At 40.2% G+C, this 108,118-nt stretch overlaps 4 protein-coding genes across 9 annotated transcripts; 3 read left to right on the forward strand and 1 right to left on the reverse strand.

Moving 5' to 3' along the window:
* Positions 1-5,575: 5,575 nt before the first annotated feature.
* Positions 5,576-8,855, reverse strand: Cryab (crystallin alpha B). The gene is made up of 3 exons (XM_026392605.2): positions 8,578-8,855; positions 7,376-7,498; positions 5,576-5,918 (listed from the first exon to the last, which is right to left on the reverse strand). Exons 1-3 carry the CDS (start codon positions 8,776-8,778, stop codon positions 5,715-5,717), a joined length of 528 nt encoding a protein of 175 aa, XP_026248390.1. The 5' UTR covers positions 8,779-8,855; the 3' UTR covers positions 5,576-5,714.
* An 830-nt stretch (positions 8,856-9,685) lies between these two features.
* On the forward strand, positions 9,686-11,057 carry Hspb2 (heat shock protein family B (small) member 2). 3 transcript variants are annotated; one of them, XM_077796905.1, is made up of 2 exons: positions 9,686-9,913; positions 10,563-11,057. In XM_077796905.1, the coding sequence occupies exons 1-2, from the start codon at positions 9,841-9,843 to the stop codon at positions 10,853-10,855; spliced, it is 366 nt and encodes a 121-aa protein (XP_077653031.1). In that variant the 5' UTR covers positions 9,686-9,840; the 3' UTR covers positions 10,856-11,057. The 3 variants fall into 3 exon arrangements, with proteins under 3 accessions (XP_077653031.1, XP_026248389.1, XP_026248388.1); XM_026392604.2 differs by having other exon boundaries at positions 9,689-9,913; positions 10,401-11,057; XM_026392603.2 differs by having other exon boundaries at positions 9,696-9,934; positions 10,401-11,057.
* On the forward strand, positions 10,844-23,107 carry C4H11orf52 (chromosome 4 C11orf52 homolog). Of its 2 annotated transcripts, none has more exons than XM_026392606.2 (4): positions 10,844-10,930; positions 15,525-15,647; positions 21,903-21,964; positions 22,195-23,107. In XM_026392606.2, the coding sequence occupies exons 2-4, from the start codon at positions 15,560-15,562 to the stop codon at positions 22,441-22,443; spliced, it is 399 nt and encodes a 132-aa protein (XP_026248391.1). In that variant the 5' UTR covers positions 10,844-10,930; positions 15,525-15,559; the 3' UTR covers positions 22,444-23,107. The 2 variants fall into 2 exon arrangements, with proteins under 2 accessions (XP_026248391.1, XP_077653032.1); XM_077796906.1 differs by lacking the exons at positions 10,844-10,930; positions 22,195-23,107 and adding exons at positions 20,029-20,127; positions 20,877-20,914 and having other exon boundaries at positions 15,560-15,647; positions 21,903-21,956.
* Positions 23,108-33,372: 10,265 nt separating this feature from the next.
* Dixdc1 (DIX domain containing 1) lies at positions 33,373-103,637 on the forward strand. 3 transcript variants are annotated; one of them, XM_026392582.2, is made up of 20 exons: positions 33,373-33,735; positions 59,560-59,689; positions 62,557-62,682; positions 64,952-65,183; positions 65,759-65,866; positions 72,644-72,756; positions 74,373-74,521; positions 77,240-77,329; positions 78,453-78,506; positions 79,883-79,933; positions 82,161-82,265; positions 82,663-82,716; positions 83,172-83,264; positions 83,345-83,416; positions 84,078-84,167; positions 84,627-84,788; positions 85,400-85,466; positions 99,628-99,733; positions 100,681-100,789; positions 102,315-103,637. In XM_026392582.2, exons 1-20 carry the CDS (start codon positions 33,676-33,678, stop codon positions 102,393-102,395), a joined length of 2,052 nt encoding a protein of 683 aa, XP_026248367.2. In that variant the 5' UTR covers positions 33,373-33,675; the 3' UTR covers positions 102,396-103,637. The 3 variants fall into 3 exon arrangements, with proteins under 3 accessions (XP_026248367.2, XP_026248366.2, XP_026248368.2); XM_026392581.2 differs by having other exon boundaries at positions 62,560-62,682; positions 64,925-65,183; XM_026392583.2 differs by lacking the exons at positions 33,373-33,735; positions 59,560-59,689; positions 62,557-62,682; positions 64,952-65,183; positions 65,759-65,866 and adding an exon at positions 68,590-69,168.
* Positions 103,638-108,118: the final 4,481 nt, after the last annotated feature.

The raw sequence follows: 108,118 nt of genomic DNA on the forward strand, positions 1-108,118 counted from the left end.
TACTTTAAAATTCACCATTGCTTTGCATTTAGAGCAGAGGCCATGCATCAAATATGAGCTTATTATTCTATCAAATCTTTCCTTCATTTTCTTTTTAATCCAACACTTCCCTGAAACTGTGAATCTATGAAAGTCAAAGTTTTGTCAAATATAATGGATACACCAGCTCATATGTTATTTGGCTTTTATATTCTGCATTTGATAATCCACTTGACTATCTAATTCTTTCTTGAACCTCATTCCCTTTGGTTTCTATTACATTGTGTCAAACAGATGTTTTTTCCCCATCTCTCTAATCACTTCTAGGTCTCTTTTATGAGCTCATCTTTCTCTGACAAATCTTTTTTTTTTAGAGAATTTTTTAATTTTTTTTTTTTTTTTTTTTAGATTTCAACGGATACAACATCTTTGTTTGTATGTGGTGCTGAGGATTGAACCCGGGCCACATGCATGCCAGGCAAGCTCGCTACCACTTGAGCCACATCCCCAGCCCCTCTCTGACAAATCTTTAAATTTGCCTTTCCCATGATTCTGGTTTTGGCCCTTTGGTTTTGGCCAAAACTTTTGTTAATCCTAGGTGAACTATCTACTCGAATACTTTCACTCCCACTTTTATGATTACAATTCTTAACCTGAACTTCTATCCCAATATCTCTCTACAACACTGGATTTAAATATCCAACTACTTACTGAAGTTCTCCATTGGGATTTTTTTTTTCTGGTGTTTAGGATTGAACCCAGATCTTTGTGCATGCAAGGCAAGCACTCTACGAACTGAGTTATAACCCCAGCCTTTCCATTTAAAATTTAGAGACCCCACAAAGTCAACACAATATAAATTGTATTCATAATCTTGGGTTGTTTTTTTTTTTTTTTTTTGAATGGGGAATGAACCCAGGGGTACTCAACCACTGAGCCACATACCCAGCCCTTTTGTATTTTATTTTAGAGACAGTATCTCACTGAGTTACTTAGCACCTTGCTTTTGCTGAGGCTGGCTTTGAACTTTTCAATATTCCTGACTCAGCCTCTAAAGCTGCTAAGATTACAGGTATTCACCGCCATGCTCAGCCATAATCTTGTATCTTGAAAATTTTTTCTTTAGTGTATTCTGTATCTTGGTGAATTTCTTTTTTATATATTTATTTTTTAGTTTTAAATGGACACAATATCTTTATTTTATTTTTATGTGGTGCTGAGAATCGAACCCAGTGCCTCACGCATGCTAGGCCAATTCGCTACCACTTGAGCCACATCCCCAGCCCCTGTATCTTGATGAATTTCATAGCTCTCTTTTATGTATCTTAACCACTCTTTCTTATTTTTAATATTAAATGTTATATAATAAGCTCACATAGTTATCAAAAATAGAAATTAAAGAATTATTTTATCTTCTCCTTTCTCATCCTCCTCAGCCAAATAGATACATGTCTTGTAAATTCTATTTCCATATTTCCTCTTGATTCCATTTGTTATAGCTCTGTTGCTTTTGTTCTTTTTTTAAGTTTTTAAGTTTCCCATTATTTCTTTTTTTTTTTTTTAAGAGAGAGTGAGAGAGGAGAGAGAGAGAGAGAGAGAATTTTTAATATTTATTTTTTAGTTCTCGGTGGACACAACATCTTTGTTGGTATGTGGTGCTGAAGATCGAACCCGGGCCGCACGCATGCCAGGCGAGCGCGCTACCGCTTGAGCCACATCCCCAGCCCATTTCCCATTATTTCTCACCCAGTCTGCTGCAACACCATTTTGGGTGTTTTTTGTTTGTTTGTTTGCTTGCTTTCAATTTTTAATTGTATTTACTTCATTTCTAATTTTTTTAAATTGTTTTTTTTAGTTATACCTAACAGTAGAGTATATTTTGACATATTTACACAAACATGGAGTCTCTCTTATTCTAATTAGAATCTCAATCTTGTGGTACATGGTGTGGAGATTCACTGTGGTATATTCATATATGTACATAGGAAAGTTATGTTAGATTCATTCCACTGTCTTTCCTATTCCTGTCCCCCTTCTTTCCCTTCATTTCCCTTTGTCTAATCCAGTGAACTTCTGTTTTTCGCCTTCTACCCCACCTTGTTGTGTGTTAGCATCCACACATTGGAGAGAACATTCAACCTTTGGTTTTGTGGGATTGGCTTATTTCACCTAGCACAATAGTAGTCTCCAGATCCATCCATTTAGCAGCAAATGTCATAAAGTCATTGTTTTTATGGCTGAGTAATGTTTCATTGTGTATATATACCACATTTTTTTTAACCATTCATCTGTTGAAGAGCACCTAGGTTAGTTCCATTGTGCATTGAGTTGCTATAAACATTGATATGGCTACATCACTCTTATATGCTGACTTTCAGTCTTTTGGGTATATTCCAAGGAGTGGAATAACTGGGTCAAATGGTGGTTCCATTTTAAGTTTTCTGAGGGATCGCCAACTCTCGTGACTAAAACACTCAGGGGTCACTCCAGGGGAACTGGGCTAACTGGGCTGTGTGAAATAACCACACAAGAGACAGAAATACCTTTTCCTTTGGGGTTGCTGTGATGTCTCCTCTGACCTTAAGGGACCGCAGGAAGAGAGAGAGAGAGAGAGAGATAAAGAGAGAAGCCCGCACATGCTGACCCCTTTTATTGAGGAGAAGCTATTCAAATGAGGCAAGGGGTCAGGTTTCAAGGGGCTTGAGTCTAGCTTAATGATGCCTGCTTTCAGGAGGTTGACTGACATCTAGGTAGGCCATTCCAAAGGGCACAGTAAAATAAGGGGACACACAAAAGGTGTTTCCATGGAACATTGTATCCCAAACAGGACAAGGGGTAATATTATAAAGGAACAGGTAAGCATAGCTCCACTCATGGGGATGTAGGAAGGCACACCCATGCACGAAGACCCAAGAAGGGCGGGGCAGTCTAGTGGCATGGCTGCTGCATGACTGCCTCAATCACCCAGCTGGGGAGTGACTCAGTCACATGCAAGGTTGGTCTCCCACATCCAACTGCTTTCCCAAATGGTTGCGTCAATTTGCAGTCAGACCAGAAATGTATGATTGTACCTTTCCCCCCACATCTTTGCCAACATTTATTGTTACCTGTATTCTTGATTGTTGCCATTCTGACTGGAGTAAGATAAAATCTCAGTATAGTTTTCATTTGTTTTTCTCTAATTGCTAGAGATGTTGAATGTTTTTTCATAAATTTGTTGACCATTTGTATTTCTTCTTCTGTAAAGTGTCTGTTCAGTTCCATTGCCCATTTATTGATTGTGTTATTTTTGTTTGTTTGTTTGGTTTTATGTGTGTGTGTGTTAAGTTTTTTGAACTCTTTATATATCCTGGAGATTAATGCTCTATCTGAGGTTTAGGTGGCAAAGATTTTTCTCCCATCCTGTAGGTTCTCTCTTCATGTTCTTGATTGTTTCTTTTGCTGTTAAGAAGCTTTTTAGTTTGATACCATCCCATTTATCGATTCTTGATTTTACTTCTTGTGCTTTAGAAGTCTTGTTAAGGAAGTCAGTTCCTAAGCCAGTGTGATAGAGTCTTGGGTCTGTTTTCTTCTAGCAGGTGCAGGGTTTCTGGTCTAATGCCTAGGTCTCTGATCCACTTTGAATTTTGTACAGGGTGAGAAATAGGGGTTGAATTTCATTTTGCCTACATATGGATTTCCAGTTTTCCCAGTACCATTTGTTGAAAGGCTATCTTTTCTCCAATGTATGTTTATGTTTATCTCATACTTTGTCTAGTATGAGATAACTGCATTTGGGTTTGTCTCTGTCTTCTATTCTGTTCCATTGGTCTTCATATCTGTTTTGGTGCCAATATCATGCTGTTTTTTTGCAATACCATTTTGGTCAATGTCTCTATTTTCCATTTTGGTCCCTACTGATCCATCACTATATTGCCCCTAGAGTAGAAGTTTTAAAATTTTAAGTTGATTATGGCATTCACTTTGCTAAGCTCCTTCATTGGCTTTTTTAGCCTTCAAAATAAATACCAAACTAATTAGCAGAACCTCTTTCTTTCTTGCCAAATTTCCCATATACCACCTCATATATCCAGTGCTCCAGCCAAGCCTAAATGCCTGAGCACTTCCTGCTGTTCTTTCTTCCTATATATATCTCCCCTCTGCATATTGCTAAGTTCTATATAATGTTAATAATTCAGTCAAAGGGGATGGAGGTGTTACATTCTAAATCAGTGTTAGAATGCATGCTTAGCATACATAGGGCCCTGGATTCAATCCCAGCACACACACAAAAAAAAAAAAAAAAGAAAGAAAGAAAGAATTTGTCAGATACATAAAAGATGTCTATAATCAAAAAGACAGAAAATAAAAAATATTTATGTGGAAATGGAGGAATTGGAATCTTCATACCCAGTTAATGGAAATATAAAATGATGCAGCTATTGTGAAAACAGTTGGCAGTTCCTCAAAAAGTTAAACATAGGAGCTGGGGCTGGGGATCAGTGGTAGAGTGCTGGCATGCACGAGGTAATGGATTCAATCCTCACTCCCACATAAAAATAAAATAAAGGTATTGTGTCCATATACAACTAAAATAAATAAATAAATAAATATATATATATAAATATATATATATATATATGTGTGTGTGTGTGTGTGTGTGTGTGTGTGTTAAAAAAATGGAAATCAGCTGAAGTTGGTAAAAAATAAGAGTGGTCTTACTAAACATTTATTCCAGATAACCTATAGCAGGGCTATTTTTCAAAATCAGAAGTGAATCAGAAGTCTTGTTTAGATTCACAAAAGTGAAATGAAGAGGTTTGTGGGTGTATTTGGGGTCAGGAGAAGTGTTTTATTTCTATTTTTTGATAGAGTAGAATTTCTTTGTTTAAGCTAAACAATAGAAATACATATATATCAGTAATTAATTGTAATTCTAAAATTTAACCTTTTGTGGTAAATCACTGAATATTTTGCAGCCTTACTTTAGGCGTTTGCTTGATAATTTAGACTATACTTGATGGCTTGTTGGGTGTTGAATCAGCTAAAGACACCGCTTATCGGTAGAAAAATATCAAATAACATTAGGGTCACCTAATTGATGTAATTAATTTCAGAAATGCACTAGGTCTTTTGTGTGTTGTTAGCCAGAGTTCATTCATTGAAATTGAGAGCTACAATCTCAAAGAGGAAAGAGAGAAGAGCTGATATTCCTCCAGTTTTCTCAGGGGCTTCACATTATTTATTTATTTATTTTAGATGTAGTTGGACACAATACCTTTTATTTTATTTTATTTTATTTTTACGTAGTGCTGAGGATCGAACCCAGCGTCTCGAACATGCTAGACAAGTGCTCTACCACTGAGCCCTTCACATAATTTTTCTCCTTAATTTACTCTTTACTATACAAATCAGTACCCATCTTATAAGTGGAAGGCCTGAAGACTGAGAAAATAAAGTGACTTGCCTAAATTTTTGTCATTAGTTAAGTGGTGGAAACCAGTCATTCTGACTCTTAAATACTTGGAACCCCCCAAATCATATGATGATTAAAATGAATCTGCTGTATTTGTGTGTTTATTTAAAACCATATAAAATATTCAAAACAAAACTGCTATCTGTTGCTGAATGATATTTTATTAGCTTAAAAATTTGGGCCTGCCCTTAGCATTAATAAGCTTCAGCAGTAGTCACAAGATTTTCATTCACTGGTAAGGAAACTTTCTTATTTTAAAAAATGCGATTAGGAAGGGCATCTACTTCTTGGGAGCTGCAGTGACAGCAGGCTTCTCTTCACGAGTGATGGGAATGGTACGCTCAGGGCCAGAGGCCTGTTTCCTTGGTCCATTCACAGTGAGGACTCCATCAGATGACAGGGATGAAGTAATAGTGAGAGGATCCACATCAGCTGGGATTCGGTATTTCCTGTGGAACTCCCTGGAGATGAAACCGTGTTCATCCTAATCCATGAGAAGAAAGAAAGAAGCAAAGAAGTAAAAAGAAGAAATAATATCACTTGCCCAAAACTCAGATATCTCATTCCCCTTAGGGGAGACCAAAAGCCATAACAACATGAGAGAATAATAACAACTTTTCAGGTTTGTGGCTAGGATAAGGTTGCCTAGAGGGTCACTCCTACAAGTATTTACTCACACTTAAATATTTTTAAACCAGAGCTTGTTAAGAAACCTGCAACAGCCTCAAACTAGTTCTTTATAACACTGAAGCACTGTTTAGGGGTATTTTACAAAGGTTTAGATTAATGTTGGCTAGACCTACAAAATTTGGAATCTCATTCTGACATTGAGAATCTGAGTCCCTGAGGAAACCCAGAAATTGTCCAGACTCTTCAGGAATGTTCCAGATACACAGGACTGCTGCTTAAAAACAACAACAAAAAACAACTCCATGGAGACTGACCCAGTCTGAAATCACATGAGCAAAACTGAAACAGCCTGAGGACATTAAATTATACAAATTTTGAAAAGGTTCTGAGTTATCATTAATTGCTCAGAAGCAATTTTTAAATTTTCAGGAAGTCATGGAAAACCATTGCATGTTTCAGAATCCCCCTGCAAGAGTTATTGACCCTAAACAGGCATGGTGGCACATGCCTACAATCCCAGCTAGTAGGGAGACTGAGGCAGGAGGATTACAAATTCAAGGCCAGCCAGCCTGGACAATTTAGCAAGACATTGTCTCAAATTAAAAAAAAAAAAAAAATTAAAGACCTGGAGACTACCTCAGTGGTAGATTACCCCCTGGGTTCAATCTCCAGTGATAAAATAGAAAAATCAAACAGTTGACTTGTAAACTTTATGCCTGCTGAATCTCAAACATCTATCTAAATAAACTTTCAATTAACTGATTTCCTCATCCACCTACAAAGGATTAGGTGCTGATAAGCTTTGAAAAGTAGGCAAACCAAGTAGTTTAACATTCAGATGGGCTTAAGAGAAATGAATTCCTGAACATCTAAAAGAAAAGTCACAAACTCCAGTGCCTTCAGGGTGAATGTAGTTTATGTAATTATGAAAAGCAGCCAAGTGTCAAGACAACACTATGCCTAAGGCAATGGTTCTCAGTCTTGGCTATAGATTAAAATTACCCAGGGAACTTTAAGAAATGCTGATTCCTGAATTACACCCCCTAAAAATTCTGATTTAATTAGTCTGGGGTATGCCTGAACCTTGGAATTTAAAAAAAATTCTCATGATCCTAATGCAGCCAAGGTTGAAAACCCCTGGCTTAAATGGAAAGTGAACATCCTATCCAAAGCAATCAGAACAACAAAGGCCATTTCTCTGGGCAAACAAAACAAGTTTATCCCTAATTTAGTTTTCTAGTCTCAGAGGCTGATGGCAGTACCTGGTGTACAGGATACACTGAATGAGCATAAGGAAAAAAAACTCCATACCTGGCGCTCTTCATGCTTGCCATGCACCTCAATCACATCTCCCAGCACCTTGACCTTGAGTTCCTCTGGGGAGAAGTGCTTCACATCCAGGTTGACAGAGAACCTGTCCTTCTCCATACGCATCTAGAAACAGCAAGGGAAGTGAGTAAGGAAGAGAAAAGATGGCAAGAATGTTGATTACACTGGTGCAGTCTCATCATTCTGCAGACTTGCTTTCTATCTAGGTATTTCATCTTCCTCTTGTGAATTAAAAATAACTTTTGAATAAACATGGCTCTCTGGCTCAGGGTAGCCACCACAGTGGTACCCAAGGCCTACTTCTTGGCCACAGGCCCAAACTTTATTTAGGTACACAGGAAAGAATACTAACCACCCAGGAGACCAGTCACAAGGATGGATGTGGGCCTGGCTTTTGCTGCCTTGCTGACCCAGTGCCTGGCTTTGTCATTTGTCTATGAGACAAAGGCCCCTTCTTTTTGCTCAGTTCTCTGCCAAATTTCCCACCCACTCAATCTGGAATGTTCTGTGGATCCTGCCTGTCCTTTCAAAGCCCTTGCCCACTCAGCTGCTGTTTACTCACACTTAAATATTTTTAAACCAGAGCTTATCTATGATAGCCTCTGTTCACCACATTTTCCCACCCTCTTAGGATAAAAGGGGGTCCTAAGACTGGACCCTGGTTATTTCCATGTAAGGGTTGGCTGCAGGCCACTGCCCTGCCACAGCCCTAAGGCACCTGGAAAATCATAAAGAGAGAACAGAATGAAAGAAAACAATTAACTGTTATCTCCAGCTCCACTCAGTGGGGATGAAGAGCTTAGGATGAGATAGGTCTCCCTGGGCTCTAGAACTTCATAATAAAATCTGCTAGGAGTATGAGATATTAGCAGAGTTGAGCAAAGGAGTTTGAAGACAGCTTTTTCCTTGTAGATCATTATAAATCAAACCAAAAAGGTTATCCTGCTTAAAAGGGAACAGAGGATGATCTTCACTGTGTATTTTTTTTTTAAATGTAATAAATAGGATACAGAGGAGCATCAAATAGAAACAGGTGCCTGGGGGAAGGAAGCATTACTAACCCCACTTTTTTTCAATTCTGGACACATGTGCCTAAATGGCTTAGGCAGGGGGAAAAAAAGAAAAATAGAGAATATTCAGGAGATTCCAGGAAGGGCTCCTGTCCTGGCAAAGGGGAGACTCACCTCTGAGAGTCCAGTGTCAATCCAGCTGGGTGCCCGCAAGAAGGAGGGTGGCCGAAGGTAGAAGGGGCTCAGGGAAGTGGATGTTGAGAAGAGGTCAGACTCCAACAGGTGCTCTCCGAAGAACTGGTCAAAGAGGCGGCTGGGAGAGTGGAAAGGAAAGAAGGGGCGCCGGATCCAGGGATGGTGAATGGCGATGTCCATGGCTGCTAAGTGAATGCAGGGGTCAGCTGGCTAGTCAGCTCCTTCAGCTGCAGCTACAGCCAGCCCCTTATATATGCAGTCTTGTGAAGCTTCTGGAATGGTGATGTCAGGGGTTTTATTATCCCAGCTCACCGCCAGTTCATGGAGACTTGTGATGGGGATTTGGCAGTGTGACACATACCCGGTACTCACTGAGCTAAGAAAAGAGAAACACAAACACGTCTGAGCTGGCCAGTGACTTGTCATGGTCTTGTTTCACTGGATTTCTGTCCACACCCAGTGGCACCCACCCCCATCCTCTGTTCTCTAGATCTGGACAGAATCAGGAATCCCAAGCAGGCGCTGGCCGGCCCCTCCTCCTCCCTTCCAGTACTGCATGCCAGGGGAATTGAGCCAGCAACTATCTTGGGCCTGGGCAGGGACTGGAATCTTCCTAGGCTGGGCCCCAGGGACATTAACTCTTTGTGGGTCCCTGGGGGAGAGAAGTGAATGCCAATATGTCAGTAGCAAGCATATACTGGGTGCCCTGGGTTGACCTGGTTTCAGGAGAAGACCCTGACAATCTGGGCAGTGCTCCCAAAAAAGGGCAGTAAAGTTTCTCATAACTTTTATGCTGTGGGGCTGGCATAACATTAAATCCAGAGTGTTTATTAAGCATCATGCATGTTGCTTAAGCCTGAGGAGAAAAGGTGATGTGGAATGTGCAAACTGTTGATGAAGCTAGGCCCCTCAGCTAGGTGAGGGTCTCAGCTAGCACCAGCTCCCCTCCCCAGCTCACTCCAGGGTCAGGACTCCCAGCTGTCCTCTCAGGCCCCCTACGACAGCTGAAGCCTGTGCAGAGGAGGGGACTGGGGGTCTGGGTCAGGCGGCGTTGGTCACACCCTCATCACTGCACTGGGGCCCCTGCTCCCTGCCCTCCCCGCAGAGGCTCCGCACTATTTTGGGTGGTGTAGACCCCGCCTCCGCCTCCGACTGAGCTCTAGCTCTCCGGGCAGCTGGAGGGGTCGCGTTGCGCCTGTTGGGGCCGCACCACAGAGCAGGACTGCTGCAGTGACTGCCGCCATGTCGGGCCGCTCAGTGCCACATGCCCACCCGGCCACCGCCGAGTACGAATTTGCCAACCCCAGCCGCCTGGGTGAGCAGCGCTTTGGCGAAGGTATGGGCCGGTCGCCACCCCAGTGCCTCCCACCCCCACTTCCCGATATTCTGGGCTGACCTCCCAAAGTTACTGGCTTCCACCCCACTTCAGGCTTAACTGAACTCCTGGGGCAAGCCATCTCCCACTCAGACTCCCCGCTCACCCCCCTCAACCAGGACTCTCTTCCCTCCCTACTGACCTCAGGACAGACATGGGGCCTTGCAGTGCTTGATACCTGCATCTTTCCTTTCTGTGTGCGCTTTCCTGAGTCCCTTCTACCCACCAAATCCTGGCTTGGCTTCCCTACTCCACTGCAGTTTCATTTCCTTTCAACATCTTCCCAGCTGCCTGCCTGGTTCCCCTTCCCTACTTTTGACTCCCCCTCCGGCTCTTCCCATTCCTGCATCTCATGATCTCTCATTTCACCCTTGTGCCCACCTTATTCTCCCTCATCCTGCCTCTTGCCTTCTCTCTCTGCCCTCAGGCCTACTTCCAGAAGAGATCCTGACCCCCACCCTCTACCATGGCTACTATGTCCGGCCTCGGGCCACCCAAGCTGGGGAGGGCAGCAGGGCAGGGGCCTCTGAGCTCAGGCTCAGTGAGGGCAAGTTCCAGGCATTTCTGGATGTGAGCCACTTTACCCCAGATGAGGTGACCGTGAGGACTGTGGACAACCTACTGGAGGTGTCTGCCAAGCACCCCCAGCGCCTGGACCGCCACGGCTTTGTGTCTCGAGAGTTCTGCCGCACCTATGTTCTACCTGCTGATGTTGACCCCTGGCGTGTCAAAGCTGCTCTCTCCCATGATGGCATCCTTAACCTGGAGGCACCACGAGGTGGCCGTCATTTGGACACAGAGGTCAATGAGGTCTACATCTCCCTGCTCTCTGCACCTCCTGATCCAGAGGAAGAGGAGGAAGCAGCCAGAGTTGAGTCCTGACTGCCATAGACCCAGCACCCAGCAAGTCCCTTCTACTTCCCGAAGTGATTTGAGCAGCTGCCCACCACCCCAGAGGTAGCAGCATCCTTGGGGGAAGGGAAAGGTGCATGGTCCACAGTGTATGGTTTGGTCTTTTGGGGACGTGTTATAGCATTTGGTTTAGTTCTGGGTGGAACTGAATAAACCCAAATCTTGGGGCCTCGTTTGTGCTGCTCAGTATTCTGTGGCCTGGAAAATGGGATGGGTGAGAAGGAGGAGATCATAGCCAGCTAGACAAAAAGGTCCTGTTATATGTGCTCAACGTCACAGTACCCTGAGCTCACACTTAGATGCTGAGATCACTGCCGGAAGCTAACACTGGCTCCAGATCAAATTCCTAATCATAATTTTCTCACAATGCAACAAAAGAGAGAGTGATCCTGGGAGGGAAAAGGGATATGCCATCCAAACAGCCCAGAGGGCACTGTCTGAGCTGGTGATTAGAGACACAAAAACAAGGGTCTCCAGACTGTCTGGCCCTTTTTGGGTAGGGGTTGGGAAAATGATTTTTGGCTGGGGAGAGTTGCCTAAAGCCCTGGAGTGAATGCTTTGTTTTTCCATACTAAGGTCTGTCCTCTGAAATGGTTTCTGATTCTGATGGTCTGAGTATGCATACATGGGCACAAAAGCCTCCACCGTTGTCACTGAACCCCACAGCCTCCTCATCCTCTGTACAAGGGAGGCCCATGTGAAGAAGCATTGTCTCAAAAAGAGGAATTATTGCATCACTTCACCTAATCCAAGACTAAATGCAGGGATCTAGGTCTCTGACTGTGTTGGTGGTTAGCAGGGAAGCGTCCCTTGTAAGTAAGGTCTTAAGGCTATGGGGATGGTGTGTTCAGGAAAGCCTGGGGGTCTATCCCCATACCTACTCTTTAATCAAGAGGTTGTGCATGTCTATGATTTGGGGAACATTAGAAGATTTCCTTGCCCCAGAGTGTATTTTTTCCAGATGGTGGTAGACACCTGAAATTCTTCCATTTAAGTGATTTTTCTTGACTTTTGGGGGTAACAGACTGATTTGAAAATCTGATGAAACCGTAGATACTCTTCCAGAAAAAAGCACATGCTCCCAAATTTGACAATACTGTTTGAATAGTTTCACAAAATTTGGGGATCCATTCATACCCCTTTTAAGGATTGTGGATCCCCAGGATAAGAATCCTCACTTAAAGAATTCAATTATTGATTAAAGGACTGTCTTCCATTAAAGATCAAAATGCAATTAGAAGAAATAATATTATGTTCAACTGTTCATTCATCCATCGATCCATTCGTTCACTCAACAAATATTTATGAAACTCCAAGTAATGCACTATGGGGGATATACATTATAAATATGAATTATAAAAATGAAAATCTTTCTTATATACTCAGAAATCTTACCATGTAGTTGAAAAGAATAAAAAAAGAATTCTAGGGCTGGGGTTGTGACTCAGCAGTAGAGAACTCGCCTAGCACGCGTGAGGCCCTGGGTTCGATCCTTAGCACCACGTATAAATAAATAAATAAAATAAAAGGTATTGTGTCCAACTACAACTAAAAAAAAAAAAATTAAAAAAAAAAAGAATTCTACTCAGACTTCAACCAGAATACCTTCATATTATTCTGTTATTTATTTATTTGGGGACTGAAGATTGAACCCAGGGCCTTATGCCCATTAAGTATGAATGCATATAAACTCCACTATTACATATAATTATAATGCACCAAAAATATTTTTAAAAAAGAATGAACTCTACCACCAAGCTACATTCTCAGCTTTTGAGCTCTGCCTAAAGAAAAGGATTTCTTAAAAGAAAAAATTTAAAGTTATTAATCAACTTCTGGGATTTTTTTTCCCTTTTTCTTTTCTCATTATTGAAGATTGAACCCACTTCAGGCTTAACTGAAATCCATCTCCCACTCAGACTCCCCACTCACCCCCACTCAACCAGGGCTCTCTCTCTTTCCTACTGACCTCAGGACAGACATGAGGCCCTTACCCAATATGCAAGGTAAGCATATATTGGGTAAACACCCTACCACTAAGTTACATCATTAGTCCTTTATATATTTTTTAAATATTTATTTTTTAGTTATAGTTGGACACAATACCTTTATTTTATTTACTTATTTTTATGTGGTGCTGAGGATTGAACCCAGGGCCTCACACATATTAGGCGAGTGCTCTGCCGCTGAGCCACAACCCCAGCCGTAGCCCTTTATATTTTTATTTTATTTTGTGACAGTCTCCCTAAGTTGTCTGGGCTAGTCTCAAACTGGCCATCCTCCTGGAGTTGCTGGGATTATAGATGTATACCACCATGTCCAGCTTCTGGGGCAATTTGAATGACAGAGAACTTAGAACTTCATCAAGTAGCCCACTCCATTTTCTTTTAGGACATAACTTATAAATTCTTCCTTCTGTTCCAAAATCTGCATTTGAGTAACTTCTGTCCATTGGTCTGTTTATGTCCAGAAAACAAATGCAATTATCTTTCACTTGAAAGTCCTTCAAATATTTAAATGTAAATCATATTGCTTTTTTTATGCATCCCTTTTCTGGGAAATTGTGCCTAGTTCTTTCAGCTATGCGTTATAGAACTTTCCATACCACATACTACACAGATTTCTTTTGAACACACTGCCATTTGACAGTGTAACTTGAAATTCAATATACAGACCTAAAATTATTATTCCAAGCATGGATTGACTAGTATACTAGAGATTTCAGTAGAATAATCAATAACCTTATTTATCACTCTACATTCCTATTAATATTGCTTAAAACACATCAGGTTTTCTGCCACAAATGCACTGTATGGAGTTTCTGGATATCTAAAAATCCTTTAGGTGAGTTCCTGTAAATTATAGAAGAGGTTGTTGGAAAGGGACCAAATTATGGAAAGCTTCCATAACTGGAATTCTAAAACGGTTGCCCTGGCATCCTCCTGCAATACCAGATACTTGGAAGGCTAAGGCAGGAGGATCATAAATTCAAGACCAGTCTGGACAACTCAGCAAGACCCTGTCTCAAAATAAATTAAAAGAGCTGGGGGTGTATCACAGTTGTAGAGCACCCATGGGTTCAATCCCCAGAATCTGAAAAAAAAAAAAAAAAACAAGATGCTGGAATTCTATCACGTAGGTAACAGGAAATTACTGATAGTGTTTGTTTGTTTGTTGTTGTCATTGTTTTTTAGTTGTTGATAAACAGAATGCCTTTATTTTATTTACTTTTATGAGATATTGAGGATTGAACCCAGAGTCTCACGCATGCTAAGCAAGCACTCTGCCACTGAGCTACAATCCCAGCCCTACTGATAGCTTTTGACTGGGGGGAGATGAGCAGGTAACAGGATGAAAAGAACACAGTTAATGGTAGACTACAAAATGGTCTGCAGGGCAGGAGCATGTGCAAAGATTGGGGCACAGGTAATAATATAATTACCGGAGAACAAGAAGCAATAATAATAACAACAGTTAAACCTTACTGAGAGCTTCTCATGTGTCAGGCCTTGAGCTAGTGTTTTACATACATATATCTCATTTAATCTTCACCACAATCCTATGAGGTTGTTATTCTTATCCACATTTTTCTAAGAAGATGGGAAGAAGTTCAGAGTCCAGGGTGCTCTGTGGAGTCCAGAGCTGAGGAAGACACCAAAGATGAGGTGAGAATACTGAAAACAAGATTTGTAGGCTTTATATACTTTTGTAGAGTTCATAATTTCAACAGAGGAATTTGCTTAGCTGCATCCTAGTTGCTGGAAAGTGGGGAATGAGTCTAACTTAGAGACAGAGGCCACAGCTGTGTGAAGATTTTGTAGTCCTGAAACTAGGGATGGGGAAGTTAGTGGTCAAGAAATGCTGAGACGGGGCTGGGGATGTGGCTCAAGCGGTAGCGCGCTCGCCTGGCATGCGTGCGGCCCGGGTTCGATCCTCAGCACCACATACAAGCGAAGATGTTGTGTCTGCCGAGAACTAAGAAAAAATAAATAAATGTTAATATTCTCTCTCTGTCCCCCTCTCACTCTCTTTTAAAAAAAAAAAAATGCTGAGACCATTCCAATCATAGAATCATCTAATTCTATACCAGAAAGTGGATTAGATGATAAATTTATTACCTCTGCTTTACAATCCTGAAAACCTGGTCTCTAAAAGCTTAAGTGATTTGTCCACATTAATTCCAATAGCAAGAGAGAATATAAAAGAAATCCGTTTTCCTAAAATTCAGTTTCCAAGACACTCTAGTATTCAAACCCAGATTCTGGACAGAAATCATAAACAATTGGTACCAATTACCTTGGGAATGAAACTCAAATTTGAGAGGTGTTTGGCAAACATAGGGGAGACTCTACTATGGAGGCTATATTTCAAAGGCAGCGTGATCTAGTGGAAAAACTTTCCTAAGGAAATGCAGAGTCCTTTTCTATCTCAGGTTTCTTTTTTATTTGAAGCTGGAAGCTCAAAGTTCATGGTTTCATTAAAAGAAACCTCAAATCCTGAAGGTGAGATAGCTGTCACCTGGAGCCCTGTATGTTATTCTACTCTTGGCTGGGAACAGTCACCTGGGAATCATTCCAGCAGGTGACTTCCAAAGTCCAACCTGCTAGGTTGAAATCTGACACTGACAGAGACTCCCTAGGAGCTGCCACGGAAAGCTAAACCAGGAACCAGGAAATGCACAAGCCTCTTTATGTTGGAAAACAGCTGTGCTCCCCGGGAGACCATACGCCATGGGAAACCAGCTCTGCTGCAGGGAAAGCTGGTGAGTAGGGTGGAAGGGCAGAGGGTATCTATCATCTCTGTTGGTATATGTGGGGAAACAGAGAGCCTGGAGATAGTGCCTCCCACTGCCACCTTCCTCAGCCTGGTACCTCCTGGTCCCCACACGAGAGCAGCATCTCCTTCCCACTTACTCCTTTCAGGAGACCTTAGAAAAGACAGCAATACCCCACTCCAGTGTCCTTAGCAGGGCTGGACATGGTGAATTGGCATTATTTTTCTTTGTTCTCTTTCTTCCTTTCCCCTTCTCTCCTATCCCTCCTTCCCCAGGTAATAACAATAGTTGTAGCATTTGAGAGCTTTCTATGCCAGGCACTCTACAGTTTCATCTAATTTTCCCAACACTTCTATGAGTAAGTGGTCTTACCCCTCCTCCCACTTTATAGCCAGCCAAAAGCTGAGGCTCAGAGAGGTGAGAAGTTAACTTTCTGGCCCTGTGACATGGCCAGAAGCAGGTAAAGCAAGGTTCCAACCCAAGCCTGCCTGACTTCACAACCCATTCTTCCACCACTAGTAATCACAGATCAAGCAGATCAACTTTAGAAAAATGTCTGTTTAAAAGGGTGAAAGTGGAAGGAGAATATCCATGGAATATAAGAATATAACTTTCATACTTATTTGCTATGTGATCTTAAGCAAATCCTTTAATTTCTCTGTGCAAAATATAGATTAACATAACTCTTATTATTTAGATCACTGTTTTGTTTTGAAGAGCAAAGGATATAGTATATGTAAAAACCTCATACTAAGTTATTTGTGGTATTGTAGCTGTTCTTTTGCAGAATTTTCACCATAAACTCCAAGACGTAATACTGACCACTGTCATTCTGTAGTCAGCACTAATATTAAGGATGTCTTGTTGATTTAAAAAAAAAAAAATCCCTATATTTAAAGAGACAAGCAAGGTACATTGGAAAGCAAATAGGACTTAGGGTCAGTACATTGGATTCAAGTCCTATCGCTACTAATTATTTATTTTCCTTTATTAAACAAATATTTATTGAACATTCTATGTATACTGGGCACAGTGATAGATGCAGAAGACACTAAAAAAAAAAAAAAAGAAAAGAAATTTGATCCTTGCCTTCTTGAATAAGTTACCAAAGTAAAAGGTCTTAGTTGACCCATCTATAAAATGGGAACACAAGTATGTGTCTTCCAGAATGTTGTTATCACTGAAAACAAACAAACAAACAAACAAAACACTCTTTAACATATATAGCAAATTAGAATAAATTTTTAAAATAAATTAATTAATTTAATAAAAAACACTATTTTTTTTAATATTTATTTTTTAGGTGTAGATGGACACAACACAATGCCTTTATTTTCATGTGGTGCTGAGGATCGAACCTGGGTCCTGCCCATGCTAGACAAGCTCTACTGCTGAGCCACAATCCCAGCCCCCAAAAAACACTCTTTAAAATAGTGAGATGTCTATAAAACAGGGCATCTGGTAGACAGAACAGCTTCTAGAGAAGGGGATATAACATCTCATTCACTGCCCATCTTCCCAAGTGTTTATGTTCTTTATTACTGGTTTGTTCATTTCTGATGGTGGTAATTATTGATAGTCATCTTAGCTTCGTTATTGATGCTCATTATAGATAGAAATGTGAGTAGTATCTTACATTCACTATTTTATTTAATCCTTACAGTAGTCCCATGTTTAGATTCTTTCTTTCCTCCCCCTGCCCTCTGCTTTCTCCTCCCTCTCTTCTTCTCCATATTCTTTTTTTTAATATTTATTTATTTTTTTTAGTTTTCGGATACAACATCTTTATTTTATTTTTATGTGGTGCTGAGGATCTCCGCACATACCAGGCTACCGCCCGACCCATCGCTTGAGCCACATCCCCAGCCCCTCCTCCATATTCTTTATTGAACTCAAGGGGGGTCTACTACTGAGTTACAACCCCAGCCCTTTTTATTTTTTATTTTGAGATAGGGTCTCACAAAATTGCTCATGCTGGCCTTTAACTTGGGATCTTCTCTTGCCTAGGCCTCTTGAGTTACTGGGATTACAGATGTGCACCACTGTGCCCAGCCCCATTGATATTTAGATTCTAATATCATCCTCATTAATGCTCAAATAGAAGACTAGAGAAGTTCAAAACCTTCTGAAGTCTTACAGCTAACCTGACCAGTCAGTCTGACTCTAAAACTCATTCTAGAGACACTTTGACAGACTTTCTAACCAGATCTATTTTTGTTCCTATTAAAATATTAATAGGATCAGATAAAAATGGTTCTGTTTCTAGTTATCTCAATAAACCTTCAAAGACTTAATGATACTATGACAAGTGAAGATTTTTATTTTACTTATTTATTTACTTACTTACTGTGGTGCTGGGGATTGAACCAGGGCCCTGCACATGCTAGGCAAGCACTCTACCAACTGAACTATATCCCCAGCCCAAAGATTTTTATTTTAAAATATTCTTTGTTATTGTTGTTTTTTTTTTTTTTTTCAGATTATAAAAGTAATAGTTAAGCTGAGTGTGGTGGTGCATGCCTGTAATCCCAGAGGCTAGGGAGGCAGAGGCAGGAGGATCACAAGTTCAAAGCCAGCTTCAGCAATTTAGTGAGGCCTTAAGCAACTCAGTGAGACCCTGTCTCTAAATAAAATATAGAAAAGGGCTGGGAATGTGGCTCAGTGTTTAAGTACCCCTGGGTTTAATCTCCAGTAAAAAAAAAAAAAAAAAAAAAAAGTAATAAACATTCATTACAGAAAATTTAGAAAGTAACCAAGAAAAGAAAATGAGGGGCTGGGGTTGTGGCTCAGTGGTAGAGCGCTCACCTAGCACGTGTGAGACACTGAGTTTGATCCTCAGCACCACATAAAAATAAATAAAATAAAGGTATTGTGTCCAACTACAACTAAAAAAATATTTAAAAAAAAGAAAATAAAAATCAATTTAAAAATAAATAAAAATCAATAAGGCACCCACTCTCCCCTGAGGTACATCCCCAGCCCTTTTTATTTTTTATTTTGAGACAGGTCTTGCTCAGTTTCCCAAGTTGACCTCAAATTTACTATCATGCCTCAACAGCTGGAGTCCTGGAATTACAGGCATGTGTCACTGTGCCCAGCTTCTTATCTTTTTATTAACTTAATAAAAAGTAAAATTTTCATGCTATTAAGTAAAGTGATTACATGAATTTCCATTGACTGGGGCTGGGGTGTAGTTCAGTGGTAGAGCACTTGCCTAGCATGTGTGAGGCACTGGGTTCGATCCTTAATACTACATAAATAAATAAAATAAAATCATGCTGTCCATCTACAACTATGTAAATAACTTTTTTTTCTTTTTTTAAAGGTAGACTTTTTTAATGTTTAGTTTTTAGTTTTAAGTGGACACAATATCTTTATTTTATTTTTATGTGGTGCTGAGAATCAAACCCAGTGCCTCACGAATGCTAAGCGAGCGTGCTACCACTTCAGCCACATCCCCAGCCCCCCAATTTTTTTCCATTGACTGGATATACCATTTATTTGGTCAGTAACCAAATATTGAACTTCATGGTGTTTTCTATTTTTTGAAATTATAAACAATGCTACAAAGAGTAGCCATATTTGCACACGGAGTATTATTTATTAGGATATAGAATTGCTATATTTAAGGCTTTTCATACTTATTTCCAATTGCATTTTGGAAGGATTGAGCCTACTACAACTGTGAGTGCCCATTTAGTTTCCTGAATTCTGATGTAAAAATAAATTGTCACCTATTAACACTCTGGGTTGTATCCAAGCACTGTGCAATATCCAATTTGGAAAGAGGCTCTGTTTACTAAAATTGGTTAGCCCTAGTCATTTTGTTTGTTTACGTATTTATTTTTGCAGTATTGAGGATTAAATCCAGAGGCACTCTGCCCCTGAGCTTCCTTCTAGCCCCCCCCCCCTTTTTTTGAGTTGGGGTCTCTCTAAGTTTCCCAGACTGCCCTCAAACTTGTCACCTCAGCCTTCCAATTAGCTAGAATTGCAGGTGTCATGTCTTTTGGAATTGATGTTTTTTCTATCCATTTAAATAGAAATAACTAGGAAAGCAGTAAGACAAGGGGCAAGGAATTAGGCGATTCTCTGGCTTCTAGGATAAGACTATTAGTGGGCAGCTGTAACACAAAAAAAACTGAAGCAGTAGAAGAGGAAGTTGAAAGAGAGAAGTTGTTTTTTCTGCTGAACCACTTACTTGTAGCATTTGGATGAAGTGTAACTGCTCTCAACTCAGTAGGCATCAAAACCAAAAATCACACCAAAACCCAGACTTTATCAAAAGTATAAGGAAAAATCCTGATTTTTTCCTACAATAGTACAGTCAACATAATTTAGAAGTCTGTCTCCTCTCTTTCTTTTCAATTAGCAAAAGAAGGAAACTCCCCGGGGAGAGGAGAAATCAGACAGACAAATAGGGTCGGCTGTGGTGAGATTTGGAAATGTACTAGCAAGAAAAAGCATCCGAGTAAGTCCAAAACTATTCAGCCTATTTCCTCAGACAAGTGTTTTTTCTTTGGGTATCAAACCATTGACAACTACATAGACACACTGGCTGCTCTGGGGACTCTAGGGGCTCAGAAATTAATATTAGAGGTCTGTCCTGCAGTGAGGGCAAGCTAGCTGAGTCACTCACCAAATTCAGTGCTCCCTGTGCTGAAGACAAAGTACTCCAAAGGACATTAAAGGTTAAACATCTCTCGCTTTCTGTTAATTAAAAGCAAGGACAGAGAAGCCAGTAGGGAGGTCACTTATTGGAAAAGGACTTTGAGGGGTCCTAACTAATTAGCTCTGACAGCTTTTATGACTCCCAGAATGAAAGTCTCAAGTTGGTAAAGACCCTGAAAAAAAAAAAAATAGTACAGAAGAAGAAGCAAGAGGGTCTCTGGATCCAGGAATATCCCATTATTTGGCAGGTTTCCCTTACCCTCTGCTGGGATTAGCTTGTTAGACAGTCCCAGAATAGCCCTCAAGCCAGCAACATCCCTGGCATGTAGTGCTGGTTGCTTAAAGCTGTATTTTGGGTTTGGTTATGTCAGTTGTACCACTCTACCTTCCAGAACCATCCATCTGGGAGAGGTACCCTTGAGAAATGCTTTCAGGCTGAACCTGGCTCAGGATGAATTTTTAGGGAATGTTACAGAGACCACAGAACAAGTAATGAAAGAAGGGAGGTCAGAGCTCTTGCACATAGGTGATCTGTTTTTCCTATCACAGGAGCTGCCCATCAACTTTCCAGAAGAAAAAGAAAAAAGGTAACTTTGAGGGAAAGCCCTGGATAGAGCAAATTAGAGGAGACAAGACAAATGATATCTTTGGAAAGGGCATAAGGGGTGGGGCTGGGGATATAGCTCAGTTGGTAGAATGTTTGCCTCACATGCACATGGCCCTGGGTTCAATCCCCAGCACCACACACACACACTAAAAAAATAATAATTATAATAAAAAAATAATAAAGGAAAGGGCATAAGGGTAAAAAAGACAAGTGGCCTTGGATGCAAAAAAAGGAAGATAATACACCAAAGAGAATCTTTAATTTGCTGGGTTCAAGAGTAGCCCTGAGTCTGTGGATCTTATTTCTTTTATATTATCTCAGAGTGGCAGGTTGGGGCACCCATTCTTTCATTCATTTAGTAAATATCACGGAGCATTTATATTGAATGTGAGCCACTCTGTGAGGTGGAGGCAGAGAAGCACAAGAAGGGCACGTGGTCTCAGCCCTGGAAGAGCTGAAAATCAAGTTTGAGAGGTAGACGCATGTAAACAAATAATGATAATATTATCTATTTGTGCTGTAATAGATACTCATGTGAAAGATACAGAAAGGAGAAAGAGAGAGACTTGATTGAAAGTGGCCCACTGATGTGACTGAGCACTAACCTACCACATAGTAGTCAGTCTGTTTACTAATTTGTCTGCCCCAGTACTCTCTAAGCTCCCTGAAGCAGTAGAAACCGCCTTCTCATGCTTCTATCCCTAAAACGTGGCACAGAGGCTCAACATATATTTATGAAACTATGTCAGGGGCTGGGGAAAATGAGGATGGAAGATATTATGACCAGATTGTGAAAAAGCCAGATGGTATACCCTGCGAAGGAGTTCAGATGTAGGAACAACAGAAGTGAAAGAATTGGGAATGGAGACAGGAAGGGTAGAAGTCCCCCACAGTAGTTAATTAAAGATCGAAAAGGGCGGTCTCAGCAGAAACAGAGAATGGAGTTAAGTTGGATTTCTTCCCTGCAGGGAGCCAAGCAAGACGCACATTGAAGAAGCAGCAACAACAGCTGCAGCAGAATTGCACAAAGGTAATGACGGGCATCGCCTCTTGGGACTACTCAGACATGGGATCCCAGTACTTATCTTTTTTACCCTGGGACAAACACATCTCAGTCATCTGTAGAATTTGCTGGTTCTGCTTAGCCTCCATTGTCCCTAAGGAGCAAAGTAAAGGGACCTCAGTCTAGTTTGTTCTGCACTGGTGGTGAGGGGCAAAACCAAGCCAAGCATCATCTTTAATTCTGCTAATTCCTTGCAGGACCATGAAATAAGAGGACACATGTATGAGCAGGTGTTACAGCAGCCTAAATCTCAAAAGAGGAATCAAGACCTCAAGTTGGAGGAGAGCAACTTACATTATGCAGACATTCAAGTGAACAGTCTTACCCAACCACGCTCTGCCAGTGAAGTGAAACACTGGTATTTAGAAAATGCTACAGAGTATGCTACCCTTTGCTTCCCCCAGGCCACACCTCGATATGACAGCAAGAATGGTACTCTGGTGTGAGCCTTCGGAGCAAGAACAGTTTCCATCTTTTTACCACTACTCCTGTGGGGAGAATCCACTGCTTTGGGGAATGAGTGGCCCAGGGATGTTGGCCACATTTTAATCTTAAAGAGCTCCAGAGCCCTTTGGAATTATGGATGTCTCCAGCCTCTCTCCTAGGCTTCTTATTTGCCATTGTTAGCTTGGAGTTATGATTAGGTTAGTTATGGGTGAAAGAGTTCCACAAAAAAAAAAAAAAAAAAAAATGGTTAAGTGGACTGTGCAGGAAGGTAGGCCCTTGACCCCTAACATTGCTCTGGCTAGTGCGGAAAAAAAGCAGGCTCACGATGAGCTGATTATGTTAAGTTTTATTTAATGGTATCACTTTTATACACCTTAAACTCCAAAGTTGAAGAGGGGGTGCTCTGGAAAACCATTCTGAGCTTTTGCATACAGCCTCCAGGGCTGGCTTGGGCACTTCCCTCAGTGGCGGCGGGATCAAGGGTCCCACACCTAGGGAGATAAATGGGGGCGTGCGCTGAGGCACGGAAGAAGCTTTCTCCAACCACTGGCCACGGGAACTTCAAGTCACCAAACAGCGTGGAGAAACCCGGAAACTCTTCTTGGCTGAACTGGTAGCTATTGCTCCGTGGAGCGGCTCAATCAATAAACAGCGTGAGGAACAGGCCTGGTCCGTTTTCTGGGGCGGGGTTTTGAAGCGGGTCCCCGCCCAGCATAAAATTCAACCCGTACTAGCACCTGAGCGACCCCATTCTCTGCCTGCGCAGTTGCGGGACTCGGGCGTGGTTTGGCTGAACAGTGGGAGGACTCTCATTGGTTGAAGGAAGGCCCTGGGCGGTGCCGGCAGGACAAGGGTCCAGATTCGCAGGGGGCGTGGCCAGGGGGGACAGCCTGATCAAGGCCTGCGGGGGGTGGTGGTCTGATGGGTTGGGAGGCGGGTACGGGACGGTGGGGGCGGAGTCTGGGTTGGCAGGTGGTAGAGTCCGGGTCCCCGGCGTCCGGAGCGCTGTCTAGCAGGGGCGGGCTCGGGCCGGCTGGAGGCGGGGTCCGGAAGTCGGGGGCGTGGAATCAGGGCCGGACCGGGCCCGCTTGTGCTGGCTGCAGGAGGGCGGAGCTGCGGGGACGCCTCCGTGTTACCATGGCAGCGGTAACGCAGCGGCGACGCCAGAGAAAGCGCAGGCCGAGTCCAGAATGGCTGGGGACCAGGATGCTGAACCAGACATACCGGTACTTTGAAAGGTAGGTGCTAAAAGTGACTGGTAACTGGAAAATATTACCACGAATGAACGTCCAGATCGGGTCGAGCGAGGGGGAGACGGTGGGATGAGAAGAATGAGACGGATTCCTCTCTGAGCCCTGGAGATTCTTAGTGTGCAGTTTCTGTTTTAGACTTCAAGAGTTTAGAGACGAGGGGTATCGCGCTTCCCCTTCTCAGCCTGCACACCTTCCTACCCAAATGTCGCTGACCCTCTGTTGGTCCCTAAGAGGAATTAATCTCTGAAGGTGGGTAAGAGTAGTGAAAATGAAATCCCAGCACAAAAAAGTTGGTAAGAATAGTATCAACCTCAGAGAGTGCTTGTGAGAATTTAAAGGACTAGCAACAGTGTATAATGTTGTCTGCCACTATCATCATCACCATTATTATTTTACTGGCTTGTTCTCCTTGTGCTTTGGTGCAGACCTAGGTAGTGCAAGTAGATTTATACAATGTGGATCAGGGGGCTGCCGCTACTAATTGTTGGAGCAACTCCCTACCCTATTTTCTCTTTTTTACTGGTGCGTTTTAGTTATACATAATGGTGGTATTTGTTGTTACATATCAGTACATGCACCCAGTACAACAATATAATTTGGCTAATATCCCTCCCCAACACTACCTCACAACCCCATGGTCCCTTTTCTCTGTTTCACGATCTCCCTTTGCTTTTTATTCTATCACTCCCCACCTTTGTTTTCCTTTTCCCCCTCTAGCTTCCACATGTGTGAGAAAACATTCAACCCTTGAGGTTCTGAGTTTGGCTTATTTCACTTAAAATAATGATGTCAAGGGGCTGGGTATGTGGCTCAAGCGGTAGGTAGCACGCTCGTCTGGCATGCGTGCGGCCCGGGTTCGATCCTCAGCACCACATACAAACAAAGATGTTGTGTCTGCCAAATACTAAAAAATAAATATTAAAATTCTCTCTCTCTCCCTCTCTCTCACTGTCTCTCACTCTCTCTTTAAAAAAAAATGATGTCAAGTTCCATGAACTTGAAAATGAAATGATTTATTTCATTTTTCTTTATGCCTACCTTATTTTCTATATGTTAGCCTGGGGGTAAAAAAAAATTACCCCTAATTCCAAGGTATACTCTGTAAGCTTAAAGTGCTGTATACACATTTCTACATTAGAATTATACGTTTTGGAGTTAAGGATGAATTCTGGGAATTAAAGAATAAATGCCAAGAAGCAAAGCTTCCAATATTTCTCCTAATTATCTTCAGAATATACATTATGGCCCTTGGCTGATAAGTGAATGAATGAGGGAAACGGATAGGAGACATTGCTCTTTATTACTATGAAATCTTAAGTAACTGGAATTTAAAATGCCATTGGCATAGCTCTATTGTGATTATAAGACCTTAGGCTAGATTTCCTACTAACCAAGGTATTATTTTGGTATTTCAAGATGCTTAAGATAGGTTTGGGGGACAGGGCCTGATCCAACTAGTTGTTTTAGCTTGTGGAATTTCTTTCTCTTCCTGAATATTTGCCCATTTCTTTCTTTTCCTATTTTAAGGTGGCTCTGATTTGGCCTTCTGGGGACTCTGAAGATGGGAACTCAAGTGATTATGAGATTCGGTAACTCCTTGGTGCCAGCAAAGCCCTCTGTAAGTCTGTGGTGCACTATTGAGAGGAATGTGATGACATTACTGGAATTTCAGGATATCTCTATATCTGGGGGGATTTCTCCACTAGAACTCATATCCTGGAACAGAATTTTTATGTTTGCCTTCTTTTCTTGTTTCTCCTTATGGAAATTCTAGCTCACATAAGCCTTGATTCATCATCTTTTTCTGAAATTAATAAAGTCAGACAAAAGTTGAAAAACCCTAGCAGTTAATAAGAACATATGCATTGTTTAAAAGACATAAAGTCTGACTTAGAAATAACATATATTAATTACAAAGTATTTGATAAATATCAAAAAGAAGTTAAAAAAAACATTAAAAAAAACCACCAGGACACAAGTTGTCCATCCAGAAGTAAACATTGTTCATATTTTGGAATATATTTGTCTAATCTTTTTTTCTTTATAAATGTTCTACATGAGATCATATTATGTACAAGTTTAATTTTTTTTTCTTCTGGTATTGGAGTTGAACCCAGAATAGTTCTACTATTAAGCTACATCCTCAGCCGGTTTTTATTTTGAGACAGGGTTTTGCTAAATTGTAGAAGCTGGCCTCTATCTTATGATCTTCCTGCCTCAGCCTCCCAAATAGCTGGGATCATAGGCATGTGCTACCACACCCAGCTTATGTGCCAGCTTTTTGACTTTGCTTTTTTTTACCCCATATTTCTTTCTTTTTCTTTTCTTTCTTTCTTTTTACTTTTTCTTTCTTTTTTTTTTTTTTTTTTTTTTTTTTTTGGTACCAGGGATTGAACCTAAAGGTGCTTAACCACTGAGCCCCAGCCCCAGTGCTTCTTTTTTTATTTTTGAGACAGGGCCTGGATAAGTAGCTTTAGGGCCTTGCTAATTTGATAAAGCTGGCTTTGAACATGGCAATCCTCCTGCTTCAGCTGTCCCAGGCTACTGGGATTACAGGTGTGCACCACCATGCCCAGATCACTCCATGTTTCTTTTTAAGTTTTTTTTTTTTAATTGTCAATGGATCTTTATTTGTTTACATGTGGTGCTGAGAATCAAACCCAGTGCCCCACACATGCTAGGCACAAACCCTACCACTGAGCCACAACCCCAGCCCTCCATGTTTCTTAATAGGAAATTGTTAAAATTTTTGTTTTATTGGGGCTACATATGTTTGGTAAACTTTATAATGGTTGTGATTTTTCTTGACCAGTGCTTTGTCATTGGACTTTTAGATTCTCCAGCCTTGCCTCTCATATTACAAATAAGTAATTTTAAGACAACTTAAAAGGATGTGAACATTTACAATAAGAAATTATCTTGTAAAAGAAGAATTGTGATGTCAGATGTTGTAATTTTGTATACATCCTTTCAGAGCAGTTGGAAGTCAATTGGGAGATAGAGAGATCAAACATAGCCACGTGTGATAGCTCATGCCTGTAATCGTGCAGCTTTGGAAGCTGAGGCAGGAGGATCTAGAGTTCAAACCTGGCTTCAGCAAAGCCAGTTGCTAAGCAACTCAGTGAGACCCTGTCTCCAAATAAAACACAAAATAGGGTTGGGGATGTGCTCAGTGATAGAGTGCCTCTGTGTTCAATCCCCAATATCTCCCCCTACACATACAAAAATAAAAATCAAACATATAAAGTAACATTGGCTATTCTTGTAATGTGGAGCCCTAACACATTATGATTGTCAGTGTAGAAGCATGGGGGTATTTATGGTGTTTTCATTGTAGAGAAACTCCAGGGTCACTTCTAAAATGTCCACCAGATGTCGCTATCTTGATCCAATTTTTATCCACAGGATAGCTAGCAGATAACTTGAAATGTGAATTTTAAAAATTCATGTAGAATATATTTGCATATCTGCTTTGGTGCAGTTTATATTAAGCCTTACCATCTGGTGATTACTTTGGCAGTGTCTTAGTCTCTCACTATTCTGTCTCACTTTCTTTCTTCTACCCACTTGGTCTGTCACATTCACCCTGTGCACTCTGTTCCTCTGTCCTAATGTTGGGTTCTTAGTTTTACTTGTCCTCCTTTTACTATACTTTCTTCTGGTCTTATTTCTCCCCTTTATGTGTTATGTGCATATGTATGTGTACTTGTCAGTTCTTCAACTTTTTGCTAAAAGAATAGAACCTCTGGCATATGATATAGGTGCTCAACCTGTATTTAATGAATGTTTAATGAAATAAAGCATGAACAAAGAAGACGAAAATATATCAGGACATCAAAAATTATATTTGACTTGAGAATACAGTTAAAGAGACAAAAAGGACTGGTGGTGTAGCTCATTAGTAGAGTACTTGCTTAGTGTGCATGAGGCCCTAGGTTCTATTGCCAGTAAAGCAAAACAACAACAACAACAAATACAAATAACAACAACAAAACAAACAAAAAGCCCAAAGAGAGAGGGAGACAAAGATCTATAGTCCTAAATTAACTGTAATTAAATGCTAAATGATACAGTATTGAACATGCTAGATATTAAAAAAGAGGAAGATTCATTCATTCAGTACATATTCTATGTGCCAGACAGTATTGTTGGTTCTGGGGATAAACCAATAATAAACTTATAAAATTCCTTGCCCTCATTAGTTTGCAGGGGAAGGCTGATAATGGATGAAATGAACAAACAATTTCAATATAGTGGTAAGACTTTTTACAGAAAATCCTTTGGGTTTTAGGCATATCTTTATAGTGGAACTGTCTACACTATGAAAACTGTAATGAAAATTAAAGAAAAAAAAAAAGGAAAGAAAGAAAGAGGTAAGAGAAAGCTGAATGAATAAAGTTACATTTGAGGCCTGAAGGAGGAGCAGAAGTGAGCCAGAGATCATCTGGGAAACTAGTGTTTGAGACAGATCAAAATCAAAGAGTGCCCAGAAGCCAGGCACAGCAATGCACACTATAATTGCATGTCTGTAATCCCAGTGGCTCAGGAGGCTGAGGCAGAAGGATGGCAACTTCAAAGCCAGCCTCAGCAAAAGCGAGGCACTAAGCAACTCAGTGAGACTCTGTCTCTAAATAAAATCCAAAATAGGGCTGGTGATGTGGCTCAGTGGTTGAGTGCCCCTGAGTTCAATCCCTGGTACCCCCCTCCAAAAAAAGAGTGACCAGAGATCAAAATCAAGAGTGACTCAGTAGTAGTGAGTGCTCACCTATCATGTATGAAACTCTGAGTCTGATCCCCAGCACTGCAAATAAACCCAGTGGTCAGAGGAGATTCATGGAAAAAATGAAACTTGAACTAGGTAGGCATAGCGATGATTTGGGTAACTGAAGGAGTGTGAGGCATTCCTGGCAGAGGAATGGAGGTGAAAATGAGCTTGGTGAAACTGTGAGATAGTGAGAAGCTCTAAAACCTGAACAGAATGTTCTGGGGGAGGCCTTAAGAGTTGAACACAAATAATTTATTGATATACTAGGAAAAATGAGTGTGTGAAGATATAGAGCAGCAAAGAGAATGTATTGTCTAAAAAAGATTTAGATGAATGTGGACTGGCGGATGGAAAAGTCTGGAGACAAAGGGAACAGTTTAGGGTGGGGGTATAGCTCAGTGGTAGAGTGCTTGCCTAGCATGTGAGAGGCCCTAGGTTTGATTCCCAGCACTGCAAGACATACATAAATAAACAAACAAATAAATACACAGTTTAGGAGCCAGGACTATTCATAATCTTTGCTGGCAGGTATGAGTCTTTTTGTAGATCTTTGCTGATACCTCTAAATGTAAATGTAATAGAAGTTGTAAACACATTACTCTCAAGGAATTCAGCTAATATGAGAAAACAGAAGAATGATGAAGAAATTGTTTCAGAAGGTCATTTAATATATTTTCATTGATAATTTTAATTATTTGTTTATTGAAACTGCCTTTCTGCTTCTTTATGGTCATGAATGATTGCCCATTATAGATGTGTTAAATTTCTCATAGGTGTGAATTTCACACATCTTTTACTCAGAAAGAAGTCACAGGCAATATTTTCACCAAATGACAGCTTTGTTTAAGGCTTAAAGTCGTACTTAGGGAAACATGTTATTGTATTTATTAATAGAAGGGATAATGAATGTGTTTGGTAACTGTAATTGGTTCATTCATTACTCATTCGTTCATTTATTGAGTACTTTTTATGTAGCAAGCATCCTATAAAAGTACTATATAATGGTTAAAAGCCTGGAATTTGGCTTCACCATTTAGTAGCTATTGCACCTGGAGTAAATTACTTAGCTTCCAAACTTCTTGTCCTTCATATTTTAGAGAGAGAGAGAGAGAAACACACACACACACACACACACACACACACACACACACACACACACATTATGGAAATAGTGACCTCCCAAAAAATATATACATATTTGTGCTTAGTATAGGACTTGGCACATAGTGAAATTTCAACTTGCTGTATTACTATTATATTAGATATTTGGGTAGTTTTTAGTTTGTGGGGGAAGTGTTTGTCATTATTGCCAAAATAATGCAGGACTGAGGAGACCAGATAAAGTTCAGAAATCAAGTAGCTTGGCAGAGATATGCAGAAAGCAATTTGGGGCAATTCTTGGCTTCTCCCAGGCAGAGTGAATGACAGGCCTGCAGCAGTGGGAGTGGTTCCAGCTAACCAGACTGCTTGCAGTTTTCCCACATACAGGGACTACATGATGTTGATCATTGCCTCTTATTTTCCCAACTCTTGTGTTGCTATCACAACAGGAGCGTAGGGATAATGGAATAATAAATCTTAGTGTTGCTTAGAGCTAATGCTTAGTTCTTGGTTCACTTTCTAAGACAGATCATGATAAGTATAGTGAACATATCTTCCAAAAGAAAAAAAAAGACATCATACTGTCCAACGGGATTTTGTGCTTCTTCCAAGTGTGAAAGGCTGACTACATGTGAATTAATGTGTTTCTGGAACATTTCAATAGTTGTGTAGAGACAATGAAACAATATTTTGAAATCAGACTATTTACACTTAAATGAATTAAAATTAAATACCATTAAAAATTTTTGTTCCACAGTTGCCCTTAGACCCATTTCAAGTGTACAGTAGCTACATGTGCCCAGTAGCTACTGTATTAGACAGTGTGGATATAGAACATTTCCATTTTCATGGAAAGTTCTAGAATATGTGAATGATAAAGTTACAGACTTTCAGGGAATAGTGCAACCTTGAACCATATTCCCTATAATAAATCTTTTATCAAGTCACTACAATGCTTTCTTAATTTCTCCAGCATGATGTGAAAGGCCATGCACAGGGCCAGGCTCCAAGGCCTTTGATTCAGATCTTAGCTCCCATATTGGCTTGCTGAGTGACTGTGAGCACCTCTCTTAACTTTGATTCCTTTTTATGTGAAATAAGGGAGTTGAGCCAAAATTCAGTTACTTAATAAGTCCTTCTCCCAAAGCTTTGAGCTAATAGGTCTTACTTTGACAAAACTTAAGTTTGAAAAACAGAGATTTTTTGGCATAGATAATTGTCAGTAAGCCTCAGTGTCTTGAGTATTTTCTGTCCAAAGCATGATGGGCTCTTAACCAATCAGAATTCTCTACCTATGAAACCACCAGCTGGTTGCTTTGGTTTCACATCTTTATGCATATTAATGTGTTGCATGCAATTCTGTGGAATTGGAAATTTCATACTTATCTTTATAAAGGTCTTCATTGCATTAACATAGGTATGGTATTACCCCACAAATTGGCATAATGGTGCAGGAAATTCTAGCCAGTTAAAACTCTCTAGCTGACTATAAATGGTAGCTCACGCTCAGTTTGATTTGGTATCAGCTTTTCCTAGTCTTATCCAGAATTGAGTCTACAACATTTAACCTACAGCAGCTGCTTAACACCTGTGCTGGCTCTATGCTTCCTGCTTCTGTGTATTTTTCCAGAAGCATTTTTGTGTTTAACAGACATTCAGACAAGATATTGCTAATCTGGCTGCTCCAGTATTTTTTTTTTCTTTCTTAGTGACCTGAAGAGGAAGTCATTAGGTTGAATAAGACTCATTACTGAGTGTTCTTGCTAAGATACTATGGGGGTTTGAGGAGGGAATCTGGCATTCTGGAAAATCATGTGTAGAGTTTTTTTTTTCTTGGCAGTATTAGAGATTGAACTCGGGGCCTCTCACATTGTAGACAAGTACTTAACCACTAGGCTACATCCCTGGCCTTTTTTTTTTTTTTTTCTTTTAAAATTCTAGGACAGTGTTTCCCAGGCTGGCCTCAAACTTGTGATCCTCCTGCCTGTCCCCTCAACTCCCCATCCCACATAGCTGGGGTTACAGGCGTGCACCACCACACCCAGCTGAGTCCTAGCTTCTTGAGCTGCCAGTCACTGACCAGCTGTGTCCCAGGGCTTGGCCCTGAATTTCTCTTATTTTTTTTTAATATATATTTTTTAGCTGTATGTGGACACAATATCTTTATTTATTTTTTTAATGTGGTGCTGAGGAATGAACCCAGTGCCTCACACATGTGAGGCTAGTGCCCTACCACTGACCTACAGCCCCAGACCTCTCTTTAAGTCTTCACAAGCTGTGTAAACCTTTCCCCTCTATCTGGGATGGTAAGGTGGAATGTAAGATGGGCATTCAGACAGCTTCCTGTTTTTCTATAAAAATAAGTTTGCACTGAACATGCAAATGACTAATGTTCTTCAAAATAAATAATCAAGGCTGTGACCTGAATAACCTAGAAACAGAGGGGAATAGTTCTGTTTCCCTTGTGGAAGGTTTTAGCTCTTTCAAATGCACCAGGGCGTTTTTGTGATTTTTAAATTTTAATTAAAACCTATTTATTAAAAAAACTCAAATGTTAAAAACTTTGCCCTGAAATTATGTTTATTTCTGTTTTTGATGTGATGAGAAACAGAGCAACAAAAATTCATTTTGGTGCTTTGGCTCTGATCACGTCACTGACCTCAACTTCTCTGTTCTCCATCGAAAAGGAGATATGAAGAAAAAAATAGTAGATATAGTTTCTTTGGGAATCTATAATTTTGTCATATGGATGCTTTCTTGGTGCATGTAAAGGCACTTGATGTAAAAATATTTGTTTAATAAAGGTCTCTATGGTCTAATCCCCCCCCCCCAAAAAAAAAACTCAATAATAAGTATGGGTTTTCTTTCTTTCTTTTGAATACTGGGTATCAAACCTAGGGGCCTTTTACCTGTGAGCTACAGTCCCAGCCCCTTTTTATTTTAAATTTTGAAACAAGTTCCTGTTAAATTGCTTAGGACCTCACTAAATTCCTGAGGTTGTCCTGGAACTTGTATCCTCCTCCCTCAGCCTCCTCGGTCATTGGGATTACTGGAATGCGCCACTAAGCCCAGGCTGGGTTTTAAATTTTAGCAGTTTATCTTTAAAAGAAAGAAGAAACACATTTTGGTTAAGCCTTGGTCATGCTTGTTTACTGATGCTTTTGCTGTGATCCTGTGATTTGTTTAGCACTGTCCTGTTAAATATGTTACAATTAGCGTCACTACCCAAAGTTCTTTAACCCCTCTTTATTTTTTTCTTCCTCTCCTTTCTGCTTCCTCTTATTTTAGCCTAGCCTCACTGTACTGTCACATGGAAAAAAGGTTGCTGTTTGCTCTGATTCATTCCCTTTTCCACCCACCTTGTGAATGTGGTGGGGTGCTTTCGGCCTTAAACCAGCAGTGTATGTGTGTGTGTGTGTGTGTGTGTGTGTGTGTATACAATGCACGCTCTCGCCAGCACACCAACTGCAAGCTTGGTGTGTGCGCGTTTGTGTGACTGCAAGCATATGCGCACACTGGCACGCCCGCCTGTGTGTCGGCGGGTGTATGTGTATGTCTGAATGCACGCAAAGCGCGCGCGGATACCGGCACCCCTGCCTGCAAAACTGGTGTGTGTCGGGGTTTGCAGCGCACCCACAAACGTCCATCCCACCAACCGGAGTGAGAGCGTGTGTGTGTGTGTGTGTGTGTGTGTGTGTGTGTGAGAGAGAGAGAGAGAGAGAGAGAGAGAGAGAGAGAGAGAGAGAGAGAGAGAGACGCGCGCACGCACACGTTAGCCCGCCCGCCTGCGCGCCTGCGGGCTCCCCGCACGAACGCCGAACGCCGAACGCCGGGCCTGGGGCGGCCCGCCTGCAGCCCCTTCATCCAGTGCGCGCCCAGCTGTTTCTATAGGAACCACGACGGCGCCGGGCCCCTCCGGCAGAGGCCCCCGCGTGAGCATGCCCAGTGCAAACCTCTAGTTTGGCTCGGGGTCTAGGTTTCCAGTAAGTGGCATGCGGGACTCCAGAGAGATCCCAATGAGCTGAGCTGAGAGCCTTTGTGTGCAGAGGGAGGAGGCGGCGGCGACAGCCGCCCGGCTGGAGACCCCGCCCGGGGAGCCCCCGGCAGGAACAATGCTAGCCTGCCTGACCCGTGGGAACTTACTGGACGTCCTGCAGGAGGGCTTCAATGAGGTAACTGTCCTGCTCCTCCCACTCCCCAGCTCCCCTCCCCCCACCCCTCGCCTCCCGCCTAATCTCCGAAGGGGTACTTCTTGGTCCCCATCTTCTCAGAGACCCCCACAGCAAATCGTCCACAGAACCTTAGGGGCGCAAAGGTGGTGGGTGCGGTGTGGATGGATGAACCGGTAGAAATCAAAAGGGCTGCTGGCCTCCGGCTAAGCTAGGCGGTGACCTTCCCTGTTCACTTACCTGAGCCCGTAGGACAGGAACACAGATTCTGAAGTCATCTTCTTCCAGAAAAGGTGGTCTCCACCCTCCCCCGGATTCTCCTGAGGGAAATCCTCGGGGAAACCATGAATATATGGCAGAGGTGCCCATTTCTATTTCAGGAGCTAACCAGTTGAGCCAAGAGAGGGGTGGGGTGGCATAGCATTGGTAGAAAGTTTGAGAGAGGGCAGGAGACTGCAGATGGTTCACAGGAAGGCCTTCTCCACATTTGAATCTCTTGAATCCAGGGCAGTAGGTTTTTCCATAACTGAGGACATGGTTGAATGAGGAGCTGGGCCGAGTTCAGGGAACTGGCATTCTTCTGTGAGAGCCATTATGGTGGCCTCACTCTGTCAGGATGGGCTAGGGCTAATCAAGGGTCATTGTCCCCTCACATGTTGTATCTCAGGATTCTGTTGTCTCTTCCATCAGATTCTCCTGTGACCCAGGCGATTCTGATTTGAGACCTTTATCCCTTGCCATTTTCCCTTGTTTTGGAACCCCACCTTCTTGGGTTGTTTGTTCTTAGCCCAGCATCCATGAAGACCTTAATCTGTTAATTGTGCCTTCCTTTCTCCTTCTCCTTTTCTTTCCCTTTCTCACTTTCTTCCTTTCTTTCTTAAATTCAAGTTTTTTTTTTTAAATCACTTTTCAGTCATATAACATATGAATGCATTCTCTTCTCTTGGTTGGTGCTGCATATTAAACCTAAGGCCTCATACAGGCTAAGTGTGTGCTGTACCACACTGCTCTACCTGCTTATTCCTATTCTTTTCTTAAATGTGAACATTAAGGACACGGCTAAAGTGCCTTTGGCCACCCCCCTCTCCATCCCAGCCTTTTCCCCAGAAGTAATAGTCTCATGAATTTGTGTATAAGATTTTCTTTCTGCAGCTGCACCACAGGCTCTTTCCTTGATTCCTGTTTCTAATTAAGAAGCCCTGCAGCCTGACCTGCCTCAAAACCTTCCCCAGTCCTGGCCCCTCTGTCCTAGCCTTGTTCCTGACACAGAGGAAATGCTGTCCCAGCCTAACCAACTAAGCTGGAATTTTCCTTTGGCTGAGGTGTATTGCAGCCTTCACTAACGGGCAGAACTTGCATCTGGCCTGCACTGTAGGGCTCCTCATCCTTGCGTCATTTCTGTCTGAACACATGTAAGGGGATTGTTAACAAAGAGCTACAGACTGGGAGTTTAAACACAAGAGCCAGGAAGCCTAACTCTTTGAGTGCTTCTGGTATTCCTGGTTCCTTTTTTCTCTTTCTCTGTCTTTGGGCCTCCCTGGTCCTTAGTTGCATAGGTCTGACTCATTCACCAATCATGGCAGAAGCTCCATTGGTCCTCTCATGCCTCTCCCTGTTTCCTATTTTTATTTTAATGCAGCTCCCAGGTATTTGGACCCACTAAGAGGAGGAACCACCCAAAGCCAGTCCTAGTCTGCTTTCTGCTCATTTTCATTTCTAAACCTTTTAGCTGAAGAACCATGTAAACCAAGAAAATTGACTATGTTTTCTTACTTTCCCTGATCTCCAATTTTTGCAAAACAAGGGAAAAGGGGAGCAGTTCTTTCTGTGGTGGTAATGGAGTCTTCATAAAACCTCCAGTTAACTTTATAATTAATTCATCTTGAGAATAATGCAATAATGTCTCTTTTCCCTCTCTGATATTTGATTTTTCTACTCATCCTGTAAACTTTTCTCCACCCCCTCTTTAGACTAATATATATCTATTCCCTTATTTTTAAAAATATTTACTTTTTAGTTTTAGGGGGACACAATATCTTTATTTTATTTTTATGTGGTGCTGAGCGCCAGTGCCTCATGCATACTTGGTGAGCACTCTACCGCTGAGCCACAACCTCAGCCCCAACATCTCTTTCCTTTCAGTTAGTAAATTTAAACTGTGAAATTGAATGCATGCTTTTAATTTCTCTGAAAAAATTGACATCATCTAAATAATAGTGATTTGTTAATCTTGAATGGTGAATATTCTTTAAGAAATTCTTTCATGTATATAATAAATTTTGTTAAATGTGCACATATAGTATCACACTTAGTGCTACTGAATAATGGTGTGATTGGTAACTTAAGAGTCTGTGGGGCCCTGTTTGACCTACTCCATCCTGTAGGTTGCTAAATCCAGTAATATTCAGTCTCTTTTGTTAAGAGTCATATAAATGTTAGCATCATGTAAGGATGTAAATGGAGATTTAAAAACTAATGTCAGAATACACTTTAATTCCTTTGAGAAACTCTTTCTACTGAGGCTAAGAATACCACACATGTATCCAGCTATCTCCTGGGAATGATCCAAGTATATTTGAAGCTATTCTTCATCACCTAGATGCATTATAGATCTATGTGGTTAGGGCTCTGACCTCATTCTCTGTGGTAGAAAAAAACTGCCACAGGAAACAGAGCTATGACCCTAATTGGTAATTATAAGGAAACCCTGCAGCAGAGAGAAACCCTGCCCTCCGAATCAAAGCTTTTCTCTACCCACTGTTGATCTCTGCTCTCAAACCACATGCCACTATGTATAACTATGCATGATAGAATTTTCTTCTCTCACATTTCCTGCATAGATCCCTGGCCTCTGTATGCCAGGCAACTCAGAATTGATCCATGTCATTGATGTCAGTGCAATCTCTTTTATTGACATGGTTAATTTTCACCAAATTAGTCACAAGTTTTAGGTATTTCTGCATTCTGCAAAACACCCTATCTCCTCTGTTTTGGACTTTCTACTTTTTTTGGAGAGAGTACTAGGGGTTGAACCCAGAGAAGCTTAACCACTGAGCCACATCCCTAGCCTTTTATATTTTATATTTTAAGACAGGGTCTCACTAAGTTGCTTAGAGCTTCACTAAGTTGCTGAGACTGGCCTCAAACTCTCAATCTTCCTGCCTCAGTCTCTGGGATTACAAGTGTGCACCACTGTGCCCAGCTCCGTTTTGGAGAGCTGGGCACAGTTTTATTTTGTTTCTGTAGTTCACACTTTCCCAGTTTTGCATCTGCCTAATGTTATTTGTTTTCTATGGCACTTGATATTGGTGGTGTTATATGAACATTGATTTATATGCCAACACGAATTTATGCTCAGTGTTTTTCTAAGGACTGAACTTGTCCCCACCTTTTTTGTTTTGTTCTTTCCTTCTTTCCTTCCTTCCTTCCTTCCTTCCTTCCTTCCTTCCTTCCTTCCTTCCTTCTTTCCTTTCCTTTCCTTTCCTTTCCTTTCCTTTCCTTTTCCTTCCTTCCTTCCTTCCTTCCTTCCTTCCTTCCTTCCTTCCTCCTTTCCTTTCCTTTCCTTTCCTTTTCCTTCCTTCCTTCCTTCCTTCCTTCCTTCCTTCCTTCCTTCCTTCCTTCCTCTCCTCCTCCTCCTCCTCCTCCTCCTCCTCCTCCTCCTCCTCCTTCTTCTTCTTTTGGTATTAGGGATTGAAGCTTTTTATTTTTCATTTGAGACAGGGTTTAACTAAATTGCTGAGGTTGGCCTCAAACTTGCGATACTCCTGTCTCAGTCTACTGAGTAGCTAGGATTATAGTTTTCTAGATTTCCACCACACCCAATCTAAGGACTGAACTTTCTATAACAGACTTTGGGTGGATGCAATGGCACACACCTATAATCTCAGCTACTCAGGAGGCTGAGTTAGGAGGATTGCAAGTTTGAAACCAGGTTGGAAAACTTACCAGGATGCTGTCTCAAAATAAAATAAAAAAATAAAGGGGCTTGAGGTGTAGCTTAGTGGTAGAGCACTTGCCTATCATGTGTGAGGCCCTGAGTTTAATCCCCAGTATTGGGAGAAAGGAAAAAAAAATGAAAAAAGAAGGAAGACTTGTGCTTGTGAGAAGATTTTAATGGACCTGAGATTGTAATATGGTTTGGTCAAAAGCATTCATTGTTGTGAATCAGTTGTGCATCATTCATTCATTTAGATATTCAGTCATTTATTGATTCGGTGAGGGAATAGGTAAAATAATTGAAAATACCCAGTTCCTGCTTTCAAGGAACTAGAAAAATCATAATAGGATGCTCACTATGATAAATGTTATAAAAACTAATGTTTGTGGGAGATTGTGGAGATATCATGTAGTTAATGTAGAAAAAGCACCAAATATTTACCAACCTTCTTGCTCACTGAGCCCAGATGTTTTTCCTCCTTGCCTGGCATTTGCATGTAAGCAGTCACTCACCAGACATTTGATGAATTACTATGTTTGCCAGGCACTGTGCCAGGCTCTAGAAATAGAAGTCAAATAACAAAGTCTGTACACTAATGAAGCTCACAAGCCAATAAAGATAAAAAAGTAAATGTTCAAAGTATCATACTTGGGAAAATTGTGGTCATACAGATATCTTGTTTGTGAGGAAGAGTGAACCCGTACCAAACTGTGTCGTGAATGTTCTGAGAGGCTGAAATTTGTGGGAATAGTTTATGAAAAGGTTAGTTGACAGGAAATCAGTTGTCTGAGCCTTAACATTTTGAACATATGGCTTGGCAGATCTTCCCTACCAATTTTCTTCTTAGCAGAAAAGTAGAAATTGAAATCCCACATTAAGATTTATCTGCTTGGCCAGCCATGGTGATACTCAACTGTGGTCCCAGCTGTTTAGGAGGCTGATGCAGGAGGATCACTTAAATCTAATTTGAGATTAGATCCTACCTCAAGGAAAAAAAAAAAAAAAACTCATCAACTTGGATGTTTCTGAGAAAGACAGGAAAAGCCATTATCTGGCTTTATCCCCATAAGGGGAACATTGAGTGAGAAAAAGGATTGGCAGGTGGAGCAGCTGCCGCCAACATCCCTCCTGAGTGCCTAATGCCTTCTGTGGAGTAGCATTGCAACATTGAGCCAGCTAGAGCCTTTCAGACATTTCCACAACGAATTCCTCTGCTTTGCTGTAGAAATTAACGGCCTGTTAAGTTTTTATTGTTAACAAAGCACCACCCCTCAGCTGCCTCCTTTTTTTTAATCCTAATTTCTCCTCTCCCCGCCTTGGCTCATTGGCTTTGTTCCCAAAAGAGTCAATGCCAGTTTAACAGATGCTCCTTGGCCACAGGCTATCAGGCAGCTTTGTGTTCTTCGTGCTGAGTGATGGGCTGGCCAGGCTTGTGGAGCAGTGATAGGGCACTGTAGCTGGGTGCCATTCTCCCAGGCAGTTTAGAGGGTCTGGGTAACATGTAAAATGCTTCATCTGCTACAACAGGCCTTGTTCTCTGGGTTGTAAGGACCAAAGGTTAAACCATCACTTTCCTTAAAGCATTTCTGTGTTTGTTATCCCCTAAACTAGTTCCCATTGAAGGTGGTTATGGATATAACCTTCAGTGGCCAGGTGTGGTAGGGAGATAGAGGACCAATGTCAAAGCCCTAATGTTGGGCTCTATGTCCTTTTTCTAGGATAAGGAACAGCCAAGACTATAGAGATAACTCCTTCCTTCATTCTCATGCATTTATTGAGCACTTTCCTTGTAACATGTACTCAGGAAGGAACAGAAAGTGTTTCGGGAATTTAAAATGATAATTTAAAAAAGTAAGGTAAGGAGATGTGTTTTAGTCAGCTTTTTTTTTTTTTTTTTTCTGCTGTGACTAAAAGACCTGACAAGAACAATTTTAGAGGAGGAAAAGTTTATTTGGGGGCTCACAAATTCAGAGGTCTTAGTCCATAGAAAGCCAGCTCGTTCCTCAGGGCTGGAGGTAAGGTAGAAGTCATGACAGAAGAGTGTGACAGAGGGAAGCTACTCACAAGATGATCGAAAAGAAGGCGGAGGGCACTTCACTCTCCAGATATAAAATATGCATCCCAAAGGTATATTTCCAATGCCCTCCTGCTCTGGCCACATCCTATTTGCCTTTAGTTACCATTCAGTTAATCCCATCAAGGGATTAATTTATTGGTTGTGTCAAGGATCTCAGAATCCAATCATTTCACCTCTGAATGTTTTTGCATTGTCTCATGTGTGAGCTTTTGGGGGATACTTAATACCTCAACCATAATAAGATGCTATCTTTCAGAAAATCATTAGCTCTTCACTTTTGGATACATTGTGCTTTGACCTCTGGGCTTAATACTAATATGAAGAGCCCTGTTCCATATGAAAAAGCAGAAATTTAAGCTTATTTTTACTTGTGAACTTTATTTTTACCTTACTAGCCATCAAGTACAATGAACAAAGACCTTTTCCCGGTTCAATAAAAAATTTAAAAGACTTAATAGAAAAGAAATACAATATTGTGTTCTTTAAACTGGCTTAATTTAGGCCAGTCATAACTTAAGGTTTCCAAACCTGTCCTTCATGTCTCAGCAACACCCCCCCCCCACCCCGCCCCAATGCAATATCTGCTGCGGGAGGGTCTCAGAGTTCTAAACTAGTGTCTTGTTTCACTGTAGAACTAAATTCCTTCCTGTACCATTCATGTCTGCTCCTGAACTATCCACAGCACATCACAAAAGCATCCAGCTTTACTTGTTTGCCAGCAGGAAGCAGTAGAGCTGACTTGGATATTTCTACACTAGGAACAGGAGGTCCCTTAGACTTCTAAAGTAAAACTCACTCAGTGCATTTGCAGTTCTAACCAAACAAATCCCCTGCAGGAATTCTCTTTGACCTTGAGTCTTGGAGAAGATAGAGAACAGAGGCTAGATTTACAAAGTTGTTTGGAAGGAAGGGCAGGTCCTAAAGAAAAACAGAAAGTTTGGCAGCAAGAAAGCTTTCAAGGTCAAGATATCTTGCTCAGTGAAGAACATGGACAGAATTGTCTATGCTGAAAGAGTTTGAACTCAAATTACAGGGCTATATGCAGTGTCTTGGAGGAGGCCGATGGAGACTGGGATTGGAGAGACCTCTTCATGCTGGTCAAGCCTTATTTTACCACCAGTACTCTCAACTTTAGGGGAGTCCAGTCTCATCAGACCAAAATCCTGCCCAAATAGCTTAGAACTTGTCTCCTTTTCCTTCCCCTGGGGCCTGTCTCAAGATGTTACCATAAAAACACTTAGTCCTTCTAGAATTCTGCCTTACACTAGCATCTTTCTAGGTTCTGCAGAACAAGTTCGAGATAAAACTCAGGTGGGACTAAGATTAGTTCTACACTGCCACTGACAGTATGTACCAACTGTCTTGCCTATTTTTTTTTAATTTGGTTGCAAATGCCAAGAACCCAATTTGAATTAGCAGAGATAGGAAGTGGAATTTACTGACTCATGGAATCCTAGGAAAGTCTGAAAAACTAAACCATAGAGAGGGCAGAGTCTCAGAAACAGTAAAAAGTAGGAGCTCAAACACTGGCATGATGGCTCCCCCCCTGCTTATTGCCTGTTTCCACTTGCCAGTGGTGGCTTTATTCCTTCTACTATGGATAGCTTTTCACTCTTGAGTGGGCAGCCTGGCATATGACACCAGCTAAGTTTTATGACCAATCAACTATGGCTAGTGGAGGGAGTAATGTACTAATTACCATCCTGGTCATGGGGCTCACCACTGTGTACACAGAGGACTATCATCCCATAGAAGAGGAAGTGAGTGTGAGCCAGGCAGCTACCCCAAGGGCTGTTAGCTATATCTCTGCCACAGGCTGGCTGGAATCTGTCATGGTCTTACTGTGCCTCTCCAGCTGTCGTTGGAAACAGACCAAGAATCAGGGGCATGATCAGATAATCTTAATATTTTAGATATTTTTATTATGTGAACCTGTTGCATCTTGTCTTCACTGAATAATAGACTTATAAAATGACAGTGCTGAAAGGAAAGAAAATGCAGTGTTTTTTTTTTTTTTTTTTTTTGTGTGTGTGTGTTTCAAGAAGCCCTTAAGAAGTTGCTTTAGATGCCAGGGTACAGGTGGAATGGGGAGGAGGTTGGTGGGTTGGGGGATTTGGAGGATGGCTTGGAGGAAGAAAAAGAGGGTGAATAAGCTGCGCTCTGAGTCCCCACCCTTCCCCTAGCCAGAGAAGATCTGCTTTCCCCTATTTAAAATATCTGGATTTTGCATAAGTTATTATTTAAAAAAAATATTGAGCCAGGGATGTAGCTCAGAGGTGGAGCATTTGCCTAGCATTTGCAAGGCCTTGGGTTCAATCCCTAATATTGTGCAAAGAAAAGAAAAAATATATATGAAAACACAAACAACTAGTTCAACTCTTGGAGAATAATAGCCTTTTGCAAAAAAGCTGCATTTCATCTGCTGTGGAAGGAGAATCCTTGATCTATTGTTAAAACAATAGCACCAAGCAGTAGAGCACTTGCCCTGGGCTTGCATCACAGGCTGCTTCTAAGATAAACATGTTTGTGGGAGAAGTAGGTGGTGTGGCTGGTCCTCACAAGTGTCAACTTTGTCCTTCAAGTCAGTTTTTTCAGAAACAGCAGCGGGCATTGTATTGAGAAAAGGGTCTCATCGACCCCTTGGTTGAGAAATGCAACCATGGGAAGACAGACACTCAGTTTCAAGTTTGGTTCCCCAGAGTAGACTTTAAAGGAGAGGTAGACACCTAGACAATCCCAGTGTAACCCTTCACCTGTAGGTAAAAATTGCACCACATAATTTTTTATTTCTGATTGTTCTGTTAGATGTTACCATGAGATATAATGGTGATATGTCAAAAACCTTTCTTCAATTAAGGGTCTTTTTTAAAAAAATCAATGGTCTAATTGACGATTTGCTCATCAGTGTTTCAAGTTACATGAATCTGAGCAGAATACTAAGTATCCTCAGCACCTTAAAGTTTGCCACTCTCCCTGGAAGATGTCAGGATCCAGGATTGGTGATGGGCTAGCCTCCCAGTACCTGGACTGTCCTGCTGCAGCGACTGTCCCCCTCTATGCCACTTCAACAAAACCACATACCCAGGCCACACCTGTAATTTACTTCACAGTATGGCTCCATCCCTGAAATCTTAAACTTCTTCAGTGCTCAAAACCCCAATTTTCACACTCCTACATTTCCATTAAACTTTTTTTTTCCCCTTTCTACCAAGTTGTCCTCTCTTTACTGTTCTCTGTCTTTTCAGCTTATCTGATCTCTTTTAATTTCTTCTCCCTGGCTCAGACTTCATAGTCAGTCACTTTAATTACACTTTCACCATCACCTTCACTCCTTTTCCCCTGGTGATCAGGCCTCTGGCCATTTCCAGCCCTAGATGGACCCCTTCTTGGACCAGGCCTGCTGAGCACTGCTAGAGCAAATCATGTAATACTGCTGGTTGACTGACTCACAGCATCATGGTTTCCAGCCTTAGCTGAGTTCTTGGTGCTGCTAGGATGTCTTTAGTGATCACTTTTCTTTCCAGCCTCCCACTGGGTCTGCTCCAACCTTTCCTGAAGCCTCCTTCATTGTCACTCTCCCTTTCTTTCTCAGCAGATCAGCTGGCCCACCTCATATGAATGAACGGCTAGAGGGATTGAACTCCTTCAGCTCTGCTCTCCACACCTCAGCATTCTACCACCTAGGTCCCTACTTCTCTTCTGAAACCTCACTGCACCATTTAACCCTTTCTTGATCTCTGTTTCTCCCTCACTGACTCCTTTACTCATCTCCCAAAACCCTCACTCCCTATCCCACCTTCCCTTCTAGCTAATACTCTTTCTCATCAATTGGTTGTTTTTATTTTCCTGCTTCCTGGGGTCTTCTCAGTTCACTGCCATCTGACTTTAGTCACCACTAGTGGTGAGTGGTTCTCAAATAGGTTACTAAATCAAATTGTCTTTCTCGTCCTCAGCCTGACTTTTCTATAGCACTGACTTTATCAACTGCCTTTCTTCCCCGGATTCCCACATAACCCATATCATCTCACTTCACTTGTCTTTCTTTCTTTATTTCTTTTAGTGCTGTGTTGAACCTAGGGCCTTGTACACGCTAGAGAGGTATTCTACCACCAAGTTACATCTCCAGCCCTCTTTATTTTTAATTTTGAGACAGGGTGTCTCTAAGTTGTTCAGACTGGACTCAGACTTGCAGTTATCCTGCCACAGCCTCCCAAGTTGCTGTGATTACAGGCATGCATCACTACCATTCTGGCTAGAATAATATAATCTTGGGGAAAGATGGAGTGGGTTCAAATCCCAGGTAGACCACTTATCAGCACTATCATCTTGAGCAAATTTTTTATATGAAAAATGGGTTAATAATATTGACTTTAATAGTTGTGTGTGAAAATTAAAGATAATACATAAAACTGCCTCCTTCACTGGTTGACAGGAGGTGGCATTCAGTGCACTGAGTTCTTTTATTTCCTTTCAGTGCTCTCCTTTCCCACTTATTTTCCTGCCAAGTAGCTTTGTTTCAGTCACCCTACTTTTTGAAATACTGTAGAGTCCAGGATTTGGAAGGAATGAAGACTGAGTTCAAATCCTTGCTCTGCCATTTCCTGGCCCTATGACTTGGAGCATGTTTTTGCTGGCAACCTTGGTTTCCACATCTGTAAAGTTGATCCCATGAGGAAATATATGTAAGAAAATTGGTCCCATGAGAAACTATAAATGGGAAAAGATGTGATTACATGCTTAGCATAATACTGGGCATGCAGTAAGTGCTTAGTTGATGATAGTTATTTCATTTGCGTAGGTATTATCTCTTGAAAAGTTACACATTGATACTTTCAAATGTGTATCCTGTGCCCAACTCCTACCTCTTGTGCCACCCTGCTGTGGAATATCTCTACCCTAGTGTTCTACTCTTGCTCAAAACTGAACTATTTGGTTCCCCCCAGTACTTGTTCTCCATGTATTTTCAATCTCACATAAAGCATCACCAGTTAGCCAGTCATTCAGGCATGTCACTTTGGACTGCCTGCATCCTTTCATACCTTTGATTTGCTTCTGGAATTTGTCCTTTTTTAACTGCCACCGCTTCAATTTAGGCTTTTATCTTCCCTCAGTTGAATTGTTACCTTATCTCCTCATTGATTTTTCCAATCTGTGGGAACCCAAGGACACCTAACCACTAAGCCACATCCTCAGCCACCCTTTTTAAAAATATTTTATTTAGAAACAGGGTCTTATTGAGTTGCTTAGGGCCTTTCTAAGTTGCTGAGACTGGCTCTGAACTTGGCATTCTCTTGCCTCAGTCTCCCAATCCTGAGCCATGGCGCCTGGGTGCTTGTCCCTCTTTTATCTCACATTCTATTTTGTATCCAGAGAGATCACTAAGCCGCAGACCTTACAGTTTCACTTTCCTATTTAAAAATTCCTCCCTCTCCTGTTGAATGTCTTTAGCTTTAAGTCTGAGAGCTGGTAGGTCTTGTGCCTACCTGTTTCTCTATCTTCATCATCTGCCACTGGCAGTTCTACCCACACTACCTTGTTAAGTGGCTGTTGCTTCAAGATACCAGATGCCTTCACAGCCCTTCCTGCTGCCATCTCTGCCCTTGTGCCACCTTGCACTGGTGAATATCCTAAAGTACCAGCAGATGTCTCCTGCCTTCTTGGCTCTTCCCTGATCCCTCATTCTCCCATCTTGTTGCTCTGCTCCCTCTCTGCACTGGTGGCATTTTTTTTTTTTCAGTGTTTCTCCAGTGCAGCAGTAATCACTTTGTAACATAGCTATATCTGTGTCTGTAAGCACTGGCCTGGCACGTGCCAGGAAGATAGTAGGGACTCAGGAAATGTTAGTTGGAATAAATAAATGCTTGTGAGACAGAACTAACAAGTTGAAGTTTATTAAAGGTAAGTATAGAGCAGGAAAACAAAATTTACAAGTACAAAGATGAAAGAGAGGTGGTTTAACAGCAGAATGTGTTAAAATTATTCAGGAGCTTTGGTTGACAGCTCAGTGTGAATCAACCATATGAAGTGATGACAAAAAAAAAAAGAATAGAAAGAAATATCAATGAGAAACCTGAGTGTCTGGTTTAATACTCAAAAGTTTTTGCCTGATTCCAGGTATTGTGGCTTCAGAGGGTACTTCGACCAGAAGGTAACAATTCCTTTTTTCTTTAACAATTCTTTTTTTTTTTTTTTAAACAATGAGAATTTATTGTGTTACAATACTGGAGGCCAGATGTCTGAAATCACGTTTTTTTTTTTTTTAGTTGTAAATGAACACAATACCTTTATATATTTATTTTATGTGGTGCTGAGGATTGAACCCAATGCCTCACACTTGCAAGGCAAGCGCTCTATCACTGAGCCACCCCCCCAGCTCTTAAACAATTCTTGAAATTGCTTTGTCTTTTTTTTTTTTTTTTTGGTAAGTAACTAAAAGAGACAAATCACTAGTTAATACAACTAGAAAGAAAAAGGAAGAAAGCACAAATATACAAAATAGCCAGGTGGGGTGGCACATACCTGTAATCCCAGCGGCTTGGCTCCAGAGGCTGAGGCAGGAGGATTGTGAGTTCAAAGCTAGCCTCAGCAGAAGCGAGGAACTAAGCAACTCAGTAAGATCCTGCCTCTAAATAAAATACAAAATAGGGCTGGGGGGGCTGGGATTGTGGCTCAGCGGTAGAGCACTTGCCTAGCAAGTGCAAAGCCCTGGGTTTGATCCCCAGCACCACACAAAAATAAATAAATAAAATAAAGGTATTGTATCCAACTACAACTAAAAAAAATAAATATAAAAAAAAAAAACAGGGCTGGGTATTAGCTCAGTGGTCGAGTGCCTCTGAGTTCAATCCCCAGAACCTCCCACCCCACCAAAAAAAACCCCACAAATATACAAAACAAGTGACAATGGAAAAGAAACTGGAAAAAAAATTACTAGAGACTTATTAAGCCTCTATGCAAATACATTTATTTATTTATTTATTTATAATATTTATTTATTTATTTATTTAGTTATTGGCAGACACAACATCTTTGTTGGTATGTGGTGCTGAGGATCGAACCTGGGCCGCACGCATGCCAGGCGAGCGCGCTACCGCTTGAGCCACATCCCCAGCCCGAAAATACATTTAAAAACTTTGATGGAATAGATAATTTCCTAGGGAACTACTGATTACCATAATTGGTAGAAATATAAAATTTAAGCAGACCAATTTCTGAAGAAGAAATAGAGAACCTTAAGGGAAGTATTTCTCAAGAAAAGTAGCAGTCCCAGATGATTTCATAGGACAATTCTTTTATACTTTCAACTACTGTAATATTCTATAAATTATAGAGCACTGAAAATGAAGGGAGTGGGGCTGGGATGTGGCTCAAGCAGTAACGTGCTTGCCTGGCATGTGTGGGGCGCTGGGTTCTATCCTCAGCACCACATAAGATGTTGTGTCCACCGAAAACTGAAAAATAAATATTAAAAAAAAATTCTCTCTCTTCTCTCTCTCTTAAAAAAAAAAAAAGAAAAAGAAAAAAAAATGAAGGGAGTGTTCCCAACTGCTTTTGTGAAGCTAGCATAATATCAATATCTAAATATTATAAAGACTGTAAAAAAACTATATAATATTATTTATGAATATCCATAGAAAAGTCCAAAATATATAGCATTAATATAGCACTAATAAATATTTTATTATTGAAAAGAATCCAACACTACATTAAAAGTACAATTCACTATGTGTGTGAGACTAATTTCGAGAATGCAAAGTAGGTTCATTATAAGGAAATCCATTAATATCATGTACTGCATCAATAGGTCTCAAGAAAAATAATCCCAAAATTATTTTCATAAATGCTGGAAAATCTTGCCAAAATCAACATCCATTCTTTATTGAAAACACTTGAGAAAATAGGACTCTATATTTTTTAAAAAATATTTTATTTATTTATTTATTTTTATGTGGTGCTGAGGCTCAAACTCAGTGCCTTACACATGCTAGGCGAGTGCTCTACTGCTGAGCTATAACCCCAGCATCCCCACCATAGATACTTTCTTAACATGATAAAAAATTATATATAACTTGTAGTACTAAAACCAGTAACTTACTAAATTGGGCAATATTGTAAGTGTTTTCTCAAGTCTAGAAACAAGGGAAAGATGCCCAATATTTCCACTATTATTCAACATGTACCAATTATATAAACCAATACTGTAGACCAACAAAAGCAATTAGTGTACATGGCTGAGTAAAAAGAAAACTTTATCTTTTGTAAATGATATAATAATAATCTTGGAAACCATAGAGAATCAGTAATAAAACTCAAACAATAAAAGGTAATGTAATAGGATGTAGAATCAATGTATGCATAGGCTTCATGTATATTATATTAGATAATGTAATGGTAGGGAGAACCTCATTTGCAATTGCAACTAAGAAGATTTAAATACTTGAGAATGAACTTAACAAGAAGTGTACAAAATTTGCAGGAGGAAAATTTAAAACATTTCTGAAAAACACACTTTAACAAATGGAAAGATATCCCCTGTTTTTGAATAGGAATACTCTGTATCATGTCAGTTCTCCCTAAGTTAATTTATAAATTTAATAAAATCCCAATAAATATTACAGCAATTATTTTTAGGAAATTAGACAAAATGATTCTGAAGTTTATATGGAGAAATAAACAAGAATATAAGAAAAGAAAATTTTCAGGAGAGAGAAATCTAGCCCTACCAAATGTTAAAATATGCTTCCTGTAATCCCAGTGGCTCAGGAAGTTGAGACAGGAGGATCACAAGTTCAAAGCCAGCCTCAGCAATTTAGCAAGGTGCTAAGGAACTTAGAAAGACCCTATCTCTAATAAAAATACAAAATAGGGCTAGGGATGTGGCTCAGTGGTCCTGTGCCCCTGAGTTAATCCCCAGAACTCCCCCCGCCCACTCCAAATGCTGTAGGCTGTCTGACACATTATGATACTGGTGCATGAATAGACATAAACAAGTGATAACAGAATAGAAAGCCCATAAGAAGGCCCAAGAGCTTAAGGGAATTTAGTATATGATAAAGATGGCATCTCAAATCATGAAGATAATGAAGTACTTTTTAAAAATGGTGTTGGAACATCTGGTTAGCCATTTGGAAAAAACTTGTATTCTTATATCATATACAAGAATAAACTCCAAATGGATCAAAGATCAAAAATCTAAAAATGAAATCATAAGAACTGCAAAAGATGGATAAAATTTTCTTTCATTTCTGTGTAGGAAAAGATTTTTTGACAAAGACTCAAAATTTAGAGAAATAAAATATCAGTAAGTGTGGTCTTAATAAAAACAAAAACAAAAACAAAAACCCTTGGGCTGGGTTTATAGCTCAGTGGCAGAGTGCTTTCCTAGCACATGTGAGGCACTGGGTTCGATCCTCAGCACCACATAAAAATAAATAAGTAAAAAAAGGTATTGTGTTTATCTACAATTAAAAAACATTAACAACAACAACACCTTTTTATTACTCAACCTTATCCCTTGAAAAAACAAACAGCAAACAAAACACCATAAACAAAGTGACAAAGCAGCTCACAAACTGGGAAATTTCTGCAGCATATATTGAAACCAAAGGGCTAATGTTCTTAGTACATAAAGAAATCTTAAAAATGAGGGGCAGAGGACCAGAAACTTCAGTAGAAAAGTGGGGAAAAGGGACAATTCATAGAGATATAAGAAAAATGAAAGCCGAAGATGTAAACAGATTTTAAAACCTGTGAAAAGAGGTTCAAACTTATTATAATTAAAAAAATGAAAATATCAACAAGGAAATATGGGAAATAAGGAAATGTGTATTTGATTTCTCCACAGATAAACTAGAAACAGATGAGATTGGTTTACCTACAAGGAAGTGGATGGGAATGGGGCAAAGAATGGAGAAAATGGGTGGGCTAGGAAGAAAGTGACATTAATATAAAAAATTATTATTATTATTTGGCAGTACATATGGGATTAAATCCAGGGGTGCTCTACCACTGCGCTACATCGCTAGCCCTTTTTATTTTTTATTTTGAGACAAGGTCTTACCAAGTTTCCAGAGACTGCCCTTGAATTTGTGATCCTTTTGCCTCAGTCTCCTGAGTAGCTGGATTACAGGCCTACCTCTCCACACCCAGAATGACTTTTTTTTTATTTAATAGTTTTGACTTTTAGAGCCATGTTTTACCTACCAAATATAAATAACTAAAATATAGCCGAATGTGAGGAGAACCCAAAATAGACTATTAACAGTAAAAATTGAGCCTAACTGTAAATAGACTATTAACAGTAAAAATTGAGCCTAACTGTACTACAATTAAATAACAATCACACTGAAAGGGATGGAAAGGAAAAGAACTAAACTATGTAACGTTGAAATCAGTACTTTGACTATATGCTGCAAGGCTAAAGACAAAATACTATATAAATTCTGCTTTCTGATTAGTACATTTATTTTTTAAAAAGGAATAGATAAAACTATTGTGTCTATTCTAGAATTGAGCAAATAAGTAAAAATGGGTAGTGAGAATCAGGTTCTGACTGTTGGAGAAAGGAGTTAAAAATAAAATAAAAGATGAACCGTGTGTTGCTAAGTTAGAAGAGGTATTGGTATAATTTATGGTATAAATTATATGAACATACATATAAACATGTACACACCATATATACACATACATATACATGTCTATCAAGGTAGGTAGATATAGTATGTGTATATATATATATTTTTTTTTTCTAATTCCATCTGCTGAGAGGACCTAAATTGCTATCCCAGTAACAGTTGAGCGTATGTTATATCCAAATCTTGGTTTCTAAAAACTATTCTCCAATAAAAGAAACCAGAGTTCTTTTGAGAAATAGCTAATTCTAGAACTGGGACAGAAAAAGTAAAAGATGAGGAGTCAGGAATATCTTATGATGCAAGAAAGTAAGGAAATGTTCAAAAATGATCCAGAAACCTCACTGGGTGTAATTTCCAAAAGAATTGAAATCAGGATCTTGAAGAGATATTTGCACACACACCGCCCATAGCTGCATTACTCCTAGTAACCAAGAGGTGGAAGCAACCCAGTTGTTCATCAATGAATGAATGGTAAACAAACTATATAGTGTATGATCCAGGGGAATACTGCAGCCTTAAAAAGAAAGGAAACTCCTCATATGCTTTAACATGGATGAACCTTAAAGGCATTATATTAGGTGGAATATGCTAGTCACAAAAAGACAAATAGTATATGATTCCTTTTATGCGAAGTACCTAAAGTAGTCAGATTTGTATAGAAGGGTAGAAGATGGTTGCCAGGGACTAGGGGGAGGGGAAAATGTGGAGTTGTTCTAAAGGTATACAGTTTTAGCATTACAAAATGAAAAAGGCCTATAGATTTATTGCAGGACAATCTGAATATACTTAACACTACTGAACTGTATACTTAAAAATGGTTACGATGATAAATTCTGTTTTTTTTTTTTTTTTTAAATCACAAAAAGAAATGATCTGGACGTGTGGTAAGGATACAGGAACAACAGGAGGGTGTTTCAGTGGCCAAATCTGAAATAATTTGGGCAGCAACATAAAGAGTTATAGTAATGGATTAATATAATTTTTGAATAAATTTTAAAAATTATCCATGAGCTCATATTAATATAAATGAGGGAAAAGAGAGTTCATCCTCACGGGAAGAATTCCCAGTAATAGAGAATGAATGATAGAATTAGAAAAATCATCATTTGGGAAACACTATAGTAATAATTGCTGCAGGAAATAAAAATCAATGGATCTTAAATTTAAAATGAATGGGGAAAAGTAATGATGAGAAAAAGTATATTTGCATAATCTACAGCATCTTCCCACAAGATGTTAATTACAAAAGGAAAGATAGCAGTTTTACAATAAAGAAACCTACTAGGCACTACTTTAACCAAGCCATCAAAGCTAACCTCATCAGTAATGTGATGTATTGGCATCATGTGGCTTATGAGATGATGCCCTCAGAAGGGCACAGTATTCTTACCAAAAATCTATAACATGAATTTAATCATGAGGAAACTGCAGAGAAATCCATACCGAGGGACACTAAAAAATAACTGGGCAATACTCTTCAAAAAATTGCCCATATTATGAAAGACTGAGAAACTCTTCCAGATTGGAGGAAAAGAAGGAGACATGACAGCTAAATGCAGTGTGAGATTTTTGGATTGGATCCTGGACCCCAAAAAAGACATCAGTGGGACAGTTGGTGAAATTTGAATAAACCATGAAGAAATGATAAATGTTTGAAGAGATAAATATATTTAAGCCTGACTTAAACATTATGTAATGTATATATGTATCAAACATTACATGATACCTCATTACCATGTATAATTTGTTTTATGTATTAAAAATAAAATGTAAAAAGAAATTTGTATAAGTTCTCTAGTTAAAGGTATTTTGTTGGTGTTAGTTTCCTGTTTTGGTCATTGTACGTGGTTCTGTTAAGATGTAGACAATTTGGTTAGTTAGATAATGAGTATAGGGAACTCTTTATACTGTTTGTTCTTTGCAAGCCTGAAGTTATTTCACAATGAAAAGTTAATGAATTAAAAAATAATACTTGAGGGCTGGGGTTGTGTGGCTCAAGGGCAGAGCACATGCCTCGCACAATGAGGTACAAAGGAAACTCCTCAGATCTTTGATCCTCAGCACCACATAAAAGTAAACAAATAAAATAAAGGTATTGTGTCCATCTACAACTAAAAAATAAAATTAAAATAAATAAATAATTCTTGAGGGTTTCAAATGACCCCTCAAAGTGTGAAATCAACAGTGTGATCTGGTAGGCAAAGATGAAGGAAGAAAAGAAAAGGAGGAAGAAAGAAAGAGAAATGCCTTGAATGAGACACTTCATATATATTTTTTTACATCCAGAATATTATATTAGGTTCTAAGTTTATGGTTTCAGAGAGATTAAGAACAGAAGAGCAGGGGCTGGGGATGTGGCTCAAGTGGTAGCACGCTTGCCTGGCATGCGTGCAGCCAGGGTTCGATCCTCAGCACCACATACAAAGATGTTGTGTCCGCTGAAAACTAAAAAATAAATATTAAAATTCTGTCCCTCTTTCTCTCTCTCTCTCTCTCTCTCAAAAAAAAAAAAAAGCCTAAGGCGTGAGATTAAAAAAAAAAAAACAGAAGAGCAATAATTCTTTTTTTTTTTTTTTAAAGAGAGAGTGAGAGAGAAAGAGAGAAATTTTTTTTAATATTTATTTTTTAGTTTTCGGCCGACAAAACATCTTTGTTTGTATGTGGTGCTGAGGATCGAACCTGGGCCGCACACATGCTAGGCCAGCGCTCCACCGCTTGAGAGACATCCCCAGCCCCAGAAGAGCAATAATTTTTTACTTTTTTTTTTCTATACTGTAAGGAATTGTCGCTAGGAGTGCTATAACCTCACTGGATGTAAGTTTATATTTTATTTTGAGATAGGGCCACACTAAGTTGCCCAGGGTGGTCTGGAACTTGAGATCCTCCTGTCTCAGCCTTCCACATAACTGGAATTACAAGAATGTGCCAGTGTGCCCAGCAATTATAATCATTTAAGTCAGGAATGGTTCCCCTTGGTTCATATCTCTGCATGTACCTAGGAACACTCTGTGTTTGGAAGTATTCCAGCTTTAGAATATTCTAGAGAGCAGCAGCCACACACAAGCATGAAGCGTGTAACACTGAAGCAGCACAGGCCAGGTCAAAGAATATTGATGCAGGGGCTAAGGTTGTGACTGTGGTAGACCATTCGGCTACCATGTGTGAGGTCCTGGGTTCAATCCTCAGCACTCAGTAAAGTAAATGTATTGTGTTCAACTAACTAAATAAATAAATATTAAAAAAAGAATATTGATACACCTGTGCCTCACCTTCTGAAATTCTGACTATATAATTCCCACTGTAGAGTGGGGCCAAGGTGCTATTATTTTTAAAAGCGTCGCTGATGATTCTGATGAGTCCAGGGATATGAATTCTTTGGTTAAGGGAACTGGAATATTTAACTAGAAAAAGATTCAGGTCAGCTCCAGAAGAATCATATTGGAGAGATTAGGCAAATAAAGCTGAGTTTTATCCCTGGAGATAATTTGGTATATTTGGAGTGTATTAGTTTTTTGTTGCTGTGACCAGAATACCTGACAAGAACAACTTTGAGGAAGAAAGATTTATTTTGGCTTATGGTCTCAGAAGTTTCAGTACATGGTCTGTTGGCTTCATTGCTTTGGGTCTGAGATGAAGCAGAACATCAGGGCAGTTGGTGGAAGGACATGGCAGAGGAAAGTTGCTCAGCTCGTGGCAGCCAGGAAGGGTGAGGGAAGGTCTACTTTCTTCAGCCATGCCCCACTTACTTATAGTTTCCACTACCTCTAGTAGTCCTTTCAGCTATCAATGGATTAATCCATTAATGAGGTCAGAAATCTGTCAATCTAATCACTTCCCCAAAGTCCCACCTCTGGACATTGCTGGGCATTAAGCCTTCAACATATGAGACTTTGGGGATACTCCAGATCCAAACCATAACATGGGGTAAGGTCTGTTTTGAAAAGCTTCCTTTGTTCCCTTGATATGCAACCAGGTATGGGAACAGTGGGCTGGTCACACTTAACTCTGCATGTGAGTTATTAGGTGTTCATGTTAAAATAGAAGTTCTGATTTGGTAGGTTAGACTGGGGAGGGGACTGGGAGTCTGCATTTCCAACAGATCCCTGAGTGGTGCCAGTGTTGCTGATCTGGTAACCACCTTTTGATTAGGAGACAGCCAGTTAGTGTAGATTATTACACTATATACTAAAGCCCAGGATGTGGTAAGAGGGTGGTTTAGATTAAGGCACAAACTGAAAGTTTTAGTGAAGTCATTTAAACCTCAGAGATAAAATGTGTTTAGTTGTGGAAAGAACATTGGTTTGGGAGTTAGATCAGAATCCAGTGGTTCACTGTCTGGATGACCTTAAAAATAATTTGTTTCACCTTATTTAACATTTTCCTGGCAGATTAGAATGAGAAAAAATATATTTAAAGCAATAAAGTAGAATAGGCATTCAGAAAAGTGGTAACTTTTATCATGTATGCTAGGGAATCCTCTTTTATTGGAAGACCAAAACTCTGATTAATGTGCATGAAAGTTATGGCTAGGAGCCTCTAATCAGTTTTGCATCAGAAACAACTTCTATTCTACAGAGAAGGGAAGGCTATGGTTTTAAGTAGAAATTATTTTGGTCTAAAGGAAAATTGTTTTTGTTTATCCCTCATAATGAACTTTTTTTTTTTTTTCTTGTGGCATTGGGGATTGAACCCAAGGTGTTCTATCAATGAGCTACATCCCCAGCCTTTTTTGGTTTTTATTCTGAGACAGGGTCTCACTATATTGTTGGCTGACCTTGAAGTTGTAATTTTCTTGCCTCAGCCTCTTGAGTTGCTGAGTTTACTGGTATGCACTACAATACTCCACATGTATATTAACTTTTGCAGTCATCTGAGGTCTTGGCCTAATGAAAAGTGACAAATGGTTTACTGGCTCAAAACAAATATTTGTTGAGCACCCGCTACTCTTTTAAATTTTTTTTTAGTTGAAGATGGATACAATATCGTTATTTATTTATTTTTATGTGGTGCTGAGGATGGAACCCAGTGCCTCATATGTGCAAGGCAGGCACTCTACCACTGAGCCCCAGCCCCAAGGATCTGCTACTCTTAAGAGTCAAATAATTTTTAACTGTTATTGACACTCTGCATAGAACATATTTCAGATCTTAGCTCTTCTGAGTGCTTTCTTTCTTTCCTCCTTCAGGAAACCCTCCTGAAGCTTGTCTTAATATTGGGCTAATACTTACTTAGCTCCCGGTGCACCCTGTCATAGCACTTGCCTCAACCAATCCGCAAGCTTCTCTTCTTCCCTTTCCTTCCTGAAAGCTTCTTGAAGGCACAGGGCTCTTTGCAGCCCCCATCCTTAGTATAGTGCCTGCATTCAAATTGTTATTGATCTGATTGTGTAACACATGATGCTCTCAAAATGTCTGAAATATGTAAGATTCAGGGAAGGCTTTCTGGAAAAGGTAATATTTAAGTTGAGACTTAGAAAAAGATAGCAGGTAGGTGCAGGTAGAGCAGCAGGAAAGCATGCCAGGAACCACACATAGTTTGGATGAGCTGAAATGTGGGAGATGCAGAGGGGTAGTGGGTGAAGCTGGAGTACAGGCAAGGGCTAGCTGCATATGACTGTCTTAAATGGCAGCTAAGAAGATTGGATTTTATCCCAAAGATAATGGGAGTCTTTATGCAGGAATGTTTTGAGGGTGATATTATATACAGCTATTAGAGAGAAATTGGTTAGGAGTTTTATATATAAGCCAATTAATCAGACCCTAGCAGTTACTCTTAATGCCTTTTATGGTCTTACCCCCTTTTTCTCAGACAAGAATGGTTCACTCCAGAGGTACCTTTGCCTTGTGTGCCTCTGGAAGAGCTGTGGCTGTGCGATGCAAGCAGACCTTGCAGCATTACATAGCTCATCCAGTTCCTGGGGGTGGGTGTCTGGTCCTGTTAGGCAGAAGGTGCAGCTTTTATATTTCTGTTCTACAGAGAGAGTTGGATAGCAGGAGACCCTTGGTATAAATGCTTAGACAGCATTTACTGGGTTTCAGTACTAAATCTGCAATGGGGGCATTGGAGAAGTTATATCACCTCTGTGAACTTCATCTGTGAAATGGAGATAATACAGACTGGTGCTTTTTCAAGAATTGAATCAGCAGGGTGCAGTGGTTTATGTCTGTAATCCCAGCAGCTCAGGAGACTGAGGCAGGAGGATTGTAAGTTTAAAGCCAATCTCAGTGACTTAGTGAGGCCCTAAGCAACTTAGTGAGACCCTGTCTCAAAATAAAAAAATGAAAGGGCTGGGGATGTAGCTCAGTGGTTAAGCGCCCCTGGGTGAGGAGGGGACACAATTGAATTGGATGATGATGGTGATGATCACAATAATGACCATTTAGTAAGTATCAATTGTGTTTCAGGCCCTGTGCCAGGTACATCATTAACTAAATATATTTGTATAAAACTCCATGGTAGGTAATCAGTAAACATTAGATTACTCCCCAACCTGCTCCTGATTGTTGTACTTCCTACAGTTTGTCAGTAGCTGATAGATTACCTTAGCGCTGTTTTCCCAATGATTTTATTCCCACAAATTGACAGAGTGAAACTAATGGACAGTTAATTTAAGCCAGGAAGCAGCCAGTGAGTTATTTCCAACATCATTTAATTAAGGAAGTACTTGGGACTTTGAAATCTATGGTACTTTAACCAAATTATAATTTTAAAACAATTAGCCCTTGAACTTAATTTTTAGGTTCAGGATCTTGGGCTGCTTTAGAAACCAGATGGAGTTGTTGCCTGGACTACGACCTTGTTTACATACTATTTAGATGTTGGCTCTTCTTCTGACCAAATAATCATAATAACCTTCTGAATAAAAGTTCTGTTTAATGGACAAAATATGAAATATATAAGGTTGAACAAGCGTTTGGAATGAGTTATATTGTCCCTATGTAGAGCTTCACAGGTTTCTTTTTATTTCTTTTCTTCTTTTTTTTTTTTCCCAGTACTGGGGATTGCACATCCTAGACAAGCACTTTTTCACTGAGCTACGTCCCCAGCTCTTTTTAAATTTTATTATTTTATTTATTTTTCATACAACAATTATTTGTTTTTCTATCATTCTATATCCTACCACGCGGCCTGCGCAGTGGTTTCATTAATGAGGTTCTAGGCATAAAGTTAGTTAGAAGAGATCGAAATAAAAACACAAGACTCAATTACCTTATTTTTATTGCTAGGTCCGAGACGGCTCCCCTCTCTGGTTCGCTCCTCTAGCCGCCCAGCAGGGCAGCAAGGATTACTCAGGGCTAGCAGGAGAGAGAGAGAGAGCACGCCGGGGACTAGCCTTTTATTAGGGAACAAGAGATTCAGGGGAGAATTCTATCCAATGAAGGTTGAGGGGGGGCTGCACTCCAAGGTCAGGGTCAGTGATTGGGTCCCCTGGGTCAGTGGTCAGGCACACCCCCACACGGATGGGCTCTCTCATCAGGAAAGGGTCGGGGAAAACTTTGACTTTTGCCAAAGTGCCTCAGACCCTTAATGGGAGGCACCCGATCACGTGTTAGAATGGCTCCCCACACTATATGTCTAAACAGGGTGGAATTGGGAGGGATTTTTAGTATAGTCAATGAATCGAGGACAACATGGGTTTCATCTTGACACATGCTCACAACAAGAACAGGTGAAAAAAATCAGAGAAGTAGTGAATCACCTACTGGCTCCTAAATCTTAATACATGGCTTCTCTTTCTCAGTTTCAGCCTTAAATTGATTTATTTTGAAAATGTAATCAGGCATGGTGGTTATTGTTTATCTCTGTAATCTCACTGACTCAAGAGGCTGAGGCAGGAAGATCTCAAGTTTGAGGCCAGCCTCAGCAACTAAGCATCTTACTGAGACCCTGCCTCAAAATAAAAATATAAAAGAGGGCTGGGGATGTGGCTCAGTGGTAAATTGTCCCTGGATTAAGCCCCCAGTACTCCCCCCAAAAATAAATAAATAAAAATTAAATGTAAAGCCATTTACCTATTTCAGAGTTATCTAGGTGAAGTGACTTATGTCACTTCTCACATTTCATTGGCCCAAACAAGTCATGGGGTCATGCCTAACTTCAAAAAGTGGGGAAGGGCAACTATTTGTATTCAGAGAAGGAAGAAGACTTTTTATTCTTGTTATTGCACCATTTCAGTTTGTCCTTTATTGACAGCAGTCTTTTCCATAGCTTGATTAAAGTAGTATCAGCCAGACTTCTCCACTGTAAGATTTTTTACCCCTTCACATGAATAAATATACTATAGAAAGTTACTTTGAAACTATATAAAACTTCCATTCTTCATCAAAATTTTACTAATTAATTAATATCTGAACAGGTTCACAATTTTAGATTGGATCTCACTAAGTTGCCTAATCTGGCCTTGAACTTGTGATTTTCCAGCCCCAAAGGATATAGGCATGGACCATCACATCTGACCCCTGGCAGATTTCTGATAATATAGGGCCTTAACTTTGTCTGAAGTGAATGAAAATGCCCCTCAGTCTTCAGTAACTATACCCTTCTCACTATATCCTTTTTCTTTTTCCTTCTTTGTGGTGGTTTTAGTTAATCAGATCCTTTTTGACAACATAAAGCGCGGATTAAAACTAATTCTGTAGCAATCCTAGGATTATGGACTCAGGAGAATAAATCTTGGGATGACTTTGAGATGATTTCAGTTAAGTTTCATTCTGAAAAAAGCAGCAATGGGAGAGGCAGCTCTGAGCTTGGGTTATTGTTTATCTCTCCTTCCACAGGATCAATTTGTATGAGTATCACAGTCCATTGTGAATATGGTGCATGAGGGATTGTTACTGGAAAGCATAATGGGTTGCTGGCCGCAGTGATTATGCCTGAAAACTGGCTGGAGTCCTGGGTCTAGCCCTGTCAACAGAGCGAAATTCAAGGAGAGGAGGAATGACAATAATTTAAGCACTCATCTCCTTTTCTATCTCTCCAGTGCCATCTAAATCACAGGGTAGCTTATCCCTAGAGATTAGCATAAAATTAGAGGGTATGGCCTGTACCAGCTTCCTTCTCTCTTTCCTTAAAATCTCCTTCTTCTGGATATAGATTGTTCACCATACTACGACCTCTCATGCGATAGGGGATAAGACTAATATGCTACCTTTCCCTCATTTCCACTTTTTATTTTCCAGCAACAGCTCCAGGCCTATGTGGCCTGGGTGAATGCACAGCTGAAGAAGAGGCCATCAGTGAGGCCTGTGCAGGACCTGCGACAGGATCTCCGCGATGGGGTGATCCTGGCATATCTCATCGAAATTGTTGGTCAGTTGGCCCTGGACTCTGATGTTATCATAGATTTTTATCCTTCCTATGCCCTTTGACGCAGGTTGATTCTTTAGAATATATAGCAGTGGAAGTAGAGAAAAAAATACTTGCCAAACTTTTTTTTTCTTTTTTAAAATTTTTTCATTTGTCCTTTTTAGTTATACAAGATACTTGGCAAAACTTAAATCATTTCTTCATTGGTCAATACTATGTACTAGGCACTGTTTCTAAGTTTGGGAACATAATGAATGCAGTCTGTGTTCTCAGGAGTCTCTCAATCTAATTGGAAAGTCTGGAAAGTGAAGTCAGTTCCATTAATGTGCTTGGTGCTTTGATGGGATGAACACAGAAAGAAGTGCATAGAAGGGACACCCTTCCCAGTCTGAGGGGTTCAGGGATGGCTGACCAGAAGAATTCATGTCTTCATGTCTAAACTGAAGCCTGCCAAAAGAATTGACTTCTGCTGGGTGTTGTGGTGCATGCCTATAATCTCAGCAGCTTGGGTTCAAAGCCAGCCTCAGCAACTTAGCAAGACCTTGTCTCAAAGTAAAAAATAAGTAGGGCTGGTTATGTGGCTAAAGCCCAATGATTAAGTACCCCTAGGTTCAATTTCTAGTATGTATAAATAGATACATAGATAGATAGACATTTAAATGGACGCCTTCCAGAAGAACTGATGTCTAAACCAAGACCAGAAAAGGAAGTAGTAGCCAGGCAAAATGAGGATGTTACCAGCAAAACACTCCTTTCTAATACTCACTACATAAAAGGGTTTTTGCTCTTGAAACCCTGGCACCATTTTTACTAGATGTTACTGTAATTTTATGTCCATAGCTCTGCAATTGTTTTTACTTTTATGTGGTTCCAGGGATCAAACCCAGTGCCTCACTCATGCTAGACAAGCACTCTACCATTAAGCCACAATCCCGGCCCTGCAATTGTTTTTCTTACCAAATGGTAATTACTTGTGGTAATTGTTTATTTATCTACCTTTCTTCTGTAAAGACTGAACTCTTTAAGAGAATGCACAGTATCATTTTTTTTCTATTTCCACAACCTCTAACCATGGGGACCTAGTAGGTACTCAAATATTTATTGTTGTATTAGTCAATGGACCATGCTTAGAGTCCTTGAGGGCTGTAGGGCTTACGAGTGGTATGGAAGAAGCAAAGTTTGCAACAGGCATTATCTTGTTGGGAAAGCTGGTGAATTCATCAGCGCATTTATTTGTAATGATAATAACAACGCCAATACTAATAGCAGCTACCAGGATTAACCTCTTTCTATCTTGTTTAATTTCTTGTGCTGGGGCTCTAACCCTGAGCCTCTCATATGCTAGAAGTACTCTTCCACTCAGCTACATCCTCAGCCCTTGAACCCTACTTTCCACTGTGACTTTGCTATATAGAAATAACCTCAAGTTATCTCCCTAAATTTGTATGGTTAGCCACTAACTTTCCCTTGAGTTGAAGATATGAATATTCAGCTTCTTATTCAGCATCTCTACTTGGTGTCTAGTGTGCACATGTCTTAATCAGAATTTTGATTTTCTCCTTTCACTGATCCCTTTCTAAGTTTTTTCATCTAAGGAATATATTACATTGCCATTCAACCAGTCATTAAAGCAGAACACTTAGAAATCATTCTTAATTCTTTCTCTTGTGGCTTAAACCTAATCATTTACATGTAGTTTCTGCTTTATATTTAAAATATACTTAATATCTGACTTCTTACCATCTCTTCCTCTGCCCAAACCATCATTATCTGTCATGAATATTTTCATTATCTTTCTAACTAATCTCCCTTTGTCTTCTTCGCCTAATCCATATACACAAACTCAAATTGGAAAAAACATAAACTAGATGACCATTAGTCCTTTGTTTTAAACTCTCCATTGGTTTTGCCAGGTAATGTGGTGCATGCCTATAATACCAGTGAGTCAGGAGGCTGAGGCAGGAGGGTTGCAAGGTTGAGGGCAGCAATAGCAGCTTAGTGAGGCCCTAAGCAACTTAATGGGAGCCTGTCTCAAAAAATAAAAGTACTGGGGATATAGCTCAGTGGTAAAGCTCTCCTGGGTTGTAAATAAATGAAATAAAATAAACTCTCCATTGGCTTCTCATTACACTTAGAATAAAATTTTAGGCTCTCTACTGTGGTCCATAAAGCCCTACAGGACCTGGCCTTGCTACCTCTCTGGCCTCTCCCAGGACTCTGTGCTTACTCCACTCCAGCTACACTGGTCTTGCTCCTAAGCCTCAGATATGCTGAGCTTGATCCTACCTGTGGTTTCTTAGTTTGGAATGTTTCCTCCTCAAATCTTAACATCTTAATATTTTTAAGTCTTAACATCATTTATTCAGTCTCTGCACAAATGTATTATCAGAGAGGCCATGATCACACTTCTGTATTTTTCCTTATAGCACGTATCATTCATTATCTGAAATTATATTAAGCATTTATGTGTAATCTGCCATCCCTAGAGATGGAAACTCCCCAAGGAAAGGTGTTTCTTCTTGTTCACTGCTCTCTGCAATGCCATGAACAGTGCTTGGCACACAGCAGGTGCTTACTTAATATTTTTTTGAATGAATAAATGTATATATACTACCTTCATAGGTCCGTGGGTTTAGATATAAAAATTTGAAGGCCCCCCAAAAGGCTTTCACTTTCTTCTTCCCCATCCAAATTACAAAAACCAGGATGTAATTTACTCATATTTTTTGGATAATTTTATTGTTCCACATCAAATATTCCCTTCCTTTGTGTCTAGCTGCTGTGTAATTTTGATAATATTTCTCCATGTAACGTGTGTGTGTGTGTGTGTGTGTGTGTGTGTGTGTATATAATATTTTCCTTTTTAACAGCAGGAGAAAAGCTGAGTGGGGTACAGTTGAGTCCAAGTAACCAACAAGAGATGAAGAATAATGTGGAGAAAGTACTACAGTTTGTGGCCTCCAAAAAGATTCGTATGCATCAGACTTCAGCTAAAGGTTGGTGTCTCTTCACATCCTTGGTGGATGAACACACTCAGCTTTACTGGTGTTTGCCAGTCTTAGAAGCAACACTCTTGGTTGTGTAGCCACTGGCTCTTTTTTTTTTTTTTTTCCTGGTGCTGGAGATAAGAACTTTGTACATGCCAGGCAAGTGCTTTTCCACTGAGCCACATTCTCAGCTAGCCAAGGGTTGTAGAATGGCCTCATGTCATTTTTCCGTAACAAAAGTTATCCTCTTGGGATGGAGTGATTATCAGAATCTGAGTGCTGTGGAAACCTGGGTGGAGATAGAAGTTCTCTATTCTTTGTAGTTGGATACAGAACTCCTTGAGTATATATGGGAGAATTAATTGTACAAAAATAAATGACAAAATTATATTAATTTTAGAATGTCTAAGTTTTCAAAAATGGAAATAGATAATATTTTTCAAGTTCCTTGGTTTTTTTGACCAAATATTATTTCACATTATCATAACGTGTTTTTTTCTCCCAGTTTTCTAGAAGGAAAATATTTTATAGCATTTTCTTAATGTCAGTACATTCCAAGCAGGATAGAAGGGGCTCTGTGGCCTCTGAATATGCCCTCTTCTGTAGTGACATGACCCAGGTGGGTTTGGCCAGGCTGCAAAGAAGGAGCAATATAGGTGTCCTTAGAAAACATAGGCTCCGGGGCTGGGGATGTGGCTCAAGCGGTAGCGCGCTTGCCTGGCGTGTGTGCGGCCCGGGTTCGATCCTCAGCACCACATACCAACAAAGATGTTGTGTCCGCCGAGAACTAAAAAATAAATATTAAAAATTCTCTCTCTCTCTCTCTCTCCTCTCTCATTCTCTCTTTAAAAAAAAAAAAAGAAAACATAGGCTCCCTAATCCTTTGCTGTTTCTCTAGAATTGATTGGATCTAGTTCTGTTGCAGCTTCAGTTTCTGGGTCTGATTGCCTGTCCGACAATGGAGTCAGAAGGGAGCCTTCCTTTCATGTTGGATTATTGGAATTCTTTGTGTAGGGGTCATTCAGGTGGGCAAATGCTGAACCACTGAGAACACTCAGAGGACATATCAAATAATCCTTTTCTAAGTTTTGTATATTTAAAAGGTTAAGAGGCTAAATAAATATAATTTTACCTTGAGTTAATTTTCACCAGTTCTATCACATTACTTTTTGCCTTTTTTTCTAGGGCAGAATTTAGAGAGCCATATCTTTGATCTGGTCCCCATGTGGAGTGGGCTTGGGGATCTGGCCCAGTAAAGTCGCTATTTTTAAGGGAACCCTGCCATTCAGGGCATCATTGTCTTTTACCTGGAGAAGCACTACAGTTTCCTAATTAGTCCTGCTGCATTGATTTTTTCCCTTTCCTTTTCTGCTTACCATACTGCAGCCAGAATGATCTAAGAATGTATGTTTATGATATTCCTCTGCATTGAGGGCCCTTAGAATAAAATCCAAAGTCTTTCCTATGGCTTACTCTGTCCTGTATGACCAACCTCTATTTCTCCATCACTGCTCATCTTTCCCTTCTTCCTCTGGATCCAGTACTCTGTCCATGCTGAACTTCTCTCAGTTCCTTCACCATAAAGCTGAGTCCCAGAAATATAACGTAAATTACACTGGTAACTTAAAAGTTTCTAATAGCCATATTATAAAAAATTAATGAGATGATACTTTATCTAACTCAATATATCCAAAATACTATTGTTTGATTCTGAAATCAGTACAAAAATTTCTGAGATGTTTCATATTCTATTTTTGTACTAAGTCTAATGAGATATTTGTCATTCATTTTTTATGTGTGTATTAAGTAAGTACTGTACATAGAGCACATTTCAATTCAGAATAGTGAAATTTAAAATGCTTAGTGGCAGCATGTGGCTTGTGGCTCCTATGTCAGACAGTACAGCTCTTTCACTTGCAGGCCCTTTAAACCTACTTTTCCTTCTTCCCAGATTACTTTTTTCCCTTCTTTCATTCATGGACCACTCTTCATCAAACAAGTCTCAGTTGAGGACTCACTTTCTTTAAGAATATATCCCGGACCCCTCTAAGATGCCTCTACTTAAGTCTTTAATGCCAAAGACTTCTGTACTTCTGTGATCTGAATGTTATTGTACTTATTATGTAATTGCTTTTAGACCTTCTTTCTCCTTTGTTGAACATGGCTTTGTGAAGACCAAGACTTTGACTTCCTTTCTTGTGTGTCACTAGCACTTTGTAACGCAAGTCTTCAGCCTCTGCTTCTTTCTCAGGACTTCTTGGTCTGTTTGGTCCTTCAGATATTGTGGAAGGAAACCTGAAGTCCATCATGAGGCTGGTCCTTGCGTTGGCAGCTCATTTCAAACCTGGCTCTAGCAGGATGGTGAGCCAAGGACAGGACTCCAGAGCCCCTCTACAGAGTCACCAGCCACATTGTGCCACTGCCGTGGCTCAAGGAGCAGCTGCTGCTTTGGCTGATGTGTGCCATGACATGTCACGATCAGGACGGGATGTCTTCAGATACAGACAGAGGTAAGAGTAGAAATCTGGGGATGGAAACTGATATCTCTCTCTGGTATTTCTTCTCTTAGACAATACAGTACAGGAGTTGGAAGTATCACATAAACAGCCCCACATTGCAGAAAAGGACATGGAGTGGAGGTTTGGGAAGGTACCCCAAGAGAAAAGTTTATTTCTGTTTGAGATGATTATTTGCAGTTATTAGAATGTAAGAGAACTATATGTGTACGGTTTTTCCTCTGGTTCACAGAGAGATATGTAGGAGTAATACTTTAGTCTATCTGGGAGAGGATCTACCCTGGTATATATCCAGAAGACTAAGCTGTCCTGGAGAGTCATGGCAGAAAGTCTTTTGGGGATTATGCATCTGATGAGGGAGAGAACAACCCTGAAATGTTGCAGAGATTGATGAAATTCCCTTTTTTTTTTTTTTGGCCTGCCTTCCCTACTAGATTTTTTTGAGGCGGGGTTTTGCCTTATTCATTTTCTTGCTTATGGTGCTCACAGAGTGTTAGAGAACAAGTACATTTAGAGTTGACCTGATTTGAAGAACTGATACTCTCCCCTTTTTTACTCTTTGGCTTTAGGAACAGTAGCATGGATGAGGAGATTGAGAATCCATACTGGAGTGTGCGCGCACTGGTGCAGCAGTATGAAGGACAGCAAAGGTCTCCTTCTGAGTCGAGCTGCTCCAGGTAATTTGGCCTCAGATTCCTTACACTACAGCTGAATTTTTGGGTATTCTCAGGGTTCTCAACTTCAGGTGGCAAAACAGCAAGCAACTAAGACACTTAACCTCTTTTTTTTTTTTTTTCGAGAGAGAAAGAGAATTTTTTAATATTTCTTTTTTAGTTTTCGGTGGACACAACATCTTTATTTTATTTTTATGTGGTGCTGAGGATCAAACCCAGTGCCCCAAGCATGCCAGGCGAGCGCGCTACCGCTTGAGCCACATCCCCAGCCCCCCTAACCTCTTTTTAAAAAAATTTTTTATAGTTACAGATGGACAGCATGCCTTTATTTATTTGTTTAGTTTTTAAAAAAATATTTTATATTTTTAGTTTCAAGTGGACACAATATCTTTATTTTACATTTACGTGGTGCTGAGGATCGAACTCAATGCCTCAAGCATGCTACGCAAGCTCTACCACTGAGCCACAACCCCAACTCCCTGTTTGTTTAGTTTTCTTATGCAGTGCTAAGGATAGAACCCAGTGCCTCACACATGCTAGGCAAGTAATCTCCCACTGAACTACACCCTCAGCTCCCTAACCTCTTTTTCTATCCTCAGTTTGACTTTTAAAAGAGAGCCCTCAGCATTGCATGTGATTTTGTATTGACAGGAGGTGAATGAGGCTGGTGAATTTTTCCCACAGAGAAACTGTGGAGCCTCAGTGCCAATGCTTAGCTGTGACCACATGGGGGCATGCCTGGGACCTGTCAGATCCCAGCCTAGTGGTGCTGACATTTGTGTACCAGCTGCCAATGTTTATGACAGCCAGTTTCATTGCACTGTCTTGGATCCTGAGTATGACTCTTAAGTTATGTCTGGAGAAAGCTGTATAAATCTCACAGCAAGAAAAGAAATTCAGCAGAGTTGTCTGAAGCATTAAGAGTATTCCAATATTCAATTTCAGGGCTGGGAATGGTGGCAGATCAGTATGTATTTGAGTGGGCTAATAATGTTTATGACTCTAGGTGGAGAGGCTGTCTCAGTCTCCTTTAGAACCAAGGGCCGAGACCAGAACAGGACACTGCTCTAATAAAAGCCTGACCAATGCCAACAGTAGTGAAAGAAAAAGATTATTTTCCTGACTCATGTAAATCACACTCCTGCAAACACATCCTCAGATTATGTTAGCTTATTTACTAATTTCATTTTATTGATGAATCATACTTTACTTACGCTGTAGTGACTTTTTTCTTGTACCTTAACCAGTGAAGTCTATTCTGTTTAAGCTTAATTGTTCCTTCTATATGTTTTTTTCTCTTATGTCTTTCCTTCATAAAAATCCATCCTATTTTGACAGACCATTTTCTAATTTATTGAGGTCATATGGAACTCTTTCCAGCATTTTAATATACTGGTAACCTTGATCAATTTTAAAATTTTCACATTTAAGAGGTGTTCTTTTTTATTTATAAAATGCACATACATCAACCATTAAACATTCTGAAGTATACAATCCAGCACACTCATTTAGTATCTTCATAATGTGCAGCCATCACCACTATCCCGTTGGAAGACATCTTCATCATCCCAAAAGCAAGCCCATAACCACTGAGCAATATGTGTGCTTTTAATGACAGTCTGAACCATTGCTTTTTTGCTTTCTGCTTGGACTATCAGTTGGTACAGAATCAAAAGATATTTCCTTGTATAATGAGATCTGTTGCTTCCTGCAGTCTATAAGCCTTTTACTCTTCTGATGACAGTGCCTGTTTTAGACAGAGATGAGGAAATGGATCTCCTCCTGAAAGCACCTGCTTCCTTCCTCCAAGCAGGAGGACTTAGATTGGGGCTGGAGCTCCTGAGATTGTAATTGAGGGACCCACTGGAAAGAAGGCTGCTCAGGACACTGTTCTAGGAGAGGGGTTGGAGGAGAATAATTTGTATTCATTCTCCTTTGTTTTCTTCTCCTTCCTGATTTTGCCATTTTTTTCTTCTGCCAGTCCCTCACTCAACTCACTGAGAATTCACACTCTGCCTTTTCTTCCGGAAATGCCCAGGGAAGGAGTGGGCTTCTCACAGCTACCAGGGACCAGCAGGCCCTGGCACTTCTGTCCCCGCCCACCGCCCCGCCCCAGGGAGTACCCCTGAAGGGGATAGGAGACTTGCCGGGAGACCCAGGGATGTGGGTGGTCCGGAGAGTGGCTCGGAAGATAGGAAGGATAGCCCCTTAGGTCTGATCCCCTTTCCTTGGAACTCCAGGGACACCCCGGGCATAGCCCTGCCCGCCTGTTGCTCCATAACCTCGGGCCAGCCTGTCACTGTATCCTAGCAAAAAGATCCTCAGTTTGGTGGGGAGAGCGGCGGCGGTGGGGGGGGGGGCGTGGGCGGGGGAGGGAGGAGAAAACATAAAACGCCAGAGGGGAAGGTGGGAGGAATTGGGCGTCCTACGGGTTTCCTAGGGACAGCCTGAGTCTCCACCCCGCTAGCTTCCCCCTCTTGCGGGAAGCCGGGCTGGGCTCCCTGCGGGTTAAACCTGCGCGTTAGACCCGGTCCACTAAGGGAGGGGTCGTAATGGAGCGGCAGCGATTTCCAATCTGCGCTTCTTAGGACCAGGATCACTCGAGCCCTCCGGGTGATTCTTCCGACCCGTCGCCCTTCCCCCGCCTATCCTGGGGCTCCAAACCGTCCCTCGCTGCCCGGACCCCGCCCCTATCCCCCGCTCGCACCCCTACCTTTGCCCAGAGCGGCTTGGGTCCGAGCCCAGCGCTGCCTCGTCGCATGTGACAGCCTGGGAAGGTTCGGGAGGGAGGCGGGTGAGGTGGGAGGGATAGGGGAGGCGGTGCGGAGCGGGATCACCCGCACGCTCGCGGCTGGGGACTCGACGCGCAGCCCGAGCCGCTGGGAGCCTCTCTCCGGGTCGGAGATGGGTTGAAATGCTTCCGCCTCCGGGGATGCCCAGAGCCGCGCGGCCGCGGAGACTAAGATGCAGCTGCCAGGAACGGGCTGTCGACAAGAGGAGGCGGCTTCCTCCGAGGCTGGGCTGCGGCAGAGTCTGAGCTGCTGGGACAGTGCGCTTCACACCCGGGAGCATCCCTGTCTCTGGTGCCGAGACGCCGGCCTCTGCCCTTTATACTTTCTCCGGCAATTGGGACCAGCTTCTCCGCGGGTTGGCTCGTCCCGGGAGTCGTTCTTCGGGCCCCAGAGCGGGGAGACATGCCTGAATTTGGGAGAGCTGTGACTCTCAGCCTTCCACTTCACCCAGAGAAGCAGGCTTGCTGAAGCCCGAGCCAGGAGGGGGACCATGGGAGGGACCCAAGTCAAATGGTGAGCTGAAGCCACTTGGGCTTTGCAGGTGGGGGCATGGGTGGGAGTAAGGCCAGACTGGAGGATGCTGTTGGCCACAGAGACGGGAATCAGTCGTGGCGCTTTATTGGGGAGGACAGGCTGCTGGCCTGGGATTATAACTATAAAATACGGTGGTTCTAGGCATCTGGAGCCAGCTATAGAGGAAGGACTGGTCCTTTTCTGTCTCTGCTAAAGGAGGTGTCTTCGGGAGGAGACAGGACTGTTCCTTATCGCCCATCGCCTAAAAAAAAAAAAAAAAAAAAAAATTGATTTGAGTCTAATTTGAAAGGTCTTTGCCGGGGGGATTTCTTGTCTAATAAATTAGCATTGGAGAGATATTAGACCTGTGGGAATTAAAAAATATTACCAGTTGGACCTGATTTGTAATCATTTGTTCTCTGACCTCAGAGAGGATTATGATAGCAAGTAGGGGATTTTTTGTTTATTTTATGTCTTTTAAACTAGTCCGGGAGGAGCCAAAGTCTTAGAATTAATTAGCATTAAAATACTTTACTCTGACCTGAGGTAGAGGATTTAATGCACCTCCTTTATCCGTGAAATACTTAGGGAGGCAGCACCCTCCCTGCTCTAGCCTGCGCCTCTGGATTTTTCTCTCAGGTCCTTCCCCTTTTTTGACTTGGCCATCTAGTTTCCTGGTCTTACCTCTGGCCTCACCCAGGCAGCCTCAATTCAAGAAAAAGAAATGTTGTTTTCCTTTGGCTGCTCTGCCACGCCCCCAAAGGGGTTGGTTATCCAGGCATCCGCCCCCTTCTGCCCTTATATGGGGAACAGCTCTCTTACGAGGAGGAGGAGGAGGAGGAGGAGGAGGAGGAGGAGGAGGAGGAGGAGGAGGAGGAGGAGGAGGAGGAGGAGGAGGAGGAGGAGGAGGAGGAGGAGGAGGAGGAGGAGGAGGAGGAGGAGGAGGAGGAGGAGGAGGAGGAGGAGGAGGAGGAGGAGGAGGAGGAGGAGGAGGAGGAGGAGGAGGAGGAGGAGGAGGAGGAGGAGGAGGAGGAGGAGGAGGAGGAGGAGGAGGAGGAGGAGGAGGAGGAGGAGGAGGAGGAGGAGGAGGAGGAGGAGGAGGAGGAGGAGGAGGAGGAGGAGGAGGAGGAGGAGGAGGAGGAGGAGGAGGAGGAGGAGGAGGAGGAGGAGGAGGAGGAGGAGGAGGAGGAGGAGGAGGAGGAGGAGGAGGAGGAGGAGGAGGAGGAGGAGGAGGAGGAGGAGGAGGAGGAGGAGGAGGAGGAGGAGGAGGAGGAGGAGGAGGAGGAGGAGGAGGAGGAGGAGGAGGAGGAGGAGGAGGAGGAGGAGGAGGAGGAGGAGGAGGAGGAGGAGGAGGAGGAGGAGGAGGAGGAGGAGGAGGAGGAGGAGGAGGAGGAGGAGGAGGAGGAGGAGGAGGAGGAGGAGGAGGAGGAGGAGGAGGAGGAGGAGGAGGAGGAGGAGGAGGAGGAGGAGGAGGAGGAGGAGGAGGAGGAGGAGGAGGAGGAGGAGGAGGAGGAGGAGGAGGAGGAGGAGGAGGAGGAGGAGGAGGAGGAGGAGGAGGAGGAGGAGGAGGAGGAGGAGGAGGAGGAGGAGGAGGAGGAGGAGGAGGAGGAGGAGGAGGAGGAGGAGGAGGAGGAGGAGGAGGAGGAGGAGGAGGAGGAGGAGGAGGAGGAGGAGGAGGAGGAGGAGGAGGAGGAGGAGGAGGAGGAGGAGGAGGAGGAGGAGGAGGAGGAGGAGGAGGAGGAGGAGGAGGAGGAACAACGGAGCATGCGTCTGCGCTTTTAGGAAAGCAGTTTTCCAGCATCCTAAGTTCACACTACCTCTGTCCCCGTCCTCGCTTTGTCTGGCACCTACCTCCTGTAGTCCAGCCAGATGCAGGCAGGGGAACATGTCAGCAATAGCACCTTGTCAGCTGAGAAAGCGGGGCTGCCTTATTCCTCAAAGAGGAGCAGCTGTTGTAGGTTTCTTTCTGCACCTGGATTCCCATTTCTAAAAGAGGTAAATGCTGAGCATCATAAATCTTATAAATGACATAGCAGTCTTAGTTGAGAGCTTTTCCAGCATTTTAATTCATGCTGGTCTAAAACTCAGATTGCATAGGTGGTGAGAGATGAACAGGAGTTCTGGAAAGCACTCATTGTTTCTCATCCTCCTTACCCCTTTTGCCTGTTTGTGTTGTAGATCTATACATATTATTAAGCAACTTTTTAAAATGTGGAGTAGCACAAAACTATAAATTTTTTTTCCTGTAGTTCTGAGAAGCAACAGAATATAGTACTCACTAAGGTCATATCCACCAAAACACTTCAACTGTGGACACTAGTCCTCAGGCTGCTTTACATGAGGTTTTGAAGTCTTTGGCTGTTTCACTGTGGTTGGCTCTTGTTTTTTGTGGGTTTCTAGGAAGATGATATCTTAACTCCTGATCCTTGTTGTGAGGATTAGTCTGGAAGACTTCAGGGGCACATTAAGTGGGTCAGTGAATCCTAGACACTTTCACTGTTGTCTGGGTGATGAATTTGGAAGGAATTCTATAAGGGGGCTGGGCCTGCAAACCCCACAGCCCCTGAGATTGTTTCAGTGCTGATATTCTCAAGGTGCAGTGCAGGGAGAAATGGCTCTTCAGACTCCTTTATCCCTCTCAGACCGAAGCATCAGCCTCACATTCCCATCTAGTCTTATTATTTGTTGTGGTTCCAAAGATTTAAAATTCCTCTTCCCTGAAAATCTGAACAGTGCCTCTGAAGGATAGTAGTTATATCAGAACTTAAGAATTATTGAGAGGTTTCTGATGACAATTTGAAAATACTGCGGCAGAGATATGTAATGATTTACTTTGATGGGAGTAAATCAGGTGAACCCTTATTTCACTACTCCTTGCAGATCTTTCTCCTTTTGACATCTTACCCTTATTTTCTGGCTCAATTGTTGATAAATCACTGTCCCTCTGCTCAGCCTGTATACACTATATTCATTCCAGCAATTTCTACCCCAAGCTATCCTGACCCTATCTCTTTGGGGATAGAGCTGATCTGTGATCACTCTGCTGGTTTTGCTTGTGTAAGAGATCAGTGTATTGGAAATAAAAGTTTTTTTTCTAGCTCCAAAAGCTACTAAGACACATGCTGGCATTTGTCTCAGAACACAGGCTTGGGGAATGGTGATGGTGGAGGTAGTGAAAGGTAAAAAACAAAACAAAACAAAATCTTAAAGTTATTTAAATGCTAGATTACCTGTCCTGATAATTTTCTTCTCAAATCAGTGATGCTTAAAGGCAGCCTTGTTGTGGAAAAGACTTTCAAAGACTGGATTATTCATTAAACAAGTTTATCATCTAATAAATAGTTCTTATTATGGGTTAGGTGCTGTGTTAGGCACTATGGGTAAGATGATTAAGTCTTCTCTCTGGGATAAATTATGAAAGTTGGCTTCTGAACAACTGTAGTAATTGCTTCTTTTCCTTTTTCTTCAATCACAGCCTGACTTCACCCAGTCCAATTCACAGTGCAAAGAGTGAGTCCATTATAACACAGTCGGAGGAGAAGGCAGATTTTGTGATTATTCCCTCTGAAGGAATAGAGAACAGAACAGGTACTGTCTGTCTGCCTGCTTGGGTTGGCTCAAGGAAAGTCTCTGAACTTGAAGCATTTGGAGGTCCTGATTATCTACCTCTAAGCTCCCTAGCCTTGTCCCTCTCTGTGGTCTGTGCATGTGGGGTCAGCTGTGGAGGGCTGTAATGCCCAAGAGCCAATTAATGTAGTTATCCTCTTAGAAGCCTTACTTAGGTAAACAACTTTTAATATATATATATATGTTTTAGATGGACACACAATACCTTTATTTTGTGTATTTATTTTTATGTGGTGCTGAGGATTGAACTCAGTGCAAGCACTCTACCACTGAGCTACAACCCCAGCCCAACAACTTTTATTATTCCTATTTTTTTACAAACAATTTTGGTACTTCTCTAACTTAAATTAGGGCCAGGAATGTAGAGTATGAATGGAGAACACACATTAGAGAGCAAGTCTACATCAGGCTCAACATGAGGGCTACAGAGAGACCACAAAGACTTCCCTTTGTTTAGGCTTCTCCGTGGTCAGTCTCATTGGTCTCCTTTATTTTTTTTTTTTAACCTAAACATAAAGAAAAGCAAAGAAGAAGCATAGCATAAAAGTTACATTGAATTTCATTCACTCATAAGTGTTGTAATGAAACCGAAGTACTTGGAAGAAAAGCTGTAATTAAATTTTTCCATACTTTCTTACCCCTCAGTCCTACCATTAGGGCCAAAAAGCTAGTCATACTACTGAGTCAGAAACTCCTGGGACCTTGCAGAGGGAGGAGGAAAATATTTATTGTGTGCCTGCTCCGAACCAGGTACCACCAGTCACTGCACAGAAGTGTTTTTGTTTTGTTTGTTTTATGGTCTTGGGGATTGAACCCAGGGCCTTGTGTATGCTAAGCAAGTGCTTTACGACTGAGCTACATCCCCCACCCATAAGTTACTTCTTTTAATCTTTACCACAACCCAGAGGAATTATTATACTCCTTTTATGAATAAAGACATTTACTCCAAGAACTTATACTCTTTTTTATTTCATGATGAATTTTAAGTTACTCTGAATACAATTAAGATAAAATAGATGAGAAAACCAGAGCAAAGAAGCCTTAAGGGTAGGGAAATAAAACCAGGGAGTAATATTAAACAGTTTTGTAAGCATGATTTTATTAGTTTGTTTCCTGTGTGACTCACACAGTGTTATATGTGAAAGGGGTTCAGTCGTGATGCAAAGGAATCAAAGGAATATTGAATCATGGTCTCCCTTGTAAAACTCTAGCATAACCAACAGGAATTTTGTTTTCATTACACCTGACAGTTTCTTTCTTTGTATCTGGCAAATTCAGGCTTTGGGAATGCCAATTCTAGAGAATTAAGACTCTGATGGTGGGAGTCCTACTGCTTCCTAAGAGTTTAAGAAATGGTTTTCCGTAGCAGAGTGAATGATGCTTCGCTGGTCCTGAAACCTGAGTTAACAGTCAGTTCCTTATGCCTCACAAACCCCACCTGGTGGAGAGTTCAGTTTGTATGTGAGGACAGGTTCAGAAAGCAGGTGACCTGAACCTGTAAACTACTCTTGTGGACGCTTTCTGCCGGAAATCAGTGTCCTCCAACATGAACTATACCCCTTCCTTTCATTTTGTAGAGGAGATAGACTCTCCATTATCCCGAGACTGGCGACCTGGGAGCCCTAGAACCTATCTGGAGACCTCATGGGAAGAACAGCTGTTGGAACAACAAGAACATTTAGAAAAAGAAATGGAGGAAGCAAAGAAAATGATATCAGGACTACAGGTAGCTCTTTCTCTTGTAGTTTGTCTTCAGTGCACCAATTGATTATTATTTTTAAGTCACTAGTGTAAATTGAAAAAAAAACAACCCTGATTTTAGTTTTGTATGAGATCAGAGTTGAATGAGGGAATTTAGATAGAGTAGTACACAAAAAGCAAAAATGCTAATATGTGAGTGCTTTAAATGGACTTTGTGGACAGTTTGTAGCACAGCTGTTAGGATTTCTGCAAGCTCCGGGGCCATCACCAGCCCCTACCAAGCACTTATTTTGACTCTGCTTCACAGGCAGTCTTCTTTAGGTGGTTACAAATCTGCAATTGCAGCTTTCAACCAAGAATGGCACTGTGAATAGTCAGGAATTTTCTCCCAGGAATTCTTCACTAGGGAAGGTGGAAGAGCAAGTAATGCCGCCAGGTTTCCATTTTCCTCTAGCTAAGGGATTTAGCCCACTCCTAATGCATTTGCAAGCGGGTGCCAAGTCACAATGATCAGGTAGAAAAGGTTTTCCTTGAGCAACAAAGCCCTTCAGTTTTTCCTGTACCTGCAGTGTCAGCTCTGCAAATCTCTTCAGAGACTGGTGACCCACTTGACATAGTTTCCACCCTGAATGACCCCCTCAATCCTCTGTCTTTGTGTGATCATCTCTGTTTGGGGGAGCCCTTATAGTGTGCTGATGACCCTGAAATTGCCTAGGAATATTCCTTTCTGTTTGTGCTGGGAACTGCACCGCTTCTGAATTGTGAAATATTTATGGACACATAAACAAAGCCCACATTATGTGTGTGGCTCTGGCAGCCGGCAGGCAATGGAGGGTGTGCTCCCAGCCAGCCAGCAACAGGGTGGGGACACAAAGGGTTCCTAAAGAAAAAAGGATATTGGTGCTGTGGTAAAATAATTTGCATAATGTATCCCTAGGGACTGAGAAGGCTTGGGGGAATGTTTAGAGGAATGTTACTGCCTAAACATTCCCAAAGAAAGTTGTTGGTTTTTCCTTTATTTGCTCCATATTTTAAAAACATCTAGCTTATGAGGCATTTTAGGTCCTTTTTCTGCCACTCCATTAAGGAATATCTCAATGATTTTTTTTTCCTGTGCTTGACTAGGAGGTATTCCATAGAGAACTTAGGGATTGTAGCCAGTCAGGTTTTTCCCAGGGTAATTTGCATTATATGAGCATGTATATCCATCAATTTAGCTCTTGGTTTGGTTTGTATCTTAGCCTTGGAGAAATATGATGGCAGCTGAAACAGAAAGAGAAGATAATTGACAGGCAGAAAGTCAGCATCTTAATATTCCCTGCAAATGGGAGTTTTAATTCATAGGCACATGATCACAATGAGAATTCAGTTCCATTGTAGAATACAAAAGGACTCACAGCATCCACTGGACTTCTTAACTCTTTCACAGGATGAACAAATTACATGCTAAGCCACATTGAGGATTTCCGATTTATTAGTATGCCTTAGTTAGAACCTGTTGAACAATTTTCCATTAGTCACTATTTCTGTACTGCTATTCTCCCTTAGCCCCTGTATAGCCCTGACTATACATGTCTTGTACATGTCTGTGCTTCTCTCCATAACCCTATGAAATAGCCAAATTAATTTGATTTACTAATATTTTATTAGCAGTATTTAGTAGATCAATCACTGGCTGGACTTTAAGATGTTTTTATCAACACTTATGATGAAATTGTGTTATATCAATTGAACCAGGATTTAACCTCTGTAATTCTTCTCTTTTGAATTGAGACAGAATTGTATTATAAAATAGGAACATATTTTTTAATCTTTCACTGGTCTGATAGGTCTCATAAGACCTTCCTAAAGGGACAGATCCAAGTTTTGGGAGTGCTAAAGTATATAATTTGGGGAGACATTCAACTTTAAGAATAAGGTTTTGAAATATAAATACAATATTAGGATAGGGTCTTGAGAGAACACACGTAGGGGGCCTAAAGCTGGACTTCCTTAACTGCCCACCTCCAGTCACTAAATTTTTTGTTTTCTTTTCAGTGCTGGGGATGGAACCTACTGGTGTTGTACCACTGAGTTATATCTCCAGTCCTTTTTATTTTGTAAAAGTTTAAAAGAGGGACTTCCTAAGTTTCTAAGGCTGGCCTTGAATTTATAATCCTTCTACCTCAGCCTCTGAAGTCGCTGGGATTCCTGGAAACTCCCTAATATTCTAATGCAAACAGAACCTGGAATTAAAATGAATGAGGACATCTAAGTCTTCCTTCTTATTCTATCCAGGTTGCCTTAGAAAGTAAAAATGAAGAATTATTAAAGCAAAAATCAAACAATCTCAAGTCATGTGTATTCCAAATAAGTCATTATGATACACTTTTCTAATCCAGGATAATTCTTTACTGCTTTTAGATCCTTTCTAGTTTGAGCAGTTTGAGCAACTCTGGTTTTAAATATGCTCTGTCACTTCTGAAAGGAAGATTTGTTTTTAGATTTTCTTCTGGGGCTAAGGAGCCCAGGAGCAGAGGGTTCACTTGTATACAGAAAGATGAAAGAGGCCTAGAGCATGGGTCTGACAAAAGAAGCTGGTCCCAAGGAAAGGAATTGGAAGTATCTAGGGGCAAAAGTACCAAGGAGATTTCTGGAGGAAGCCAGAACTGTCATTTCAGTTGGAGTGAGCTTACCAAGCCCATCTCTGGAGTAAGTCATCTGATGGGAATTTAAGTTTCTTTCTGCCTTTTTGGTTATTCAGGCCTTGTTGCTCAATGGATCCTTACCTGAAGATGAACAGGAAAGGCCTTTGGCCCTCTGTGAACCAGGAGCCAATCCGGAGGAACAACTGGTGAGCTCCATTTTTTTGTAACTGGACACTAATCTAGTGTATATATTTTACTTATTCTTAGCATTTGACTCTGCTGACCACACCTTCTTGGAATCTGCCTTCTGCTGTCTCTAACTCTTGTTGCTGACTCTGTGTGGCGCTGTTTCAAGGTGCTGAAGATATGGTAGTAGGAAAACAGGCCTAAGACCCTACCCTCAGAGAGTTTAAATTCAGCTCCCCTTTGAAGCTTCCCTTTTACTGCCTATGTCTTCAATGTTAGTGCCTCTCAGTGTTCTACTCTGGGTCCTCCTCTGTCTTATGTAGTCCCCTGGGCAGTCTGCCTCCATGTCTTTTCTCACTTCCCATCTGTTTCTTATTTTTGTATTTGCAGTCCAAAACACTCTGTGGAGTTCTGGATTTGTATATGCAACATGCAGCTGCCTGCTGACTGTTTTCATTTATATATGGTATAAACATCTCAATTTTAGTGAGACCTAAACTGAACAGTTTTTCTGTCTTCCACCCAACTGCCAAAACTACTTGTCCTTTTGGATGTCTGTACATCTCTTTGCATCTACCCAATGTCCCAAACAGAAAGTTGGATGTCATCCTTAAATCCTTTCTGATCCTTCCCTCTACATGTAGTTGTCTCAATTCTCATAGCCACTAATTTATTCAGGCATTCATCCAGCATTCTAGTTTCCTGCTAACTGGTTCTCCTAATTCCTCTTCTGTCCTCTAATTTGTTTTCTATAAAATAACAAGAATAATATTCCTAGAGGCCAACTTCACTTTGTTATCTCTTTGCATAAGACTTCATCAGTTTCCTGTCATCCTTACTGGCCCTTCATGATCTGGCCCCTATTTTCTTCTGCAACTTCATCTCTTGTCATTTTTCTTTCTCCCTTTATCTTATCCCCTGCTCCCAATACACACATACTTATTCGAAGCATTATTCATATTGTTCTACTTCCTGCACTTTGGGCCTATGTTTCCATCAGAAGGCAGGAACCTGTTTCCTCTTCTTTGTAGCCTCAGTGCAGAGCTGATATCTAGAAAGGTGCTTGATAAATATTTTTCAAACAAAGTGGCTTCTGAATTTCATATCATAGTTGTATAATTATCTGTTTTTTTCTTATGTTAGGTTATAATTCAAAGCCGTTTGGATCAGAGTATGGTGGAGAATCAGGACCTAAAGGTATGTCAGGATATGTGCCTTTTACCCTTTGAAAAAAAATAATGGGAGTGTTACACACAAACTTCAAGACAATTTTGTGTGAAGGGAAGGGGATGCGGAATCAGGATGTTAGCTGAACCTCTACCTGTATTTTGTCTTTAATTGAAAGACAGAGATATATCCAAACATGTGAAAAAAAGTAATACCTTTTAAATCATAGTTGTGGGTAATAGATATATGTGTTTTAATTGGTTGTACTTTCTCTATGTTTGAAATATTTCTTTTCTAATTAAAAGAAAACATGGGTCTAATATCAATGTAGTATTTTTATGAATACTTTGCAGAATTCTTTTAGGTCAGTGGTTTTTAATTTTTTTGAGTCATAGGTATATGACTAAAGACGTTAACCCTTTCCCCAGAAATATACCTGTGTGCATGCACACATACTCACAGATGTGAATTTTTTAAAAAAATATTTACTTTTTATTTGTAGTTGGACACAATACCTTTATTTATTTATTTTTATGTGGTGCTGAGGATCGAACGCAGGGCCTCATACGCACTAGGCGAGCACTCTACCGCTGAGTCACAACCCCAGCCCACAGATGAGAATTTTAATAGGGTAATTTTCAATCCCATCTGTGGAGTCCAGGTTAAGGATACCATTTTAGAGCCTGGTGTGGTAGCACACCCCTATAATCCCAGTGACTCTGGAGGCTGAGGCAGTAGAGCCACAAGTTTGAAGCCAGCCTGGGCAACTTAGTGAGATCTTGTCTCAAAATAAAAAGGGTGGGGTTTGGGTCAGTGGCTCTGAGCAGGGGTGTATCTTCAGGGGTTCAATCCCCAGTAGTATCACACACAAAAAAATCCCATTTTGGATATGTTAATTAAATGGATGCATTTTAAATATGATGCATTAGGAAATGCAAATTAAATATGATGTGTTAGGAAAAGAAGAGAGTGGAGTCCAGAAGCTCTCCAATCCTTAGCTGAACCTTAAGAACTGAGATAATTATTTAATGACATGGACATAGGCATATTTAGATATGGTTATATATTTCAGTGAGAGGGATTTAGATTATTATGATTAGATTTTCTTGTTGGTGAAGAATGAAAAATATAGAGAGCCTGTGGAGATTGATGGGTTGTTTTTTTCCTTGGCAAGACTGTTTCTGGGCAATTAAGCCGAGATGCCACAGAGAAGAATGGAGTAGGTCCTGTTCTTGTTTTTGTGGGTCAGCCTTTAATGCTTACTGGACCACATCTGTCTGCCTCAGTAGAGGGTTAATCGTTCATGGGATGGTCAACTGGGTTTTGTCTTCTCACTGACAGAATGAGGTAATGCTTCTGAAGCAACCCAGATGCCACCATCTGATGTAACTATATTTGGTTTGCAGAAAGAGCTGCTGAAATGTAAACAAGAAGCCAGAAACTTACAGGGTATAAAGGTAAAAAGGAAGATATTTAATTCTTTAAATAAAGTCTCTGATAGGTAAAGTAGTTTATTGGTAAGTGGCAATAGTTGGGTGCTAGGAGAATCGTTTTAATTTGCTAGGGGTCTTTAATAGGCTTTGTACTATTGTGGGTGGGAATTGAGGCATGTTGAAGAATGTATCTTTGTTTTGCTGAGGTTTATGTCTGGTAGTTATGATTCATGATGCTACCATTTCCCTCTGTGCCATCTCAGTTGTCTCCACGTGTAAAGTACTTCTCTTCAATATGAAAGAATGTCCTTTTTATTCCCAAAGAAAAATATTACTTACTTAGCTTTGGAATAGTTAATAACATTCAAGTGGTTTAAAGGTATGAAAGGACAGATCAGGAAAAGTCTGCCTGCCGTTTCTGTCCCCCCAGTCATCTAGTTCTCTTTCCTGGAGGTAACATATCAATTATCAGCAAATGTGTATGTATATTGTAAAATATACATATGTATAATGTCTATTTCACCCAAATAGTAGTATACAGTAAATACAGCTTGTCACTTTGCTTTTTGCACTTAGCAAGGGATCCTGTAGATCATTCTGTTTCAATAAAGACCTTCTTAGGCATTTTTTATATTTTCATAGTGTTTTAATATACACATATATGCTAATGTATTTATCATATTTCTATTGATGGTATTTTATTTTCCAGTCTTTTGCTAATACCCATGATCTAGCTAATAACCATTAATGTATGTTACTTCATCTAAGTGGGATTTTTCTAATGAATAAATACCCAAAAGTAGAAGAGGATATTCTTAAGCCTCTGCTGTTCCCCTCTTCCTTGCATAGCCGGTCATGGACTAGCCTGGAATGTAACTCAGAAGCATCTTTCAAAGTATATTTTATAATCTTAGTGTTTTGAAATATTTGAAAGCACAAATATGCTTCATGATCAAAGATGTTTGGGAAGTGCTATGGTATCTTGAAGATTCCCAGTGGATAATAGCATTTTAAAGGATCTGAGAAGGTCTGTCATAAAGAGGTTGGCCTAAAAAAATTTAGAATTATTAACCAAAAAAGTACTTTTTTCTTGTAACTCATTAACATCCCATGGAGCACACTTTGCAAATGTTCTTCTAAACTACCAATGCCAGGGACATCTTAGACTGCCTTTGCCATGTACTGTCATGGCAGTTAGCATAATTAAGAATGGGCTCCCACATTGTTCAGGGCCTGCACCATTCTTTGCAGTCTGTAAAGAGAGAAAAGTCAGGATAAATATACTGAATGCAGCCCCAGTGCAGTAGTTCATTTGAGATCACGAGGGTTGGGGAAATGTGTTACAGCTGGCCCTTACAAGTAAGTACATCCAGCCTATCGTTTCCTAGGCATGGTAGGAACTAAGAGGGTTCACGCTGGGGGAAAGACAGCCTACAGCTGTAAGATCCTATAAATTGGAACGAGGAACCATCAGTCCAAGAACACATTGACAGTGGAAATATAATCCCAATCCTGGTTCAGAATAGGCTTTGGAAGCCAGTGGAAGTGGGATAGCAGCAGGGCTCTAGAAGCCAGAGTGAAAGTAATCCCCAGAGTGGAAGTGATTCTTTATGAGCAGAGAGGTGATTGGGGATAGGACCATCCCTTTAGGAAATGGGAACTGTACGGAGAGGTAGAGGGAAAAAGAGCTAAGCTAGATGCAGTATTTTTTAAGAATATATTTAGTTGTCAGTGTGAACCTTTATTTAATTAGTTTATTTATATGTTGTGCTGTGAATCTAACCCAGTGCCTCACACATACCAGGCAAGCGCTCTACCACTGAGTCACAACTCCAGCCCTAGATGGGTATTTATATGCCCAAGATATAGATGAGAAAGCCAGGGTGGGAGAAGGGAGAGTTCATTGTCCAAGTCAATGTCACAAAAGTAGACTTTTAATTTGAGTCTAGGTCTATCTAATCCTATTCTCAGGACACCAGACAGTCAGGAATGAAGTTTAGGGTAGGAAAGAGTGGTAGGTGAAAAAAAAAAATCTAATTTCAGTCAGGTTGGTAGGACAATGGATAAAGTTTTCCTTAGATGCTACTCTCCTCAAAAAAGACAGATGTCAGCTTCTTATTGCAAGATCCTTATACTCTTTTTGTCTCCCAGTTTTCCTTAACTAATGGTGGTCAAGGATTTAGTAACTTATGATAATAACTGACTAATTGATTAATTGAAACCATAATAATTAGTATGCTTTTTCCCCCAGGATGCCTTGCAACAGAGATTGACTCAGCAGGACACATCTGTTCTTCAGCTCAAACAAGAACTACTGAGGGCAAATATGGACAAAGATGAGCTTCAGAACCAGAATGTGAGTCAAATGTATGATCTCTGACCTCAGTGAGACCCCTTATTGCTTGTAGATCCGCCATCCTGATGTCCCTTTATCTTGCTTCTGAGATGCCTGCCTTCAGTGTTTGCAGTTATCTTTATTTCCCATCAGATTAATTTTTTTCCTAGGTGAAAGCCCATACCACACTGGGCAGGAAGGTCCTTGACCTCTTGAAGTTTGAGGACAGTGAGACAAAATTGTAGTTCTGTAGTCTGATTATCTTACTTAAAGACACAGAGAGAAGTGGTGTGTTTTTATCATAACTATGCCCTCTCTGTGCTGTATGCTGTAACTGCCAACATTAATGCTGGTTACCAAATAGCTCATTTCTAGGAAGGTTGCTGCACATGTCAGTAAATTCTTTATATCATCGCAGGTGGATCTGCAGAGGAAGCTGGATGAGAGGAACCGGCTCTTGGGAGAATATAAAGTAAGAATAAATATTGGGGAAAAAAGAATGAATATTGTTTTGGAAATGACTTCCACCTGACTGACCTTTTATGAATAGCCCATTGTTGCTGTTGCTCAAGGAACACTTAAGTATTCTGTTTTCATTCTTGTTTTCTGGAAGGAAATCTTTTTCTTTGTTCCTTGATTTACTGGCCCTGAAGAATAGATAGCATTCCCAGGAGGATCACGGAACCTGGAGTCTGGAAACTTCAGTTCCAGGTTTATCTTTGTCTTTAACTAGCTTGGATGGCACATGGTGGTCCTCTTACAAATGGTAGTTCCCATCCTCTCTTACCCTTCCTTTGCACTGTGTAAGGCTGTTGTGGTGTGTCACACCTTCCTGGTATATTGGGGAAAGGCCTGCCTGCTGAGGCTCTGTGTAATTGCATTACAGAGGATTTCGCTACACATCTGAAAGCACTGTCTCTATTACAGAAAGAGCTGGGGCAGAAGGATCGCCTCCTTCAACAGCACCAGATCAAGCTGGAAGAAGCACTCCGAAAACTCTCAGATGTCAGTCATCAGCAGGTCAGAACATACTCAGCTACTGGTTTTCCTGTCCCTTTGGCTTGAAGAAACCCTTTTTAAATTTAATCTCTGTTTTGCAGGTGGATCTAGAACGGGAACTAGAACACAAAGATGTCCTTTTGGCTCACTGTATGAAAAGAGAGGTAGATGAGGTAACCTAGAATTTTGAGTTTTCCCTCCCACATTTCCTGGCAAAGAGGGAGATTCTGTTTGTCACCAAGAGCTAAACCAATGCCACAGTTTTCTGAGAGGCTATATGGGGAGGAGGTTAAGAGTACAGGTTCCAAGATAAAAAAAAAAAAAAAGCCTGGTTTCAAATTCCAGCTTTATTGTGTCTACACTGTGTGACCTTAAGATGAGCCCTAAGTGCAAGACTTATCTGGAAACTTGAAATACTACTGACATAATCCACACAACTAATATGGTTGTATTAAAGCAACCTGACCCACAGTCAGGTTCAAAAAATATTACACTGTTCTTATTTTGTTACAAAGCAAAGGGAGGAGGTGCTTGGAGTAGGAGACCCTCCAGTGACTGTGACAGAGGCTAATTTGTTGGCCTCCAGGCCAAAGTTTCCTTTCATTCATTCTACATCCACCATGCCTTGCAAGCATTGAGTACAACACTGATTTAGCAGGGAACAAAAGGGAAAATGCATTGGTGCTCGTGAAGCTTACATTTTTACAGAGATGTTAAACAAATAACGATATACTCTGTCAGGAAGTGATAAAAATGTAAAGAAGAAAATTAAAACAGGGTGTCTTGATTCAGAACTTACCCTTTAACAGGCATCATTTCTTCTGGCTGCTACAGGTAACCAACTACAACAGTCACAATTCTCAAAGCAATGGTTTTCTCCTTCCAACAGCAGGAAAAGGAGCTGCTTCCATCACCCACAGAGGGGTAGGTTCCTAGGAGTAGAACACAGGCCTGCCACTTCTTGCTGAAACCAGAACAGTGTCCCAGCCATCCCCTATTGATGAGGCTTCTAGTCCCCTATTTCTTGCTTCTGATGGATGTGTAAAGATGTGAGGCACTAGGGCTGGGGTTGTGGCTCAGTGATAGAGCGCTTGCCTAGCATGTGTGAGGCACTGGGTTCGATTCTCAGAACCACATATAAACAAATCAATAAATAAAGGTCCGTCAATAACTAATAAAAATTTTTAAAAAAAGATGTGAGGCACTAGCTAACTAAAATTAAGAATTAGTGGGCAAACAGTAGGCCTGTGTCTGAGGAGGAAACTTTCTTCCACAAAAATAAAAGATCTACTTCTCTCCTTTATCTTCTTAAGTCCAGTGGCTGGGACATGACTAATAATATGGTACTGTACTTTGGCAACAGCACCTTATTTTCATCCACAGACCAGTGACTTGCAGCTTGTTCGAGATGCTCTCCGCAGCCTGCGAAACAGCTTCAGTGGCCATGATCCTCAGCACCACACCATTGACAGCCTGGAGCAGGGCATCTCCAGCCTAATGGAGCGCCTCCACGTCATGGAGACACAGAAGAAACAAGAAAGGAAGGTAATTCTCTTGTTGCCATGTTTCGCTTAAGCAAGCTCCATGAGCAAGCTTGGTTTTATAAATTTTAATTTAGATGAAGGCAGCACTAAAAGATGAATATACTATGTATATAACCAGAGATACGAAAAATTCTGCTCTATATGTGTTATAAGAATTGTAATGCATTCTGCTGTTATATATAAATTTAAAAAATTTACGTTAAAAAAAAAGATGAAGATTCCAGTTGGTTTGCTCTTTGGTTTTCTTCTTGTATTCATCATGGTATGACAATCCAGGGAAGGAACTCTTCATGGTAACTCTTAGTCTTAGCAGCTGCATAGTTGTCTAATTGTGGCTTTTGACCGCATGATCTGTCTTTAATGCTTATTCTTTTTCCTTTTCCGCCATAATGAAATTGGTCTTGGATGAAAAAATATATGAGAAATGCATTGGAAGCTAGAAAGCTTTTCATAAATTGACACAACTATCATTAAGATAAGTGTGTTAAATTTTGTATTTTGTGGAAGAGGTAGTAGAAAAGTATATATTTTAGGTTTCCTTTTATGATTTAAGTTTCTTGGTTAAGTTCTTTCATTGATCATAACTTCTGTGATTTTTGTGTGGCTCCCCAGGTCTGGAGCAAGTCACCCAGAATGCAAGCAGGTAGTGAATACCTGGAATCCTGGCCCCCTAATTCAAGTAAGTACTCATCATGACTCTGTAGGAATTCCTAGCATCTTAGACCAGAAATTTGCTATTTTCCGTGCAACAATATTTAGGGGATAGATTTTTCTTGTGGTACTTTGCTTTTATGTTTTTCCTTAGCAGTGGTAGAATTGAGTTAGTTCTAAAACCTTGAGGGCACATATCATAATCATTGCCACCATCAACCCAACAGTCATTTAGGCACATGCAGGATGCTGCTGACTCAGAGGGGCTAGGATATCTGGAAAATATGCAAGTTCAACACATTTATGCCAAGCAAAAGCAAAATGGAAAACAACAAAGATACACATGTACACATACAAATCACCCTATAGCCATAAATAACACATATACACACACAAGAAAGAAAAAGATCAATTTTCTCATAGAGTCAAGAAATTCAATTTCTTTGGGGGAATTTTCCTTAAAAGTTTTGAGTAATTAGGTCAATAAAATTTAAGTCCTGGAAAATATTTGCACCATCTAGTGTCCATAGCTAGGAATTACGTTTTAACCCTCTCCATGCCCACTCATTCTGTTTTTTTCCCTTAGATTCGCTTTGTTGGAAATCTACCTTGCCTGTCAATTTTTATTTTAGTTTACATCTTAACCTTTTTGCTTAATGATATTTACATTGTCTTATTTTTACTCAAATCCAAAACTAAACAAAAAAATTTATAAAAATCAAATAGTGAGGGGCTGGAGATGTGGCTCAGCGGTAGCGCGCTCGCCTGGCATGCGTGCGGCCCGGGTTCGATCCTCAGCACCACATACCAACAAAGATGTTGTGTCTGCCGAGAACTAAAAAATAAATATTAAAAAAATTTTCTCTCTCTCTCTCTCCTCTCTCACTCTCTCTTTAAAAAAAAAAAATCAAATAGTGAAAATTTGACTGGAACTGGTTTTCTATGTTATATATACAATTTTAAAAATCACATAAATTACTCAGGAGGTTGAGGCAGAAGGATCACAAGTTTGAGACCAACTGGGGCAACTTAGTGAGATCCTGTCTTAAAATTTAAAAAGGACTGGGGATGTAACTCAGTGGTAGAGTACTTGTGTAGAATATACGAAACTGTAGGTTCAATCTCTGCTACTAGAAAACAAAACAAAAAACACATTAAAAGACAGATCCTAAAGAAAAACTCTTAAAATATGTGTACAAATATTAAATTAAAATATTTTTGTAGGGCTGGTGTTGTGGCTTAGTGGTAGAGCGCTTGCCTAGTATATATGTAAGGCACTGGGTTTGATTTTCAGCACCACGTATAAGTAAATAAAATAAATGTCCTTTGACAACTAAAAATATTTTTTAAATGTCTATTATTAAAAAATAGTGGGGCTGGGGTTGTAGCTCAACGGTAGAATGCCTGCCTAGCACATGAGAGGCCCTGGGTTCAATCCTCAGCACCACATAAAAATAAATAAATGAAGGTATTGTGTCCAACTACAAATAAAAAGTAAATATTAAAGAAAATTTTTGTAGAGTTAATAAAAATAGCATTCTTGAGCCTCTGATACGTTTTTTCTCTTGGGTAAGGTATCTGTGTTGGGAATGAAACAAATTAATTTAGTCTCAAAATGAGTTTGAGTATCTTTTCCTAGTAATGCTTTGTAATAGTCATTTCTGTTTTTTTGAAAATATTCTAATTTTTTTGTTATCCTTTTCAGTATTTTCTCTAGGTGAGTGGTGTAAACTGCCAGTGTAAATATTTCTAAATATTTGGAAATTCTTTTTCAAAAATTCAATAAATTCCTCCCTCCTTAGAAAAATTCTTTTCTTTCACACATAGTGCTTATCAAAAACACTACAAACAAGTTTACAGTGGCTTGTACACTAGAGTGTTAAAAGTTGTAGTGATACTTAAGTTCACAAATAAGTTGAAATGTCTCTCATCTCATCAAACCAAAAACTTGTGTTACTCTGCTGTCCCTTTACTGACTTATTTCTCTTATTCTCCTATATCAAACTTCTTAAAATGATAGTGTCTACTTTTCTTTTCTTCCTCACTTCCATTCACTGCTTAGTCCACTAAGTTGACTTTTCTCAGTTACTCGACTTAATCTTCTTTTTTCTTTCCTTGTGGTACTGGAGATTGAACCCAGGGCCTTATGCATGCGAGGGAAGCACGTTCCCAACAGAGCTATATCCCCAACCCCTTAGTTTTCTTTTTGTTGACTGCCATCTTGCTCACTGTCTTAATCAAGTGATCACTTTTCACACTTTGTCTTTCATTGTCCTGTTTTTTTCAATATTTATTTTTTAGGTGTGGATGGACACAACACAATGCCTTTATTTGTATGTGGTGCTGAGGATCGAACCCGGGTCCTACCTGTGCTAGGCGAGCGCTCTACTGCTGAGCCACAATCCCTGCCCCTGTCCCGTTTTTTAAAACTGAGAAAAGTATACACATTTTTAATTGGCAACCTTTGCAGGTACTCATTGTCTTTCCAAAAGCATTTAATGTTCTTGCCTAGTCTCTTGGAAACATTCTTCTCCTTCAGCTTCAGTGTCAGCCAGTTACTTATTCAACAAATATTTGCTGAACATTCATTTTATATCATCAGTGTTTAACATTGGAGATATAAAATGAACAAGAGGAACTGCTTACTTGTTTTTGTTTTTGGTATCAGGGATTGAACTCAGGGGTGCTTAACCACTGAGCTACATTTCCAGACCTTTTTTTTCTTTTTTTGTGAGATAGGGTCCCACTAAGTTGCTAAGGGCTTCTGCTGAGGCTGCCTTTGAACTTGTGATCCTCCTGCCTCAGCTTCCTAAACCACTGGGATTACAGGCCTGCGCCACCGCACCTGGCTTGGGTACTTGCCCTCATGGGACCTGCTCTCTAGTGAGCTAGATAACCCTGTTTTCTTTGCAACTCTCTGACTACTAAATCTTCTTGAATCTCCTTTCTCTCTCTCTTCTTCTTCTTCTTCTTTCTAACTCTTGAATGTTATATGTGCCCTTGGATTCCATTTGAGGCCTACACCTAGACCTTTTCAGATTCTCTTTAGGTGATCATTTTCTATGGCTTCAACTGCTCTTATGAACTGATTATTTTTAAATTTTATCTTTAATTTCCAACTCTTTTCTGAGCTTCAGGGATATATTTTTGAATGCCAGTTAGTTCTCTCTTTGCTGGTCCAAAGGACTTCAAACTTATGTCCACAAAACACTAAAGTAGGAAAAATACAAAATGTGCAATCAGACAAGCTTGGCACAGTGGTTCACACCTGTAATCCCAGTGCCTTGGGAGGCTGAGGCAGGAGGATTGCAAGTTCAATACCAACCTCAGCAACTCAGCAAGGCCTTAAGTGACTTAGTGAGACCCTGTCTCGAAATAAAAAATAAAAAGGGCTGGGGATGTGTCTCAGTGGTTAAGTACCCCTGGGTTCAATGCCCAGTACCAAAAAGGTTAAAATAAAATCAGACAGATCTGAAGTATAACTTTGACTTTTTCACTTAGATTAGCAGAGTGTGTAACTGTGGACAAGAACGTCAATTAATGTTACTGAATCACAACTTTCTTGCTTATGGAATGAGATAAACTTGAAATATTTGAGAATTAAATGAAATATTATGTAGAAATGATCTGGTAAAGTGTGTGGTATATGAAAGATATAAAGTGAATGTTAAGTCTCAAAATACCTTCCTTTTATTGCCCCCTGGCTATGGCCTTTCTCTTTTTCATACCAACCAAATTTACTAAAAATTGGCCTTCTTTTTGAACTCCCTTCCTTTCTTACCATTTACTTTTTTTTTCCTTTTTCAATGCTTGATTTCCTCAAATTACTTAATACAATTTCAATCTATAGATACTTAATGAAGAAAACGACAATCCTTAATGCTAGGCACTCCAATAGACATTATCCATTCACAGTAAACAATTCTAGATTAATTAATTTACTGCAAAAAATTCTAGATTAATTCTAAGCACTGTAAAACAAACTTAATTATGACAGGCTAGTGACAGACATTCCCTCTGCATGCTAAATTCAAATGTCATATCAAAAGTCTTAAGCCTTAGGCTTTAAGTCCAGCACACGCACAATCACTCAGACCGTGGTGATCAGGTTGGGAACCAAGGCAGGCTTTTCCTGGCTTGGAGTGGATGACTGGTTAAGGACAGGGTTGTAAGGAAGAGTTGCAGCTCTCACCAAGGTACAGATGAGGCGGTGGAGTTTGAGAGTGGTGAGGATCACACAGAGGCTCAGGAAATAATGACAAGTGATAGGATATCAGTCCATATCTCATCAGGCTCTCCAGCTTGAGTGAATCCTTATTTCAGCTGGCTGAATCCCTGTTCATTTGCTCTATTATTTATACTAAATTTTGGGGCTTTTACCACCCCCCCTTCAATCCTTATCAGCTACCACTGGATTTTTCCATGACATCATTTACCCTGGGGTCAGGTGGTCTCCACCCTGATCTTCTTGCCTTTCCCTTCTTATCAGGCAAGGACAGCCTACCTGGGGCATCACTCTGTTTATCAGGGTGAGAGGAAGTAACTTGTTTGAGGCATTACTGGGGGGCTCTGTGGATGTGCCTGGTGAGACTGAAGTTTTCAAACTGGAGTTTTTAAAATGGAGTTACTTAGGCTCAGGCCAAAAGCCATCCTCACCCAAAGCCTTATCTCAGTTAAGGCAGAGCTTGTACAAAACTTAGAATTGTTCTAGTTCTGAAGTTGATTTTTGTTTCTTAAATACCATTTTACAAAGTTTACATATATTGTTGCTTACCATTTACTCTTGAGAGAAAACAACAATTATCACATATTTTAAAAGGAATACAAGTGGTCATGATGGCATAGGCCCAGTGACTCAGGAGGCTGAAGCAAGAGGATCACAAAATCATTTGAGGCCAGCCTTAGCAGGCTTAGCAAGACCTTCAGCAACTTAGACCTGTTCTCAAGACCAAAAATTTAAAAAGGACTAGGGATATATATCAGATGGGTTTCATCCCTAGTGCTTTAAAAAAAAAAAAAAAGTAGTACAGTAAACTAGTGGAATGGAATTGAGAGTTCAGATAAAAACTCGTTTATCTCTAGTCAGTTGACCAGGAAATGGCACTGGAACAACTGGATATCCATATGAACTAAGGCCTCTACCATTCACCATATACAAATTAACTCAGAATGGGTCAGTGATCTAAAAGTATATGAGCTAAAACTATAAAACTTTCAGAAGAACATAGGGAAAGTGTTCATTTGGAACAGATTTTTAGATACAACATCAAAAGCATGTGCAGTAGGGCTGGGGTTGTGGCTCAGTGGTAGAATGCTTGCCTAGCACGTACTGTTATACTCGAATTCGGGACCCCAAAAGACCACCAGAGACCAAAATTGATGTAAGCAGCAAAGAGGTGTTTATTGCGAGCTGGCTCGGTCCTCCACGCACACACAGCAACTGGTGACACTGAGAGGCCCCGAGCCCAGGGTTTGCAGCAGTTTTATACACTCTTCAGGGAAGGCAGGGACTTCACATACAACATAGCATCTGTTAGCAAATCATCACACACCGTGGGAAAATCATAAAACAACTTTAAAACATGATTAGCATATTCATTGCCAGGAACAAGTTGGGTAAGGGTGATTGGTTACTACAAGGGGGGGATTTGTTTGAACTGATTGGTTTAAACCATGAGGGGTGTGCTGCTGAACTCATGGTTTCCCAACATGTTATCAAACCACCATAAACTACTGGGGGGATCATCTGGCATCCCAGGTATTTTCCCTGTCTCATGCTGATTGGTAGTTGCTAGGGGGTTGCTATGGGTCCTCACCTAGCCTGACTGAGTCAGGGACACCTGGTGCCACAGATCTTTCCTGTTATTTGTAGATAAACAACTCAGCAGGGTGGGTATGTGCCTAGGAGTGCTCTGTGGGTTTTTCCAAGGACAAGGGTCACGCCCCACTTCCTTGGACAGGCTTTGCTCTGAGGTAGAGGCTGGTTTCTCAGTACAAGACCCTGGGTTTGATCCTCAGCACCATGTAACAATAAATAAATTTTTAAAAAAGGGATTGTGTCCAACTACAACTAAAAAAATATTTTTTAAAAAAAGCATGTACAATGAAAGAAAAAATAGAAAAATTGGATGTCATAAAATTTAAAAATTTTGTGTATAAAAGTAAGAGAAAATACTTGCAAAACATATAGTTAAAAAGAATATATACCTGTAATCCCAGTGACTTGGGAGGCTGAGTCAGGAGGATACAAATTCAAAGCCAGCCTCATCAGCAAGAGCAAGGTGCTAAGCAGTGAGACCCTATCTCTAAATAAAATACAAAATAGGATGGGTATGTGGCTCGTGTGTAAAGATTTCTTAAAGCTTAACAACAAAAGGACAAAAAATATGATATAAAATGGTCAAAGGACTTTTAGAGACATTTCTCTAAAGAAGATAAACAAATGGTGAATAGATCCATGACAAGATGTTCAAACCCATTAGCCATTAGGGAAATGCAAACCAAAACTACAGTGAAGGTTGGAGATGTAGCTTGGGGGTAGAGTGTGAGCATAGAATGTACAAGGCTGTGGATTTAATCCCAGCACCCAAAACTACACCACATTGATACAAAACTTCACACCTACTTGATGTTTCTAAACAGTGGAAATAACAAGTATTGGCAAAGATGTGGAAAAATTGGAATCCTATATGTTGCTTTGGGAATATAAAATGGTTCAGGAATTGTAGAAGAGTTTAGTGAGTCCTCAAAAAATTAAAAATAGAATTATCATAGGACCAAGCAATTCTGCTTCTATGTATATACCCTAAAGAGTTGGAAACAGGTGTGGAAGACTGGTATGTATGTGTTCATACATCAGTAATAACAATATCCAAAAAGTGGAAACTACCTGAATGTCTGTCAACTGATGAAGGGATAAACAAATTTGTTATATGCAAACAGCGGATATGAGAAGAGAAGTCCTAATACATGTGCCACAACATAGATGACACAGTTGAATCTTGAAATCCTTTTGCTACAGGAAAGATAACAGACACAAAATGGCACAAATTGTATGCATCTGTAGATATAGATACAAAGTTTCCAGAATAAGCAATCCATAGAGAAAGAAAAGTAGATTGGACAGATGCCAGAAACCGGAGAGATGGAGGGAGAAATGGAGGGAGAAATGGGTACAGGTTTCCTTTTGGGATGATGACAGTGTTCTGGAACTAGATAGTGGGGATTGTTTGCATAACATTGTGGATATACTAAATGCTACTGAATTGGATATACTAAATGCTACTTTGAAATGGTAAAATTATATATTTTATGTTATGTGAATTTTACCTCATTTTTCATTTTTTAAAATTTTTATTATTTTATTTTGGTGGTGGTGCTGTATATGCCAAGGGGCCTTGTGTATGCCAAGTAAGCACTCTACCAACTGAGCTATATCCCCAACCCCTTACCTCATTTTTTAAAAAGTGAGTTAAAAAACCAGGCACAGTGGCACATGCCTACATCCCAGTGATTTAGGAGGCTGAGGCAAGAGGATCATAAGTTCAAAGCCAGCCTCGGAAACTTAGGCCCTAAGCCAACTCCCTCACAAAACAATTTTAAAAAGCCATATGAGGGGCTGGAATTGTGGCTCAGTGGTAGAGCACTCGCCTAGCATGTGTGAGACCCTAGGTTTGATCCTCAGCACCACATAAAAATAAAAAAATAAAGATATTGTGTCCAACTACAACAACAACAACAAAAAGCCATATGATCTGGTTTCTGCCTATCATGTAGAAAGGTGGTAGAACCTTTACTTCTACTCGAACAGCAAGAAAAGTTGGATAATCTAAAATATTGTAATTTCATTGAACTCATTAGAAAGATGAGATCACAGGGAAATCAAGTAGTCTAAAGTAGAAGCATGGGCCTCCAAAGAGAAGTAGGAAGCAAGCCCTGGACTTGTGCCAGAGCATGGGAGGAAGATGGGGCCATTATACAAACAGAAAGATGCAATTAAGATCTTTAATGATGGGCTGGAGATGTGGCTCAGCGGTAGCTCGCTCGCCTGGCATGCGTGCGGCCCGGGTTCGATCCTCAGCACCACATACCAACAAAGATGTTGTGTCTGCCGAGAACTAAAAAATAAATATTAAAAATTCTCTCTCTCTCTCTCTCTCTCTCTCTCTCTCTCTCTCTCTCTCTCTCTTAAAAAAAAAAAAAAAAAGATCTTTAATGAATTTCAAATAACATTGAAGACTAAGCAGAAAACCTTGGGGGCCACAGATACAAGAGGAGTGTGTCCCAACTTTTAGAGACTTTTCCTGTGGAGCTTTACTGGATTCTTTTTTTTTTTTTAATATTTATTTTTTAGTTCTCGGCGGACACAACATCTTTGTTGGTATGTGGTGCTGAGGATCGAACCCGGGCCGCACGCATGCCAGGCGAGCGCTCTACCGCTTGAGCCACATCCCCAGCCCCTGGATTCTTTTTTTTTTAATATTTATTTTTTAATTGTAGGTGGACACAATATCTTTATTTCATTTTTATGCGGTGCTGAGGATCGAACCCAGTGCCTCATGTGTGCTAGGTGAATACTCTACCACTGAGCCATAACCCCACCCGCTTTACTGGGTTCTTATGAAAAGGATTGGTTGTAGGGATAGAGTCTAAAGTAAACCTGCTTCAGGGGCTGGGGATGTGGCTCAGTGGTAGAGCACTTGTTTGTATGAGGCCTTGGGTTCGATTTCCAGTACCACAAAACAAAAAAAAAAAAAAAAGGAAAAAAAAAATATATAAAAAACAAACTTCCCCCAGTGGTGCAAGCCCAGAGGAGGGGAGCATCTGCCACTGTAGAAGAAGCACAAAAGTCCCATCTGGACCACTCTTCTTTGTGGATCAAAATCCCTCAACCACTAGGAGAGGGCAGCAAAATTCTTTTGTGTCCTCCCTTCCTGTTCCAGGCAAAAGTGAGGATCCCTTATTGCTAGGGAGAAGGGAAATGGGGGGGGGGAGAACCCTCTGACAGAGGAGAGGGAAACTATTTTGGGCTCAGATTATTAGAGGTTGCCTACCACTGGGATAGGAACTGGATCACGGAAAAATCCTACTTTCAAGACTGGGACGGGATCAGCGCCACAGAGTCCCTTCTCACCTCCCTTAACCAGGAGAGCAAGCTCTGTGTAAAAAGCAACAGCACTCTGCCTCTAAGTGAGGGGCATAAGCATAGAGAAATTGAGTCAGAGGCAAAGGCATACTTGAAAGTCAGTCACTAAGAGTGGGTCAGGAACATTGAAGGAGATTCCTCTAGGAAACAGGTATCTCCTTAACATGACTCAAGAGGAACTTGAAGATGATGGTGCACTAAGGTAACCTTAACAACCAAAGCCTCAATCCCAGTTCATCTCCTGACTAAATTTTTTTATTAAAAATTCTAATAAAAAAGAAAATAAGCCACTGTCAAGAGCCAAAGCAATCAATACCACCAAACTCAGATATAACAAGAATGTTGGAACTATCAGACAAGGAATTTAAAATAACTATGATTAATATGTTAAATGCTATAATGGAAATGCTAATATTCATATATAGATGAGGAATTTTAGCATTCATCTGGGAATTTTAAGAAGGAATCACATAGAAATGTTAAAAATAAAAATAAAGACAAAGACTGCCTTCAGCAGGTTCTTAAGTAGACTCAACACAGCCAACTGAAGACTCAGCACACTTGCAGATAGGCGAATGGAAGTTACCCAGTCTTCAACACAAAGACAAAAAGAGCAGGGAAAGGGAAAGAAACAAAACTAGCACATCATACCTGTGGAAGACAATATCAAATAGACTAAAACATGTATAATTGAATCCCTGAAGGAGAAGAGTGAGAACAGGACAGAGAAATATTTGAAAAACTAATGGCTAAATTAAAAAAAAAGAGTAAAAGATATCAAACTACAGATTCAAGAAGCTCAGAACCTCAAGAAGGATGAATAATGACAAGGGCTGGGGTTGTGGCTCAGTGGTAGAGTGCTTGCCTAGCACCCTTGAGGCACTGAGTTCAATCCTCAGCACGACATAAAAAAATACATTGTATCCACTTAAAACTAAAAAATAAATATTAAAAAAATAATAACAAACATTCAAGTTACTGAAAATCAAACATAAAAGAGAGAATCTTGAATGTTGAACACAAAGAAAAGACCACCGACTCCAACTGAAATCAAATTAAAGCAAACGTGATTTCGACCTGCCGGGCAGGGATGAGCTATACTATTGTCATTTGAAAATTGGGGCTATGGCTGTAGCTCAGTGGTAGAGCGCGTACTTGGTATATTTAAGACTCTGAGATCAATCCTAAACACCAAAACAAACTAAATAAAACAAACAAAAACAGACTGTGACTAATTAAAAATGTACATTGTAAGTCTATGACTAACCATTAATTTTTAAAAATTAAATAGTTTATAGTAGCGATAAAAAGAAATTATATATTCAATCCAGTATCAAAAATAAGAGAATGTGAAATATCTCATTGTTAAAAATATTGCTTTTATATTGAACTGATATATTTATTAAAATTGAAAATCTAAAACACACTGGTATTTGAAGATAATATGGGAAAAAAGGTAAAATTCTCAGTCTGAGGCAAGAGGATCACAAGTTCAAGGCCCTAAACAATTTAGCAAGACCCTGTTTCAAAATAAAAAGTAAAAAAGGCTTAGTGGTTAAGTTCAATCTCTAGTACAAAATAACCAACCAAACAAACAAACAACAACAAAAAACCCCCCCAGAAAACAGAAAAACAAAACAAAAAAAGGAGGCAAGGAGAAAAGGAAGATAAAAGAAAAATGGAACAAAAAAACATGAAACAAATATATTACAAGTAAGAAAAAGGTAATTTTTTAAAAATCAGTTTTTATCATATAGCTCTTTATTTTTATGTGGTGCTGAAGATCGAAATGATTGCAATACATCATACACAAATTGATAGAAAGGAGAAGTAAATAAATCCACAGTTACAATTGGAGACTTTAATATTCCTTTTGCAATGATCAATAGAATTAGTAGACAGGGCTAGGCGCAGTGGTGCACGCCTGTAATCCCAGTGGCTCCTCGGGAGGCTGAGGCAGGAGGATCATGGGTTCCAAGCCAGCCTCAGTGAAAACAAGGTGCTAAGCAACTCTGTAAGACCCTGTCTCTAAATAAAATACAAATAGGGCTGGGGATGTGGCTCAGTGGCCAAGTGCTCCTAAGTTCAATCCCTGGTTTCCCCCACACCCTGCCCCCCCAAAAAAGGCCTTTTCTCCAATATGATTGCATGAAGGGTTAGAGCTTCAACATAGGAATTTGGGGTTGAGGACATGGCAACTTTAGCTTGCATATGTATTTTATTATATGGTACCTGTTTCTTCCTCCACTAGATTTTGAGATCCTTAAGTATGGGGAATTTTGCTAATTTACTTGTTCATCTCTAATACTTCATACACAATAAACACTCAATAAACATTTTAAATGAATAATTAGATGGAGTCGTTCACTTCTGTGCTCATATCATAGATAATGATATCACTATGCATCTGTCTTCCCAAACTATAAATCTTTTTTAAAATTTTAGTTGTAAGTGGACACAATACCTTTATTTTATCTATTTTATTTTTATATGGTGCTGAGGATCGAACCCAGTGCCTCACACATGCTAGGCAAGTGCCATACCACTGAGCTACAACCTGAGCCCCACACTATAAATCTTAAGGCTTTTTTTTTTTTAACTTTTTCCTTTAATATTCTATGTTCAATGTATAGTTACTGTCAAGACTTTTACCTTCTAAAGGTTTTTCAAATCCATTCCTTCTCTGGCTCCAGGGGTACATCTTACCCTTCCTCATTTTACAATTTGTTTCAGTTGTTTCTTAAAGGGGCTTCTGTCTTCCAGTGTTTACCCATCCAACTCATACTTTGTTGCTAGATTAATCTTTCCAAAGTGTAGTCTAATGTATCACTTCCTTTTAATATCTTCTCATAGCTTTAAGATTTACATCATTTTGTTGTTGTTGTTGTTGTTGTTGTTTTCTGGTACTAGGTATTGAAACCAGAGGCACTTTACCACTGAACTACATCCCCAGCTCTTTTTATTTTGAGACAGTCTCACTAAGTTGCTTAGGGCCTAGCATGGTTGCTGAAGCTGACCTCAAATTTGTGATCCTCCTGCCTCAGCCTTCGGAGTCACTGGGATTGTAGGTGTGTGCCATTGCATTCAGCAGGACCTACATCTTTTTTTTTTTTAAAGTATTTATTTTTTAGTTATAGGAGGACACAATATTTTATTTTTATGTGGTGCTGAGAATCAAACCCAATGCCTCACGTATGCTAGGTGAGCGTTCTATCTCTGAGCCCCAGCCCCAGCCCAGGACCTACATCTTAAATCTTAGCCCGTCAGAGTCCTTGTGACTGGCTCTGTCTATGCACTATTTCTTGATGCATTTCTTAAATACATGTTCCCATTTCATATCTTTTGCATGGGCATTACCCTCTTTCTGGAGTGCCTTTGCAACATGTCAATCTTATGATTTTTTTTTTTTTTTAAAGAAATCTTTTATTTTTTTATTTTTTTTAATTTTTTTTTAAAGAGAGAGGGAGAGAGGGAGAAAGAGAGAGAGAATTTTTAATATTTATTTTTTAGTTTTTGGCAGACACAACATCTTTGTTTGTATGTGGTGCTGAGGATCGAACCTGGGCCGCACGCATGCCAGGCGAGCGCGCTACTGCTTGAGCCACATCCCCAGCCCGATTTTTTTTTTTCTTTTGGTGCTGGGGATTTAACCTGGGACCTCATGAATGCTAGGCAAGTGCACTACCATTGAGCTATACCCCCAGTTTTTTATTTTTATTTTGAGACAAGATCTTATCAAGTTGTGCAGGCTGACTTCAAACTTGCAATACTCTTGCTCCAATCCCTCAAACATCTGAAATTTCAGGCATGTGCCATGATGCATGTTGTAGTTGATTTTTATATTCTCAAAATCTAATGTGTAGAAGGTACTCAATTAATGTTTAGTGAATGAATGAATCAGTTATATGATTTTATACCAGAAGTAAATATATATTCACAACTGCCATGTTCCAGGTGCTGGAAAATCATAGCCCGTATGTTATGATAATGGGTAGTTTTTGAAGAAAAACTCCCTCATACTCTTATTTTAAACCCCTTCCCAGAATTGTTGCTGTTGTTTTGATGGGTGTCAGCATCTTAAGGAAGTTAAGAAGTTATGTGTACATGAAATTGCAATATAGATTTTAATAAAAGTTTAATTATTGGCTTTTTGGTCCTTATGACAAAAGTTTCTGATTGGTCTTTTCTCCTAGTCTCAATTATAAGTGCAATTATAAGTACTCATTAATTAATCGGACTTTTTAAAAAATATTTATTTATTTTTTAGGTGTAGATGGTCACAACACAATGCCTTTATTTTTATGTGGTGCTGAGAATCGAACCCGGGTCCCGCCCGTGCTAGGGGAGTGCTCTACCGCTGAGCCACAATCCCAGCCCTAATTGTACTTTTTCTGAAGTACCTTTTTAAAGTATAGAGACAAGTTTGGAACCTGAGTTAAAGTCCACAGGACCAACACCTACAGATTATAGTTAAGAGTTAAAGTAGATCTTATACTTTTAAAACAAGAATCACAGACCCCTTGGAATCTGAGTTTCTAAGCTGACTTTGCCTCTGTGGTTCTTGTTCCTGCTGTGTGTGTGTGTATGTGTGTGTGTGTGTGTGTGTGTGTGTGTGTGTGTGTGTGTGTATGTTACAAATCACATGAGTATTCTCTACTACTAACTGACTATAGCAGAATTTGCAGGTCCTGCTGTGTATGTCTACACTGACTCAGCTGAACTCTTGCTGGGCTTCTCTGTCTGCTTTTGATCTTCAGCAACAGTGCCTGTCAGATCAGTTGCAGTTCCCCTGCTATAAACACCTGGAATGGTTGAGAAATGATGGTCCTTGTGATAATGTTCATACCTGAAGCACCTCTTTTCCTCATGGTTCTAGTGGTGATTTCCTTTGGATCTTGTTCTATGGACATGGCATTTTGCAAGACTGTGAGAGCTTTGCTGTGACCTCTTGCAGTCTCATTCTCCTGAGACATTTTGCGTAACTAAGTGAGGGGTGTTATGGAACAAGTTGAATGTCCTAACCACAGAGTCTCTTTGATTGCAGAATTGCCTCACTCACAGAGTTCTCCAGCTGTGAGCAGCACATGTACAAAAGTGCTCTATTTCACTGACCGGTCACTTACACCCTTCATGGTCAATATACCAAAGAGGTGAGATGCTGGGATCATCTTTTTCTTTTTCTTTTTGTAAAATAAATAAAAGGAAGGGCAGAACCATTGGTTTCTGCCCAAATGAACAGTTGAAAGGTGTTTAAAAAGCCGCACGTCTATGAAGAAGAGCCCAGGAGATTCAAGTTCCAACTTTGTCACTAACCAGTGGCATTATAAAGGACAAATCATGATCTACTCCTAGATACAGGAGTAATAACAGTACTTCCAATCCTGGGAATAATGCAAGTATGTTCCAGGTTTGGAAACATGTTTTTTAAGTGTTCAAAATTGGTCTGCTGATAGACAGGGACTGTGTCTGGCTTTTACTCACTGATCTTTGTTACTATTTAATGAGTGCAACTAATCCACATTGAGAATTTATGTTGAAAGCTTTCCAAAAACTCAGTTAATATACTTCCTCCTATGATAATATAGATTTTAAAAATCTGGAGCCAAGTACTGAGAAGTTATGGAATTTTTCCTTCCCAGAGAATCTACTTATCTGGTCTGGGTTGAAAGATAGCTTTCTAAAGCTAGACAGGTAAAGATAATGATACCTGATTTAATTCTACCAGCCTAGGGAACTGGAATATTGTAGCAAAGAAGGAAATCAAGAGAGCTTAAGCATATTTATAGTTATTTCACAAATTTGATTTCAGAGACCTTATGTCTTACTTCCAAAGAAAAACAGAAAAGTGATCTGGCTACTGCTGAAGCAGTAAATCTACTTTAAATTCTCAGCTCACTGGATTTTTAATGCTATTTTCATGTCCTAGTGGTGACTGGTTTCCTAACCTCTGCTATTTTAGAGTTATCTTGGTTTCCAGGGGCAGTGACCTAATAGGGTCATGCTGTTTCTGCCTGTTGACTTTGGCATGGGCCTGGTTTAAAGCTAACACCTTATCTTTCCAACCCATTATTTTGTTGATACTCCCCTTTTGTTGCAGGTTGGGAGAAGTGACTTTGAAGGATTTTAAAGCAGCTATTGATCGGGAAGGGAATCATCGGTATCACTTCAAAGCATTGGATCCTGAGTTTGGCACTGTCAAAGAGGAGGTACAGAATCCATGGGGAATCTGGGTAGTATTACTTGTCATACTAGAACTCCACAACCTCCTGTTTAAGGACTAGTACTCATGAGTACCTAAATTCCCTAATCTGGTCAGAGGAACTTTCTGGCACCTTTGGTCTAATAAAGTCATAGAATAGGCAAGATGATAGAACTTGATCATCTTGACTGAGACTTTGGATAGTATTTTTATTTTGAAAAGGAAAAGGTTTTATTTTGTTAAGGAAAATAAAAACCTCAAGACAATAAAATAAAGACCTTTTCTAGCTGTAGCTGCATCTTAGAATTTTTTCCTACATCGAACAAAATAAATAAACAGGCACGAAGACTCAGAACTATATATTATGTGGTGGTGGTTTCTCCTAGTGAGAACAAAGATAGCCATCTATGCTGATTTCCAACTCCTTGAGTATTTTTTTTTTTATCCTGTGCCTCTCTTTATAATCCATTTGCCAAACATAGCCATTTTGGGGGAAGAGAATTCTGGGTTCTGCTGTATTATTTATTGCAAATACCTTTACTGTGGTTACAGAATGAAAAAGTTGGAAAACCTAATATTTTGCAAAGTTTCCTCACTGAAATAAATGTTTTAATACCCTGTTTTATTAATTTTGTTAGTGGCTTAGGAAATGAATTGAATAAATGAATGAAAAGAACTGTGTCTCAGAGTTGGTCTTCTTTCCAACCCTTTATTCACAATGTCCAATACCAAAATTTTTCCCTTTCTCATTTTAAAAATGTGTCTACTGCTGCTTTGTCCTAAGAAGCCCAAGGTAGTCTGTGATTCACAATTCATTAATTCTTATATATCTCTGAACAAAGCAGCATTAGGGATTTTTTAAAAACCATTTCATAAATGTGGAACTAAGGCAAAACAAACAAACAAACAAACAAATAAAATACCAGTTGCAACATCAGGGACAAAACCAAAGAGAAATAAACACTCAAGCTTCCTTTTACTTTTTTTTTTTTTCTTTTGCAGTACTAGGGATTGATCCCCTAGGTGCTCTACCACTGAGGTACATCCCCAGCCTGTTTTTATTTATTTTATTGGTACTAGGGATTGAATCCTGAGGCACTTTACCACTGAGCTACATTTCCAGTCTTTTTTTTTTTTTAAGAGAGAGTGAGAGAGGAGAGAGAGAGAGAGAATTTTTTAATATTTATTTTTTAGTTTTTGGCGGACATAACATCTTTGTTTGTATGTGGTGCTGAGGATCGAACCCGGGCCGCACGCATGCCAGGCGAGCGCGCTACCGCTTGAGCCACATCCCCAGCCCCAGTCTTTTTTATTTTTTAGACAGAGTCTCACAAAGTTGCTGAGGCTGGCCTCAAATTTTCAGCCCTCCTGCCTCAGCCTCCCAAGTCATTGAGATTAATGTTCTACAATTCCCAGTGTTGCTTCTATACTCTATCCCTAATGTTTGCATTCTTTTATCAGCAGCAGTTGTTTAGTGAAACTACCTACCATACTCTGTATTTTTTTTCACTGTGGCTTTTTTGTTTACCTAGGTTTTTCATGATGATGATGCCATCCCTGGATGGGAAGGGAAAATTGTAGCCTGGGTGGAAGAAGACCATGGAGAGAATTAATGCTGAGTATTGGAACCTGGTCACTCCTGGCTGCTTCACTCAGGAAAGGGGACTTAAACCAGAGTACATTAAGAAGTTTCTAATTTGTGCAGCCAAAACAGAAGCTTCTCCAAGTATGATGGTTATCTGCTAGACCTGTTTCTGTGCCTGGCATGTCTGGTACTTAAAATCCCTGTCCATATGTGGACCATGGGTTCATCTGGAGTTCCTTGTCCATGGGAAGTGTTTTGTTCACTCTGAGGATAACAAACCGAAGGCCTTAACCAATGGGGATGGATGATCCCGCTCCTGTAGGGGCATGGCTGCTATTATCTGGAACCTAGGAATTGGATGCATTACTCCTGTGTGTTACAGTATTAATTTAATTGGCCTCAATGGTTACAGCAATCAGAGTCCCAGCATTGTACTCACAGACAAGGCAAAGGTACCAACTTTTCTGCTTCTTTGCAGATACCACAAACCAAGAATAACTCGTGAGGTGGTACCAAAGATGAAAGCCCACTCTTCAATAATTGTTTGAACTGAACATGGATGGTGCTGAATTTTTGATTGGATGGAAAAAGGGCTGCCCCATATTGTGCTATTCTATTCTAAAACCATAATTAAGACCTTGGGCTGCCTCTTCTGGTCTTATCTGGTTCTGCATCTTGTCGTTCAGCCCACATAGGGCATATTTCATGTACTGCTAGTTTTCTCTGGGGACTCTTAAACTTTAGAGCCATTTATTTTTCTTCCAACAGATGAACTTTGTTTTTGAAAAGAATAAGGAGTGAAAGGCTCCTTAAAAATCCAGGCGGGTATGGAAAGGTGCTGCTACCCATATCTTCTTGACTTTGTCTCATGACTTTCTTTAACTCATAACATCATCTTTGCAGTTAAGAGGAGACAGACCATTAATTTCAGTGTTTCTTTGTGATTTATGTGTATTGAACATGAATTACTGGTCTGCCCCTCATTTCAAGGCTGGAGTTATTTTCTACTATACATTTAGTCTAGGCTGATCCTCTAGGGCATAATAGAAACCATGGGGCATGGAGCATGAGTTGTAAATGGGAAAGTTGATTCAGGGTGAAGAAACCTAGAATCATTTCGCATGTGCAACACTGTCAAGTGTAGAAGCTACAAGTGTTCAATTTTCAGAGTTTATTTAACAACGTGAATTTTCTCATTCATCCACCAGTACCATCAACCACTCAGCCATTATTCATATATATATATATATATATACATATGTATATATATATACATATATATGTATATTAAATACACACACACACACACACACACACACACAAACTTCCAAAAGCAGTCTGGACCACCAATGTACACTGCCAAATAGAAGAGTAGGACAGATCTCAGTTCTGGGTTCTTGACCTGTCTGTGTCCAATTCATCTCCCCTTTTCAGCCACTTGAACAGACTACTCTTGGAACTCTTGAAATAACATCTTGTTTTATATAGATGTGTCTTTTAAAAATAGTTCATGTTTGGAGAATTCTTTTGTACTCATTTGCTTTTTGTCTGAGAACCATGTCTATTTTTATAACTCAAGTGTGAGTTCTATATACTCTCACATTCTGTATACTGTGTTGCATTTTCTAGAGAACCCAGTAGCTTTTATACAGTCTCTTCTTACACCTCTGTGGTTTCAGAACAAACTTTATTTTATTAAAATTACACTAATGGCCACTAATTCCTGTCCGATTCTACTTGCTATTTTAGTTATGGAGGTAGTTCTGTGTAATCCAGTTTATTACTCTTCTAGCAGATAGAGTTCAAAAGGCATCAGGTGTCTTTGAGTAAGTTTACCTGGTCTTCTATTAAAGAATGATTTTTTTTTTCGTCAGAAATAACTGGGAAAATTTGGGAAAGCCAGCCATAGCAGTAATAATTCATTATGAAAGCAAACAGAAGAAAACAGTATATTTTCAGGTTTTTTTTCCTCCTCCCCCAAGAAGTCTGGAAAAAGTTCTTATGTCACCAGTTTCTCTGTTGCATGAATTTTAGTGTTTTGCTCTATGACAGCATGAGGGTTATCAGGCCAAAAGTTTGTTACTGTATTTACAGTAAATTTATCTTGAATGTCTGTCTCTTAAATCAGTTTTTGTTTTCTTTCAGTGAACAGTCTTACCATTATGTGGATTTTTAACTTTTCAGGAAAATTAAATCAGAAAAATTTCAGTCCTCTACTTTTGTGTTTTATCTCTTTTTTGAAAAGGAGCTACATGGCCTTCATCCCTCCATAAAGAGTGTAATTTGAATTCAGGGGAGAACACAAAAGATAACTTCCCAACTTTTAGCTCATGTACCATGGATAATGACTAAACATCCTACTGGAGGACATCACTTTCATAACTGTGTGAATTGTTGTGGTAATCATTCTGGTTTCTAAAGTGAGAGGAACTTCTGAGCAGGTATAGGCATTGATTCATTGTATTTCAATAGACTTCTATTTGGCGGCATTCTAGGGTCCTTGTGACTTATGTATAGTGTTGTCCTCTACTGCTACTGGGATAGACCATCCCACTAATGCTAAAGTTCTCTTTCTGTGAGAAAAAGTAAAGAACTAGAATGTTTATAGAGTTCATAATTTCTAAACCGTGTTTGGTTAAAAACAAAACTAGTTGAGAGCTCAGTTCTTTTAAAAAAAGTCATTTAAAAACTGAAGACTGGTTCTTGGTTCATTCCCTAAATTAGCTGGGATTAGAACACTTCACAATTTGTACCTAAAGAATTTGGTTTTAATACACTTGGTAATGGTAATCCTACTTATGAATTTTTCAGCTCTTTCTGACTGAGATGGTTGTAAGGGAAAATATCTTTGTTCTACATCCAATCTAAGAGGACTATACTTAAAAGCATTTGTTCATAATTAAAATTATTTTCATTTTTTTCCATTAAATAAGTATTATGATTGCACACTCCTTCAATTGTCTGAATTTATGTAAGAGGTATAGCTTGCTTAAAATGCATATATATGTAAAATTATATTTTCTTAGAAACGTGGACGTTTGCAACCATTGCTTTCAAAGAGATTATTATTGTGTATTCTCCATTTTACAGTGTTTTCATGAAAACTATGTTATACCAGCAGCTTCTAATTATTAATAACCAGTTTTAACTGCCTGTACCAGATTTGTCAATTAAAACACACACAGAGAGAGAATAAAATGGAGTTTGCAAACAAAATCCCATCAATCATTTTCATTTATTGACTGAGATTAATCATAAAGCCATTACATTTAGTGAAGGCAGATTTCCTCAAGTGTTCTCCCTGGTAGCATGTTTACTCATTATCTGGAGAGTAGAGATGAAGATTACTTTATTGCTACAGATAGTTTACTACTGGTATTTCTAATTAAGCACAAAATAGGTTATTATGATCAGAGGATTATGTAATTTTGCTCTTCTTTTGAAATTATATGTAAATACACAAATACATTTATTTATTTATTTTGGGTGGTACTGAGAATCAAACTAAGGGCCTCACATATGCTGGGCAAGTGCTTTACTACTAAGCAACATCCTCAGCCCATAAATGTAAAAATAAAAGCCTCAGAGACAAATTTGTAATTTGCAAATACAAACACTAAGGAAAGATTCAGAGATTTCTTTTTCTTTTTTGGTGCTGAGAAATGAACCCAGAACACTATATGCTATTCCACTAAACTACACCCCTCCAGCCAAAAATGTGTATTTACTTATCATTTTCAGATAAAGTCTCACTGTCTTACCTGGGCTAGTTTCCACCTCTTGGTGGGCTCAAGTGTGAATCTTGTGAATGGCAGACTACAGGTCAGCACTAGAACTAGAATTTTCAAATCAATCTGAAAGCTTCAAAATTTAAGTAGGCTCTATTTAGCACTGCAGTTTAAATGTGTGATAAATCTGAACCTTTAGCCTTGAGTGTTTTTGTTTGGCTTTTTTTGGGGGGAGGAGGGTAACTTATGATTGAATCCAGGTGTCTTAACCCTGAGCCATATCTCCAGCCCTTTTTATTTTTTATTTTGAGGTAGGGTCTCAGTAAGTTGCTTAGGGCCTCACTAAATTGCTGAGCTGGCCTCAAACTTGCAATCCTGCTTCAGCCTTTTGAGTTACAGGGATTAGAGGCATGGGCCACCCCACTATGCCTGGCCTGAGTACATACTTTTAACTATTAATTGGCTATCCCATCATTATGTTACTGTTAAATATGTTCAAAACAATTCAAAATATTTCAGTACCAACTAACATCTCTTTCCATCTACCTACTTTGTATCAGTGATATTTCCATTCTATTTAGGACTTTTTGAGTCTTTTAGTTTTCAATTTTCTTTATCCAATCTGTTTAGGCAACTCCAGGCTTGTTCTTTTAGGACTTGAAAACAAAATTCCATTAATCAAATTCCTAATTCTAGGATCAGCTTGCCACCCCTGGACTATTTAAGCTGTGCTCTCTTACAATTTAGCTACACTGAAATCAAAGTACATTCAAAATGCAAACTATTGTTGAAAAATACAAAACAAGGTTTATGCAAGCCTACTCAAGTGAACAGTAAAACTGCAGATCACCTAATACTTTATAAAAAAATGCTTAGATACAACCTTTAAAATGCAGTGGAAGTAGCAAGATATTTTAGTCAATTAAAAATAGTTTCGGCATTTTTATAACCACTTATTAAGTTACAGTATAAGCCATTTCATTAATTAATCTTCCATTGCTTCTTCCAATTGTTACTCATAAGTAAAAATTTTACAAAATTATTACTCAATTTTAATTATTTCAAACATGCATTTTCATTTAATCTGGAAATTTTATTTCTCAGTTATGTCTACATAAAATTGTTGGGCAGTTGTGCCTGCTTAAACATTCCCAATTTAAGTAGGTACGAAATAGTCTCACGAGGCTTTCTTTGTTATTATTCCAAATTAATTATCAGGGAAGTTGAATGCTTTCAGACTTTGATTTCCCCCCAATTTCTTCTTGTGTTCTTGGTGTTCCCTGACTGACCATGTGTACAATGGGGACTTCCTCCCAATGTCATCTTCAGCTTAGACATAATGAGCTGTTTTCTAATTATGAAATAACTGTACAATAGAGGTGTACCTAACAAATTGTGTACATAAGTCTTCGTTCATTAATTAAAAAATGCATTTAGCACCCACTATTTACCAGGTACTATATATACTATAACTCTGAAGATGGCGAAGAACAGTACAAAGATTCCTGCCCCCACTGGCATAGTTTGGTTTTGACATGAAATACACTCAAAAGCCACATAACGGTGTTTGGTTAATGATCTACCAAATATACTATGGTGAGCCCTTAAGATTATATCGCCTAGTGACATTGTAGCCACCTTTGTTTAAATGCACTCTATGATGTTCACACAACCATAAAATAGACTAACAATAAACTTCTCATGATTGCACCTTAAAGCAAGGCTTTTTGGCTATTTAAAGGAATTCTGTGGTGATTAGGAGGTAACACAAATCTGTTTTGCAAACTTTTTAAAATCTTCATACAGGAAGTAGGTTTAATCCTACTAGAGTACATTTGACTGTGGGAATGTGCCTTCCGCCTGGCTGCCCTTCACACCACCTGGCTGGAAAACCTGGTACTGCCGTGTCCCGAGGGGCTACAAACCTGAAATTAAATCTTTGTAACCTAGTACACCCCGCACAGGGAGAGGCCCCAAGCCGGGTCACTTTGGGCCTTGCAGAAACCAAGGGCACATCTCCCGA

Source organism: Urocitellus parryii, chromosome 4 (assembly GCF_045843805.1).
Source record: "Urocitellus parryii isolate mUroPar1 chromosome 4, mUroPar1.hap1, whole genome shotgun sequence".
In the NCBI taxonomy this organism is placed as follows: Eukaryota; Metazoa; Chordata; class Mammalia; order Rodentia; family Sciuridae; genus Urocitellus; species Urocitellus parryii.

Excerpts from the sequence above, each read along its gene's own strand:
- Cryab (XM_026392605.2), bottom strand. The coding sequence starts at position 8,778 with ATGGACATCGCCATTCACCATCCCTGGATCCGGCGCCCCTTCTTTCCT. Across the intron at positions 7,499-8,577 it reads TTGACACTGGACTCTCAGAG|ATGCGTATGGAGAAGGACAG; the intron begins GTGAGTCTCCCC and ends TGCTGTTTCTAG. Across the intron at positions 5,919-7,375 it reads GCAAGCATGAAGAGCGCCAG|GATGAACACGGTTTCATCTC; the intron begins GTATGGAGTTTT and ends CTCATGGATTAG.
- Hspb2 (XM_026392603.2), top strand. The coding sequence starts at position 9,841 with ATGTCGGGCCGCTCAGTGCCACATGCCCACCCGGCCACCGCCGAGTAC. Across the intron at positions 9,935-10,400 it reads TGAGCAGCGCTTTGGCGAAG|GCCTACTTCCAGAAGAGATC; the intron begins GTATGGGCCGGT and ends CTCTGCCCTCAG.
- C4H11orf52 (XM_026392606.2), top strand. The coding sequence starts at position 15,560 with ATGCACAAGCCTCTTTATGTTGGAAAACAGCTGTGCTCCCCGGGAGAC. Across the intron at positions 15,648-21,902 it reads CTCTGCTGCAGGGAAAGCTG|GGAGCCAAGCAAGACGCACA; the intron begins GTGAGTAGGGTG and ends TCTTCCCTGCAG. Across the intron at positions 21,965-22,194 it reads TGCAGCAGAATTGCACAAAG|GACCATGAAATAAGAGGACA; the intron begins GTAATGACGGGC and ends AATTCCTTGCAG.
- Dixdc1 (XM_026392581.2), top strand. The coding sequence starts at position 33,676 with ATGCTAGCCTGCCTGACCCGTGGGAACTTACTGGACGTCCTGCAGGAG. Across the intron at positions 82,717-83,171 it reads GGCTCTTGGGAGAATATAAA|AAAGAGCTGGGGCAGAAGGA; the intron begins GTAAGAATAAAT and ends TCTCTATTACAG. Across the intron at positions 85,467-99,627 it reads ATCCTGGCCCCCTAATTCAA|AATTGCCTCACTCACAGAGT; the intron begins GTAAGTACTCAT and ends CTTTGATTGCAG.